The sequence below is a fragment of the Conger conger genome, chromosome 6 (assembly GCF_963514075.1).
Source record: "Conger conger chromosome 6, fConCon1.1, whole genome shotgun sequence".
Classification (NCBI taxonomy): Eukaryota; Metazoa; Chordata; class Actinopteri; order Anguilliformes; family Congridae; genus Conger; species Conger conger.
Genome location: NC_083765.1, coordinates 61,185,490 through 61,307,385, shown reverse-complemented (window position 1 = coordinate 61,307,385; position 121,896 = coordinate 61,185,490). Strand labels below are relative to the sequence as shown.

Here is a 121,896-nt window from a genome sequence, read left to right as displayed (position 1 = left end):
CTGTCATTTACAAAACATTAATGCAATGAAGTTGCCAGGAAAAGAGAAGTAGCAATAAATCATCATCCCTATCATCAGTTTTTTAATCTGTTAACAGCATGTTAGTTGTTGCCAGCCACTCAGGGAGAATTTTATTGATATTTTAGAATGCGAGATAGATGCAGAGGAGATGTAACTACACAAAGAAAGTGTTGTAAACAAAACGTTGTGTATATGTTCATATTAGATTACACTATGGCCTGCAAACAAAGCATTATTTCACAGCTATTGTTATAGTAGCCGACTAAACAGAAATGATGACGGGCAAACTTCCAAGGATCCATCTGACTCAGCTAAAATGGCAGCGTGTAATATTAAACAAACAATTCAACTTTCAAGTCAACAGTACAGAGTGAGTCAAAAAGAGAAGCACACCGACGCAGTAGCAGTCTTGATCGCATTGAATGGCCGGCGAGTTAACATGGGGGATAAAAACTGTCCTACAGCTAGTAATGGATTCCAAGGAATGTTTATGATAATACTAAAACGCTATTGAATGAACAGGTTTAAAGTTTCCTGAATTAGTCTTCCAATTAATTCAGCTTAAGGAAAAATTTACCAGCACATTATTCATCAATTGACAGCCCTACTATACATACAGTTTTACATATATATCAATTGTGAATAAAGTAAAAGGTTGTTTGCCCATTTTTCTCACGTACTAGCATTCTCTGTCTTCATGACATAATTTAAGTGATGAGTTCAATTAAGTGAGATCAGTGTAATTACAACAAAGAACACGTGCATTTTTAATTTAGAAAGGTAAATTGCTCCATTAAGTGCAAATCACACCAGCTTCGAGCACGATGCTCAATAAAGGCTAATGACCTAACTTCAGAAGTTTTGGGCTGAATATAGCAAAATGCTATTGCTTTCATCCCCTGGCTGCAAAAGGGATGTTTTTTTCACATTCTAAGTTCATGAAACAATAAGTCACTGTGTCTGAATTCAAAATTTTAAAGCAACTGGCAAATACAATCTGGCATTCCCATGCTAATGATTGCAGAATAATTAGTCACCTTCCTACTGCACCTCAGTTTATATTTCAGTGCTGGCTGCTATGATACACCCCCACTCCATTCACTTATTGTAAAGTGCTTTGAGATCCACAAAAGGCCCAATATGAAATAGAGTCTATTATGCCAGCCATCAATTTAGTCAGTGAATAAATGGGACCCAATAGTCTGTGAGAAGTGCTGATGTATGGACTGCACACAGACCTTAGCTACTTAGCCTCCATGTAGCTTATCAAATAGCTAATTAACTCATTTATTATCTTTATTTTGTGGAAGGCAAATTGTACACGCATTTTGTTAATCCACATACTCTTCTTTGGTCCTAATTCATTTACCGTTGGTGGCAAATCAGCCAACTATGTTTAAAGGTATAATAGGTAAGATTTTTGTTTTAAAACATTGTTACAAGACCATTCTAAATCCCGTCCTATCATTGAAAAGGCTCACTGACATGTTGACTCGCCCTCTACTTATGTTTATAGTCCTTAAATTCGGGTTTCAAAATATGCAGTTGATGGGCCGGCACTCTGTACCAAAACATCTATAGCTGTACAATAATTCAATAAAGTTCATTGGTTGAAAATTGGTTCTACTTGCCACAGCCAATGGTGTCTCAACAGTGCATTCACAGAGAGGGTGTGAGATAAACAGTGTTGTGGTTTGAGCGTATTTGTTGCTGCAATTCCTCTCTTGATCATTAGAAGTCCGAAATTACCTATTGTACCTTTAACTCAAAGCAGCAGATTAATTTAGTGGGCAACACACTGACTCTCTCTGAGAACAAGCAGTATTTCCGGCGAGCAGACTCTTCCCATATAATTTCCTCACCACCCATTCCACAGCAGCATTAGATCATTTGGATGACAGATATATAAAATTTTTAGGCACACTTATAGACACCTAATCGGCCAACAGGGGTTGCTAGTGAGCAAGAAGATGATGGCCATGAAATCTTTTCTTTCTTGGGCACACAGGCCACAGTGGGTACTGTCATGCTGGATCTGGACCGTGGAACCAATCCACTAGCGAGCTAAGAGCTGCTATATTCCCAATTGTTATTACTATTTGCATGGAGCACAGTATTTCGCTTTTTAAATTATGGCTTGGTATAATAAATCATTATGTTTATTCATAGCAGAGAAGCAAAAGTAGGTGTTCTGTTGCTCATTGTGCATTCCAGTGACCAATTCCTCAGTGTCAACCTTACACATTGTTCATCAGACACAAATCAAGGTTGCAGTGCAATCCAATGCACCATGTGGGTAAGTTTTATTAGCTGACCACATGAAACTTCCTAGCAGAAAATAATCAGTTGGAAGCTGAATTCACAACAGCCTCGTAAAATGCTGGTATATATGGGGAAAGCATTCATTCAATTAGAAATCTAATTTGCCTTGCTGCTTCCAATCTGGCTTATGGATTTTTATTTTAGCATAGTCGATTCCTCGGGTATTAATTCACACTTATCCATATGGTGGCATAAAAAAACAATTTTAAGATAACCACACCAAGTTGGTTTCAGAAGTAAACTTTTGATGGAATGCATTAAAGTCTTTGTCTTCTAATGGTGGCAAATAACAGTTTTTCTTCCACCTGCTTTTCTCTGCGATTAATTGCTTGTCAGTGCTTATTCAACCATTTTAGGGAAATGACCAGCCTTTCCATCAAATACCATATGCTGTGCTCTTCAATGTTAGTCACCACTCACATCTTAAATTAGCCTAAATTAGCCTACACCACTGCAATTAATACATGCCAGGCTAAAGACGCAAAGCTCCAGCCGGCTGAGCTGGTGAAGATGCAAATCCACCGACTATAACCAGGAGTCTACAAGGGCAGGGGCATGACTTACTTCCAATCAATCAAGAGGGACACTTGGTGGATGATTTTCCAGGGCACTAGTTGTGCTGGATGTTCTTTTAAATGAGTGAGCAGAATTTTAGTTTTTTACTATTAAGTCATTGTTAGTCAGAAAGAGTAATGTAATATTATGACTTTGTCTCCTATCTTTTAGTAACATTACTGCTATCTGTTAGGACTGGCTAGTGCTTATCCCTGTGCTTTGTCTACTGTCTGTGGTTCTGAATGGCTGGTGCATGCACACTGCAAGTGTGTGTGCAGGTAATGTTATTGAAGGGGGGGGGGGCCCAGAGTATCATTTGCACTGGGGCCTGATGGGTCTTTACACCAGTGAACAGAGGTCAATCTTCATGCAATTTGAAGGCAGTTAATTTAACCATCACATATTTATATGTTTGCACATTTAATTTGACAAATTTCAGATTTTAGCACATGCCTTTTTGCAAAAGATATTGTTGGCCTGTCCAGCATTTGGCCAATAGAGACCATTTATTTTGACTAGCAAAATGTTTTATCTGAGGTCTGAACTCCTTTCTTAACCAGAGCCTCACACTGCAGCTGCAAACATCACAAGGCAAGTCAGAAACATACGACAACATTGGGAAAATCTCACTGATTGAAATCCTTCCTGGCAGTGTTATAGCTAAGTATAACTGTCAGTCACAGTCTAAATTTTGGGTTACATCACCAATTACTGTCAATTCTGTGTAGTTCCTATCCTTATTTGCCAAATGTAAATGACTAAACTGTACATTTTTATAGAAAGATAATATAATTTCAGTAATTCTGCAATCACAGCATATAGTGTATGAATGAAAAGCATCAATTGTACAACGCTTCGGATAAAGGCACTATATATAAATGCAGACCATTTACCATTTCATGTCTAGACCTTTAGAAATCTGCCTTTTGATTTTGTTATGCTACTGTATATTTATTATTTTATTGTTATCTTTTTACACATATCCAAATAAAATAATCTGTACAGGGGTATCTGCAGACCAGACTTGTATAGTTTTCCAGATTAGTCTGCAGTTAACAGCTTGGCCAAGCCAAGTTATTTGATTTTAGTTGGAGCTAGAATGAGCATGAACACTAGGTCCTCAGGGACAAGAGTACGACCCACTGACCCAAATTCAACAGCATTGATCAGTGTCCCAAGTTTGGGCCTAAGTTCAGCGCAGAGGGGATTTACAACTATCTACAGAGGGAACTTAATCACGCTGATAGAAAGAATACTTGGCTAGGTTCCACAGTAAAAAAAATCTATGGTGCCATATTATTTCCTTAAAGGTACAATAGGTAATTTCAGACTTCTAACGGCAAGAGAGGAATTGCATCAACAAACATGCTCAAACCACAACACTGTTTATCCCACCCCTTCTCTTTAGCTGTGGCCATTAGCTGTGGCAATTAGAACCAATTTTCAACCAATGAGCTTGAATCATTGTACAGCTATACAATGTTTTGGTACAGAGTGCCGGCCTGTCAATGCATATTTTGAAACCATGAAATATAAACTATAAACACAGGCAGAGTCAACATGTTCGTGAGCCTTCTTTCAATGATAGGAAGGGATTTACAGTGGTCTTGTAACAATGTTTTAACACAAAAAGCTTACCTATTGTACCTTTAAGCATTTGTATTGAAGAGTGTATCATATGCCCTCACATTCTGGGTGCATTCCGGTAGGTTTAACACTATAATATGGATGTATTCCTCAACAGTGAGAAGATCTAAGAACTCATATCATCAAATCATAGTTTCTTTTTTTAATGTAATTTATTAATGTTTTGCAGCTGATACAGTTGAATACTTTATGCAATGCATAGCATGGGACTTCTACACAATATAAACCAACAAATTACCTTCAAATTATTTACCACCATAGTTTGAAAACTTCACAAAGGATAATCTTCCTCTGCTGAAATACAGCAATAAACATTACATTACATTACATTATTGGCATTTGGCAGACGCTCTTATCCAGAGCGACGTACAGTTGATTAGACTAAGCAGGAGACAATCCTCCCCTGGAGCAATGCAGGGTTAAGGGCCTTGCTCAAGGGCCCAACAGCTGTGCGGATCTTATTGTGGCTACGCCGGTATTAGAGCCACCGACCTTGCGTGTCCCAGTCATTTACCTTTACCTACCTTACCACCCTATAAACAGAATGCAGATTGTTTATTTCCAAGAAACTATGATTCAAACTGATCTAAACTATAATCAATTTCCCCAAAAGACCCAGGAAAAGAAAACACCAATTAAGATGAATATATCACAAAAATTAATCTATTCATGCAATACAATTCAGAAAACAGATTGCCAATTATTTTGGTAAATAAAATAAGAATTCCAATTAAATAAATGTTTTACACAACAAACAAAATGTTCCTGTCCTGTAGAGCATAACTGTTTGATATACAATTGTATTCCACGTGATTAATGAGAACCGCCAGTGTACTTCTTAGATTTATGTGTTGGTAAACATAATTAGTCAAATATTAGATTACTGGAAGCCATGCAGTGTTATGAAATGCCCAATATGCCTCAGCTGTATGTTGTATATCAAGTAAACAAAACATAAAATATGAGCTCCAATGTCAGCTTTTTATAAAACAATATTTGCATCTCTATCAGTAACATACTTTAAAATGCATGACATTATTATAATATTATCAAATATTATAAATAAAATACGAGTGACAGTACTCCTCTTTAAGACCACCATGTCAATCTGTACATATCTGCACACTGTTGCTGTGTTATCCATCTTCTCATTGAAATATTTACCCATATGCATTCCTGCCTACCACACACCCTAAGGTTTGCTGAAAAAGCATGAAAAATGTATCTGATTTAAAAAACTATATAGACTACTTCAATAAAGGACCGAGTGGTATCAAAACTGGTATTTTAATTTCTGTCTGTGAGACCTGCAAAAATTTTGAGTGGTATGGACCTCTAGTATAATATTTTTAATGGGAATTACACACATTCTGCTCACAAAGTTAGACATTAACATTATCACTAGCCTAATTCCTAGGTGCAAAATTTCACAATATGAGTTATTCATATTGACATAATGCGGCTTGAGAGCATAATTCTGTTAGCCGTGCATTTTAACAGCTTGTTAAAATAATGCGATTGCAATTATGGTTGGAACAAAACCCCAGAATACACTGGGCACAAGGGCCAACATTGGGAACCACTTAACCAGACCAAGTACCGAAATACTTGTTAAGTTTATGAGCAAAATAGCTCAGTAAAAGTAAACTTGCTGACACCGGTATTTGCTAACATTTCCATGTGCACAACGATCTTTGATAATATTCCTGCATTTAACTTCCGCGTATTTTCCTACCACGATTCACGACATCACTTCAGTTATTTCCATAGAGCGTATGAGTGTACTATTATAAACCCAGCAAGTTGAACATCGCCATCTGCTGAGAGCTATTGAAGTGACAATTGTAATTCTTGTGCTTCGCAAGAACCATCACAGTTCCATCCGTTCTCATCAAATCATGCATAATTACTCTACACAGCATATTTGTATTCTCCGGTGTTGGCAGCATTCCTAAGGCCTAAGTGTTAATTGTGGTTACAAGTCAAACGGTCATAAAAAGAAAAACATGGCATTTTTGATGACATTTTGACTGGCTTAGATCCTTACGGCCCAGTTTCACCGACAGATAGCTAGTCCTACTTAGACTAAATTCATTCTTAAATGGAAAGTCTCCATACAAAATACTATTTCATCCAGGACTAAGCCTTATCTGTGTCTGTGAAACTTGCAATTGAAGGGATAGTTAATTTTCTGTTGTTTTGATGTTTTTTCAATTTTAGTAGGCTATTGCGCAGATTGGCCAGACCAGAGCCAATGGCACAGGAGATGAAGGATTTATCATAGCCTCAGGCAAATGGTGCAAAACAATAAATAAAAAATCCATATGTTGTTGCATCAATGATGGGTTGTGTCTAAACAAGTACACCATGAAGCTTTTCATACTTCTTCAGACAGTCCACCCCTCTCACTCTATCATTGTCAGAGAAGCAGAAGATCCAGATAGGGGCTCGGTGATCATCTCAAACATCGTTCAAACTCATTAGTACACAGCAATTAAAGGCCAAGGGTTCTTTGAATAATTCATTTGGTATGTCAGCAAAGAATTCATGACCTCAAAAATAATGGGGAAAAACTAACATAAAAGGATGGAACTGAGGCAAGACTTTATCCTACTTGTGCCATTCATTAAAATCCACAAATTAGCATTCTACATATAACAACAAATCAGAACAGGAATCAAACGTCTCATCAATTAAATGATTCTTCGCAAACTCAAGGACATTGAAACTGATTTAGAAATGGTAACTCATTCAAATGTGGTTTCAGAGTACAACACTTTTTAAAAAATCTCTGAATTATATTGCAGGAAGTACATTATGTAGGTGCAATGGATGTGTCATCATATTTACAGGCAACTCTTCAAATGGCATGGATGCGATACAGAACTTTTAAAACACGGTTCATCCACGGTTGATACAACACATTCTGGAAGCTTATTTGAAAGAGCAGTTTATTGCAGCTTATTCACCATTTAAACAATTGTTGCCCAAGATAACCTTTCTTTGGAATTATCCAGGAAAATACAATCCAGTGGCCATATAGTAAAGGTTTTATTGTATTCAAAAATATCAAGAGAATGTGACACAGTCATTACAGTAAGTTTCAGGAAATAAGTGTTTAATGCAAAAATATATTTGTAGTACAAAATCCTGGGTATATCCCATGTATAGTAACCCATCTGTTGAGTGGTGGAGTGGCCCATGAAATATGCCTGTACAATAGGAAATTAAAATATATATAATATAATATCATTATGCAATATATTTCATTTGGCACAAACTGTCTTTATATTCTGAACATTGAATGCAAATTCTACATACATATGAAGAGGAAAAAAAGAACATTACAAATGTGATCAAAAAAAGTGTCAAATGTGCTGACGCAAAACAGTGAATTACCTCACCTAGTGTAAAACAGTGATATGACAAGGAGAGTTTTCTAAACTTGCTAAAGCATGCTAAACCTGATCTGCTTGATTCATGTATGGATACATTTCTAAAAACAAATAACACTTACAAAGAGTTATCAAGATGGCTTTTATGCTAGATGCGACTAAAGATTAACATGTGATTTACGAAGTTAATGTATAACAATGTGTCTTTTATGAAAAACCCTTTCTTAGTTCAATGCTTGATTTACTTGTTCTCTTTGCTTGGTCACTGGCAACAGTGATGATAATGTGACAAAAAAAAGAAGTACACAGCAAATATTTCTATAACACAATTCATGCATACATTAAAAATGCATAAATAGAGACAAAGAGATGCTTGTGTGGTTGTAATGTATTTAAGATTGTTATTATATTTCTGGCCTTCAAGTGCAAATATCGCTATAACTATCGCCTTGTGCCCAATTTAATAACAGATACTGGTGCATTCATCATGTGGATTTCATTTGCAGTCACACAAATTTAAAATTGATGTTGGGGTCAGGCCTTTAGCTGTAGCAGGGTTAAGTAAGAACTGGATGTGAAAACTAATTTTACAGTATTTATTCAAATAAATAATTAAATGTTTTTCAAGATAAAAATATTAGTTCAATGTTATATTTGGCATCGAGAATATTTTGCCTTGCATACAGTGTTAGAAACAATACAGTAGATTTTAGGCACATGGTAGAAAATTCTGGAACATTGTGCTGAAATTCAGTACAGAAACTAAGCAATTCAATCTTCATTAAATTGTAGATACTGATTTTCACAACTGATTGAGCGACTCCTTTATTTCAATGCATTCATGCAATAAAAATGTTCAGACTGCACTACCATTTTATATAAATGTGCATTTTTGCCAAGCCAACTGCACACAGCATGTAATAAAGGTTACTCTGGTTACCTGTTGACATAAGGACAGTGCACAAAATTGCCACACTATAACAGCACTGTCATGTGCACGACTTGCCTCCTTAACCACAGATGTGTTCCACATTGGGGTACTGCTTTCTAAACTGTGCATAAAATTTCAATAGAAAGTTTTTATAGGCATCCTGTCATTTACCATATGCTACAATTGTGTGTACAGAATTAATTGGCACGAACAAGTAAAACCTTAGTGGATAGCCACAGTAATATCAAGTAAGCAGAAGATTTCACAAAGTGACGATAAATACCCTGGGGCAATATATATTGTGTAGTAACAAGGAAAGTGAATACATTACTTGACGCAAATCGTAATTTTCTTGGCCTTTAAAAAAAAAAAAAAAAAACATGCAACTTTTGGCAAATGGGTCATCGGCCCCAAATCCCCTACTTCCGAAATCAAATAAGAACGCTCCTCATCCCCTTCCCCATTGAGAAACAGGGGAGAGCTACAGTCCTGGCTCTAACAGCCACACTTCCCCTGGTCCTGGTTCTGCTCCTCTGTGATTCGCTCCGTGCCACTGTGCCCATTGGACCGCACCGTGCCGTCCGGGATCCAGGACTTGTCCACGCATCGCTCCATCCGCTTCATGATGAGGTCCAGCAGAACCTCCACAACCTGGCTCACGTTGTGTCCGCTGGCAGCGCTCGTCTCAAAGTATGGAACTCTGTTGGGGTGGAACAGCATCGTAATGCGGCGTTATGACATTTTTAACAAACGATATTGAGGATTTTTGCCGTCTCTTAACATTCTAATCATCAAGGCTAATCATCTTTGCAAGCCCGTCATGTCTACAGAATGTCTTTAGAGAATTCAGGATAGTGCGGACAAATCTCTGTGACTAGAAACACACAAATAGACTGCAAGCAGCCACCTGACTGGAGCTGTTGCTCTGAAAACACGGCCATTAGCTGGACATAACACCCAGGCATTATTTAAATATATGTAGGTGTCTCTGTTTTTCTGCACTTCGACCAATGACTTTCCAAACTGCTTCCAAGCCTCTGGCCAATCCACCTCAATACAATCCAAAATCAGTTTGTATTCAAAACTAATGACGAAGGATGTTAACAAAATACAAGGCATAAACAGTCAGATACAAGGGGGCAATCTGTTGGGTAATGGTGTTACCGGGATAACAACCTAATTATTCAACATAAAACTATAATAACAAAAATACAGTAGATACTAACTATGCACACCCCCTTTTCATTAAAACATTTTGCACTAAAACTATAAAGCATTTCACTACACTATATCGTATTAATAAGATATTATTTTATAAATAATAAATTGCTGTCTCAGGATCCCTCACTGAACATCATCTCACTGAACAACACAGCTTTTTATGTCGTACACACAATATGTTCATTCGAACGTATAAATATTCTGTTAGCCGTGCTAGTCTGTGTTAGTCTGTCATATATTTATTTAGATATTTTGCCCAAACCACACTTGCACTCAAAACACGAAAATTGCCAGTCTCATCCTTTTGCCGTTCTGGAACCAAAAATCTTTTTGAAAATCTAATAAAAATCCGTTTGGTAGTTTTTATTTATTTTTAACTTTTTAAAGCATTGTACAGTTTCTCACCCAATTAGAACACGTCCTACTTTTAAACGGACTAATGCCAAAAACCGGGTTTTCACGTGCTACGGTTGTTATTGAAATTAATATTCTCGAGAACGAGGTTTCATTAAAAATGAACGGTGACAAGTTAGCTCGTTTGTTAGCCAGTGACTCTATGTAAGGCATGGTGCTACTGCAAGCCACGCGACTCACGGAACATACGATCATACATTGCCAGAGCTATATGGAGCCAAAATGGCAGACAGGCAGTGACGTCACTCCATCTAAGAACTTAACGGCTCTGATGCCTCCTGACGTCCAGGAATGTGAATAGCAGGCAGTGTTTTCCGTGTCATTTTAGCTTGTGTGTAACTCAAAGGCACACTTTGCTATCTCAATAGGCTACAACCAAACTAGACCTGTCCATATAATTGTTTTCTCGTCGCTTGTAACTTTCCATCCCTGACCATATTTGCAAGCGAATACCAACCCCTGCTGCAAAAAAAACACCTTGAGCTAGGTTTTGAAACAGCTAGACCAGCTCCATATGCTAATCCCAGAATATCAATGTGTCCGATCTCAGCACCGTGTACTGTAACAGTTTTATGTTCTTGGCTATTGTCAGTTGCATCTCACATACGCTAATTCAGAAACATATCTGTAGATTAGCGAAACGTAGCCCATCCTATACGGCGCTTCATATGTCAAGTTATCGCGAGTGTTCGCATTGAAAAACAATTATTTCCCACTTTAACACCAGCAACAAATGTATTGGTAATAAATATGCCGTTTGGAAACGGTTGGTTCATCCATGCATGGTTACGTAGGCTACTGGATACTGAAATAACTGTAGCTGCCCTGCTTTTTAACAGTCAAGTAGCGCAATTCTGCGGAGCCTCCCCGCAATGTTGAGACATGAGGCCCCATTCCATATTGACAATTAAACACTTAACCGGTAACATGCTGCAATAACGAGTGTAGCTTTAGATGGAATATTAGGGAAGTATAATAATGTATTTTACGAGCGAGCACCTGACCGTAACCAGTGATGGTGCGCTGGTTATCAGTAGCTATAGCCTACTGTTGACTGGGCCCGTCAAAAACCATCTCCAGAACTGACAAGGACGAAAGTTGATCCCGGCGCGTTCCAAAGTCTGTATTGTCGCACGTATACATTGTCTCCCATCATTTTCCAATTGGGTATTGTTAAAAGGCATACGCCAATATTCTGCTAAACTATGTACTGAACAAGCAATGCTAAAAACCATGTTAGTGCTGCAGCAACGTCGGGGGCACTTGGCAAGTTGGACTGGTGATTGACAAACATAGTTTGTGTTAGATTTGATTGAGCACCGTTCAATTAGTTGAATTCAATTAGTTTATGTGCGACATTAGGCCTATTTGGGCTGGGAACTCAGCTGATATATTGTCTTCATACTGAACTGGCAACGCATATATGCTACCGAGAGGTATTGATCCTCGTCGGAGGTGCGCAAAACCTCACGGGGAAGGAGGACGCTTTGCAACTTTAGTAGCATGAAACATCCTCGTCATTTTTGGCCGCCAAGAGGGTGGAGGCGGAACCGAGGAGCGGACGTGCATAGCTATTAGCATTTTTTTTTTAAATTCTTATAGGCCGACAAACCTACAGGGTGATATAAGTCATAGACAGGGATCATATAAAGTACATATTCTGTAACAGGTGAGGGAAGGCCCCCTAGTGTATCCGTGTAACAGTGTCAGATTTTGTGGGTTTGGTTTTCATAGTAGCCTATGTGGGGAGCATGATGAAGTCACCCAGAAATGTGGAAAGACTTCCGCTGAAACATATACATCGTTGGACGCTACGCTGGGGGAGTGGAGGAGGGCGGAGTTCTAACCGTTTTTTTCCTACACTTCGGGCACGGAGTGGAGAAGGGTGGTAGTGGAGTTCAGGAGTATACATTTTCCGGCTAATGCTAGTTACTCGAAGCTTGCGATACGGTTCAAAGCTATAATTACGCGAGTCAACTTAAATAGATATATATGTGTTACCCCAACTAATGTGTTACTTACCTAGCTATAGTCTATCTATCTATACTCCAGGCTTAAGTTGCCCTGCTGCACTAGGATCTGATTTCCCAAAATAACTAAGGAACATTATGTCTGACACTAGATCAATGGGTAACATACAGTACTGTGCAAAAGTTTTAGGCAGGTGTTGTAAAATAAGAATGCTTTCAAAAATATAAATGTTTTATCAATTAACAAAATGAACAGAAGAAGTGAATGAACAGAAGAAAAAATCTAAATCAAATCAATATTTGGTGTGACCACCCTTTGCCTTCAAAACAGCATAAATTCTTCTAGGTATACTTGCACACATTTTTTGAAGGAACTTGGCGGGTAGGTTGTTCCAAACATCTTGGAGAATTAGCCACATTTCTTCTGTGAATTTAGGCAGTCTCTTCGTGTAATCCCAGACAGACTCAATGATGTTGAGATCAGGGCTCTGTGGGGGCCATACCATCACTTCCAGGACTCCTTGTTCTTCTTTACGCTGAAGATAGTTCTTAATTGGCTGTATGTTTGGGGTCCTTGTCCCTCTTCCTGATGGTATTGCATGATGGATATTTGCCTGTACTTCTCGGCATTGAGGAGACCATTAGTTCTTTATATATATTTTTTATTTCAGATTTTTCATTTTTTCCTACCAATTTGGTAGCTAGTTGTACCCCATCTAATCCAATTAGAGTTAGTGTTAGATACACTGCCCTCACCCCGTCCCTCAGCGACCCGAAGGAGTGCAACATGCCTTCTTCAAGCCATCTCGTCTCATGCTCGTGACCGTGATTCCAAGGCGCCCAAGGTGCTTTTTGTGCTAACCCTGCCAAGTCCATCCCTCTGGAGCAGCGAGCCAATTATGCTGCTCCATGAGAGCCGGCCAAACTTGGCTTCTGGCAGGACCAGGAATCGAACCCCAGTCCCCCAACTGTGCAACTGCAACGAGAGACCATTAATTCTGACCAAATCCCCAATTCCATTTGCAGAAATGCAGTCCCAAACTTGCAAGGAACCTCCACCATGCTTCATTGTTGCCTGCAGACACTCATTTTTGTACTGCTCTCCAGCCCTTCGACAAACAAACTGCCTTCTGGTACAGCCAAATATTTCACATTTTGACTCATCAGTCCAGAGAACTTGCTGCCATTTTTTTGCATCCCAGTTTGTGTGTTTTCGAGCATAGTTGAGTCACTTGGCCTTGTTTCCACGTCGGAGGTATTCCTTTTTGGCCGCAATTCTTCCATGAATACCACTTCTGTCCGGACTTCAATGCACAGCAGATGGGTGTACCTGGGTCCCACTGGTTTCTGCCAATTCTGAGCTGATGGCACTGCTGGACATCTTCCGATTGCGAAGGGAAGTAAGCATGACGTGTCTTTTCATCTACTGCTTCCATGTTTCCATAGCCGACCACTGTGTCTACGGTCCTCAACGGTGCCCGTTTCTTTGTGCTTTTCACAGAGCTTGGACAGCACATCTGGAAACCCCTGTCTGACTTGAAATTTCTGCCTGGGAGAGACCTTGCTGATGCAGTATAGCTACCTTGTGTCTTGTTGCTGTGCTCAGTCTTGCCATGGTGTATGACTTCTGACATTAAACTGTCTTCAGCAACCTCACCTTGGAAGCAGAGTTTGGCTGTTCCCCACCCAGTTTTAACCCTTCTACACAGCTGTTTCTGTTTCAGTTAATGATTGTGTTTCAACCTACATATTTAATTGATGATCATTAGTTCCTGTTTGGTATAATTGGTTAATCACACACCTGACTATATGCCTACAAAATCCCTGACTTTGTGCAAGTGTACCTAGAAGAATTGATGCTGGTTTGAAGGCAAAGGGTGGTCACACCAAATATTGATTTCTATTTTTGAAAGCATTCTTACTTTACAGCATTTTTTCACACATGCCTAAAACTTTTGCACAGTACTGTACTTTACACCACAAAAAACAACATCTCTGGTACATCTCTGTAGCTATTCTAGCCATCGAATGTCTATAGATGTGTCTTGTTGTGAAAGCTAGCTAGCTCTATGCTTCTATGCTTAGCTAGCTAGTCTATATCGGCTTGGTGGTAAATTATCGTTAACATTACTAGCTAATTCCACTAGCTAGCTAGCTATGTGACATTAAATAGGAAAATTTGACTACAATGGCAACTTCTAGCTAGCTAGCTATGTTATGAAGTCCTCTAAAGCATATACATTAATGTAATGTTACCTACAGATTTGCAGCTATCTACAGCTAGCACATCCTGGCATGAGACATCTTGTCTGTTCATTCTCTTTCACTGCCCACCACTACATTAATTAGATGGAAAGCTATCATAGGCAGTTAGCAAGATAGGCAGAGCTAGCTAGTAACTGGCTCTGAAAATAATCTATTTGGTTGTTGATTTAAAGAGAATATTTGATTGAATACTCAGCAGCCTTACAAAGTACTAGCATGTAATTCTGATTTAAATGTATACAGTATCTCTCAGCATTACTTTCATGTCCATGAAACCTGTGTTTTGAATTTACTTCTATGTACACCTTTTTGTGACATTCCCCCTTTTCTCTCCACTCTAATCAACACCTCCCTCTCTTCCGGCAACATGCCCTCTTCCCTGAAGAGGGCCAGAGTCACTCCCCTGCTCAAAAAACCCCTCTACAACTACCAGCTTGTCTCTCTTCTTCCCTTTCTCGCTAAAACTCTGGAACGGGCGGTCTGCTCCCAACTGTCCACTTATCTTCTCCAGAACAATCTCCACGATCCCAACCAGTCAGGCTTCAGGAGTGGCCACTCCACTGAGACCGCCCTGCTCGCGGTCACTGAGGCACTCCACCCTGCTGAAGCCAGATCCCTCTCCTCTGTCCTCATCTTCCTTGACCTGTCGGCCGCCTTCGATACAGTCAACCATGAGATTCTGCTCTCATCGCTGTCTGGGATGGGTGTAACAGGATCTGCACTCGGATGGTTTTCCTCCTACCTATCTGGTCGTTCCTACCTGACCCTCACCCCCTACAAACTGGAGTCCCACAGGGCTCAGTTCTTCTCTCCTCTCATCTTCTCTCTATACACCATGTCTCTTGGTTCTGTTATCTCTTCCCATGGCTTTTCTTACCATTCTTACGCCGATGACACTCAACTCTTTCTTCCCTTCCCCCCCAATACCCAGGTCACCACACAGATCTCTGCCTGCTTGGCAGATATCTCTGCGTGGATGACTTCCCACCACCTGAAGCTTAACCTTACCAAGACTGAGCCTCTCTACATCCCTGCTAAGTCTCCGACAATCAACTTCTCACTGATTGTTGAGGACTCTGTAGTATCCTCCTCCCATACGCCCAATAATCTTGGGGTGACTCTTGATAACCACCTCACCCTCGCTCCACAAGTATCCTCCACTGCCAGAACCAGCAGGTTCTTTCTGTATAATATACACCGTATCTGTCATCTACTGACGGAGAAAGCCACCCAGCTCCTAGTCGAGGCGCTCGTAATTTCCCACCCGGATTACTGCAACTCCCTCCTAGCCGGTCTCCCAGCGTGTGCCATCAAGCCCCTCCAGCTGGTCCAGAATGCTGCAGCCTGCCTGATCAGCCCAGGTTGGCTCATGTCACCCCACTCCTCATTGGCCTCCACTGGCTTCCTATTGCCGCACGCATCCGCTTCAAGGCCCTAGTGTTGGCATTTCAGGCTGCTAAGGGGACTGCCCCACCTTACATACAATCCTTAATCACTCCCTACTCCCCAGCTAGACCACTACCAGCTCTGGTTGCCTTATGGTTCCCTCACCTAGCGGTCGAGCTGCATGTTCACGCCTGTTTTCTGTTCTGGTTCCTCAGTGGTGGAATGACTTGCCTACCACTGTCAGGACAGCAGGATCCCTCCCCCTATTTCGACGCAGACTAAAAACACACCTTTTCAATTAGTCCTCCCTCCTGACTATTTGCACTTACGACAACTGTATTTTTGTTTAGAACAGCGCTTCATGTGTATTTTACTAGTTATGGATGTGATGCTTTAACTTGTGGAAGAACCTATGCACTTGTAAGTCGCTTTGGATTAAAAGCGTCTGCCAAATTACTAAAATGTAAATGTAAAATGTGAGGATCTGTGACATATAGCCAATAGGGCAGGGCACTTTGCATTAGGTTGGCAAATGTTTGCTTTTAAAGAAGTTGGTGATTCAAGCTCTCTGCGTGCGACATGGGCTTTTTCCACATCAACCTGGGCAAACACTCCTCAGCTCCTGCCCTCTAAACAAATGTCTCCCAGAGGAACTACTGCATGGACACCTACCCAAATTTCTCTGCTAGTTCCAGCGCTTCCTCTTCCTTCACCTCCCTTTGGCCTTCCAGGTCAGACTTGTTACCACACAACACAATATCTGGGCTTTCACAGTAGGCATGCATCTGTAACTGACCTGTAAATAAGAACAAGATAAATGACTCTGCCTCTCCGTCAGATAAGCAGAAAACACCCTCCAGCTATGTGTTAAACAGATGGTAAATATAAAAAGCAGGACTTGCACAGAGTGAGTTCCTCTAAATGGTTATGAAATTGTAGTTCTGTGTGCGTTTCTTTTTCGGATGTTGACGTGTAAGGACTCACTCATCCAGTTTCTGACATTGAGGAAAGTCTGTTCATTCGTGAGGTCGAACAGGAGGAGGAAACCCATGGCGTCTCGAAAGAAGGCAGTCGTCAAACTCCGAAACCTGAAACCCAGAATGAAAAATTCCTGTTCATTCTTTACTCCGAAAGTAGTTGAGCCAAGAAATACTTCTGTATCAAGTATGGGGCACAATGATTTGTGCTCTTAATATCTAATTTCATTCATTTGTGTAGTGCCTGATTGCAATCAGCTTTGCACCAAATATCTTTAGCGTTATTGTCTACTCTGTTCTGTTGCCAGTATTAATGTCACATGGTGTTTTGTTTGTCATAAAACTTGGTTTGAAAATTGGATTTGGAGAAGAGCATCTGACAATGTGATAAATGCAGGTCCCACTGTTAAATGACCATACCGGGTCAGGGAATCGTAGCGTTTTCTTGTATTGTGTGGTTTTGCCCAAGATAGTTCATTTGATTGAGGTTGATTTTTCATTTTTATTGTTTAGTAACAATAAGCTAAAGGTCATCTAGGAGATCTCAGCAGGGTAAGTTCTCCTTCTCACCTCTCCTGCCCTGCTGTGTCCCACAGCTGGAGGTGAATCTTCCGTCCTTTTGCGGAATTCCCATCCGGACTGCTGGATTTGTACATCTTCAGCACAACACACAAACAAGCCAAACTTTATGAACACAAGATGATCAGCTTCCATAGGGATACTGCATAAAACCAGCCCAGTATTCTCCAGTAATGGACAACCCAATTTAACACAATGTGAAATAGGTTTCTACTGTTTGCCTTTTGGGCTCAAAATAATCATTTATCATGATATGATGCACCTAAGCAAACAGTTATAAAAGATGCTCATATTTGACGAAGTGCTGTATCAGTATTTGTTTTCCAGGCGTTTTGCTAAGCTCAATAGTGCATTAGTCACACTGGTCTGCACTGGGAGTTGCTGAGAGGCCATTCCATACCTAGAGCCTTTTCCAACACAGACAAGCCAATAAAACTTGTGAGCATTTCCCTCACCAAATAACTCCGAGCTTTAATTCTGCAGTAAAATGAACATTCAATCTACAATTTCAGCATGACAGACTGTCCTTAGGTCTTCAAAACTTACAGTTTTATACTTCCACTACCAATACAAACAATAACTAATGCGATTTAAGAGCATCATTAAAACATTATTTATAAATACAAAAGTACTAGACCCCAAGTTATATCTTCAATGTTGTGTTTCCCCCTATTTACATTTTTTTAATCCGTTTATTAAACTTTCATCACAGCATATTTATAAATATTTATATCACTGCTTGACTATGCATAGGTTTTGATGCAGTTATTCCACAGTCATTGCAATATATTTTTCACTGTGGAATGGAAGGAGTGATAATTTCACAGTCTAGTTACTTCATTCCTGGACAAGATGCATATTTAATAATGATTACAGGTGGCAGAAGGAATTGGGAGACAAATTGAATTCAAGGTCTGATGGCATGACTGATGACATTACAGGAAAGAGTAAAGCAATTGGGTAAATGGGTGGTTTTCAGGCCAATGAAACAAATTACGTTAAAAGGCTACTTTATTTAGGCATATCGTTAAATAAAGTAACATATAAACTAATATGTTACTTAAAAACTGACATTGGTTGGTCACAACAAATATTGATTTGATTTCATTTTTAATTGATCACTGCTCTTTATAATGAGAATTGCAATATTAAAAAAAAAATTTAAAAGCACTTACCACTCTTTTCTCTCTGAAGTCTATTCCAACTGTTGTGATGAATTTGGAGTTGAACTTGCCATCTGTATACTGATAAAGGAAGCTGGTCTTGCCCACTCCAGAGTCCCCAAGAGCCAGGAGCTTTATGAGGTAATCATATTCCCCATCAGACATTGTGAGAACGTATTTCTGACCTGAAAAGCATAACAAGGCAGCATTGCACTATTACTGCTCATATAAAAAGCATTCAGGTAATAAGAAAGGCTGAACAGGACAGACAATAAATTATATGCATATGCATATAACATAACTGTAATGGTGAGAACAGGCCATTCAGCCTAGCAACGCTTTCCTTTTCCTACCAATAAACTGTACCCAATGCTTATTGTAGTTTAGAGTGTACAGTACTGCGAAGAAGGCTTTGGGGGTTGTGCATTCTGCTGCAGGCAAGAAACAATCCCTACGAACTACTTCTCTTTTACAACAAGACTACACTCTGAAAGGATCCTTGTTTATGCAGATAGCACTCTGGCCAACAGTGAAATCAATCTTTAGCTCTCTTCTCAATAACTGCAACCATAATGGCAGCCATGCAGTATAAGGAACTGGTCTTGTCAAAGATCCCAGGCTAAATCCCAGGAGGGAAACGTCCATTGCGCCCTTGAGCAAGGTAGACAAATTAACCTAAATTGCTTCTGTAAATTGTCCAACTATGTAAATGGACAGTACTTGAAAACTTGAAGCTGTGTAAGTCATCATGATAAGGGATCCCAATAAGCATGTAAATAAATAATAGACACTGTGGTAATAGGTTGCCAGATCTCCCTACTGAAGCTTACAGGAAATGTATAAAGGCACTATTTATTTTACTACTGCCAGAAAATAAGATGCATTCAAGAGACACATTCAATACCCTAAACCGATTAACCTTCATTAAACAACTCATTGATCCCATAATTGCCAGATATTTCCTGATTTCAGAGGCACACATTCACTTTTTACAAAGCCTAAGCTGGTTCAAATGAAGTGCACATATACAGAAAGAAATGAACAGGTGTGTGACAAAAATCTAGTTGGAAGGGGACAATGAATCATGTGTACTGGGATCAGCCCAGATAATTATCTCAAATGCAAGCCAGCCGCCTTGCATGTATGCGCACACGTCTATCCATCCATCCACCTCTGATTGTGGGAGATGGAGTCCAGGCCATCCAAGTTGTTTATCCAAGTTAACAGTGATGCCTATCAAATTTTAATGCAGGAAATAAACAAAGTGATTCCCAGACAGACAGCATGAAATCCATCATATGACTGCCCTGTGCGGAAGCATTCAGACAAGTCCAACATTCTTTTACGGTCACCACAGCGCTAAAATCCCATTCTGTGCCCTACATAGCTGAGGGGGCAGCCTGTAGCCTACTGTCCAGAAGGTTGGTGGTTCAAGCCTCAGTGTAACCACACAGCTGTTTGTTCCTTTGCCCCTTGCTTAGTTTAATCAACTATAAGTTGCTTTGGATAAAAGTCAGATAAATAATACATTAAAAAAATTACATTTACATTACATTTTAGTCATGTGGCAGACGCTTTTAATCCAAAGCGATTTACAAGTGCATAGGTTCTTCCACAAATTAAAGCATCACATCCATAACTAGTAAAATACACATGAAGTGCTGTTCTAAACAAATCTGTAAATATAACTTTTGAGATACTCAGTGTGCAACTGTGACTGCACTGCGCTTCCACCACAGGCCCTCACTATCACCAGAGAAAAGAAATAAAAACAGTCTTCCACTGGAAAATGTGGAATTGTCTGCACTTGCATATCAAACATGTACCTGCCTGCCGACACAACTCAATTAATCTAGGGAAGCAGAGGCACGCTATGCACTCTTGGGGGACCACGAAAGCACAAGTGTATACGAATATGTGGAATTTTACCCAGGTTCATATCAGCACAGTGGTTTCACCACAAGAACATTACAGATAAAAAGACTTGTTAGACCGCAAATGTCTGAATGCTTGACTTTGACAGCAGCAATGTGAAGTTAACCCTCCTTCCTTACAGTGTGCCTCTCGGTTTTCTTTTTTTCTTAACAGGATAAGGAAGCTATGCAAGCCATCTTTCAATGAATCAGATTAACGTCAGCAAGTCAAGTAAAAGAGGATTGCATTCTGCAGATACTTATCACATTAACCCCTCGCTCATTACCCTGATAGGTTCTGAAACCCACAGAGAATTCACAAGGAAGAATGTTCAAATAGAAATCCAGGGGGAAATGGCCCACACATTTAAGAGCACAATCGTCTGTGTGCAACACTACATCTCGCTTAGCTGCCCGTCAACCCTTCTGGTGGGTTTTATCAGTTTTTTCCCTCCACAATTTCCAAATCCCTCACTCAAGACAATTTCCCTCCAAAGAAATGCAGTTTGTGCTTCAGCTTGGCCCCGTCTCAGTCTCAAAATCAGTGTTAGCTGAGCCTTAGGAAGGAAGCTCTAACAGTAATGATGACACTGAGGACACACTCGGTAAGTATTAAGCAACGGTGTGCAGTGCTCATTGCAGCAGGACTTCACAACCGAAACACACAGAAAGATTGAGGGGAAAAAAGCACACATTGCACGAAACCATTTGATTTGCTCAAGCACTTGGTCCTTTATTGTGTCAGAGCTAAAGCAAGCACCCATGGAACTCATTTATTCAACGGCACAACATGAGCATGATGTAAAGCAAGGAGGGAAGTACAGGAGTAGAATGCTACTTTCTCTCGTACTGGGAGGAGCAGGGCTGTCCAGGGCTTTCTTCAGCCTTCTTGTGGTCAAGCTCTTTCTCCAGCAGTGCTCCAAATTAATCACAACCCAACGGCATGAGTGAGACTTGCATAAAGAATGCACACTTACCAAATTTAAAGATTGCACAAATGTCACCCCAACCCCCCCACCCAACTGGAAAAAAACAAAGACTATCTTCTCACAGCAAGTGCTCTAGCATAGCGCAAGTCTAACGCCCTTTATTTAGCAACATTATTTTGAAAATTGCCTTCACCATATTTTTGCCTATGGTTCCATTTCATTATCGGAGAGCTGCATGCCCACCGCAAATTTTTGAAGTGCTCTGTTGCTGGCCCCCGTAAACTCAGGGACATCATTTCCAGTGCATAGAGCAAAAAAAATAAACGTATCTGCTGTATGCAGTCAAAACATTGTGAATGCAAACAAAACATTTTGATGGCTAATCCAATGTAGGAATCAAATTCTGTTCATCATCACGAATTCAAGAAACACTACTGAATCATCGCTGCTTTGGTCAGATAAAATAAATGATCAAAAAGTCAGAGGATTAATGGGCATAACATTTTATGAAATATAAACTCAAAAAAGATGTACATTTGGTTAATTAGCCCTACAGTAGTGTAGATTCTTACAAAATTACTACTGTAAGGCTAATTAACCAAATGTACATCTAGCCTCATCCTTTTTTTGTGAGAATATAAGATAAGGCTGTACATAACTGTACTGCACAATAAGCACATCAACCACAACCTCATGGCAATTTGCAAAGCTTGAAAACTGCTCTTGTCCAAATCATGTTCAAAACATTCCTAGCACAGATCCCCATCATATGACCCAAAATCCTGTGTGTTCATTCCCTAGGATTATCCCTGAAGCACACAACTTAATTCCTGTGTGAACGAGTAGTTTCACCCTCCAGAAAACCCCCATCCTCCTCCCTTTCTAAATATTTAACAAAAGTCCTCCACCCTTGTATCCTGAGATCCAGAACTATGCTAAATCTATACAAGTCTGCTTGAAAAGCATTAATTCCTTGTGTGAACGAGTAGTTTCACCCTCCAGAAAACCACCATCCTCCTCCCTTTCTAAATATTTAACAAAAGTCCTCCACCCTTGTATCCTGAGATCCAGAACTATGCTAAATCTATACAAGTCTGCTTGAAAAGCATTCTCCAGTATCTCACTGCTACATGGATCGAGAAGCACAGCAGCCTCATGAGACTTAATCACCACAGCATAATTGTAGCAAATCAATCATCTGTTCCTTCACATTAGATGAATTAGATTAATCCTGATGCATTTTGCCCCAAGTTACCTTTCCAGATTGAAATATTAAAAAAGGTTTTTGTTTTTTTTCATTAAAAAAAGAAAAGAAAGTTTTTACAGCAATCACTCATTTAATAAAATTCACTGGATTAACCTTATTTAATATAACTCACTGGAGTAACCAAGTCACATGTATGAAAACACAAGATTTATTGATCGGGTTCAAAACAGATTATTCCCAGTCACCCCAATCTGACACCTTTCTTTCCAAGCATAGCTTTCAGTGGTTTCCCACAGGTAACTTCATGTTACAGTACCCACAGCATAGTCTCAAGAGCTTACCCCTCCAGGCCAGCAGACTCCCCAAGATTGACACTGAAGGTCGATGAGGTAGCTGAAGGAATCTCAGCTCCTAAAGAACACATGTATAGTGGAATTTGTGTAGCTAATATAGCAGGTTAGATTTGGTGGGAGGGGGGGGGGACTGCAGTGAACCAAATCAAGGCCAAAGGACCTCATATTTGTACTTCCAAATAAAACATCTGAATCATGGATGTTCTAATGAACAGAATGTCCTACTTAACAGGTTTATGTTGTCAAATAAGTGTTTTGTTTTTATTTTATTTTTTCTTTTGCTAATATATGCAGTCCAGTAACACCAAAAATATCTCCAGTTGGAAAACAGGGTGTCATATTGATGTTTCTTTTGCTGAAATATTTTAGTTCCTCGAACCCAGGATGCTATGACTCTATTTTAGGCAACTCTTCACTTTATACAATTACAAGGAACTTATTTAGGCTTCTGCAATACAAAGTATACTGTAAAGATGTCCTACCATTATCCATATAATCCATTACACATAAAAATATTCGGAGTGTTTGTCTGTGTTTTTATTTTCATATGTCAAAAGTAAAAACTCTGAAACTGCTGTTAGTCAGATTTGAGGATAAACAGTGGAAACTGAGAATGCTCATAATCGTCACTTTAACAGCGTAAATCTATAACCAGTTCTATGTGTCTTGTTTAAACAGTTGCATTTATTTATCAACTCTTGTAACTGGGCACAGCCTGATGGAGTTTACAAAACAAGATTATGATGGAAGACTCACACTGCTGAAATGTAAGATGGATCTTAGGCTCACGTGAGAACAAAGGTGGAAAGTCCAGCGCCCATAAAGTAGGCTACCCTAAAAGTGCTGTCATGTGTGTTTTCCACCCATAAAGTGATCCAGCTTATTTCACTAATTAGTTTTACCTCCTGGCTTAAAAATTGTGCAAATTGGCAAATCCGAGCGATCGGAACGAAATGCTGTGGAAGACTTCATTTCTGAAACTGGATTTTCCACCTCTTGCGAGAGTACCGCTTGGATGCTAGCAGTAAAACGGTCCCACCTTCCAGCGTTCAAGATGTCCTTAAATTGAACGCTGCCGACAAATAAGGAGAATGAACTTAACGACAAATTTGTTGTTGTTTTTTTGTTCATTTCCGTCCAGAACATACTTGGTGATTGTATTCTTGATTTATAACCAATTAAACTAGTTACTGACAGTCCGCAACCAACTCGGTGCGACGCAGACGTAGTTGGTTAACATAATAGAAACTAATACAACTCACTTCCTATATTTGAAAAGCATGCAGGTTTCAGAGATGACTGGCGATCGCAGATTAGGAACTTGTTCGTTCACCAAGTGGCACAAGAAGTTCAGCGAACTTCAGTCTATGGCTACGTAAATTAGCACATCCAGGAAACACAAAGTGAAGACTTACCACCAACGGTTAAGTTTTGCCGATCCTTTGCTTTTAAAATATAGGTCGCTTTCGGCTACCAGTTGATTGGCTTCCTGATGGGTTGGCTTTGATGGCTACAATACAGTACTTTTTATGCCATGCAGCTACAGTTGCACTCGTTTCTATCGAACATCACTTCCCGTTTAGAGTCCTTCAACGGAGTCCCCTCCTTCTGCATAATAACCCAGGATGTGGACAGTGGGAGCCAAGACTGCCCGCATCGCCGTTTGTTGCATGGTTGCAACTTCACAACGCTGCTGTACTTGTGACTGTTTACCTTTTTGTGAATGTAGAAATAGCATTATTATTCTTTTTAGAACATACAGCGAATAAGTGAAAATCATCAATGCAGTGACAGTATTTAGGAAGTGCAAACTTTGCATTCAAACCACAATATTAATTATATTTAACAAATATGTAATACGTTCATTCAAATGACAATAGTCATAATGACAACTGCAAATCTTTAATACCAAAATACACCTAATTTACAGCAGGTAGGTTATGGTCACCAGAAACTGAGTGAACCATAGAAGTACGCATTGACGATAGTGCCATCCAGTGGAACTATACAATACATGACATGGTTTTGTAAAACACTTCGGCAAACCTCATTTCCATCATACATTGTTGATCTAGTGCAGCGGTTCGTCCTGCAGTACACGTGTATGCTGGTTTTCGTTCCAATCACAATTGCAACCCAAATATTTTAACAAGCTGTTCATTTTTCTTAATTAGGTGCTTTATTAGCCTATTAGTTAACCTAAGTCTTTTGTTACCTCTTCTGGTGTAATCGTTTGCAAGACGATGCAGTAAGCACATTATTAATCATTTTATTCTTCATGCCATTGTAAAGCTATTTATGGCATAATGTAGTTTAAGGTAAATAATCAATTTACAGAAAAGCACCTAATTAAAAAAATAGTCAGAGCTTGTTAAAATCAGTTACATCAGTGGTCTTGGAGAGCTACTGGGTGTGCTGGTTTTTGTTTTCACCTTAAAATCAGCACCCTGTTGACAGCCAGGTAACTAGGTGAGGCGAGTTAACTGTAATCAACTGCTCTAATTGATTAATTAAGTGCAGAGTAACAACAAAAACCAGCAGATACTGTAGCTCTCCAGGACCAGGGTTGGAGACCACGGAGTCACGCAATTTCAAGCGTAATTTTCAAATTGAGAGTGTCAAACTGAGTCGACTATATGGCTCTTCAATCAGGACTGCCATAGTTTGCCAACTCTCAGGCCAAGAAAGATATTATCAAGTGTTGTCCGTTGAGGAACAATTTGCAGTCCATTGAGATGTTGATTAATCCGACGTTACTTGTTTGGTTTTATTATCCCCGCTCTGGTCCACACTTTCTTCGTCTTGGTTCATAGCAGAGTGGGTCACATTCTTGTTGGGCGGTCTGAACATGGGTTTGTAAATATAAACCCCACCTACAACCCCAACAACCGTCGCCACAGCAATCCCAGGAAACGTGATCGTTCGACGATACATGATCTTCATTTGACCTTTTCAGTCACATTGAACCTCGGTCATTTTGGCTATAAAAATGGAAAACGCATAGTTAACGTTTGCTAGGTCATTTTAGTTAGCCACGAGACATATTCCCATCTTGGACTACCACCTGTAGCTAGGCAAGCTAGTTTACCAGCTAACGTTACTCACCAGTTCCCTCACAGCTATGGCTAGTTAGGCTACCAGCATGGCAACATTGTACACAGTAACCATCATGGTGCTAGCCAACAAACATTCATCAGTATAGCCAACCGTTATCAGACATTACTATTCCCACTCACCACAAAGCGCAACGTTGATCCTGATTAGCTACTGAAACACCTCAGTTCGAGAAGCCGACGAAAGGTCAGTCAGAGCACTACCGGCATGCAAATGAGTGAGCCAATAAAAAAATCTACGGCGAGTCAGAGTTGACAGACTTGTATTTCTTAAAACAACGCTTAAAAAGTCATAGTCGAATCAAAAATAATTGTATCATCGGGTATATACTACTATCGTAGATTATTTTGCTTTAAGTATATCTGACGTCACCATCAAAACACGGAAGTACACTATCTGAAATTGAAAGCCTTGTTGCACGTTAGCTCGGGTTGGCTAAAATGGAAGTAAAAATGTACAAACTTGTTTAAGGTATATAGCTGCCTAGAATAGTTAGTTTATACCGTACTGGCGTTACATTTGTAACTTTATTTTGTGTCGTCGTGATGGAAAGGATCAGAACACGACTACACCTGGGCGGAAAAAACAATTCTTCTGAGCCAGCTAAACTGAGGAAAAGAAAATCTAAATTATACAGTCCAGATGACACGACAAGCCGATTTGAAAATGGTGAGATATTAAAATGCATAATGTGTAAATGTGGTTCCTTAATAGTGATGGATCGTGTTAGCTACAGTATATAACCACCACAACAATTTCTCTTACAATTAACGTATCAGAATCAGAATCAGAATCGCTTTATTCGCCAAGTTGTTTTCACATACAAGGAATTTGCTGTGGTGTGTAGGTGCATACAGACAACATAAGGAATAATACTAAACTAGATATAAAATAAAGTATATGGGCATAGTTCATCCTAGAAAATGATAAACCACGTGGAGCCATGCATAGTCAACTGTAGACATCAATCTATGGGCTGATGAACACATTACACTGATCGTATTATGCGTGTCATCTAACTGCAGGCATTGAAATCCACCCAGCTGGTACACATTATTATTATTATTATTATTATTATTATTATTATTATTATTATTGGCAAAATAGGTTGCTATAATATTAATGTTAAGAGTTGTTTTCTTATTTCTAATTCCTTAGGTTTCCTTGGAGTCAATGTCACTTTGTTCACAGTGGCATTTCGTCTCATTAATTGTTTCCTGGTGCAGACCAACTTTGTCCCAGATGAATATTGGCAGTCCCTTGAAGTGTCCCACCTCATGGTTTTCAAATATCCTTTTAGATTCAAGATGATAATATCAGGGCTATAAAGGGCCACGTTTAACTATCACTGAGAGGATTATGCAGTAGTTTGACAAACAACTAGATCTGTTAGATGGTTTATGCAACATGAGATGTGTATTTATTTCAGCATTCTTTCTCTATTCATCTGTATCATATTTGTATGTTGATGTTTTTGAAACGGCTTATTTCTCCCCTTTTGTGCATAAACTAATCATTACTCTCAAGATATTGTACAGGGAACTTCCTAGTTTTCTGTTTAATCCTTTAACATGATTCCTACATATGGCTATCTTACCTGGGAATGGACAGAGGGCATTAGAGGCTATGCTTATCCACTCTTCTTCGCAACCATATATAAAATACTGCACTTTCTAAGTTGCGACACGGTTCAGCTTTTGGTAAGTGCATGGATGCCCACAGCCATATTTATCCCTTATTGAGCAAAATCATTCAAGAAGCAGCCATCCTGTTCTGCGCTCTCAGTGTGCTTTTAAAATTGCAGGTGTGGTTGCCACGTGTGATGCAAGCCCTTCTCGCTGCATTGGCTGATCTCAAACTTTATTCTCTTATCCAAAGATTAGAGCATCCCGACATCGCCAGATGGATGGTAACTTTTATTTAGAATGATGTAATTGCATGCCTCCATTTTGAGCTTCGAGATTTGCTCCTCCAGCTGAGATTTTTTAAACAAACAGCTTGTGTAATGCTCCTTCTGTTGTTCTGCCACCCAGTACTTCTGTCAGCTTTGCTCCTGGTTCACTTGGTATTGCTGCACAAGGACACTGACTAACACAATGGAGACTGTTCTCACCACGCTGGCTCTTCATTACTACCCCCTGCCAGGCTCCAAGATGTATAGCAGGTTGGATGCACTGCTGAATACAAGCCTTTAGGATGATGAGCTTAGTCAATGATCTTATATTAAACAAAAAAAATGTAAAAGAATGACTTTGGTTAAGATTTTTTAGCTCCTGAAAAGACCAGACTATAGTCATACTTGTTATCATTTTGGAATATGATTTTGTTCATTTTACAATTGAAATGGATTTTGAATTCTTATTCATATACACTTTGCCATTTTTCTTAGCTCAAAGTACTTGACTCTGGTTGCCTTGGCGATCCTTGTTCGACCAACAGCTCTTATTGTGTGGCTCCCTTTGTTGGCATGGCATTTCTGGCAGGAACGTGACAAGCTGAAGCTTCTGTTACACCATGTCCTTCCCATAGGGTAAGTGTGTCTTGGAAACAACATTAATTGGTTGTGCTGTCACTTAACTGTAAATGTATGAATGCCTGTGACTGTTCAATCATATTGTGCCTCATCTAATGGACTGCATTTTGTGTTTCATTTTGCAGGGCTCTAACTTTAGGGACCTCTACAGTAGTAGACTGCATACTGTATGGCAAGGTATGAAAAACCCAGAATCATTATAATGGTGTAAATGCATAAATAGTTGATTTAAAAATTGCCCTCATTTCATTTTCTGTACAACAGGATTGGCCCACTGAACTCACTTTAAATTCCATACACAGAACTAGAGGGAAAGCTAAAGCTGTTGAGTCAACACAGTTTTTACATTTCCACTAAGAATAAAATGTGTTTTTTGAGGAAAGTGGTGTCATATTTTTCAGCAAGTGTACACATGGCAGCCTGTTCTAGTGTTTTCAACAAATATTATACGATGCAGTAAGGCAATTGGGATTTGGAAAGTTATTCACCCATATTCTACCACAGTTGTCACTGTTCCTGGTGATCTACCATGTAGGTTTTCATTGCACACCTGACTCTACAAATTAGCAGCTGAACATGATCTCTAGCTATGGAATGAGGTGTGCTTTGTTAGGATTTGAGTGAAAAACTGTCTCCAGGAACAGGGTCGGTTACCCCCGTTCTAACATGAAATACAGCATCACAGCTCTTGAAGCTACTCACCAGCTTCTGTTTTCCCCCACAGTGGACCCTGGTGAAGTTAAATTTCCTCAAGTTTAATGTCCTATACAACGTGGCAGAGTTTTATGGGTCTCACCCCTGGCACTGGTACTTCACCCAGGGATTCCCAGTTGTTCTGGGCCCTCACCTCCCCCTCTTCCTTTATGGATGCACTCTTACTCCAAAAAGATACAGGATACTGTTGATAACGGTTATCTGGACAGTCATGGTTTACAGGTAAGACTGAATGCAGGTCAGGTAAATGCTAAAATGATCTTTGACTGATTGTGTTTGTTATATAAATGTTTCTTGTTTCTGTCCAGCTTGCTTGGACACAAGGAGTTCAGATTCATTTACCCGGTGGTGCCGCTGTGTATGGTGTTTTGTGGTGAGTGTTTTTATGTGCTTAACAACAGAGTTTCTTTGCATTTAACTAAGGGTTATTAAAAAACCTTAAGGGCATCAACAACAAAGAATTTCTAGTATTGTATAGCATAAACAAATGGAATGTAGGACATGGCTTAAAAGCAATTTAAATATTCAGCAATAGTAGCATGCCAAGCTAAAATACTAAAAAAATCTAAGTAGTTAAGCATTTGAATTTGGCATACTGCATAGTTTTGCACTTTAATAGCACTCCATTGCTCTTATCAAGGAATTGTGTGTAATATAATGGCTAAGGTACATGACTGGGACCCGGAAGGTTGGTGGTTCAAGCCCTGACGTAGCCAGGATAAGATCCATGCAGCTGTTGGGCCCTTGAGCTAGGCCCTTAACCCCACATTGCTCCACGGGGTTTGTCCCCTGCTTGGTCTAATCAACTGTAATTCACTTTGGATAAAAGCATCTGCTAAATAACAAATTATTAATATGATTTTAGGCTTTTCTCTGGCAAGCCTAAAAGCCTGGAAGAGGCCTGCCGCGTGTGCCTTGTTGGTGTTGAACCTGATCCCAGGCCTCTACACCGGACTTATCCACCAGCGTGGCACTCTGGATGTCATGAGCCATCTACAGCAGCTGTGTGACATCACTGATCCACAGCCAGAGATCCTCTTCCTCATGCCCTGTCACTCCACACCTTTCTACAGGTATCCCTCTTCCGGGGACAGCAAAGTCAATTTCACACGTAGTTGCGTTCTAAAATGTGTCGCCTGAAATTCTTCACACGCAATCGCAAGCTGCAGTGTCACACGTCGCAGTTAGGGGCACTAAAGCAGGCAACAATAGGGTGAAGCAGTCTTCTGCTCAGGTTCATCTGCTCAGACTTTCACAACTGAGGACTGGGGTTATTACCCCCACAGGGACATAAGTACACTGTGCGTTGAATATGAACAAATGAGCCATGCGGTTGCAATGCGTTGGCCTGGCGTTATCGGTTGCATTCATGTACATATGCAGGGTATGTTTTTCAGGCCCAGGAGTGACCACTGTTCACAAAGATGTACAGTTAGTACTCATTCATCAAAATGTCCTCTGCTCTAAATTTATGTTTGCAGCCACATGCACTGTCCCATCAGAATGCGGTTCCTAGAGTGTCCTCCAGATCTGACTGGAAGCAAAAGTTATGTGGACGAGGCTGACTTGTTCTTTGCTGATCCCAACGGTTGGTTGAGAAGTGCATATCCCAACCCAGAATCACTACCCTCCCATATGGTGTTTTTTGACACACTTGAACAGGTATGATTCCTTCAGTCTCTGAACTTCTATGAATCTCCATTGAAGCTTCTTTAAACCTTCACACTTACGGATGGGTATTTTTACATATAATCAATTTCCTGTGTTTCCAGGAGATATTTATGTTCTTGGAATCAAACCGATACACAAGAAACACGGAAGTGTTCCACACTCACATTCCTGAGGGGCGAGTTGGAAGAAGAATCTTTGTCTACGAAAGAACACTGTGAACAAAGCAACAGGTCATTACTGGTCAAATCTGAAGGCCTCTCCTGGCAAAAATAGGATGTGTACTGTATAATAATGTCTTTACATACATTTTTTTACCTTGTAGATGTCAAGTGTCATCAAAAATAGTAGGTTATGTAAATAAGTTTACCATATTTTGTATTTCATGGCTTACTGCCTGGGTGCAAAATATTCCAAAAGTCGTACCTTCCCAAGATGTTGGACCATTATCAAAGATGGAGAAAGGGGAAGGCATCATTGTCACACTGCAAAATTATTACACACCAGGGATATGCTGCACAGCACAACAGAGAAACTCGTCTTTTTATTAGAGAACTACTCTGAGTTGCACTCTTCCAGCAGCCTAACTGCAAAACAATATATCTCTGCTTCAGGAAGACAAACTACAATCGGAATGTTACAGGAAAAGTAACGATAGCATGACCAAACATTATCACTTGGGAAGTACACTATTACACCCTTAGCTCATTGCAATTCCATAAACAGAGCTGCTTAATGTTCAACTGTAGTAGCATCACACCATTAGAACACACAAAGCATCTGATAAAATTAACCTATGGAACAAGTACTATATATGAGTTATACATTTAATTATTCATCAGTTAAATGAAAATGAATGTCAACTCATTGCATCTCCCATACTGAACTGAAATAAACAAACCTTTTGGTCCTCTGTACATATTCTGTGGTACCAGGTTGTATATTCGAATTAATATTTGGGTACAGTGGCCTAATGACACCGAGTTTGCATATTACTGTAAATTGAAATGTTTGTTTCCTGGCAGAATGCATTTACACAGTAAAGAAAAAAAAAAAACTGCCCAGTTCAATGCATTGTAGTAGAACTACAATTTAACTGAGAGATTTTAGTAGATTGCACTGTCAGCAAAAGAACCCTTGGAAAAAACTAATTTGAACAACAAAATAAAACTTTTCTTTAACATAGATGTCACAACTATTTCCCACAAGGCAAATGAAAATACATTAATATTTTCTTCAATAATTTACAGAGAACAATATTGCATCATTTTTCACTGTTGTATGCATGACTGAATAAGAAAGTTGCATCAAAGACGCCAAGCTGACCTAATAATGATCTGTTGCAAAACATGGAACAAGAATCCATTCAGTCAGCTTTAAAAGCACTTTTTAAAAATGTACTTCAGAACAAAACATTGTGCAAATACGACGAAAGAGAAACAGAATTTGTCCAACCCATCTGTAATATGAACTGCAGCTAGGATAGCACTTGAATTAAAGCAATAAAAAAAAGACTATTGAGCCAAGATTTTGTTAATATTTTGGATCAAATGGCAATGGGCCCAGCTCTATTTTGACATTCGCAATGTGTCTCCGAGTTGCGTGTCCTGGCCTGCTCCATTTCTTCTCTCTGTTGGGGCGAGAATAAGCCTGCTGCTGCTTTCGCTGATGGCCCAGCTGGCTGTCCTCTTTACTTTTTGAAGTCGGCCCTTGAAAGGGTCTACTGTAAATTTGCAAACAGAAATAATATATGTACACACGTATAGCGAACATGACCCCATTGGCTTCGTTGGCTTTTTTTAATCTTCAAATTTTGTGCTGAGCATTCACTCAATGTGTAGAGCTTACTGACTTTGCAACCTATTGACAGAGGACAGAAAACCATAGCATGCAATTTGTTTCATGCAGTCAGTGAGACACCACCAGGTATTTTGCACACGTATACTGCATATACTGCAGCAAAACCACTGACAGAAGAAGTTCATTCATTTTTAAATGTCTCCAATTTCCAATGCAACTTATGATGTTATTGCATAATAATTTCCCCCATTTCTGGAATTTCTGCCTAGAAACTTTAATGGTGTTCATGCAATTTACTTGTGAATCATGGCATCCAGTTATAAGTAGGAGCAATGCCATCCAAATGCATTTTTATAACTGCGGTTATCCATTTTCAGAACTAAAATGGAATCCTACTCACCTTGGCCCATAGCGTTTTGCATAGGTATCCCCAAAGAAGTGTCTATATACAAATTCATCCAGATCCTCAAAGACATCGTCATCATCATGGCTCTGGTACTCATCCATGTCTTCCAGGTAGTCTTCCACACCACTAACAAAGTCCGTAAATAGCATCTGATCATGAATGAAGACACCATTGTGGAAGAAGTTGTTGATAAAGCTCTGCAGCTCCCTCCAGTGGTGGAAGTGGTTTACTTCTTGCTGCAGGTAGCTGTGGATAAGCTGGTTGAACTCATCCATCCGAATGGGGTCCAGGGCCTTGTTGAAGAGGCTCATGGACTCTTGGTAGGCGCAGTCGAAAACACTGGAACATCCCTTAGGCATCTCCCTGTGTTTTCCTTGCTCTGGCTCCTCCTGAACTTTGGCCCCTGGCTTCCGTGTGTTACGGTCAGTCTGAAAGCTCTCGGTGTTGGGCTTATGTGCACTTTGATGAAGGGGCTTGAGGGGCTTGTGCAGCCAGACTGGGCCATCAGAGTCCATGTCTCCAGCTTTATGTTCCTTCTGGTGCTTGTGATGTTGAGCTTCGGTCTTAACATCTTTCCTCTCTTGGAACTTTCCATCTTGAGGGTGATGAACCTTATCCAACGTGCGAGTGGCCGAGTCCTTGAAGTGGCGGAAGGTGGACTTGACAGAGTCCGAGAACTTCCTAAGGTTCTCCTTCACAGCCTCCTTGGCCTTCTTGATCTGCTCCTTGTGGTGGTGAACAAACTCCTTAGTGGAATTCTTCACAGCGTCGAAGGTCTCTGTGACCTTGCTGATCACGCTCTCCTTGGGCTTGCTGTCTCTGGCCTGCCGGTCTCCTTTCAGCCGCTCCTCCTTGGTCTCCACGTACAGCCTCTCCCAGAGGTCCGAGCGCTGCTGCTCGAAGTTCAGCTTCTTCTCCAGCTCCGTCAGGCGCACCTGGAGCTCCTGGGTCTCTGGGTCAGCCTCTCCCACCGCCCCGGTGCTCTGGATGCTGAGCTGCTCCAGCTCCTCCTTCAGCCTCTCGGTCACCTTACGCTCCTTGTCCAGCTCCCTCCGCAGCATCTGGGCCTCGGCCATCAGCGTCTCCTTCTGCCGGAGGAAGCTGCGGATCCGCTGCTTCTCTTCCTCCAGGTGGTCCTTTAGCCGCTGGTTCTCCCACAGGATGGAGTCGGAGCCGGCGCCCCGCTCCTCCAGGTTTCGGATCTGGCCCCGCAGGTTCCTCAGCTCCTCCTGCAGGGCGGAGAGGGAGGCCTCCTCCCGCTCCAGCGAGCTCTTCAGGTGACGGTTCTCCACGACCAGGCCCTCCTGATGAGACTCCACCCGGCTCTTCTGCTCCCTGCTCTCTTTCAGGCGTAGAGTCAGGTCATCTCTCTGTGCCTGGGCCACAAATACAACAGACACGCAAGCTGCAGCATACCTGTATGCATTTCTGGGGCTCTCCTTGATAGCAAATGTTTAGCCTTTACGAAACACTTACCATTCATTATTTCAGCATGTAACATTAATGACAGAGAAATGTCAAGCGCACGCTGTATGAAGACAAGGACAAACTGGTCAAGCAAAAATATTAATTTAATGAATAAACAAATTCATAGTACACAAAAGAAAAGGTACATGAGCTTTTTGGATTTTGGAGCTGAATTGCTGGTACCCCATGGCATGAATGAAGACTTTGCTTATCAGTCCTATAATTAAATATATCCATTTTGTGTGTCTTTTACATTCCATGTTACAGCTAATTTATTTTGATTATGTAGGTTTACCTGCAAACCCAAAATGGCTGGTTTCTAAATCTCAACACTGTGGTTCTCCAATTGCCTCACCTGTATACTATTATGTTATTAGGAGAACTTTTTTTTTTAACTTTGTAACTTAACTTTTGTAACTTAACTTTGTAAATCTTGTGCCACAAGTTTCTATAGAAGAAAGCATGAGCTGAAAGTCTGTCTGTCTTGTCTAGCATTTTTACACATGTGCACCTTTTATTTTTTGCACTATGAGTTTGTTTATGAGTTAAATGTATATTTCTGCTAGACCAGTTTGTCCGTGTCTTCATACAGTGTGGGCTTGGCATTTCTCTGTCATTATCGGTTTTGGCTTTGCGCACCTGTACTTTTGTACAACTGAGCACAACCATTTTTCCTACTTTGAGCATGTAACATTATACATGAATATTGTGCAAGCACAATCCGATGAAATAAAAACATAAAATGCTGAATGTTGTTAAAGCATTTGAATGCAGCTTTCTGTTTGCACAGGTACTTCAAAGCCTCAAATAATATATATAGTTAATTCTTTCATCAGAATCTGGAAGAATGTTACCTGAAGCTCAGCCTGTTTGAATTTGAGTTGCTCGTTCTCTTTAGTTATTTTATCCACAATCGCAGTGAAGGAGAGCACCGTATCACGCTTTTCCTCTAGGTCCTCTCCCAGATGCTGAACCAATTCCTAGATGTGTGGAAAGGGCGTCACTAATGAGCACAATCCCGGCTCTCCGGTATTTCAAAGCCCTCAACTTCAGCCCAAGTGGCAGCAGGAATGTCAAAGTCTTTCAAGATGGTGCCAAGTCCGAGATTACAGAGAAAGGCGCAAGAAGTGCTCAAGAAGTGCCCCTTGTGATGAGATCGACAAGGAACAGGAAAGCAATTTGCTCTAAGTCTCTAGCCAATGGCTGTACTTCTTATGAAATGTTGTTTGGATTTTTAACACAAACATTCATCCCATTTTAACAACTTATGAGCTGCGTGTGTCCACATTACGATACACAAATGCACTCCGGTGCTGGCCTACTATAATTATTATTGTTTTTTCCCCAGCTGAGAAAGAGAGGACGACAAACGGCTGGCAGAACGCTGTAGCTCACCAGATGGGGGAGGGGTGGTGGTGCTTTGCCTCCTGTGTCACTCAGCTTACTCACACGGATTTTCTCCACCATTTTCTGCCTCTCTTTAATCTGAACTGTACCTGCAAAACAAAGGAAATCGTCATAGCATGCAATTATTCATCTTAAAAGGTAAATGGAGGTAACATCTAGAAATGTTTGCAGGCCACGTAAGCAGTGTTCAGGCACACATACAACAAAAGGAGAAAGCTGTTCATGAGATATGTCCAGTCTGTCATGTTGCAGTGGTGCCCAGTCTCACCCTTGTTTCTCACCCTTGTTTCATTGACAAACAGAATGAATAAGCAGGAGATCACACACAACAACAAAACCCAAGAGCCTCACAGATGAACCGTCATGCAAATCCTCAGCGCCATAGAGGCTTTTTCAGAATTGAGATCTGATGCAAAATCTCAAGTCAGCATGCAAAGTTTGCTACAGCTTCGATGCTAAATTATGGTGATGATGGGAGATATTCACATAAGTTCCCAAATGAGAGTCTGTTTCTCTCTTGCAAACAGAGGAACTCTAGTGTATTTCTGGGCGTAGCATTTCATTCAAAATTAGGACTGTATCGCTCCCCCATCACCATCTTAGACTGGGTCAAATTAAGGGTGAAAAAATGATTTTCTATGGGTGCCAAGTGCTTGCCATGCCTTACATTCACTCTCACTGTTCACTTTTGACAAGAAGCACTCTGTGATAACACATTCATCTGACTTATCCATCCAGCAGTTTGTGTGGCACCTCAAATCACTACTTCATACCTTCAAATTTACCTGGAAAGCAAAATAAATACAACTTTCTAGGAAGCCACAGACTGAAATAGAACAATTAAACTCACCACCGCCCTCCTTCTACTTTCTCAGACAGATGAGCTTAATTGGCACTCTCGATTTTATACCTTTTGCACCAATCAAAATCACTGCTATACTATTGCTTGAGGCCATATTAAAACCATACAAAATGTTCTCAACATTCTCAAATTTCTCAACCAAAGCCAAAGCCCCTTCAGATTTTGGTGGAGCTACTTCTTATTGGGCTTGGGTCTGAAAGGGTTAAATCAATTTTACCTGAAATCCACAACACAACACAGCACAGCATCCCTCAAAAGATACTCACCGTAAAAGTGTCCAAAGCCCATGCTAAAGGCAACGACCAGGGCCAGCAGGATGCATTTGTTGAGGGTGCCGTTGACATGCCCCTGGGTAGGGCCTCCATGTTCCTCCTGCTCTTGCTTGTGCTCCTCCTGTTGCTCTTCATCCTCCTGTCCCGTGCCCTGCACCTCCTCGACCTCGGGAGCAGTGGCTGTGCTCCTCCTTACCCTGCGCCTCCTCACGGTCAGGCTGGGTTGTTCTCCTGTCTCTTCATCACTACTGCTGCTACTGCTCGAGCCTCCTGCGGGGGGCTCCACTGGGAATACTGTGGAGCGTCGCACAGCAAAAAATAACACCGACTCACGTTAGGCTCAGTTAACAGGATGTGGGCAGCAACATGACCTTGACAACACTGTTCAGTACACACAGTCTATGCTCACCATTACAGTCCTTCCAGTCCTTCAATGAGTCTCACACTAATGGTTAAATGAAGCTAAACAGTCCTATCAATCATACATATGCTAATGTTATCCACTGACACACACCTACAGAATTTCTGCCTAATGAGCTGGTAAATGTTTTTTCCTTTCATGTCAAGGTTTTCAACTAACTTTTACCTTAGATGGTGCTAACATGATTTGATGTACCCTTTTTCCTCTGTAGGGCTGGAACCAAACAAGCAGAAGGTGCAGCCAAAGAGAATGACTGTTTTTATATGGCATAATATACAACCAAATGTGCACCAGGACATCAAACCAAAAGAAACATTTGCTTCAGCATTATCTACAGTCCAAGGCTGAGGCTTTCCAAAAAATATCAGACTGCATATTACGTTTGTAATTATGGCTGTATGGTTTGATCCACAAATGCTCTCATCTCATTTTATTGCCTCAGCCAGTCATTTATAATAATCTCTCCAGAAGGCCTTGAGCCTGGTAGTCTGTGGTAAAGTGTCTAACTGCTACGTTTCCGCAGATACTATGGCAAAAAGACAAAAACTCCCAACAAATGTCAAGAACAAATGGAAGTAAACCCTTGCCAGACTCTGGAATGGTATTCATTTGCAAACTTACAATTAAAAATGACAGCATGAAATTACAGAATTACAAGTTACAAATAAGGAACTTGGTGCATGCAAAACACTGTGGTTTTAATAGGACTTTATGCAAGTATGATTCGGCATGTGAGAAAACCACCACATCTAACTACAGAATCAGAAAGTGTCTGCCCACTGTTCCTGTGGTCACTGACTTCAACAGGAAGTTGATGAGGAAGATCATGACACGAGAGTTAGATTACGCATTAGTGGAGTGAAACAGTAAATCAACGGATATGAGGTAAATACAAAGGTGATGATGATATACTGTGCTCTAACTACCATCCAGTGACTCAGTGATAATACTGTATGCATCAAAAATTGAACCCCTGAAATCTAAGTTTGTGTCTATCTTTTAGCCCACTGAATCTGGCACAGACAGCATGCCATGCGACTTAAATTGATTACAACACAAAACTTACCTTGGCCTATAATACATTTGACATGGTGGAATAATGCATGCCATTAAGGCACAAACTAAGCTTAGGACTGTTACTTTACATTATGTGCAACAGACACAATTAGGCCACAATTGACTTAGCGATGGGAAAAAAAATCCACAAATCGGGAACCGATCCCTCAAGGTCAATACAATTCCGTGCTCTGCCAAACAGCTCACACCAGAAACACACACAGAAAAACAAGCTTTATGGCCACATGCAAACTTTTACCTCCAGCTGCCTGCTGGACCTCCAGGCCTTTACAAAATGCCCACACTTGTTTACAACATTGCACAGGATTAGTCCAACTGCAACAGCGGGTTATCAGAGATTCTGCAAGTATTGGCCGTGTTGACCAAGACAGGCACACACTATCAGATTCATGCCGGTGTGGAACACCTGGGAATGAGCAGCTGGCAGACAGATGCCCTTTCAGACGATTGCCCAAGTCCCTGAAACTTTCCGGAAACTTCCAATTGCTCAGCGTCAAATCTGCTTGAAACAATGGAGTGGAAACCGTATTGATCCTGTATTTCATCCTTTTTTTCTCATTTCCTCTTCCCTGGCTTTCCTGTTTTCTTAGCTGTTATGCTAGTTAAACATCTGATATTTCACACCATATCCAGAGCTGTTTTTTCTTTTTACAATTCTATCAAAGTCCCAAAACAAAGCAATCAATTGCAGCATTATTTCTCCTTCTCAAATAATCGGAGAAGTTTGTAAATCTGAGTTTGCAATGGAGTGCAAACAGTAAGGTCGATGGAAGTTCAGGCCAATATTATTTTAACACGGGAGCAGACAGGAAGCAAACGCATAAACTTACAGGTCTTTTCAGGAGTGCTGAAGGTGTACTGGCTGCTGGATGAAGTTCCCAAGTAGAGTTCCTCGTTGCCCATGGACTCTTCCTCCGGGACCACCTGCTCCTCCCAGGGTCCCAGCTCTGCCACCTTTGAGGGGTCAAGGGTCACAATGTCGGAGTGATCGCTCACCGGAACGTTCTCCTCCGCCACGTCCTCCTCACCAGCCTGGGGAACAGCAATGCGCTTTGTGGGTATTGGGTAACAGTTGGAAATGGTGATGCGTTTCGTGGGTAACACTTTATTTGAAGACTCATACATAAGAGCTATATAACACTTTCGTAAGCACTACATAGCACATTCATAAGCACTACATAAGCACTGATAAGTCAATATCCACAAATAGGCATATTTTGTGTTATGTCAACATTGATGCAACATTGACATACCAAATGAACTGACACAAGATCCTTGTTGGTTATTGACACAAGAGCTTATGAATGCTTATGTAGTGCTTATGCAGGTGTTATATTGCTCTTATGTAGGAGCCTTCAAATAGTGTTACAATTTCATGCAACAGAATGCGGCCTCTGATGACATCAGGTCAGCTTCTCAGCACAGGATCACTGCACCCAGATAGAATTGACTGAATTAGCAAAGGATACATGTTCGTCTTTTCTTTTAAGCTATTCTTAATATTTTGGTTTGTTTTTTTACCTCAGAAACAGGCAGCGTCTCTTCAACCGTTTCCTCTTTTATGGTGGTATCGAGACATGACTCAGCCGTCTCTTCGTTGCCACCAGCTAGATAAATATTTTTCCAGAATATTCTCAGTGAGTAATTTTCATATTTCGTCAAGTAAGTGTATGGCAGTTAAATGAAATAAACTGAATGTATGAATCAACCCTTTTTTGTAAACTTTATTTGAATGCATTGACAGCACTTTCAATTAATGCAGTTTCTTAATATTACAAATTCTACAATGTCTTTATTGGCAATTCATGAACAACAAACCAACACAGACATATATGTCAAAACTATAAAGCAGGGTCTTTCCTACTCAGAAAATGAACAATGCTACACTGTGAGTACCTACCGCAGGGAGCCATTGGCTCGTTCTGCGTCACCTCCTCCTCCAGCCCAGGGGGGCTTTCGACTGGGTCAGGCCCACCGTCTGCTCCATGCTCCGACCCCAGGGTCTCAATGTCTGAACCCTTCAACACACAGACAGCACAGTGAGAACACTCTACATCTCACCCTACTACAACCACAATACAATTCCTGCCTACACAATATTCATGAACACACCACAAGCACAGTATCACTTTTTTTTCCCCTACATGACTGACTTTGGTGTGCTGAATTGTGTACAAAGTCATATTTATTTTCTGTTTGTCGAAGATCCTCTTTCTAAGGGGAATTGTCCCTGAAGCTCTGATATCACCAACCTATATGAAGCATAAAACAGATGGTTTTCATGCATTGACATATAATGCAAATACATTATATTTAGATGATACCATTGATATATCATCTAAATATAATGTATACACTTTACTCAAATGGAACCCAAAATATACAGTATGGATAAACTAGATAAAATATCGTATGGGCAGCTGGTTCCAACTCCATTCCATTCCATTCCATTGTGTAAGATTACACAATGCAGTACAAGATGTATTAAGAAGGAAACAGAGTGTGACAATATTGACTAAAGGTTCTTCTAGTTTACATTCATGTGCTGAATCAAATGGTCTTTATTGTGTTGTGCCGGTTATATAAAAAATAAAAAAGTGACTGGTTAGTTAGCCTAACATTTCCAAACGTAAAATGTCCAAGACATTTAACAGTTAATCATATATAATTTCCAGATGTATTGCTCAGAGAAATAATCCTAAAGCCATCACCATATTATCACTGTATAATTGACACTATATAATGCTCTGTGCCAGTTCAAGTCAACTCTAACAATGTCTTAACCAATGGGCTTCTAACCACCAAGTAAGCATGGTTGTAAGCAATCTTTATCTTTATACTGATAACAGCATATAGGCATTTGAATGATTCAACATCACCTATATCCTTAATTTAAATCCTGTATCAAGTTGCGGTTCACTTGTCACAATGAGAAATAGTGTGTACAAGAGACACACTATTGGCTTAATCTTGTACATCATACTTCCACACTTGGTTTTGATTGTGTGCAAGCTGCAGAGCATATACTGTGTAAAGTGGACATAATGGCTGGTGTATTCACATAGACTTTTCCTCTCTCTAGCCCGTGAAGCACACATTTCCCAGGTGATCCTGGATATTGTAGTGTCTCCCAGGACATGCATCACCCTCCATGCAGAAATAAGTGTGTAAGGTCAGCTGCACAGAGTGCTCTGCCATGGTTAAAAACATTACCTACACGAGAATGCAGACTTACTTCATTGCTTATGAGTGTCCATCCACAAGAAGATTCTGTGTCGCTTGAGCTCTCAGACATCTTTCCACCAGCTGTCTGTATAATGCATGGCATATTGTCAAGGTGCTTACTTAGCAAAACTGCTGAACTGGCCTGGGCTAGACCAATGTGTGCATAACAATGAAACGTGTTGTCATATACAGGTCAATAAGCTTCAACTTTGGACAGAATGCTGCCAGTTTCAGAGGGAAATGTCATGCTGACAAAACTTCATGGCTGCCATGCCGCTTACTTTTGGATGACCGTACTTATTAGTGCAAACTTGGCTTTACGCTTGTTGCTGTGTGTATACATATTGCCGCTGCAAAATAAAAATTATGAAATAAATAGAGAGGAATAGAGATGCAATAATCCTGCTATTTTAGACATGAATAGGCATAACCAAATGACCGTGGGTATTGGGATACTACCCCACTTCAAATACAGTTAAGATAAAATGCAGCTGCTTCTTGGTCAATACATGGTGTAGCTACATTCATAATACAACACAGACAACGCAAGCTGTGGGAGTAAAAAATTATCCTAAGAAATACGAGCGATAAGTCAGCTGACCATGCAAATGTAAAATATGCAATTTCTTACATCGTTATCAAATGCATAACGCTTTCGTCGCGAAAGCCTCGCCCAACTTGCAGATTAGCTAAATTTGTTGATACTGTCCATAGCTTATCCACAGATGCAACGGGTTTTTCCGTCAAGCAAATCCTGAATTCGTCTTACTCCCATTATACCATTCACAATATTGAAAGAATCCCGGTCTACAGTGCTATTGGCAGAAATAAATCCTTTATCAGAAATAGCGAAGCACACATAATGAGTTAGCCCTGACGGCGAGACAGGATTTATATACGGCAATATCTGGAAATTGCAACATATTCCACCAGTCCCACCCAATGTGTATGCACGGTTATTATAGCTGCGAAAACCTGCACTGCGTTGATTTGCCCTATGTGTCTCCGGCCTAAGCGATCATTTTGGCTCGGTTTAGATACTGTAGTAAATTATGTCGACAGCACAATTAACTCATTAATTATGTAGATAATTGTCTACGAATCATTCCACGTCAATCGACAGCAATAATAAGTTCAGTAGCGGAGCTGTCAGTTCTACGGGGAATATTACACTCCACCAAATAGCCTAAGGCACCAGCTTTTTCCGAGGTAGCTAGCTAGCTATAAAGCTATCTATCAGGCTACATCGCATACATACAATGCATATAAATATACCTATCAATATATAGACAGCGACCTAGCATGGTAGCTATTATATGTGACGTTTTGTGCAAACGTTTAAGATGTATTTCACCGTATGTAGTGCAAAATCAGACAATGAAATAACAAGTTTAAGCTTACCAGCAAAAGAGATTGGCTCAGCTGACCGTCCTTGTAATATCTGTCGCAACGGCGCCCTCACAACTTCTCCCTCAACAACAACACAAACCTCTCAGTATGCAAATAAACCAAACAGCGGCTGAAATGACGGATGGGAATAGTAGTTTTTTTCTTTGCAGTTTGTTATTCCGCCTATACAGAAAGCAATTGGCTCACGAACTACCTATCCCATTACCCGTTCGTTTTCGATTCTCTGTTGATAAACGTAACTTTTTCCGGACCATGTGATCGGACCATGTGTCCAACGGGGGCGTGTTCAGATACCAAAACAAAAATCTCCGGTTTAGTAGCCATAGAGAATGGTTGTTTCTTTCCTGAAATGTATGCATTGACTGGCTAATTCGCTGTCTGTACTAAATCCTAAGGCTCCTTAGGAGTAGTTAGTGACAGGAACTAAAAACAACAAGCGGTTTCTGGTGCCTGGCGTGAACGTTTCATGTTCGGCTCTTCAGAATAGTGCCGTGTTTTAACGAGGCCTAGAGTGGTCCTTTTTCAACTGCATTCTACATTCTGAAATCGTGATGAGAGATGTCATTAATAGTTCATCTTTATTGCAGTAACCGTAGTCGGTTATAAACAAATGTTTGCGTAACGAAATATTTATACGTGGATCTGTTAATTACCACCTTTCAAGTGTATTTCACGTGCCAAATAAATTAAGTATTATTCTCCAGATGAGCACCTAGAGGTTTACGGCTACTCAAAGCTAACTTGACTTGCAGCCAAGTTAAAGCCCATATTTAAACCGACCGTTACTACTAATCTGAGAGAAACTGAGCAGGGCTTCCAGTTTAATGCAGTTTTGTGGTGCTTTAGCCTGAGCTTTAAAGTCCTCTGCAACTGACCCTCGGAACTCTTTTTAGTTCCAAGACAATTTCTAGTGAATGCTTTACCTTAATACAGGGGTTCCCCAAACTGTGGGTCGGGACCCCTTGTTGCTTCGCACGAGATTAGATTGCTAACATTGCAACAACCAAATTATAATAAATTTCATTTTATTTGTCTGTAAACTTTCACATAAAACATGAAATATGTCTGATGAATAACAATAGCTTCTCAGCATTTTATGTACTGCTCAGTTAATGTGCCAAGACATCGTTATTATTCATAACTGATCATGTTGACAATAATAATTATACTGGGGCATGCAATAACTGCATTTTCAATCGGAACAGAAATAACATTGCCCAGCAGAGGTCAGTGTAATGCCGGATACAAATCATTCTATACGCATATAAAAAAATAATGTGTTCCTGAAATCTCAAATTAATTTTTTTCTGGAACTCATGAATACTATGAGTATGTGTGACCACTTATTACTTCTTTTTACACCCAAAATTTGAATGCTCAACTGCATTTTGTTGTCCAGTTCCACAGTTCCATTGCCGCAACATCCTTCTTGTCCGTAATTACATTATTGGCATTTGAATGAAGAGATACAGGCCAGCACATGTATAAGCAGACACTACATTTTTAATCTGCATTGTACCAGAGAACTACATTCCTTGTGCACCTGGAGAAAGCAGTGTGCAGGCATCCAGTCAACTGTCACAGCTACAGTCAGCATTAGAACAGTCTTGATTTTAGACTGTGGTCTGCATCACTGCACCAAGTAATAGTGCATAAGTTGGACTCACCACCATGGAAGCCAAACATCCCATGATTACAGCTTAGGATGGATGAAAGAGGGTGCCATCATTGAAAGTATTGACCAAGTGAGACGGGTGCGTGGGGGGGTTGGACCCAAAATGCACGACTCAGAAACAGGGGTGTGATAAAGTCCCGTCAGGGCTTTATTCAGGGAATGTCCAGTGAGCATAGTCAAAAAACGAGCAATGTTCATACACGTAAGATCCAGCCAAAACCAAAGTACAGTACCGAGGGAGAAGGCAGTCTCGTAATCGGTACACCATGCAAAAAGTCGAGTAGCCAGGAAAGCTGTCAGCGGGGCAGAAGTACAGGTGGACGGTAGGCAGGCTCAGGGTCGATGACGGCGCAAGAGTCAAGACCGAAGTCTGCTCCACAGGGCAAAAGCACAAAGACAGCAGGCAAAGTTGTGGTACAGGCAGGCAATGGTCAACAAAACAGAAGTCAATAATCTTTGGTCAATAAACAGGCTTGGCTCATAACATGTAGCCACTGGCTTGCCAAAACCACTAAAGTGGTGCCCTGACAAACAGGAGGCAACAATTTCACAAAGACATGACATGAAACTGAGCTTTAAATTCAGGTATAGACAGGTGTAGACAATTAGCTTGAGAATGGAAATCAGGTGTGGAGAATTGACAAGTTAACGAGGTAATTAGTAGTCGTTAGTAATAAACCTATCCTGCCTTAGCTTTAGTAAATTAGTAAATGACATGCACAAGAAACGTAAGGTAACATGAACACATGGTTAGAATGTTAGTATTATCCAATCCTGATCTAAAGTTAGTAGATTAGTAAGAAGACAAGGGAAATTGAAATAATTAGGGTGTGCGTGACAGAAAGGGAGAGAGAGAAAGCAGGAATGCAAGGTTTGCAGAAAGACACGAAAAAGTGTATGCTAAACAATGAACAGAACCACATAACATGAAACAAACATAAATCATGACATAACAAGTTCGCAACTGTGACATGAATAAACTACATAATGTGACATGACAAGACTAACAATAAAATCGTAACAACTAAACATGAAACATAACATGACATGAAAATTAAATGTAACAAGACATAAAGCATAACAACATGGCGAGACTAGACTAACATAATACGTGACATGACAATAACGTAACTAAGACAATGACTAAACATGAAACACGACGTGACAAACATGAAACCAAGAGCATCTTTAATGGCAAGCTAATGAAGTTAAATGAAGCTTGTAATTTCATTGACCACTTAGAAGTCATTCAGTTATGATGACTAAGCCTGTGAATGTTTGAAGATTTAAAAAGGAAATGCACAGTGCTCAAGCACTCACAGTACAGCTTGCACAATGTCCCAGTTTCTCGGGTTTCATTTGCCCTCACATAAATGTGCTTAAACAAAAATAAAAGCTGCCTAGGAGAGCCAAGTATGATTTAGGCCAGGATACAAACACCATATAACTCTAGTTTACAGAAGGTATTGCCTCATATTTGTGGGTTTACAGTCTGGTATTTGCATCATCAGCAAATGCTGGTGTGAACAAATCAACTCCAGACAGAAGGGGATGATATCTCTTTACTTCCAAAAGTATACTGATTTCTTTAGTTATATCTATCCTCATGTCTTATATATTCTTTTCTTCCATTTCTTGTTTTCCAAAAGATTTCTTTAGTTATATCTATCCTCATATCTTATATATTCTTTTCTTTCATTTCTTGTTTTCCAAAAGTTAGGGGGAAACATAACCCCATGTACTGTGCAAAAGTTTTAGGCAGGTGTGAAATTGCTGTAAAATAAGAATGCTTTCAAAAATAGAAATGTTAGTTTATTTGATCAATTTTATCAATTAACAAAATGCTTGAACAGAAGAAGTGAATGAACAGAAGAAAAAATCTAAATCAAATCAATATTTGGTGTGACCACCCTTTACCTTCAAAACAGCATCAATTCTTCTAGGTACACTTGCACAGTTTTGAAGGAACTTGGCGGGTAGGTTGTTCCAAACATCTTGGAGAACTAGCCACAGTTCTTCTGTGGATTTAGGCGGCCCCAAATGCTTCTGTCTCTTCATGTAATCCCAGGCAGACTCAATGATGTTGAGATCAGGATTCTGTGGGGGCCATACCATCACTTCCACGACTCCTTGGTCTTCTTTACACTGAAGATAGTTCTTAATGACATTGGCTGTATGTTTGGGGTCGTTGTCCTGCTGCAGAATAAATTTGGGGCCAATCAGATGCCTCCCTGATGGTATTGCATGATGGATAAGTATCTGCCTGTACTTCTCAGCATTGAGGAGACCATTAATTCTGAATTCAGACACTCATTCTTGTACCACTCTCCAGCCTTTCGGTGAACAAACTGCCTTCTGCTACAGCCAAATATTTCTCATTCTCATCAGTCCAGAGAACCTGCTGCCATTTTTCTGCACCCCAGTTCCTGTGTATTCTTGCATAGTTGAGTTGCTTGGCCTTGTTTCCACATCGGAGGTATGGAACCACTTCTGACCAGACTTCTCCGCACAGTAGATCTTCTGATTGCGAAGGGAAGTAAGCACGATGTGTCTTTCATCTACTGCACTAAATTTCCTTGGCTGACCACTGTCCCCAAACATACGGTCCCCAAACGTTGCCCGTTTCTTTGTGCTTCTTCAACAGAGCTTTGACAGCACATCTGGAAGCCCCTGTCCGCCTTGAAATTTCTGCCGGGGAGAGACCTTGCTGATGCAGTATAACTACCTTTGTCTTGTTGCTGTGCTCAGTCTTGCCATGGTGTATGCCTTCATGTTTTAACCCTCCTACACAGCTGTTTCTGTTTCAGTTAATGATTGTGTTTCAACCTACATGGTGACATGGCTTGGCAGTAAGAGCAGTCGTCTGGCAGTCGGAGGGTTGCCGGTTCGATCCCCCGCACAGGCTGTGTCGAAGTGTCCCTGAGCAAGACACCTAACCCCTAAATGCTCCTGATGAGCTGGTCGGCGCCTTGCATGGCAGCCAATCGCCGTCGGTGTGTGAGTGTGTGTATGAATGGGTGAATGAGAAGCATCAATTGTATAGCGCTTTGGATAAAGGCGCTATATAAATGCCAACCATTTACCATTTACATATTAAATTGATGATCATTAGCTCCTGTTTGTTATAATTGGTTAATCACACACCTGACTATATGCCTACAAAGTCCCTGACGTTGTGCAAGTGTACCTAGAAGAATTGATGCTGGTTTGAAGGCAAAGGGTGGTCACACCAATATTGATTTGGATTTTTCTTCTGTTCACTCACTTTGCATTTTGTTAATTGATAAAAAATAAACTATTAACATTTCTATTTTTGAAAGCATTCTTACTTTACATAATTTGTTCATACCTGACTGTAAGACTATAAGACTATAAGACTGCACAGTACTGTACATCAGTGCCTATTTCAATCATTAATTGCAGTTTTAACATAATGAAATACTTATATCACGAAGTTACTATTATTTAAATAATAGAGAAGTAATACATTTGTAAGTATAAATCATTTTCTTATACTATTCACAGATAGTAACTGTTTTTAAAAACTAAACGTACATTCCTGAATAAAAACATTGTCAACATTGATATGCCCTCACCAGCCACTTTATGAGGTACATTTGTCTATCTGACTTGGACCCCCTTATGCCTCAAGAACAGTCTGAATTTTTCATGGCATGGATTCATCAAGCTGCTAGAAACACTGATTTTGGTGCATGCTGATTAAGGACAATTCATGCAGTTCCTGAAGACTGTCCCTGTCATGCATTCATGCGGCAGGCAGGCCGTCCATTCCACCTCATTCCAAAAGTGCTCTGCTGGATTGCGATCTGGGGATTGCGCAGGCCATTGGAGTAAAGTGATGTCACAGTCATGTTCCCGGAACGTTTAAGATGATGTGCGCTCTGCGACATGACAGATTATCCCGTTGGAAGTATCCATTTGAAAAAGAGTAGACTGGCATGAAGGGATGTACATGGCCAGCAACAATGCATCAGGTATGGCGTGGCATTCAAATGATGCTCAGTTGGTATTAAAGGGCCCAGTGTCTGCCAAGAAAACATTCTCCGCACCATCACTGCACTACTGGCACAATGCAGGATGGATCCATGGGCTCATGGTCTTTAAACCAAATTCTGACCTATTATTTTTTTAATTGAAGTATTATTTATGTGTATATCTAATGCAGAACAATAAAAATTTAAACATACACTTACATTGAATTATATTAATTACAGTTCAGTACTGTTAATAATTGCATAACGTGAAGATAACTCCTTTGGTTTTTGCATGATTCTGAGTTTGGGGCAGTGTTACTGAGCACAAGGCAGAGATGTTTGTTGAGCTGTATTGAAAGCTTACGGCTTTGACCACACGCTGTGGCCTGCTGAAAATGTCATGATCGAGCATTATGGACAATGAAAATAAATGGTCATCAGATGTTTTATAAAGGGAATTAAGTCAGATTCCATCTTGTCTATGCGGCAGATCCAATGCAGGTTCATAGATTTTTATGGCGTCTGATTCAGCAAATAGTCGGCATCCTCAAGGACCTGTTAATTTGAACATACCTTTCAGTTCAGTACCAACCATGAACAGGGCTCTTAATCTCTTAAAATCTGTTTAAAACATGTTTTTAATTTGTCATGTCTCATCTATTCCAGACAATTATTGAACCATATCTAATCATTTTTGTTATATTCCAACCATCTATCGCTTCCTCTTCTCTGTTTGATGACATAAACTAAGAAGTTCAGCAGAGAGGACAAAGGAGTCTGTTTATTTACAGTAAATGGCAAATTCAGTTTCTGGAAGTGTACAAGCATTTTGTTTGGCAAAATGACAAGGATTGATTCGTCCATGTAATCTGATTGGTAAAAACCTGCTGAGCTTGCCATTTACTGAATTATTTATATTCAAATACACGAAGTTGCCTGCCTTTTGCTTTCTTAAATGTGTAATTACAGGTATCAGGAAACTTGATTTCATTGGTTACCTTCAGGTATATCATCAGGATCTTCCAATTTTCAAAGCTAGATCCCAGATTGAAAAAAAGAATATGCTGCAAAAAGCGTTTGTAAACTGATCACTGATCAGATTCTTCTTCCTACTTCTATGTTTACAGAGTAGGAGCATTGCAATACCATGGGCATTACTATTAAGATCCTGCACGGGGTAGTCAACACTGCTGGCTGGTAAGTATAGGGATATCTTTAATAACCGTTTTGTGTATACAATTGATATTTCAATGAAGACAATACACCATTTTTAAATAAGTTTTTATTTAACACAACACTTTATGCAGTACAGAGCAAAGTTCTGACAACTTTACATTTGAATTGTACACGTAAAAATGAAACAGACTTGACATTTCTGCACTAATTAATTTGTAACAGGTCTTGGCAAGGATCAAGCAACCCCCCAAAAATGTTTGATTCTGAATGTTGGTGCATGTGTGTGTGTGTGTGTGTGTGTGTACACACAATTTGTTGCCATAATATGGCCTACTCTTTAACAATGCTAGTGGCAATAAAACATACAAGCACAAGTATTAACCTTGGTCTTCACAGCCATGATTAACTGCCAATATTTACACTGCATCTCAGAACCCAGGCCTCCTTTGTTAAGCACGGTTTGTACCTTCGTGGTCATTAAAAACAATGCCTGCAAGCTAAATACCAAAGTGTATCACTTGGTGTAAGCTTATTTAAAATGCTTTACATATGAAATGTACATTCAATATCTGTAATGAAATTATTTTCACATCACGGTAAATATTTAACTTGAAACATATTTCTCAAGCAACACATTCATTCCACAGCATTGGGCAGCACAAATGACTTTATGTAGTGTAGAATGAGTATTTGGCCTCTTCTTACCTTTGACTCAAGAGCTACAAGTTACAGTTATACAGAACCATCAAGCACATTAAGGCATCTGGTGTCAACAGTCATCTAGTGTAAAAATTTACAGAAAAGTAGCAAAAATAAACACAAGATCTTGGAGAAATAATATGGAAACACAGGTCCATACTTATTGGCAATATTCATTTCAACACGTATTGAATGGGATAGTCACCACTTTTGTATTGCTTTGTGTCAAGCACAAATCGAAAAAAGTTTCAATAAAAAAAACAAAAAAACATTTAAGTACAGGAAATGTGGGGGAATATATTAAATCAAATATCATTTTCAACACAGCAGTTCACTACACAAAAAATGGAATCTAATAAATTAACAGTAATTATCATATTAAAACACTTATATAAATAAACAAAGGCCAGTTTCTCCCCTCTGTTGACTATAAATATGGCAGTGTTGTAAAAGATTCCTGCTTTGGAAGGCTTATTTCTGATGTGTTTTTACAGCTTAAAGCAGATACAAATTTCTCAAGTCAACACCATCTAGTCACCATCTGCCAGTTCAAAAGTTCAAAGGAACATGACTGATTATCAATTTATCTTAAGTTTGCATTTATCAAATTAAATTGCTATTTATTTTGTAAGGGCAAATAGTTGAGGGATATTTATATCTAAGCAGATTTACCATGTACATTTGCTTTTTGACATTGTTTGCAACTTTCACAAACATCCTGAACACAATTTTCCCATGCCTGTATAATATAAGTGCTAAGAATTACTTTAGCAGTGCATATATTTCACAGGAATGAAAGGCAAAACATAATTTTGAAATGCTACCTAGTGATACAATCTCTTGCTTCATCTCCATCCTTGAAGAGCAGACCCCATCAAAAGCTTAATTATAAATTAAAATAGCTCTTCAAACATCAATCACACATCTTGCCAGTTAGAACATGATTCAAAGGATTTTATTATACCACTGTGTACTCCTTTGAGTTAATTTCTAACTTGCTGCATGTCATCTGAACATGACACCACTTTGCATTACAGGTCATAACTATAATTATTACATATTTTAAATATACCGTATATTTTTCAGGTAACAAAAACATCATGAATGTACCTTTCTGCTGACTACCAAGGGGAAAGATGGGTAAACTGCCAACTGCCAATGGACACAAAACTGCTGTTGCTACTGCAGTACAGTCCACGGGGGACCGACTTCATATTTAATTTCATCATTTACTCACATTTTTCCCGCCGCATGCAATTTTCGATAAGTGAAGTTGAATTATGAGACCTCTCAGACAGATAGCTCTTTAACCTTGTAGAAAGGTCCCCACCACTTGATTCACTCATTTTCAATGGGTCGGACAGCCATTGGAGCAGCTGCTTACTGCTGATCTCATGAGGATTAATACAGGGGCCTGTTGTATAGTGCAGAACACTTTTACCATAAGTAGAGGAGACCCCCCTCTATTTGCAGACTTTTCAGTTCAGAATATTCAGAGACACTACTTTTACCAGGCAGCAGCTCTAAAAACTCATGATTTCAAATACACTATATTGATAAAGCTTGTTTTATTGCATAAATAAAGATATTAGTCACTTGTTTATTGCATTATTACACCATTTCTTTACTAAAAAAATATGTGATTTGCATCACAGGGGTATCTATAACGGATCCCCATGAATGCGGAGGGCCTCCAAAATGATGACTGAAACTCTGAAAAGGTGTCTGGTTTGACATACCAAGCACACACCACACATTTGTGCTTTGCGATACTCATTTAATAGTAGCAGTAATAAAAGCCTGGGATTTGTGAATAGGTCGATGAACAGTCCCTAACTGGGATACCATCGTTAAGAAAATACATGAATCTGTAACAACTGACAACATGTTTGGAAAATTAGCCTACATGACTATATGCAAAATACGGTATTCAAATTATGAATATACTGAAATGGTCAGTGAGACTGAAGTTAATGAAAACTTGGCATTTTTTAAAAACCTTAAAGAACAAGGCTAAGAAATAGCAAGATACAAACTACAAATAAACAACCTTCCACACAAGGAGCAACTGAAGCATTTCCTTCAATATTGTACCAGTAAATGGGTCTTCATGGGTATCGCAAGGTTCTGAAAGACAGGCCAGGTGAGTCTCCTCTCAAAATTATCAAAAGACATTCTAATTCTCCACAGACCATTGTGCTTTGTGCCTTCAACCTATAGCAATGGAAAATCATAATTTCATGTACAGGTAAATCACTAATAGAATGCATTCAAAAATGACAAGGCGTGCACGTGAGCAAAGCTACAAAGCATTGAGAGGACAGCTACGACAAATTAAGAAGTGCATGCATGTTACAACCAGGAATACAGTACTTACGTGAAAAACACTACAATATAGTATAATGCATCTGTACTGTATCGGTCACTGCCAAATGTCTTAACTTGAATGCTTCCCGCATTTAATACTAGGCCACATTCAGTATTGATTGGTACACAAGACAGATAACTCCACCTACTGTGCTGGAGAGGCCTTGACAGTATTGCTCATTTTTATCAAAGATTAAAATGTAACATTGTATTTATAGGTACTTTAACATCAAAACAAACATCAGAAAACCTTAATATTTGAGTTATTGTCATTATACACTCAGTGAGCACTTAATTAGGTATTTGCTAGACTTATTTTCTTTAGACTCAAGTCTTCTGCCGCTGTAGCCTATCCATTTAAGAGGTCTGACATTGTATGTTCTGAGATGCTCTTCTGCATACCACTGTTGTAATGCGTGGTTATTTGCATTACTGTCAGCTTCGACCTGTCTGGCCCTTCTCCTGTGACTTTGCTCATTTACAACACGTTTTTGCCCGCAGGACTGCCGCTCACTGGATGTTTTTTGTTTTGCGCACCATTCTCTACAGACTCTAGAGACTGTTGTGTGTGAAAATCCCAGGAGATCAGCAGCTGAGATATTCAAACCACCCTGTCTGGCACCAACAATCATTTCACAGCCAAAGTCACTTAATCATATTTTTACCCCTAAGTGTCCCTAATCAAGTGCTCAGTGAGTGTATATACTGTATATCTCACATGGTGTCTGAGGAAGGATCGTATAAAACTGAAAAGCAGCTTAAAATTCTAATTCAAACTGTAACGGAACAGGACAACTAGGATGTTTTTAGCACATCAGTGGTCGGGACAATCATTACGCTGCCAGGACTAAAACTACCATTCACCCCAGAGTGACTACTGAGAACATGGACAGAGGACACCTACACCTATTGCAACCATCATCAAATCTGGACCTCCATTCCAAATTCTGCCTGGGTTTTCTTTTCTCCCTGGTAATGAGCTGAACAATTAGTGTTTTCCCATCCGATTCCCAGGTAAAGGGAGGGTGGAAAACCAGCAGTTCTCGGACCTCGAGGACCGTGATTTGATGATCCCTGCTCTACTGCAAAGGGACAATCCCGCATTTCACAAACATCATCAGTAACCAAAATAATGAAGATGTTGTACAACAAGCCAAAACGAGAAGGTAATCTGAAATGCACTAAAATGGCGACAGATTCTTGTGACGGTCGCCAGGACTGCACCTATCCCTCGCTGTTTACCACGGGCTGGGCTGCCAGTTCCCTGGTTCTGGTGAGCTGAGCACCTTTCTCCTCCATGCAGGTGTCACAGCCCCAAACTGCCGACACCTCCGCCGTCAAGAGGTTATAGGCCGTCTCGGTCATTCCGGTGCAAATCCGGTGGAACCATTTCTGGCAAGAAGCCTCACACAAAATGGCCTCCTGGTCATCATTCACTTCGCTCAGACATATCCCACACGGGTAAACAGGCTCTGTAGAGGAGTGGCTCGGTCGATTTGGGTGTGCCACGCCCTTATTGCTGCCTGCACCTCCTCCTCCCCCACTGCTGCTACTCCTCCTGCGCCTCCTCCTAGCCTCGAGGGAAGGGAGCTCCATGGAAGCAAGGGGCTGTGGGGAGTTCTTTAATGAGTCCTCACCGGGGTGAATAATGCCGTTGAGCTTATCCAGAGCATTAGGCTGACCGCCATCTTGACCGATGGTGGCGCTCCGGTTCTTTAGCTTAGGGTCCAAGGCCCCGTCCTGACAGGCTACCTCCTCCAACCCCTGGCTCTGTTTCTGGGGGGAAGCGCTCTGGGGTGCACTTTTACTTGACGCTTCGTTGGCGCTTTGCTTGGGCAGGGTGGTGCCACTGGGCGGGCCAAGGCTGTTCTGTTGCTGCATAAACCCAGGGGTTGGAGGGTCCACGCAGGGCCGCGGTGGGGCGCTTCCCTCTGGCCCCAAACCCAGGCCCATGTCGGGGTTTGTGCTTTGGCTCATGTTGTGCGGCGGCAGTTGATTGAAGCCGTCTCCTGGCCCAGGTCTAAAAGGCTGATTAGGTGGGAAAGGCAGGTTGGTGTTGTTGAACACCGGCTGGTTCCCATAGCCGGGATTTTCGTGGGGGCTGTAGTTGAAGCCAGGGGGCCGGGGACTGAACCCCATGCCCATCTGGTTCTGGGAAAACGGGTGGAGGTGGGTTCGTGTCTGATAAGGCCCCCCGTACGGAGAGGGCATCCGAGGGGGACCATGCGGAGACATCCTTTGAGGGCCATAGCCGCTGAAACCGGGGTAGTGCGAGTGCCCGTAGTACGGGTTTCCGGAAGGAACGGGCTTGAACGACGGGACATTGTAGCTGTCGTCAAAAGGATTGGCCGCGACCAGGTGGTCTGCGCTTGGATTCGGCGGCGGAGCGTACTCCGAGAGAGGAGAGAATGAAGACGGCTGTAAAACAAGAAAGCACAGGTTCAAAGCCTTTACAAAACCGTAGAGATCTGAATCTGGATAATGACAAGAGCCAGATGGCTGTATTCCTTCTAAAACTAGTCTAATAAAAAAAAGAAAAAAAAGAGTCTACTGCCAACTAAGAAATTGGCATTGAAGTAAAATTATGAAAGCAGATTACCGGTTCTTCAGGTTTTTCAAGACGATCAATACAATACAAACATTATTTAACACGGAACACACAATATTGGAACTACAGGTAGCGAAGTGCTTCCCGTTTATTTTAATGAGCTATTATAATAGAGTGACCATTCAACAAGCGTCACATCAGGGTGAACACATGAAGCTACCTGAGTGTTTGACTTGCGCTTTTTCTTATCGGGGCTTGCCAGTAGCACACCCGGCCCTCCTAACCCATCAAGCCCCCCGTCTCCACCTGCAAAATCACATCCCAACTCATGTTAGAAAATCCACTTCTTAAACCTTTAAAAACCAGCATTGTCCACCTGTATCATAAAAGGTGCGTTATTAACGGGCTCACACAAACAATATTAAAATAACTTCGGCACCCTTAATAGCCTGGTCACAAGATTGACTTAAATCGTATACGAAACACGGACTAGGTAGCTTCAATGGGCTACATAACCTATAGCCTAAGACCATGTCCAGAAAACTGATTCAGGTAGCCTATGTGGTATGGCTACGCCTACGCCTACTTTTGACACCACACTTCAAATGTAGGCTAACTGCTAGTAACTTAGCCAACGATGTCTCCATATATTTGTATGATTTCAAAAGAGAACAACACTTTTCACGTTTTCTAATCGATGCATCGATTTCGTTGAAGGCTTGTTATGAGAAACATTAAAAGTTATATCCTACTTTTAAAATAATGCTCATACAAGTTCGCTTTCTATGTTGTTTAAAAAAACTGCTACTCGAAAACAAATGGTAGCCTACGTGTCCTAGTACTGACAACAGACTACCTAGAAAAGCGCAACTTGTGGTTTACCAACCTCAAATGCACTTTTGGAAAAATGTTTTCAACAGCGAGCAAAAAAAAAAAAAACGTCGGCCGGCTTTAAAAGTTCACCGTAGCTTCGTGATACGCTCAAACATTCCGATATATAAACCAAAACAGTTGTGTTTTTTAATGTAGTTAAATGCGCTCGGTTGCGTTCACTATTCTTCAAAACTATTCTTCTGTACAGCGCTGTCTATTCTGAGTTTCAATAAAATCTTCAAAGGCCTTGAGGTAGGCCGACAAGCTCCTTCACAGTCGTAATTATGGTTGAGACTTGTGTGCAACGTATCGTGCCCCCACAGACACTAGCTAGCTAACATACAACGTACAAGCGACCAAAAATAGCAAAAGAAAAATGCCGATTACCTCTGTTCCTTTTAAGAGAGATGGTGTCTTTCTCCTGTTCCGCTGACATTACAAAGTCCCTTACATGACTAAAATGATTTAAAAAAGGAACAGGGTTATTATTAGCCTATTCTAAATGCTAGCTAAAGGTGACCGCACTCGTCTTCTCCCTTCGCAGCAATCAGAGCTATCTCTGTGTGTGTGCAGGAAAGCTGCAAGGGTTTGCAAAGTTTGGGAGGAGCGGATGGAATGAACTTAGTTATATGTTGCCAAACACGACGAAAATTGTGGAAAATCCGAAATGCTTATGAATTATTTGTGTAATTGGTGTATGATAGATACACTGGAATGGTGCGTATTTTTCCGTTTAGCTAAACAGAATGTAAATGTCACAACAGAGAAACCCCTCCGTATTAGCATGTGAGTGTGTCTGCACTGTTCCGTTTGATGTGGTGCTGCTGTTAAAGACGGCGATAAACCACCGCTGATGCAACATTGTGACCGGGATACCTTTAATTATCGCAGTTTACCCTGGATATTGATTTTCTCAACACTGGTATTAGTTGATACGATTATAATATTGTTTTCACTATGTAGCCTATAGATTACTATAATATGTTGCACGTTTGGCTTACAGCGTTTATGTGGAATACCAGAAGGTAACCGAAAAGATCGCGTAGGGTATTTAAAATGAAAGGCATGCCTTGAATCTATTAAACAAGCTGTAACGTAACTAGGTTACTTTTTAAAACAGCCATACGTTGTAGATATATTTACTAACGAGCTAGTCTGGCTTATTCTAAAACATGCATAATTTGAAGTATGTGCCATTTAGGCAAAATCATGGGTTATCCGTAACAGGCTATTGTATAAATAACTGATTTTATTGCAGAATGAGATATGATGGATCATATGCAACTTTCCTTGAATATAGTGTAACCTACTATTGCGCTTACCCTCGGTACCTTGCAGTCATAAAGTATGGTGCTAAATTAGAAAATATCACAACTGAGCATTTTGGAGTGAAAAATGTATTTTTTTATTATTTTGTATGGGACGTCAGGTAGCATATTGTCTTAACGGCGGGATTCATTTAAATTAAATTAAACCATTTTTCGTGGGCTAATGTTACAGTATGCTTAGTTTACACCTGGATCACTACAGTATAGTGTAGGCTGTCTTTTTAAATGAGTAATGGGTATTCTTTTGACAAGCATTTTTAGAATAATTAGTTCTGGGTAATCACAAAGAATAACTTCATACACTCTGAATATAAGTCTGTTATTGCCGCCATTTATGAATTATATATATGCTGAAGTTGAGCCCTCACGCCTCAGGGGGAGGCCCTGTGTGGAATATTGAAGCGAGAGGAACAAGGGCCATATTGATTGAGATGAATCGACAGAGGAACCTCATTCTGCCGGTGAAGCGACATGAAAAATGAATGGGTGAACGGAAAGGAAGAGAGGAATATCTGCCTTGGAATTCATCAGGCTCTAAATGTCAAAAGTGGAACTGAGCAAATTTCACAGTATCACAAGCTCTTTTCTGTCAAATGCACTGAAGGGCCTCCGGTGGGACCTACACAGCAGAACACTGAAAGCAGCTCTGGGCTTTTGGTATTGGTTTTTCAATCAGTTGTGGTGTGTACCACAGACACAGCGAAAACAATAAAATAATTTACACTGGAATTACACTCTAATCCATAGCAATGAATGTCCAGGTTAGAAATACTGAAAGGGAGAGGAGAGGGGAAGAACTGTTTGAGATCATTTATTTGTTCAATATTTTTATAATGAGAATGGAAATTGAAGCTCTGTATTATTATGGTTCAAAAACTATTAACAGACTATCATCTTGTTAAATCATGTGGGTACATCGATTGAATGGTACCCACCATTTTAGACTTAGACTTCCAAAACCAAAATGGTGTTGATAACTGTGGCTGAATACGTTAGGACTGAGAAAGTGAATAACTACTAAAGAATATTAATGTCTCAAAATGTTGGTCATGGTAATAAATACTTATTGAGATCTTACCTGCTCAGTCCCCTTTAATGAGTGAGTGGCTGATCTTTTTATACTTACTTTACCTGGGGTGACCTTGTGCAATAATGTGTATCTATTCAATGCCCATTGTCACAAGCCCATTTTGAAGAAAAAATATCTAAAATATTGAGCAATTTTTAGAGAAGATGGGAAAGAGATGTGATGTGACTTTGACAGTGGAATGATTGTTGGTGCCAGGCAGGGTGGTTTGAGCATCTCAGAAACTGCTGATCGCCTGGGATTCTCACTCACAATAGTCTCGAGAGTTTACAGAGAATGGTGCAAAAAACTAAAAACATCCAGTGAGAAGCAGTTCTGCATGCAAAACACATTGTTAATGAGAGAGGTCAGAGGAGAAGGGGCAGACTGGTCGAAGGTAGCAGTAATGCAAATAACCACACATTACAACAGTGGTATGCAGAAGAGGATCTCTGAACACACAATGCATGAAACCTCTAAGTGGATAGCATGCAACAGCAGAATACTTAAGTCTAAAAAATAAGTCTAATAAATACCTAATAAAGTGCTCACTGTGTATGTGCAAGACTTAAGATAAACTGAAATTACTTTGAACCTTGAGGTACCTTTCCAAATATGTTGCTACAATTGTATTTTTTATTGGATTTTAGTATTTTATTTACTGGCACATCAAATACTGAGACAAATTATTTGAGTTTAAAATAATTTTTGGTTTTATTTAATCTAGCATAGCATTTTTGGCATCAACATTGTTGTAGCAAAGACAAAAACTTGCCTAAGCGAACCTGGCAGAAAAAAAAGCTGAAGGTAAATGTCTTTTCTTACAAAAAAAGAAAAACAACCAGCAGAAAGAAATTGATAACAAAAAACATTGACAAGCAAAATAATTACACAGGAAGTACATTCAACATTGAAAGCAGGTACTAGCCTCGACACCAGTAACGGATACGGAGAAGTGGACCCCCCTGAGTAACACTGTATATGAATCCACAGCCCCTCACTACTGCTGTGAAAGCCAGCCCACCCTTTAACCAAAAGTGTGGCTGTGGGATTCTGAGCACCTGAGTATCACATTCAACAAGGAACCCTCAACATTCCCTTTAGTTTCATCACACGTTCATAAAAGAACTAAATTAAAATCTTACGAAAAAGAGAAACACAGATTCAGAAACACCATCACTCTTTTGATAACACTCTTGTAACACTGGCAACATGGCATCAGTATTTTAAAGTCTGGGTCCAACATTTTCCTATTAGATACCTGCTTATTTCAACAAGTATCACTGCTTATCAGAATAAGATAGTGTCTATTTTGGACACCATGCACCTTATGGTCTACCCTGGGAGGAGAAGGCTAATTATGTGTCATAATTAAACTGATTATTTGGAAAGTAATGGAAACTGATTTTTAATGGAGAAGAACTTTCTTCACTGTATTATATTTACGCCAATATGTTATTTAGAACATAGTAATTAAAAGAGGTCTGTTAAACCATAGAGTAGAATTTATAGTGGTATTATAGTAATGCAGACCTGTACATTAAAAGCAAAAAAAAAAAAAAAAAAGTTAAAATCCATGTACAATATGAACTGGACATTTTAATACAGCTTTCCAGATTGCTCATCTACAACATCTTAAAGGATATATTCACATTTGTATCAAACATTAACACAATTTAGGCATCTCTATGCAAAACCAGAAGTCAGTCAGTCATTTTCCCAACACTGGGGTCATATATTTTACCCCTTGAAATGAATAAAACTAAGTAAAATGCATTTCTCCACCAGTGAGAAAAGTAGTTTTGCTTAAACATTTTTGAAGCACTAACAGTGTACCACATTCATCTTGGCTTGTGGTCCTCAGAGACAACCATATTTTAATAAAGCTTTATACAAATGGGGGAAATGCCTTGAAACATTGTAAAAAAATTAAGAGACATCACACAAAGATCTCCAGCTAATATGCAACGGTGATGTAGAAATCTTTGGTTTACATTGTTTGCTTTTCAAAAGAAAGTAAAAGTGATTGTTGACGGTCTTCCGGGTCATTATTAAGGCAATTAGAGTCCTTTGAAGAAAATGATAACACACAAGATGAGAGATAATATAAATATATAGAAATCTGCATATAATTCTCTCCAACAATTGTAAACTCATCCGGTTGTGTAAAATAGTTCTTAAAAGGAAACTAATTACTGGACTTTTTGGTTAATGAGCATGAACTGTATTAATTCTCTATTCATGTCATTTGCATATCACTCAAATATGCAAGGAGCACTGCATAAGAGATCATACACATTTTGACTTATTTGGTCACAAGGGCAAGGGCACAGATGTGCAAGGCATCTTTTTGTCATTAAAGCAACATCTTTGCTGATTCATAAAAACCTGCATTTGATCTTTGGTCTGGCATGAGGAACCCTCATCATATTATTTTCCCAGGACCACCAAAAATAGAATACCAAAACCAAACCAGGAAGCAAACAATTCTTTGGATAGTAGCATCTGTCACCGTTACATGTTAGCTGGGATCTATAAACCAAAGGCTGACACTAAACTGAAGGACAAGTGCTACATTTTTTCTACTCTAGAATAAAAGCATCAACTATTCTGAGAAACAAATATGACAAGCATGTGTACTCAGTAGCATAAGTACGTATCAGTTGACAAAAATATATATCTTTGGAGGTAAAAGGTTTTTTTGGTGTATATTCCATTCTCCACTTCCATTTCATTGGTTGTACTTTTTTGGTTTTCGACAGTCATTCCTCACTCTACGCACATCCCCATGTGTAAAAAGGGTCAACCACAGAACAATTAAACTTTGGTATGGGGCATTTACATTCTACCCCATGATATCTGAGGGACCCTCTACACAATAAGGCCATTTTTTAAAGCTATAAAGGTTTGCTGTACGGAACATGTCGGTACAAACATTTTTTGGTTAGTTCTCACTGTATCAAACAAAAATGGAAGAAAATAACACGCAAATTAAAACCTGCTATTAAACAGACAAAATTACAACTGAGGAGGAATTCCTACATGAAAAGGGCTTGAACTCTCTTAAGTCAAGTCACATTGGCAATACAGGACTGTCTTGCCTTCACAGGCAAGAAATTATAGCAAAAAACATGAATAAACATCTACAACTACCTCCTGCAAAAAACTGTTCTGCTCTAAGAGGATACCCTGTCAGTTGACCATGTAACAATACGAAATACATGGCTTTTAAAAATGTACTAAACCTTGTTCCCTGAGTTTAGGAAAATAATAACACTACATCATGACAATTAAGAGGAGGTAGTATAAAACAGACTGTAAGGGCAATGGCACATAAATATTATGAAGACTGATGAACAAAATCTCCTTGCTTGGGCAGTTCAAAATTTACAGTCAGAGCACTCAAAATGGTTTACTCGCCCCTTAAAATGACATGGGGCGTGAATTAACGTGATATAAACAGACAGTCGGTGCATTTTGTGTAGTTGTACTAGGTAAAATCACTCACTTTCCAGGAACATTAATAACCAAATTACTGCACACTGTTCTACACCTTGATTGTGACAGCTGGTCATGAAACAGATCTTCCGATATTTATTTTTCCTCAACTATACTGGAGTGCACGAGGTGAATATCATTTTTCAGGTTTTTGGTGGAGAGCACCAAGATCTGCATCAATCATCATATCTTTGTATGTCCGAGCTCACAAGTGGATGGAATAACCTTCTTTTGAAAAATATCTATGTGATCTATCAAAACCAATATAATGGGAAATGTGGGTGCCTGCATCTGTAATCATTTGTTGAGGTAGTTCCAAATATTCACATTTTGGGACTCTGGTCCCATCCCCAAGTAACAGTATTAAAATAGTCAGTCTGAAAATGAACCCCTTCATGGGTCTCAACAAAAACACCATCACCTTAATGTCCTTGAAACAACCTGAAGAACATCAAGGAACAATGCCCCACTGAAAAGTTAATAAAAAGTCCAATGCCCTTACAGTCACTTTCTTCAACAAAAAAAAGACTAAGACAGACGCAAAACAAATCTTATTTAGCAAACACAAGTTATTGCTATCAGGAAGTATCAACTGTTATATCAATTGAAAAGTCCCATCACATCCCTCAGGTAATTAAATATATAGCTGGAGTTTCCTGTGAGGTAATACCGAGGTAGATAATCAGCAAAGAGGGGTTTGCTCCTTGCTCCAGTGATATACTTCTTTAAATAATGTCAGAAATTGAAATGTTTAAAGGTCACATTTCCAACAGTCTTTTTTGAAACATTCATGGTGGGTGAGATTTTTTTTTGAACAAAGAGACAGACAAACGCAATGAAAGAAAGAAATAAAACCGAACACAGTCACGATGAAGAGATCCCAAAGGCACTGCCCCGTTCTTCCAGAAACCCCTTTTTTTGGCTTCCTGGTCATTGTCCATTAGAACAGGTGAAGTTGAGGCCTGGAGGAGGGACATCCCTGGGCTTTCACACCGCTAGAGAGGAAGCTCTGCCTGAGAAGGGTCGGAAGCCAGTTGCCGGTGACAACAGGCCGTCTCCGCAATGTCTCCGATCTCGACGGCGAGGTACGGTTTGTCGGCTTCAGGGACGGGCCATTCTTCCGAGCCCCCGCAGTCCTCCTCCGCCCGGAGGGACGGGGGGCGCGAGTTTCGACCAGAGGACAGGTTGGTCATCTCGGTCTCGTCATGCGAATACCGCCCGGAGTCGGCCGTCTCGTGGCTGCCCTCGCTCGAGCCCTCGCCGTTCCCTCCGCTCCCGAACAGGACCTGCGAAGATGGCGACTCGTCCTCGTACCTCAGCACCGTCTGCCCCGGCTCGTAGGAACAGGGGCTGGGGCTCCTCGCCTGAGCCTGGCCAACAGGAGACAAAACGGATTTAAAGACAAGCTGAAATCAATTCTTTATAACCATACTTTTTAAAGTATACATTCCAAAAAAATTATAAAATTGTAACACGCAAGTGTTTTTCCATCCACTTCCTGGGAAATTAGGTTTTACTAGATTTGACATCATCGTGTACCACCGGGCGTGTATTTAGATCAAACGTCAATTTTCTCTTCTCCAATCAATATCCTTTCATGTAGCAGCGCATATTCTTACCCCCAGAGCCATATAGTAGGTTTCATAATACTTACCACTGAAATCAAAGTAGTTACCTAATAATTGCACAAGTAGCTACATAATAATAATAATTGCACAAGTAATACAAGGTAATTATTGAGCTGTGAAATAAGCAGTACTGGCGATTTGCAGCATTTGCACACCTGTGGAGTACCATGTATGGCTCACACACTGGGATAAGATGGACGTGGGTGAAGAACAAGCTATTTTCCCAGACTGGGTCTTATTAAAATGACTCATGTAAAAGTAATGGCCATGAACAGTGTGGGAGGTGCATATTATTCAGTTAAAAGAGCACAGGTGCTCCTACAGAACTGTTCCAACCTCCTCTTCCTCACCTGGCCTTTCCCAAGGTTCGATGTCTCTTTGTTACTGAAGAACAGCCATTTCTTCTTCCTCTGGCTGGTGGAGCTGACTGGGCCATTGCTATTTATTATCAGGTCTGTTCCTCCCTGAAAGTAAAGATGTCTTGCTGTGACCCCGTGCATATCATTTCCTTATAAACATCTGAAAACTCTTCAAACAAACTCTCCTTGTCGCTTACTGATCCCCATAATTTCAATCATGGCACGAGCAAATTAAGTTTTGGGAATAGTCACAGTTCAGTGGAGCTACATGCTGATTTGCTAACTGATTTATACCCTGATTAACAATGATAAAAATAATTAATTTGATTAAGCAAGCAATACACAGAACTGCTGTTGCACAGCAAAAGCCAACAGCTCCTATTGGATCAGGCGGATCAGAGTTACCCATCCACGACTTACTACACACTGTCTAGAATAATTCAGAATTAGAGCACTGCACCCGAAAATCACTTTGCATACCCTGGTGATACAGGCGGGCTTCATGCGCCTCCAACAGCCCGAATGGTTCCTGCCGAGCCACTTACCTTGGTATCGACGAAGTGGCCTTCTGCCATCATCGGCATCACAGCTTCAACATCCTCTGCCTGGCTCCCATTGGCCAGAGGCGGGACGTCCCCACTCCCATCTCTCATCTTAGGGGCTGTGGATTTCCTGTTAATGGGCAAAAGGGCGCAAAAAAAACTATTGATAACATAATACCAGGGGCTCAAGCGACTCAGTAGATAAAAGGCCCTCCCCACAAATACTAGCCGGGGCACAACAGTGACAGTCACTCCTATCTTTAGTTGACTAGTGTTTATGAAATTAGATATAAAAACAGGTATATTCAATTTCCTTGTTTGTTGTCCCTGGGAGTCCTATGCAGTATTCTGCACTGTGAACCAACAAATTATTTAGTTTAGAATAACACAAAATAATCACAGGCCATTCAGCCCAGCAATGCTCGCCTTTTCCTACCACTAAAGTGTACCTACTGCTTAGTTTGCCTAACAGCTAAATAGTATCTAGCACGCAGCAGACTGTGTTAATGCTCTGGCAGGGACACCGTACCTGGCTTTGCTCCTGTAGACGAGGATCAGGACACAGATGACAATGCAGACCAAAGCGATGCTCACTCCCACGATGACGCCCGCCATCGACGTCTCGTCCAGGTGGTAGAAGCCATCGGAAAACGCTGTGAGACAAGCGGCAGATGTTCGGAGACAAATCGCATACCCGTCACTCGCTGTGCTCCGCAGGGCACTTCCTGTTCTGCTCCACAAGCTGCGGCTACTAAAAACAGCAGCCTTTGAAAATCGCAGCATCCTGCCACTGCGTAAATTATTTAGTGGGAGACCAGGGCCAGAGGCTCAGCTATTTAAATTTCAAGCAAGTACAGAGTCAAGTCGAGGTGTCCGCATTCAGAAAAGGGCAGGTTAAGATAATGTGGAAGGGGAGAGAACTTGAGTGGCCATTAATTCACAAGACCAATGTTCTGCCGTTCTCTGTTAAGACTCTGAAAAGGAGACATGCAACAAGGCCATAGCTTCCCCCACACACAGACCAGCGCTGTTTATTCAATTGGCATAGCACCGCTAAACAGATTTGCAGAGGCTGATGGGAGTCAAAAGTTTGCTGAACACGTTTCAAAATCTCTAGTTCTGGACAGGACTTCCCAGCATGCTCTCTGTGAAAGGACACTGTCTTTCTGACTGCAGCTCAGATATTGGTTGCTCACCTTTGGCTTCTGTGGAGCCCCTGGATCGGCGCGGGTTCTGTCCGGCCGCGGAACCTTCCGGCAGCACCGCCAGCTCCACGGCGTTCGAGAAGGGCCCGTCCCCGGCCTCGTTGGATGCCGAGATCTTCACCAGGTAGACGCTCCCAGGCTGTAGCTTCTCCAGGAGGGCAATAGTGATGCTCCCTGATGACAAGAGAGGAGCTCAGCAATTGAAGGCCCATACGCCAGCTCCCAACTGATGCCAAAATGCTCAGGTGGAACTTCTGTCATCAGCCCTGCTGTTACTCTACATTAGCGTTTCATCCCATACGCCTTTCAGATGCACAAATTCTGGTCCCCCAGCTGCCGGGAATCTCATTAGCCTTGTTGCTGAAAAGTCACTCACATTTTTTCATTCTTTTTCATCTTTATGTTCTACTCTGCCTGGGTTCTACTGACCCATGACGATCGGGGGGTTTATGATTCTCTGGGAAAAGAAAGGCCTTGAGGGTGTGAGGCCTACTTTTTGCCGGTATGGCCAGGGAAATGCAAGGGAGTCAGGGGTCAGGGGCAGCAGGCTTTCCCTCACCCGGTGCCACACAGCTGTGGTAGTAACTGTCAGGGTGGCCCTCCTGATTTACAGTGGACAGGGGAGAGCAAGGGAGGGGAAAGGGGATCGCTTGTGAACGTCCTCAGTTTTGACCTCCTCGTTGGTGGCTCAACAGTAAATGCCTGGCATTTTCCAGAACTCATCTGTAATCAATTACACCCAAAGTGCTCCACCTCCCCAGTTCCGGCAGCTGGAGAGGTGGCAGGTCTTCCACCAACGGGCTCGGTGTGGGCCCAGCCCATGTCTCAAGCTGCACATATATTGCTGCCTGTGACTTTGGCCATTTATGTCGGCCATGTTTACTTCTCGAGTGGAATACTGGTGAGAACACAAGATGGGGCTGCCAGGTGCTTGACTAAGACCTGGAAGGTTTGTGGTTCAAGCCCCAGTGTAGCCACGGTAAGATTCATGCTGTTGGGCCCTTGAATAAGGCCCTTATGCCAACATTGCTCCAGGGGATATTGTCCCCTAGTCTAATCAACATCGTTTTGGATAAAAGCATCAGCTAAATAACTGTAAAAGATAAAAGTCCCTTTGAGAAAGCATACAGGTAAGAGTATCTATTTAACCCAATCAGTGCCAGTGAGGGAGTTTGCCAGTTTTTTATAGTGAAGCTGTGTGAAAGATCCAGAAAAATAATTACATAATTTATATAATTAAAAAGACAATTGGAGGCACTTATATGCTGCCAAGCAGGAATCAGTGCAGATGAGAAGAAATAAAGAAAAAAAGATCCATTCCCCTCATGGTGAGAAATGAGGTATCGATCTCCAATAGGTTTTTGTTGGGATTGTGTCTGGGGCAGAGCTGGGACAGCGTCTCACCTTCCCTCTGCAGCACCTGCCACTCGCCGGCCATCCAGGCCTTGCGCGAGGCGTACAGGATGGTGTAGCGCGTCACCGCCATGTTGGGCTGCTCCGGCTGCTTCCAGGACACCAGCGCCGTGTCGTTCTCGATCATGGAGACCTTCACCCCTGCCGGCGGCCGGGTGGGCGCTGGAACAGACGCATGACGGTCACGATCCAGAGGGGCAGTGGAGCAGCAGCGTTACACAGCCAGGTCCAATTCTATCCTATTCTATTTGTTTGGCACTTTTCAGAGAGGACTGTCATAAAAACTATTTATTGAGTAACAGAGAAGAAGTAAAATAGGAGAAATACCAGCTTAACTAAGCCCCCAGATAGGCAAGAACTCCCTAGTGGAGAGAAAAACCCTCAAACCCTACTTACTGGCACCCTTGATAAATATGCACAAGGGGAAATGTGTTTACCAAATAAAAGAAAATTGAAACACATAAATTATTATCTGTTTTCTTTATTACTGTATATGCAGCCTTTTTCTTAATTTTTCATCAAGGGTGCCAATAATTCCGGAGCCCCCTGTATAACATGGATATAAACTACTCCAGGCAGGGGCAGCCATACTGATATTATGTGGACTCTCAAATCGAAGCTGCAGATGGAATAGCAAAATCCTGTCACTGAAAGACATGCGACATCTGCTCGACTGCAATAAATCACTCTGGTGAAGCAATCTTGGCTGGACAATCAACCTGAGAGAAAACCCTTAGATCTCAAACCCTCAGATATCAGGTGCTGAATATGATTATCAAAGACAAAGGCACTGTCTCACCCACGGATATTCTTTCAACTATGAAATGTGAAATTTGATGAAAATGAGGCGAGATGGCATTAACGGGACCTGACAGCCTGTGGCAGGCTCCTGCTATCTTTAGGACATAAAGTAGGGATCAAAGGCACAGTTTACCAGGCAGCTGAGCGACTTTGTGGCTTTTTTTCTCCCATTTAATCTATGCAGGAGCAGAGCCCCATTTCAGTGGCAAAGTGGAGCTCTTTGTCATGTTACTGTCAAGAGGCTCGACTTGAAGTGCCATTCATCTGCTGCCTGCACCCTGTGGGTGTGTGACCGAGAGCGTGCGAGCGAGATTACCCGCCGTCAGACAGCAGGCTCGGTCGTTTACCGAAAATGCCATCTGCACCCACAGCCAGGCACCGCTGATATACTGAGCCCTTTTCCCGGAACACACCCCGTCCAAAGCACCCTGCCATCAACCTGCTCGCCACTCACGTCAACGAGCTCACTTTCAGACACGGCAGAGAGATCCAGGAAAATAAAACGGCAGAACTGTGTTCTATATTGAGCCTTATTTTAAATGGTAACACTTTATTGTAACATTTCATAACTAATGCATAGTCCATTCATAAGCACGACATAAGCATTCTTAAGCAGTTATGTCAATAAGTATTTTGTGTCAGTTAACCAGTTCACCAGTATCAGGTACGTCATGATAATGTCACTTACAGCATCAATTTTGTTGTAACACACCATGTGCCTATTTGCGGTTATTGACATAGCTCTTATGTAGGACCCTTCAAATGAAGTGTTAAGTGTTAAGTGTTCAGCTACTCTGAGGCAGGGTGAGAAATGAAAGTGCTCAGGGCTCGGTGTTGCTGGTCCTTACCTTCAGGCAGAGTGCTCTGGTACACCACGGGGCTCCAGGGGCTGGCCAGCTGGTCCACACGGAGACGCACCGCAAACTCGTACCTGGTGTTGGGCTCCAGACCCTGGACAAGCATGCTCTGCTGGGCTCTGTAGGGGGGTGGAGGGTTGTGATCAGCAGCGTATATACATCAACTATATAGATAATATACAGCTACAGAAAATGCTGGGCTGCTGTTGTGAAGTTAAGGTAAGATATACCTTTGAATGCTTAGTCTAATCAACTGTAAGTCGCTTTGGATAAAAGCGTCAGCGAAATAGCATGTAATGTAATGAATATGCTATTGAACCCAGGAGGTAATGCGTCCTCTGCATTTGACCCATCGGAGTTACATAGGAGCCGTGTGCAGCGCCCGGGAACCAACTCCAGTTCTGAGGCTGAGGGTGGAGGGCAATGGCAGGGGTACACCTGATCTTTTTTACAAAAGCTGAGTGTGGGAGGAAACTGGAGTACCTGGAGTAAACCCACAAACCTTTACCTACAGACCTACAAACTCCACGCAGAGAGGGAGGGTCACTCACGTCTGCATGTAGAGCACCAGGGAGGCGTTCTGCAGGCCCACTGGGTTGCAGCGGACGGTGTAGTTGACGGTCTGCCCGGAGGTGAAGGCCGGGCGGCCCCACTGGAGGTACACCATAGAAGAGCTGTTGGCCTTCACGTAAAGGTGGTGGGGCGGTGGAGGAGGGGGCACCATCCGATCACGGACCGCTAAGAGGCAAAGAGAAACACCGTTCGACGTCTACACAAAAACTACACAATTCTAAATCGTACTATCTACTATCTACTGTTAAGCATTTCAGTCATGGTAGCAGCTCATTTTAAAAGTATCCCAAGATATAGGGTGTCTGTCATTTTGATCTATGAAGAACTGCCTTGCATTTCAGTTTTTCTGTGTTAGAAAGTGAAAGCTTTGAAGCTCAATATCTCTAAACTACTCAGAATTTAGAACAAGCTAGAACCTTAATAATTCCAAGTTCACTATTACAATACATTACATTTTATTTAGCAGATGCTTTTATCCAAAGCAACTTACAATAAGTGCTTACCGAAGGTCATTAGAACAACTACACTACAGAAAAGGATGGATAATGTACAATTCACAAAGAATCAGTTGCCTACATCCATGAACATCAAGTCTAGTACACATGCATGGTACAATATTTGCGTCATATAATTGTAAAAAATCCAAGCACACTTACAGACGCATCCTGGGGTACTGACAGTCTGGTCGGCCTGGTAGCCTTCTCCCATGAAACTGAATGCCAATAGCTTCACATGATACTTCTTTCTTGGGTCTACAAAACAAAATAAACAAATTCATATTCATCACCGGTCAATTTCTAAAGGCTTATAATTAAGCAATCGCTTAATTATATAAAGGATTGCAGAACGCAGTGTTCCCTTTTGTCAGATTGATCAAGGTGCGGTCAGATGGCTTTGATATCCGGTGAGGAAGGGGGAGAGGGGGGTCTGACTCGGACTCCCGACGACAGATGTTGAGTGCCAGCCCCCGCTTGACTGGTCAATTCCGACCTCGCAAAAGGGTCCACAGGACAGAGGAGCTGCCTATCCATCACACTGTCAAACTGCCTTTCAGCGTGACCCTTCCCCTGTCCCCCGCAAGGCTGCTGGCTCCTAGCTATTGGACAACCCTCTTTCAGGGTCAGGCCAAGGGGCAAACACAGAGGACAAAAGCCTCCTGAGAAAAAAAAAAAACTATGAGTCAAAAGCACGGGCAAAGTCACTGGCCTGAGAGACTCCACCAGAACAATAGGGCATATGTGTGACGGAGGCCATTTTGTACACTCATATAGCAAAAACCTGAAATCTGACTGACTGACTGACTGACTGACTGACAATCTTGCAACACTTGAGTTTGCAGTCAGTGTCATAAGAACCCAGAACTGGAGAGCATCAATCATAGATAGATAGGTAGAAAAATCATTGCATCTATATAATGCTTTTCTGCACACTCAAGGGTTTCATAGTGATTAGGGGGAACCTCAACCTCAACCACTGCCAATATGTAGCACCCACCTGGGTGATGCAGGGCAGCCATTTTGTGCCAGAATGCTCACCACACACCAGCTGAGGTGGAGAGGGAGAGAACAACGCTTTTGCCAATTGAGTCAGGCGGTGATTAGGTGGCAGGTTGAAAGAGCTAGGTTGGGAATTTAGCCAGGATACTGGGGAACCCTCTATATCATGTGCTCGCCTCACACAGAACAGTCTCCTTGTAGGTAGGAAAAAGGACAGCTACAGGGTACAATCACACTTATTGCTCTGCTCCTAATAACGTCCTATAAACTGTTAGTGGTAGCTTTCATCTTGAATTAATTTGTAATACATAGTTCAATTTGATAGCCGGCAGAGCAGTTGATGGAATGAGCTAAAAAACAAAAACTTACAGCGTATTTCAGTCTTGGGGATAAAAAAATAAATGATCCACTGATGTGACAGCGTGCGTTTTAACACAATTAGAATAGAAATGAGAAGGAGCTCTTTCTGCTTCCTTCGAGACATTCCCAGAATAGTGCGGGATCTATCAGACTAATGAGATCCTGCCGCCCAGGAATTCCAGGGCTCTTTAATATTTTAAACTATGTCGCACTTCATTACGCGCTATCCACAACACCATCTAAATAACTTACCAGCAATCACTGACTGAGACTGAACACTCAAAATACTTAACGCTCAATGAAATACTGAATCCAACACAAGATGAAATTGATCCCATGCTAATTGCTTAATTAGTAAAGACTATTTTAAATTATGAATGCATATGTAAGGAACCTCACCTAATTTGCTTGTACAAGATTTCAGGACATACATTTAATGACCATGGTACAGCAATCACAGCATAACATTGTAGTTAATGTAGATTATCCTCAAAGTGTGGATCTCATGGACAATATATTTGGATAATATGAGTCTGTGGACAATATATTTTTTTCTCTAATAAAACTTTAGTGTCTCTAATTGCAGATTCAAGTGACTGCAGCTAACTTGCCTGTTCTATGCAAAACTATAAGAGCACTACTGGACTGCTGTTGTGTGTGAGGTGGAAATCTGCAAGTGGAATTATCCTGCAGTATTTAACATGGCCACTAGGTTGTGCTGCAAGACACAAATCCTGCCAGGGCAAGTGGCTAATATGAGCAGTAAATGCCCTGCTGAGTAAGGGACTGGAGGCCTGAGGAGCTTCAATGGAGCCAGGCAGAGGCCAGGAGGTCAGAAGCAGATAAAACCCTGAAAGAGTCCGAGGTCATGGGTGAAGAATAAGAGTTTCGGGGCTCTTTTCTCCTTTCACAGTCTTCTCAACTGCCCGACCACCTCTCTGTCTGCCCCACCCACAAGAAATTGAACTTGAGTAAAAGAAGAAAATTCTTGAGAAGCTTTTAAGCAAGTAGTAAGATAAGGCCTCAAATGTTACATAGAACCTGTAGATTTAAGGCTACATGAAAACTAGAAAATACAGCACACCACATGTCCTGAATGAAATCAGGTCACTCATGATGTGCAAGGGTGCCACCCTTAAACCAAAAAAAAAACCTTTTTGGAAGCCAGGGAATTTAGTCTCTTGTAAAAAAGGAAACATGTCAGGACATGTCTACATAAGCTGCACCTAATCTTCCCTGTTCCCCTGTCTTTTTTCCCATTGCAAAGGGAACTACCGGACGAGGAAATTAAACCCAAATTTTCCCTTCTCCCGGCCATGTCTTCCGTCTGTCCGACTCCGGCCACTCCCCAGGGCTTGGGCTGGGTCAGCGGTGTCCAGCTGAATGGTAGGGTGCTGGAGGTCCCACAGCCTCCTGCCCCGGCCCAACCCCACGGCACAATGGCCCGGGGTAATTATGCAGGGAGAGTGGGGAGGGGGTGACATCTGGGCTATGGCCTCTGACCTGGAATATGGGTAAGCTGAACCTTGCTGCAGGAGGGGTTGCGGCTGCTTTTTCAAAGGGGGGGAGGGTGGGGGAATTGAAGGAGAAAGGAAAACCCCAACAAAAAAATGGCCAAAAAAGAAAAAAGGGCTTGCCAGCTATCGAGAAGTATCAAAAGGACGGGGCTCTCGCAATGTGAACGTTTCATATCTCATATGAGGTAATAAATGAAAAAACAATTCAATAATCGATTCATGTTTCCACTGTAATGGTAAACTTTGCTTTCCCAACCCAAGTGTGCTTCAAGCTTTAAAGCTTTCATATTTTTAAATTACAGAGGAGTGAATAAATTAATATTTCAGGTGCCGAGTACTTTGTGTGTGGAAGATGGCTATTTTTTGTGCAGGCACACAGACCTAATCACTTCTGTACACTTCTGAAAGATAGGAATGGCAAACACACACAAAGCCACTCAGGCCTTAGCTCATTTCCATTCACAATACACACAGCTTAAAGGAAGATGTGTGCAATCCTTTGTCTATTGAATTAAGTACAAAATTCTGGAATTCAAAAAATCAAAGGCAACAGTTGACTTTGTAACTTAAACACTTTAAGCAGTAATAACCATAATTGGTATGAGGTGCAATTTCAAAGGTTAACGATAAATCTTCAGGATGCATATTTGTTATTGTCGGTCATTTTTACTGCACTATTTAAAATATTTGAAATACACTAGCCTATTATATATCAGACAAAACAAATAGGGCTTTGTCCCACCTATAAATTAAGCTGCCAGTTTGTATTTGAAGAGAAATTCTTGAGTGGTTTGTGGTCACCTGATTTTTATGGCCTGTGTGTGGATCCTGCTGGACCCTACAGCTGTGTTCGGCCCTGTGACCGGCCCCCAGGACTGCCCTCCCCCTACTCACCCAAACAGCAGAATATATTACAGGGGAGGAGAGGGGGCTCCCTCTCTCTCGCTCTCTCATACACACACACAAATACCCTTACAGACATTTAAATATCCAGGCAAATTACACACATGCACATGGACACACATACAGTACAAGCAGCACATACACATGCACACATGGGCACGCACACACAGATTTATGAATGCTCACACACAGGCACCCACACTCACATGTACAAAGAGACAGGCACAGGCACAGACACTCGGGCTGAGACAATATGTCCCTCTGTTCCACCAGCGGCCCAACATTTGTTTAAATTCAGACAGGCAGTTTATTAATGTAGCCGCAGTACCAATACACATCTATCTTTTATCCAGTGCCAAGCATGCCATAATGACCGTTTTGACATACAGCACACAAGAGACATTATTCTACGCGGCGCGAGTTGGCTCTGTGCAGCCAAATAAATTCTCAAGGAGCACTGGAGCCCAAAGGGCCGGGCAGCGCTTTGACCCTGGCCGAGCCACAGAACGGAGAAACAAAACAGAAAAATCAATTACGCCGAGTCAACACTGTCATTCCTTCCCTCAAACGGCTTGTTTTCCAACCGTCTCATTTTTCTTTTCTCACTGGGAGCTTTCAATTTCACCACACTCTTTGCAGTCGGTTATGGATTTGCAGAAGACTCTCCCATACGTCAATCCCGCTTCAACAGTGCAGTACACATTACTATAAATGGGTCTTTGGTAAATCCACACCACAGATGATCAAAAGGTTTTTTTGTTTGGACTCTCAATTGCTCCCACCCCTAACTTAATCTAAAGAAATGACGCAAGTGACACTAGAAAGTCTTTAAAAGCCTCAATTTACACTTTCAATAGCAACAGCTGTCATAATCCCTCGCCACAGCTGAAGATCTACTCGTGAGATCAGAGAAAATCATCTTGAGAAAGACGTCTTGTGTGTCCCTTGATCACACTCAAGGAAAAAAAAAAAAAAGTTAAAAAAGAAAAGCTTTTTGCCCAGTGAACACGGCCAAGCCTTTGCTGCCAGCCAAACAAGAGTGGCAGGAACAGATTAGCACTGCAAACATCAAAGGTTAAAGCCTCTGTTAATCATGTCATTATCATGGGCACTGCCATGTTGTCTCTCATTCAGGATCAACCCTCATTTACATTTTAATTAAATCCACTTTTACCTTTGTGCTTTAGACTTTATAAGACATGTTAAGAGGAATGAAACAGAGAAATGGCCCTTTACATTGACTACCTAATGCCATTAATTAGTAAAACTTCAAGTTGTTTAACATTTGTTAAATGACTGCATGCATCTTGAGAGCCATAAGTGCCGGTTTGAAACAGCAATGTACAAGATAAAAACTTGAATTTCATGCCCCAACGAGATTTTCCTATTTGTGCAGAGCAACATTAAAGTAACATTAATCAAAACGAATGTGTTTCCTCTGGGTACCATGGTTTCCACCCACAGTCCAAAGACATGCAGGTTAGGCTAATTGGAGAGTCTAAATTGCCCCTTGGTGTACTCCTGCCGTTGCCCTTGACCAAGGCACCGTACTATGGCTGCCAACTGTTTCTAAGTAACTAGGATGAGTCAAATGCAGAGGATGCGTTTCATTGCCTTAGAAGGCAAGACAATAAAGGTGAATCTAATCTTATATGCTAGACCATTAATACTGGGCACACAACAGGACTTCAAGACAACACACAAAGCTTATTATGGTTCCCCTACCCATTCCCCATGTTCACTGGTCATGTGATTACAGATGTTTAGTCTGGATGCTCGGCAATATAAAGCGCAAGTCAGTGTAACCTTTCAACCTCTATGTGACCCATTAAGACCCCTGCTCATCAGAATGGTTTATTATAGGACATAACTTACGTCTTGCCACTCAAACTACAGTGAAAAATCAATAGGGTAATACCATTTCTGCCATTTTAATTTCTGCAAGGTCACAGGGATACTGGAATTCTAGGAAAACATGAATATTAAACCAGGCCTAAGCTAATGAGAAGACCAAGAAATAATTAAAAGACCTCAGTTTTATGAGTTATTCTCACAAAGATATAATGGCAAAGCTACACTTGGTCTTATGAAGCCATACATATTCAAAATTAGAATTTCACAGATAGGATAAGTTACTGTAAAACAGTTGTGATGGGACTGTATACACTCAGTGAGCACTTTATTAGGTCTTTATTAGACTTATTTTTTTAACCTTCTACTGCTGTAGCCTATCCACTTAAAGGTATGATACATTGTGTGTTCAGAGATGCTCTTTCGCATACCATAGTTGTAATGTGTGGTTAATTGCATTACTGTCACCTTCCTGTCAGATTTGACCAGTCCGGCCATTCTCCTCTGACTTCTCTCATTAACAAGGTGATTCTGTCTGCAGAACTGCTGCTCACTGGATTTCTTTCTTTGTTTTTTGAACCATTCTTTGCTAACTCTAGGGACTAGTGTACATGAAAATCCCAGGAGATCTGCCACCCTGTCTGCCCCAACAATCATTCCACAGTGAAAGTCACTTCGATCACATTTTTTCCCCATTCTGATGGTTGATGTGAACATTAACTGAAGCTCCTGACCCGTATCTACATGATTGCATGCATTGCACTGCTGGCACACAATTGGCTGATTAGATAATCACATGGATAAGTAGGTGGAATGAAGTGTTCCTAATAAAGTGCCCGTTCCTAATGAAAGAGCTGTTAATTTGTACACATATCTTTTGAGTAATAAATCTATCAAGACAGCCTTATGAGAGCACCAAAAAAAATCAACAAAGACAGGTACCTTTATCCATGATCTATGAATGCGAATTCATGTTTTCAGGGCCAACATTACATGAATCCAGCTTTATTCAAATGGGCCAATAATATAATAATGTTTGTGCACTACATCTCTTTGCTTTCCTCTACAGGTTTAATTAATGCAGATTTAATTATCAAATACCTTCAGCTGTGCTGTGTGCAACTTCATTTCATAAGACTTCAGATCATATTATTATATACAGGCCAACACTGTGAATTCAAGTGATCAAGCTGAATACTATATACATCATCAAATTAGTTAACACTGAGCTTTAGTTAACTGGTTAAAATGAGCTTGTTTCTAACTAAACTAATACTGAAACCACCTAACCTCAAGTAATGTAACTACAGCAATTCCCATCATTGCCAATGATTTGATACAGACTATGTACATGTAAAATAAGGTGTGTAAAACAAGTTGATAAATTCCTTTTTAAAGAAAGAGTTGATGGAATTGAAACTCCTCAGTGGAGCCTGGTCATCCTTGCCTAACATGCATGAGTAAAGAGATCATGCCCCTCAGCTCCAGGCAAAGGCCATAATTAGGTGGCCATAAATCTGTGGAACGGCCATTAAGCGCATATCTCGAAAGGATATATGGCCTGAGATCAGGAAAAAAACGAACAAGGGAAACATTTCTCCCTGCGACACTGTCAGCATGAATTACCAGCCAGGCAGCTTGTCTCATGACGGAAATCCCCTCTCGGCCTGAAAGGAGCGGGCGTCAGCCATTTTCCCTCGACTTCACAAATCTCTTCAATGATGTATGAGATGAGGCTCCTGACTGCTCTATGTTTTCAAACACTGCGACAGCAGCTCACAGGGGGCACGGGGGGGAAACCTGCCGCAATAATGAATTTTCCGAAGGCTCCTGGAAATTTCCCACACTCAGTCCAGCCGGACATTGGGAAAGAAAAACTGGGTGAAAGGCCCATCTAAGAATGCTCAAGAAGTTGTAAATGTTTGGTCAGGAGCCACTGTAATTTGAAGACGTGTTATATAAGGGGCAGAACATTGTCAATTTTCACACCCGCGGCGAGTGGTGTACGAGTAAAAAATGAAATATCCCGTGGAACACCGCAGAACGGCCGGTCCGTTATTGTCCCAAGCGCTGAATTTTGTTGACTCTTGACCGATAGTGTGTCTGTAGCCCACGGAGCCCAGCACAATGAGGCCCTTTGATGTAGGGCCTTCTCCAACCACTCCGCTCACTGCAGTCATGAAACACGCCGTAAATCTCCTCCCCAACAACAGCCTTCTCCTCTCGCCAGCCACAGCCGTATAATTCATTTCCACCACCAGCCATTGAAACGTGTGCAACTGCAGATGTGAAGAATGAGGACAGCACGGGTAAGCGTGTTTTAATAAAAAACTGAGGCCCTGCACACGTGTGACCAAGCCACCTGATCAGAAAAGTTAAGGAAACAGGAGAACATTTCATTAATGTATCTTCCTGTTTTGTCACTATGAATGTGCCAGCACTGGAAATCTATACAGACAGGGCTTAACAGGGGATAGACACTCAGACAAAAAACCCGAATACCTATCTTAACATCTCCTTAGAAACCTCTAAATATGTATCTTAATAACTTAACAAAAAAGTTCCACTTCCCCCCCTACAACTGAGCCATATATCTATTCCTATTTCATTTAGAGGGCATTGTGTGTCTGTTATCTACACTGGATATTATAAGCCATATTTCAAGTGGCTGTTAAAAATGTTAAATGGCAGGCCTAGCACCATTTCAAAGGGTCGCCCTTTGTGTTTTGTAGCGATCCATTTTCTCGCCCGTCGTGAGGGGAGCTCATGCTGTTTCTTCAATGGGCCCCGTTGCATTTACTGCTGCTTCACAGCGTGACCGTTTCACAGAAAAACACATCAGCAGCGGGAAGAGGAGAAAGGAATAAAGCGCCCACTCCGCGAGACTGTCGTGACACTGTATTTACACCGCCTGCCCGGCCTGATCTGCGCTAGACTTTTGGCCGACGGTGTCTGTGTGAGCGCTCCGGACTCAAAATGTCAGCTGCCGACCAGCTGGCTGACCTCTGGCCACAGATGGTCAGTTGTCCACCCCGAAGGTGAGGGAAGGTCACATGACCCCCCCCTCAATACTGCAAATGAATCACATCTGATCAATGCAGGCTCCCTTTCCCAACCCATCAATTCATTTCAATTCAGTTCGGTTCTAATCTAGTCTCATTTTCTAATTCTAATTCTCTAAAGATTACTTTTCATTGTTATGATTGATTATTGCTGATCATTGCTTTGAAAATGTTTGATTCATGATATTTATCTGTGTGGTTTGCAAATGAGAATTATTGAAAGTGTATGGATTGGTAAGTGTTTGTTTGATGTGATGTAAAAGAAAAATGTTTTTTTAAATTGTCGAAATTTGATACCAATAAAAACACTATCCTACACTAAGTTAAGTGTAACTGGGACACACACACTGAGGCAGCGGCGAGGGGGGCTGTGTCAGTCTGGTGGGGGTGGTGGTGACTGCTGTTAGGCACGGGCCAAGCCTCCAGAGATGGTCATCCCACACAAAACGGCCTGCGTAATAAATCATTACCCAGGCTCGCTGTCAATCGCTGTTGCCCGTAGCAACTTTCTAACTGTCCAGCCCAGACCCTGTGGCACCCGCAAAACTGAGCAGACAAAGCACTGGTCAAACTGGGAGGACCCTTTTACTCTGAAAGCCTGTTCTGGACTTTACTCATCCCTTTGCAGATGCAGTTCAATTAAGAGATTGTGTTAGTTTGTCAGCTGGTTCTCAGATTTGTTTTCCATTTTGCTGAGACTTCAGGAGATTATAAACCATATATCTATATATATATATATATATATAAGAGGTGACATGTAAAATGGTAAATGGTTGGCATTCATATAGCGCCTTTATCCAAAGCGCTGTACAATTGATGCTTCTCATTCACCCATTCATACACACACTCACACACCGACGGCGATTGGCTGCCATGCAAGGCGCCAACCAGCTCGTCAGGAGCATTTGGGGGTTAGGTGTCTTGCTCAGGGACACTTCGACACCACCTGGGCGGGGGGTCGAACCGGCAACCTTCCGACTGCCAGACGACTGCTCTTACTGCCTGAGCCATGTCGCCCCTGTTTATCCCTATTACCAGAAAATAAGAAAATGGCAGGGTACATTAAGAGATTCTGAGAGAAAAAGAAGACCCAACAGCACCGTTTGTTTTAGCATGCCTCGCGAGTGTGCACAGCAAAATCATTAAAGGCATTGATTCAGTGGGGGCTGTCAGCCCAACAAAACATTCTCAAAATGAACACCAGGAACAAACCGGAATACTTATGATTAATTATGAGTAATTATGATTTATTACAAGCCCCAGCAACTTGAGTGTGTGTGTGTGCGTGTGTGTGTGTATACGTGTTAAATCATATAGACTATTATTCAGCATAGCCTATTATTATAGCCTCATATAGACAGTATTCCGCAACCAGGCACTGGTACGGTTTGTAAATTTGTAACTTGTCCAAACAAAATGTCGGTTTAACATCCTTTAAAAGAAGCTCCCTAAAATCCCTAAAAGCATGTGACTAATGGCAGTAATCCTAATCAAGATGCTAAACGGAATCTAAGATTGAAAACACCCCCCGGCCCCCAGGGACCCAGTGGAGCTGCCCAGGCCGCTGACTCACCCAGGCCCCCGATGGTGTGCTGGTGATCCTGGGCACGCAGCTGGATGGGCGCCCCCTCCGGCCGGCTCTCCTCGTGGTAGAAGAGACGGTAGCCCTGGACGCTGGAGGCGCCGCCCGGCGGCGGTTGCCACCGCACCACGATGGTGGTGCAGTTCAGGGGCTCCAGCCGCAGCTCAGGAGCCAAGGGCACTGCAAGGAGAGGGCGGCCATTTTAGGTGGGGTGAGGAGGCGGGTTGTGAAATGTCAGCACAGTGGGCATACCGAGTTCGGGGACTTTGGAATACTTATGATGTCTAGGGACTGAAAGGTTAAAAGCTGGGTCTCTTCTAATGGTTTATATGTGTGGTGTTTATTTGCTTTGCTCACTCGCACTGTGGGAGAGGAGGTGGGGGGTAATTCTATTAGTATCACTTTTTTATTTTGGCTTCAGAAGTCTGTGAGTGGAGTGCCAATAAAAGGCCAGAGCAGGATGGTGAAAATTACACACGGTAGGCGAATCGCTGTAGTTAACATCCCTGTAAGTGCCGCAGGCCTTTCTGACATAAGATGATGGACTGGGGACAGCAAAAGCGTTACTAGTCTTAAAGGGAGAGTTTCATACCGCGCAGAAGATGAGAGGTGGAGCACTCTTAAAGCTGAACCCACGACCAAAGTGATTCAGTATTGTGTGTGCTTGTGACCTGTATCTCATGTGTCAGAAACAAGTCTTTTGTTGGTATCAGTCTGTATCTGAGCGCCTATTTTACTGTAAACCTCCACTCCTGCCTTCACTCATCTGCTTCCTCATTCTTCCTGAAAAGATGTAAGGATTCTTTATTTGATGGAAATAACAAACCCACCAATGTGGCCCAAAAGGCCATCTATTCCCTCTACCCGCCATCTCACTTCACAGCCATGTTCCTGACTGCCACACCCCAAGCTGTACACAAGGGAAGAGAAGGAGGAGGTCCTGGCTGCCATGCAAGGCCCCGACCAGCTCGTCAGGAGCATTTGGGGGTTAGGTGTCTTGCTCAGGGACACTTCAACACAGCCCGGGCAGGGGATCGAGACGACTGCTCTTACTGCCTAAGCCAATGAGACGACTTCTCTTACTGCCTGAGCCAATGAGACGACTGCTCTTACCGCCTGAGCCAATGAGACGACTGCTCTTACCGCCTGAGCCAATGAGACGACTGCTCTTACCGCCTGAGCCAATGAGACGACTGCTCTTACCGCCTGAGCCAATGAGACGACTGCTCTTACCGCCTGAGCCAATGAGACGACTGCTCTCACCGCCTGAGCCAATGAGACGACTGCTCTTACCGCCTGAGCCAATGAGTCGACTGCTCTTACCGCCTGAGCCAATGAGACGACTGCTCTTACCGCCTGAGCCAATGAGACGACTGCTCTTACCGCCTGAGCCAATGAGACGACTGCTCTTACCGCCTGAGCCAATGAGACGACTGCTCTTACCGCCTGAGCCAATGAGACGACTGCTCTTACCGCCTGAGCCAATGAGACGACTGCTCTTACCGCCTGAGCCAATGAGACGACTGCTCTCACCGCCTGAGCCAATGAGACGACTGCTCTTACTGCCTGAGCCAATGAGACGACTGCTCTTACCGCCTGAGCCATGAGACGACTGCTCTTACTGCCTGAGCCAATGAGACGACTGCTCTTACTGCCTGAGCCAATGAGACGACTGCTCTTACCGCCTAAGCCATGAGACGACTGCTCTTACTGCCTGAGCCAATGAGACGACTGCTCTTACCGCCTGAGCCAATGAGACGACTGCTCTTACCGCCTGAGCCAATGAGACGACTGCTCTTACCGCCTGAGCCAATGAGACGACTGCTCTTACTGCCTGAGCCAATGAGACGACTGCTCTTACCGCCTGAGCCAATGAGACGACTGCTCTTACCGCCTGAGCCAATGAGACGACTGCTCTTACCGCCTGAGCCAATGAGACGACTGCTCTTACCGCCTGAGCCAATGAGACGACTGCTCTTACCGCCTGAGCCATGTCGCCCCTGGACATCTATCTCGGAAGCCCCTGAGTCAGTGTCTCTTTATGGCTCATCACTGCCGCCAATCCGACAGCGCAGGGCAAAGGCCTCAGACATTAACAGGATTATTAGAGCAAGCTCTCCTCATAAAGGAGGTGGATTTTACACATAAACCAGAGCTTGGCAAATATTATGTTATGATTCAATCATTCTGATCTGGTTTGCATGCTTTTTTCTGACTTAATAAATGATGGTCTGTTCATTTAAAATAGCTGGTAAAGTGTATGAATTCAAGGACAATTGGGACAATTTTTGAGGAAATATCAGACAATAAGCGTGACCTCAAATTTAAGAGCTCTGACATTATCATTTGAATTTAAGGAAATGAAATTGAAAGCAATGGGTGTGAAAATTGGAATTGATCATTTAGATTGATCGCAGTTTTTCCAATCAATTCCAAATGGATCAGTTGGATTTCTGTAGCATGAATGGACATATACAGCAGTTTTACTTTCACTAAAACTGAACCCTCACTGAACCCCACACTTACTGAAGCACATTCCTATATCAAGCTCTTAGTTCTCATTCAACTGTGCATAATAATCGTAATCATAATAATCATAATAACTATAATCACACAGACATCGTCAAATGGGCAGAATAAATGATAAGTGAACTGCATTTATACAGCCCCTTTTCGAGCAACTTTGGCTATACAAAGCACTTTACAATTAATGCTTCTCATTCACCCATTCACACATAGACATAGAGACACCAACGGCAATCGTCTGCCACGGAAGGTGCCAACCAGCTCATTAGGAGCAATTTGGGGTTAGGTGGCTTGCTCAGCTAGACCGTCAACTTTCCGACTACCAGGCAACCGCTCTGATGTCCTCTCTCCTGGCCTTCACTGCTGCTCCAGAGTGGGGCGGGGAGGCTGCAGACGCGCGTACCTTTGGTGCTGGAGGTTTTGGGCGTGCGGTGCGAGGACCAGGCCGACTGCTCGCCCCAGCCCACGCTGGTGGCCGCGGCGATGCGCAGGAGGTAGATGGTGTCGGGCCACAGGCCCTCCAGGAGGTGTTGGGCCTGGTCCCCGGGCAGCTCCAGGGACCCCACGTCGCTGTCGGCCGCCGTGCGGTGGGACAGGCGGTACGCCGAGACCCGGCCGCGGCTCAGCTTGGCCGCCAGGGGCTGCCACGACACCAGGATGTCGGTCGGGCTGCGACTGGTCAGGCTGAGCTCCGGGGCGCGCACAGGCACTGGGGTTCAGACACACACACACGGGTGGTTTCAGACAGACACACTCACTCACCACACACATCAAGCACCCGGCCATCGCCTGAACCTGTACCTGGGGCGTGTGTACTACATTACATTGCGGTTATTTAGCTGTCACCAAAGCAACTTATAGGTGATGAGACTAAGCAGGAGGCAATCCCCCTTGGAGCAATGCGGGGTTAAGGGCCTTGCTCACCGTAGCAACTAGGCTATAGCCAGCCTATATTCATCAAATTATCTTGCACGTCAATACAGTTTCTGAAATTGTGGATGGAACTGTAAGTAAAGTACTTTTTTTTTTAAAACAAGCAGAGATTTTACACAAGTGAAGAAGGTCAAAAAAATTGTCAAAATCTCAAATGGCAGAACACAGAAAAAGCAAACAGAGTAATGCCTAAGCATAGAAATAAAAACCCTGGACATGAGACAAAATCAATTTGAGCATGAACCAGAACCAGAAAATTTGAGCATGAACCAGAAAATGAATTGCAAAAAAGGATGGAATATGGATGTTTGTTGGTGCAGAATATTGGGGCATTCCCCATATAGGGGAGTAAGAGGCGTTCAAGAAAAAATGTCTATTCTGTATTCTGTATGACTGAGCAACAAGACATTTCACAAGAATAACCTGATCAGTGTTACATTACTATGCTAATTAGCATCCAAGTCCTGGTTAGCAATGTGTCAGCCAAAGCGATGAAAGGTATGCAAAGTATGCGCAGCTTAAGTACTCCTGAGCTGACTATACGTACAAAGAATGTCAGAAGTCCACATACTGTGTGAGAGGGTTGCAAATGCTGTTGAACACATGATTTGTATAACACCAGCCAGAAAGTACATTTTCCCCCATTTGCCAACCGTAATGTTAACATTTTAAGTAGATAGTGATGGCTTCCAGGATAAAGAAATGAAACAGAAATTGGGTGCTATTTTTTTAAATGCCCTAAATAGGAGACATCCGATTCCCATGATGCTCCACTCTCCCAGCTGACCCCTGGGTTTGTCCTTCATTGCAAATAGGGCACACATTATTTAAGAACTTCAACCATATTAAATCAGCTGCATGACCTTTCACCTAGCACCATAGGCTGGGGAACTTGACTGTATTCTACAGGCAGTGAGGCCATCAGCTGTCCCTCCGAGGCACTGGCCCTCTATACACAAGGACAGCACACATAAATACCTCACTTAAAATAATTTCCTCAACAAACGCCACCCATAGACAATCATTAGTGGCTGTGAAGGCTTTCCCATACGATGTTCACGGGGTCAGCAACCTGGTACACAAAGAAAATCCCATTTATTGCAATCCAGATGAACACAAATGAATCCTTTTTTGGCTGTGTCTAAGCAGCGCTAGAAATGACAGAGCCTCTCACTTAATCACTGACTGACCTACTGGCTCCCCCAGGGCCATGGTAGTACCAGTCTTTCACCACTAGATGGCAACGAGGTAATATTACAGCAGGAATGATTGCAGGTTCTTAGTAGTGCCTGTTCTGTTGAGTATTTTACCAAGATGTTTCAATCTAATAACATCTTTGGCTTTTGCTGCAGAATCATATTTGGGTTCATGTTCTCAGGACTTGCATGTTGTTACTGTGTTATTAGGGTCTTCCCCCAGTGAAAAAAGTACACAGTCATACAGGAGACAGCCCTTACCATCCTCTAAGGTGTTCTGAATCACGTGGTCTGACATGCGGCTGGCACCCATGGGCATGTAGGCGACGATGTAAAACGTGTAATTATGCGCTGGCTCCAGGTCATCGATGATGTAGCGCATAGTGTCGTTACCAATAACAACTTGATATTCTTCATTGTTCAAACCTGGTTTGAGGAAAGGGGGTGAAGGGTCAAGAGGTAAAAGGAAGCCATTATTAACATTTTTCAACCATTCATTCAGGGAGAGATAAGTATGCTAGGTTATACGGTAAACCCTCTCTAGCAGGCACTCAAATGTGCAGTTTTACAAAATGCATAGAATTCACTCAACTATACATGTGAATGAAACAAATGTCAGAGAATGTACTGAACATCAGGAATAATGATACTAAATTCCACACTATGAAAGGGAAATTTGCATTGAACAATAACAAATTTTCTATCTGAAGAAAGTATATTGCAAAAGATTAAATGTGTCCTATTGCACTATTTGCCAAGTGTTTGGGTTGGAAGAACTTTGCAAAACATGCCAAGCTTAGGGGCAATCTTACTGTTAAATACCAGCATGTTATTGGTTAGTTCACTGACTATAAACACCACAGTTAACAATGTGAACTATAATAAGAAGCAGCTACAGTAAAAATAAAATGCAGACTGTAGTAATGCGACAGGAGTTTTATGATTACAGACTAAATAATATGCCTCTGGACAGTTTTACATGCAGGTGTACCTTAAATGACCAAAGGGTTTACCACAAAAAAAATCTGAGGGCCACTACACTACAGGAACAGATCAATTATCATAGGAAGTGACTAACTGACAGCAATTACCAAAGGCTGTGCAAATAACTCCTGAGAATGGCTGCATTCACTGCATTTTGTGCATCGACCTTGCCCTGTCAGCAGGAAGGCAAAGAAAGGAAATTGTTTTTTTCCCTCACACAGGGCCCTTTTCAACAGTAAAAACCAAATAAAAACACTCCAGGGAGTCCTATTCTCTCCCGCTCCCCGTGGGCATGCTGAGCGACTTCCTACAGTACTCTACAGTCCCTGTGGAGACTTTCCTACTGTATTGACCCCTTGGGCACCAGCGTGAGTACAGCTTTGACCCTTTGGGCTGCTATGGAAAGCTCTACAGTACTGACCATTTGGACCTCTGTGAAAGTTTCCTACAGTACTGACCGCTTATAGCTTACTGCCCAACACAATTTTTTTAAATTACTTGACCCCGATGATCCCCATTGCTGGAGATTTCTACAATACTGGCCCCTTGCGCCAAAGGTTTTTCTTACACAAGAGCCATGCTTCACTGCTCCTTCAGGGCCTATTGATTTTACTATTTCAAATGTAGAATCTTTTGGATTTCAATCTATTAATTCTGCCCTTTCAATCAGCACTGTGAACAATAAACGCTTTCAAAGAGGAACAAAAACTCTGACAATACCAACCATTTTAAATGAAGGTAGAGCACAGAGGAAGATATGTCCTTTTCTTAAAAAAAACCCCAATGGCTTTTCAATCTCTGATGCTCACAGGCATTCCATTAACAGTCAAAAGGAGCCTTCACTGAAAGTGTTAAGATTTGCATACATTTAGAGCAGACAAAAAAGTTTTGGTCCTTCCGTGTTCCTTTTCTGTGACATTTTCTTCCCCCTCAGTAAACTCCAATTAAAACATAATCACTATGGCTTTAAGGAGGGCCTTGTCTGAGAGCCTAGCAGCCGCAAGAGCTGCGGTTTTGAGTATCTCCTTGTAACTATGTGCGCTTGGCACAATTCACAGCACCAAGGAGAAAAAAAAAATGTCAACTTAATCAAACTTGTTCCTCCCCACCTCTTAGCAGGCGATTTCATCAACACTGCTAAATACAAGTCCCTACAATGACATGTTCCCACATTTGTGAATGTTCCTGATTGCACTTTAATTAGCGCAGATTAGCCAGGTCACACAGAAGGCTTGCTTAACGCTCTGGGCACATTGAATCGCAAGGCCCCCGATTTCTGACCTAGTAAACAAGATCATTGAGGGTAAACAGAGAGGGCCTTGTTCTGGCTCTGAAAGCCCCAGCAGACTCCGTGCTGGGCGAGAGAGGTGGAGACAAAGCCTACCTTTCTCTCTCTCTGCACCTTCACAAACTCTCCAGTGTTGGATTAGCACTCCAACACACACTCTAATTAGTCCCCCCTTTCATTAGGACCCCATTCATTTCCGTATCCTTTTCTGCCCGCGACCTTCGGGACACAGAATTCAATGTTGCGATGATTCCTGTCAATCCAAAACAGCCTCCCATTCGAATAACACTGGGCACAATGCGTCACTAAATCTCAATCAAGTGTACCAAGTCCCAGACGGATGCCACTTTTCTTAAAGAAAACTTTGGCTAAACCTCTCCCTCTCCTTATCCTGCTTCACCGAAGCGCTCAAACACTCATAGTAGCAGGTGTTTCTTTGGCTTTTTTTTCCTATCCCAGATTTGTCTTCTTATGCATTTTCCCTCTGTAGAAGATTTCAGACAAATGGGCAGACAAATGCATTTGTAGAACCATTGCACTGTTCAAATGTGACTCTTACTACCTCTCAATCAACAATGGGCCAAGACTTAACATTGAATAAAACCTGTCCTGACAGCATTACGGAAGCCATGCCTGGGAAATGTAATTTCAAGAGAATTGAGCTGAAACCCTTATCTATTCTCGTCTTTTTTTTGGGGGGGGGGGAGCGCTGTGCCTTTAAGGCCTGAGTTAAGGGTGGAGGTGAACTCTGGCAGGCTCAGTCTGTTTGCACAGAGAGAGCTGCTCCTCTTGTGTCAGTGGGGCAGCCATTCTTTTCCCTTGACCTCTGCCCACCAACCAACTATTAACAACAGATGGTCAATTTCTCACATTCCGTTCAGGGGTGTTGGGGGGAGAGCACACAGAAACCCAAACACAATGTTTATTGAACTTCTAGGGGGTTTGAATTATGTTAGCGTGGGCAATTCCAAAATATATTCAACATTCATTTCCCCCCTCTCTATCAAAAAACAACTAACAGGACTGTTTGAGACAAGTGTAACAGTGGGCTGTATATGGGGTCTACTAGAGGCCACAGCAATCATTGGCAAAAGAGTGTATCATGTGTATCATGGGGAAATGCAGTAGTATTCTCCCTGGCCTACCTTCAGCCTTCATGTAGTGGACAGAGTAGGCGATGACTTTGTCGGAGTTGTAGAGCGGTCGTTCCCAGGCCAGCAGGATGGCGCAGCTGGACACAGTCTCCGCGCGAATGTTCCTGGGAGCGCTGGGCCGGTCCTCGGACATCACCACGATCAGCCGAGCCGTCGACAGCACCGAGCCCTGCTCGTTCTCCGCCAGGCACTGGTAGATGGCGTCGTCTTCCGGGATGATCTGGTTGATCACCAGTTTGCTGAGGGACAGAAACAACACAAGGCTTCAGCTTAAAGGCCCATCCACACCAAGAACTATAACTATAACCATAACTGTAAGAATAACGATGTGAGCATCCACACCAAGAACTATAACTATAACCATAACTGTAACAAAAACGATGTGAGCATCCATACCAAGAACTATAACTATAACCATAACTGTAACAATAACGATGTGAGCATCCACACCAAGAACTATAACTATAACCATAACTATAACTTTAACAATGTGAGCATCCACACTGCTGAATGATTACATTCTGTAAATAGTCATCTGCCATTTTGCATGAGACGTTAATTTGGATTGAATTTGATTTGCTGTCAGTTTTTAACCTTTCATGAACCTGGAAAAAATCACTCTGAAAATGATCCCAACAATATTGTTTGTCACTGCTGTTGGCTGTTGTCGTTAGAGTTGTGGTGTGGACTATCCACTTGAGAAGAATTTTTACTCCAGTGCTAAACCCCCTAATCCCCATAACTGTCCTCAGGCATCTTCTGCATCCACAGGTGCCATCACTAAACGCCATTAGCTGTGCAGTGATTTAGTCAGCTCCTTACACTTTCAAAGCAGGAGAAACATACGGGAATGTCATTAGGGACACGGAGATACTTCTTTTGAAGAGGTACATGCACAACACTTGCATGCAGTACACTTATGAGGAGGGAAAGAGTTTTTAACATCATTTGTTAAACAAGTAGAATGAGTGGAGTAACAAACTACTAGATTAAGATGAACAGAAAGTAGTGATAGACCCAGATGCACTGTACCTGCTGTACATCTTGATCCGGCCGTTGGAGTGCACCTCCTCCCCGTTCTTCAGCCAGGTGATGTGGGGCAGGGGCACGCCCTCGGCCTGGCAGACGAATCGGGCCGTGCCCGCCCGGGGACGGGTCAGGCTCTCAGGCCACTCCACCAGGGAGGGGGGCGCTGGGGAGGGGGGGGGCAAACCGGTTACACAACCGCCACAGCTGTTTGGCAGTTACTGCTAGTCTCGTGTGAGCATTTCTGGCCAAACTTATGCCCAAAGTCTGAAATATTAGTCATTTAGAAACATTGTTTTAGCCTTTATTTAACCAGGGGAGATCCAACGAGAACATATTCTCTTTTGCAAGGATACCCTGGGAGAAATGCCATAGAGAGCAGTTGCAAGTGGGCGAGAGAGAGAGAGAGAGAGAGAGACCCAACTCCACAGTTGCCAGTCGATCACCCTACCACTTGCTGCTGCCATTTTTAATTTAAGTGCCGTGTGAGGGGGCAGTGGTTTACCGAGGACGGTGAGGTTTGCGGTGGCGATGGTGAAGTTTCGCGTGCCCGGCGTGGTGGCCCTGCACACGTACACCCCCGCGTGCTGCAGCTTCACGTCCGAGATGACCAGGTTCCCGTTCCCCAGGACGCGCGTGTTGAACACGTCGATGGACCTGTGGTCCGCCCGGCTCCAGGAGATCAGCGGCCTGGGGTTACCCGTGGCCACGCACTCCAGGATGGCGCTCTGATGCAGGGACACGCTGATGTTCTGAGGTCCCGCGATGATGACCGGCCTCTGAAGCGGGCGGGGCCCCGGAGCTGCAGAGGAAACCCCAATATTAACATGGACGTCCACCTCCTGGTACCCACAATCCTGCCTGTTCCTTCAGAGTGCCATTTCCTCAAACTTCTCAGCTTTGACTTCCTGAGACCCGGCGTTCTCAAACGAGGACTTAAATTTTGCCTTCTCTGAGCTCTATACAGTATTTCTCTTTCAATTAAAATTAAGTCAAATATATTTTTGAAAATATGTTCACTGCAACATGTTTTTGTCATCCAAGATGCTTCAAGCTGACAATCACCAGGAGTCTGTTGATACAATTGGAATCATTCCATATGGTGGGCTTAAGTCAGCCGGTGGTCCTTATGTTCCAGCCACAGCAGCGCCACCCAGCTACTAACAAGTGCCACCAGCTGCCATCAGACAGCGATACACAATGTCCTGCAACTGGGGCAATCTCTCCCTATGGGACACTGTGTGGTCTGCAGTGTGGAATCTAGTCACTTATGGGCTTATGGGAGGGGGGATCTATGTGGAGGTAGCACAGCGATGACATGAAAGCAAAGCACAAATAGGGAACCTTGTGTACCTGGTTTGACGGTAAGTATTGCCTCTGTGCTCCGCCGGCGGTTGGCGATGTTGGTGGCCACGCAGCGGTAGCTTCCGGCATCTTCTCTCTCCACCCCGTGGATCTGCAGCACTCCGTTCGGCAGCACTGCGATTCTGTAAGGAACATTACGGTAAGGACTCGTCTCGTCTCGTCTAATTTCTATGTATCGTAAGAGACTGCTTACTGTGATAACTTCACAGGGACCACCCCTGTTTTTATTATTATATTTTAGAAGGCAACACAAGGTGTATTTTCTTTATTCTGTGAATGAGGCTTGAGTTGAACGGTCAGTGAGGAGCTGATTGGTTAAACTAACCAAGCAAAGGTTGTGACAGGGAGTGGCGTACAGACAGCTAGTAATCTGTTTTTATCTTGATACTGTACTTGCTTATGACATACTGACTTTGCCTATTTACCATATGTACTAGACTTGATATTCATGGCTGTAGTAGACAACTGATTCTACCCTGTACTGTACCCTATCCAGCCTGTTCTAATGTGTCCTAATGACCTTTGGTATGTACGTATTGTATGTCACTTTAGATAAAAGCATCTGGGAAATAAAACGTAATGTAACAAGCTGACATGTAGAAAACCAGGAGGCCCAGTCCACAGACAGATGGCAAGGTTTACGCACAACACCAAAGGATTAGCATGTGCAGTTATGAGAATAATATCATACCTTTCAGTGAACAGAGGTAACGTGACTCTGTTGAACTCCCAGGTGATTATGGGAGGAGGGCTAGCAGTGATCCTACAGGCAAATCTGGCGACGTATCCCTCAGTTACCACTGCAGACGTAGGCTGGATCACAAAGGGAGAAATACCTGGAGCAAGAGAGGAGAGACAGTCAGATAACTGTTTTACAATAACCCCAAAACTTCACATCATCTGCTAATTTAAACATGTAAAACTAAAAACAACTGGCAAGACTTAAATAAATACACTTATTAAAGATTAAAATAAATCAAGTGAAATATTTTTTATCACAACTCTAATAGGAATGAGACCCACGGTACCACTGTGTTCAAACATGTAGCTCTCCAAAAGACCATTTAGCTGTTGAAAGACTAAAACAGAATCAAAGCTTGCCCTTAACTTTGACAATTAAATGTGTTTCTTTCTTTACAAAGTTTGGCGAGTTCAACAATCACCAAATTACTAAAAAAGTTGCTATGTGAACGAGAATGTTTCATCAAGCTCACAAACAGATTTCTGAGGTGTCACTTTTAGGAAAGGGTTTAATTAGCTTGTCATCAGGCAGCATATATCCTATTTAAAGTTGCGGGAGAACAGGGAGACAACATTTGCCAAGAGATCCGAGGGCATTCCATTAACCACAAGACTGACGAAAATAAAGAGCAACTGCAAAACATCCCTGCTTTCAAATATGGCTTCCGTCATTATTGACTTCTATTAGTTGGTGGCTTAAAGACAAAGAATTGTCTTTAGAGCTTATGGTATGTTGTCTCTGAGTTGTTCTCAGAGGAAAATAAACTGCCCTTTGCCTTATACACACAGGCTGAAGCCCGAGAAGACAGGTGTAATAGATTGTTCTAGCTTCTTAGAGGTAGCAAACAATGCAGCTCTGACCAGCTCTGACCAGCTCTGACCAGCTCTGACCAGCTCTGACCAGCTCTGACCAGCTCTGACCAGCTCTGACAGGGCAAAGGGAAGATGCCCTAATTCTATTAGTGAGCAGCTCTGCTCAGCTCATCACAGAGAGCAGGGACATGGATCCTAAGCAGCCACAAGGATAGGAGAATGATAAATAAAGAATCAATAGTCTCTCTCTCTCCATTGACATGCCCACTAGTCAAGACTGTCCTCTTTGTGTGGGGGGTAGGTGTTCCCCAATAAACAAAGAAAGCAATTATGGACTCTAATGGAAGAGTAAGATTACAACTGCAAGTTACTGAGCGTCCTTGTTCCACTAAAATCACCAAAAATTCCAATGAGTACCTTAAATCATCAAGTTTTAAAATTGATTCAACAAATTTAAATTTGCAACACAGTTGCGGGCATTTTCTGAAAGGACACAGTGAACATGCTGATTGCATGTTGCATAACTGCAAAAAGACTGGGAGGAAACATGGCAACTATTACAAAGACAGACTGATGTACAAACCGATCCTTCTACCCCACTGGCCTTTTAACCTCACTTAAGTGATAACATCTCTGACCCTTTGCCTTCAGCCCCCTTCCTATTGGCTTAGAGACCTACCGATAATCTGATTAGTGGAATATGGCATCCTGCACTCATACACCCTGACTCCTTTCCCTTTAATAATATTGATTATTTTGGTTATTTTGCCTGTGAATTGAATAAATGCAGAAAACAGTCACTGCTTGGAATTATTTTGACCTAAATGTCTCAGACAGGCTTTATTGATTTGTAGCAGACTATTAATTGCTTCAAAATGTTTTGTATTGGAAACTAGACTACATAAGGACCCACGAGAAACCCAAAGTAATTGTGTCCAGATTTCTGCTAGTATTTGAGATACAGCACCTCATCAATCCTGTTTAAAATCACAAAGGATTCTTCCTGCTTTAAGTAGTGACTCAGAATGGCTAAGTGAAAGCCAATACTGTAAGGGAATGCCCAGACTGGAAAGATTTACAACAAGAGGGACCCAAAAGGGGGTTTGGAGATATATCACTGCATGAAAGTGCATGTGTCCAATAATGGAGGGAAAAGATTCTCTTGGCCATAATTTGGAGCAGCCAGAAAATACGAGTCTCTTATAAATGTATGCATACGCACACACACATATACCAAAACCCAGGCCGACACATACCAATATACACAAGTTACTATGTACACAGCCACTCTCATCCACCGCCCGCAGAACCGCTCGCAGGTAACATAAACATAATTTCCAGGAATCAGTGGCATAATCCCCCATGCACTTCCTGAATGACAAGGCCAGAGCCGGGGCCTGGGCATTTCCTGGCAGAGCAGCAGGCATACGCTACCCTGCAGCAGGCTGCTCGGCGGAGGAATGGGGGCTGGTTGGCCGTCCGAGTGGCACAGCGTGTTTTTGAGGGATTCGCCACAGTGAAACAGAACCCCGCAAGAATCGGATGCGGCACAGTTCTCACGTCAGAACCCCGCTGACATCCCGCTGTTCGCCCGTGAAATATACCTTCCCCTCTCTCCTCTGACCTGCCGTCTGTACACCACCTCCCTGTCACAGCCTTCCCTCCGTTAGTTTAAGCAGAATTAAGTGCTCCCCACTGACCGTTCCACTCAAGCCTCATTCACGGAATAAAGAGAAAATGCATCTCGTGTTGCCTTCTAAAATGTAATAATAAAAACACTCCTGTAAAACAGCTTTAGTTTTGTTAAAAGGCTAGCGGAAGCACTTTCATTCACACAGTGTCACTGACAGACACAGAAGAGCGAAGCTAAAAAAGCCATTAAGGTCAGCTGCCCTGCTGCTCTGGACCATGTCTGCCCTAAAAGGCCTCAGGTCAATAATTTGTTAAGGGAAATCAATTGAAATCTGCTTTTGGCTGCAGACCCCCAACGTAGATTACATTTTCAGGAGGTCCAGGATAAAAAATAAAACAATCCCTAAAACAGGCCAGAGGCACGATAATGTCCACTTGAGCATTAAATGCAAATCACAATCGGCACCACTGGGGCATAATGCATGCTGGGAAGTTCATTCAGCCAGGCTAGGAGGATTCTAACTCAACCTGTGCATTCTAACTCAACTACACACAAAAATAACGCATATAGCACAAAGTAAGGAAATGATGCTCGCCAGTAAATAAAGTATCACATACATTAGTTACACTTTTTGCTTTACTGACTGAAAGCTTCACCGTCCTCCTAAAAACTCCAGTCATGAACATTATTCATTGAAAAGAAGCATATGCCCTTAGAAAGGCTTTCCTTTTGTGCCTTCCTTCCCAAGCTCAACTATGACACCGTTTCAGTACGAGAATGCAACTCTTCTCCTAAATATTTGCTTTCTGAAGTTGTCCTGGAAGCGTTATCAGGGAAACGGCTACTTCCATTGGCCAAGAAAGATAGCAAGGCAAACACAAGCTGACAGAGCTACATAGTTAGAAGAGGGGGGGACTTGAACTGAGAAAACACACAGCAGAGCTCTGAGAAGATTACAACGCACTCGGTTCTTTTTGGTCCTTTTTGGTCGCAAGGTTATCTTGACTGATTGTACAGCTTGACTGCTTTGGACATCTGAGCACAAAAAAGGTTCTCAAACGGGAGGTGGGATATGTGAAAATGCCTTTGGGCACCGTTGAGGAAATAGTTCAGAATTAAATGAAAATCCATAGGCAGTATACAACATAGCAGCATGTTCTAGCTGCTGCTAGTTTTTCCCCAGTTTAAATATTTATTTCCGATGGCATATTTTCTATGGCCACATAAGCCATTAGGAGTTACAGTTCAAGGGTTGAATATTGTGTTACAGCTTGGATTATCTTTAACTCATACCACATTTGACCAATGAACACGGGGACTACAAATAAGAAGAGAATTATTACACAAGGCCTCTATACACGTAGATAATATTTCTCCCGTGAATTGCAGTCATTTTTCAACAGAGCTAAAGCACTGAAGTTAAACTATAGCATAAAAGGCACCAGAGGTGGCACTAGGGGGAAGGAAATCCCCTGTGGAAGTATTTGGTTAGATGTAAAAGGCATTTATTAATGGTTCTTCTTAAGGCCACTGACTCAGTTGTGCTTAGTATGTCCAGAAGTGTATTTTCTATTTCTTCACTTCTCCCAGAAATATCCTTTTCTGGCTTAATTTGAACTCATACACAGAGCTATAGGCTAGCAGCTGAGGTTCAGGAGCAGGACCACACCTCAAAACATCTGCTTTCTCCCTGGAAGAAACCTTCCTGCCCACTGTACCTGCTCATTGTCTTTAGTTCCCATTTTACATGCCCTCCTGTCCCCACCCCTATTTCTCTCTCTCCCTCTTGCTCTCTCTTTACTATAGGGACCAGTGGCTCGGTTTCATCAAGTCTTCCCCACACCGCAGACTCATCTGCCACACCTTTCCAGCGTCTGTGTACAATTTCTTGCATTGAATTGGGAACACCTGCTCAATAAACATCCTTGTTTGCGTTCAGTTGATGGTATGGTCCTTCACTAGTGAAACAATGCTTTATAATAACTGTAAGGTGAACTGTGGACTGGCACTAGGAGGTATTTCTCAGCAGATGAACCTTTGCTGAACTTAACAGCTCACGGAATTGCTCTGCATACTGTAGCTCCTTCCCACCAACAGCGGAGAGATTTCTGCACTCACCCACCGAGCGCTGATATAACTGGGCATGACGCGCCCATGTTGCCAGGCGACAAGAGAAATACCTGACAGGACCTGGGATCATTACGGTGAATCATTAGCAGGTGATGGAGGCTAAGACAACCATAGGTCTTTTTTCGGCAGCCGGCACAGACCCCCCATGGTCTGAGTACAGCTGACACTTACTGACATTACAGTGACATTTCAGGCAGTGGGTTTGTTCCAACCCGGTGTTAAAACTTATGCTGCTGACAGACGACGTGCCTGCAAGTGTCACCAAAAAATGGACCGACCCCACAAGACATTCCCTCTTCTCAGTTTCCTTCCTTTTCCCTCCAAAGAGGACACCTTGAAAAAAACTACCAACGGTCTGAAGGCCATACCCTCCAGCTATTCGGTTTTTTAGAGCACATTTCTCTGTCCCTTCCCTCTGTAACCTTGCCTCTGTCATTTTCCGCATTCACCCAACCTGCAGTAAATGGAGTTATTATCTGGGTAATAGTAGTAAAGGGTTACTGTTATGCACACTATCTTGTATTTAGTGTAATAGCCTTAAGTAACAGAGGTCATTTTCAGGTTGTTTTTGAAGATAATAGTGGAATCTGGGACATTTGCTGCGTAAACACCTACTTTCCTTCAGTCATTTTTAATTGAATTAGCTCAGGGCTGCTAGGAGCAGCACTGTCCCCCTCCCTCCTGCAGTGGGACTTTGATGTGGGGAAACTGGGGGAGGGGGGGGTGAACAAAATACAATTACAGAAATCAGGGCAGATCTACCTGTATGTGTTTGAGCCTTATTGTGTTTTTGGCGGTTATTTCATTAAGCCAATTGAAAGGCAGATCCGCCCACATTTCCACAGCCATTGCTGTCCAGCACAAAAGTAAAAAATGTGGAACCTCTAATGGACATCAAAGTGCATTCCTAACCGTTACACAGCCTCACCTCCCAGGGCCGAGGAGGACTCAAAGTGGCCTGCGGGGCCAAAGGTTGCAGGGGTTGTTTTTTGAAATGCTTTTTTAGAAATGCTTTACAAAAAAAAACAAAACAAAAAAAACACTCAACCAGCAGCTGGTGTTAAGCAACAGCATTGCCCCCATTGAATACTGATAAACAACAAAGACAAATCTTTGGTGAAAGGAGGGATGGGGGGGGCAAAATCAACAGCCATTGCGCTCTGGTCAAGAGCTGTTCTACACATAATTGATCTCCCCCCCTCCCTGCAGTCAGGCATGGCTGGACCCCATAATGCTCTTACTGAGACGTTAGAGCAGGTGAAGGACAAGGGGAAGTCAACTGCGTATGCGTCTAATTGCCTCTGAGATTACTTTAAGCGCAGAATCAAGAATAACATCCATGCACTGCACTGCATGTGAATGCATGTGCCCAGCAAAGCAAAAAAAGGTTAATTGTGTCTGCTTGGGTATTTTTTATTTCAGGCAAACATGAGATTCTTCAGCAATTCATCTTTTTAAAACACACTTTTAAGCCGTTTTGAAGTAAAATTGGTCCAAATCCAAATTGATGCCACATCTGATAAAAAGCAATACGAGATCCATTGTTTTTACCAGGCTCATGTTATTTACAATGAGGACAGAACGAGATTTCCAGCGTGTATATATAGAAGATCTGGCCATCTGCGCCCACTGCTGCCCTCACCTCTGACCTCTGACCTCCACAAATCCTGCCTGGTCCATAGCTTATCCAGACGTGGAGGCAGTGGAGGCAGTGCTGCTCGCCTGCTGTCTCTGTGGTAACTGCCAATCAACTGCACTGGGGGGGCGAGGGGGGCTCGCTTTTCAGAAAGCTAGGCTTTCTCTCACAAGCTCTCTCTCTCCCTCCTTCCCACAGTCACTGCCTCACTCTCACTCTATCTCTTCCTTGCTGCCCCCCTCTCACTGGACTTAAACCACCATCCCAGTATCTGTCCATTATCTAATTGAACCATCCAATGAAGTGAAATGGATTATTTTTGCGTTGCTGCCAAGTTTCATTGTTATGGCTAGGAAATGTTATCTTAAATCAATAATCAAATATATGAAAAGCTTAACTTTGTTGTGAATTTATCATTTATCCTTATCAAAAGCCTGATCATTTCAGTGAAAGGGTTGCGGGTGCACAGTTGTTAACTCTGGATCAATAATTAAATGATCGTACACAAGCATAGCGCTTTTGAGTGTCATCTAACATCAAAGTGATGGAAATAATTAAAATGAAAATGAAAATGATTAATTTTTTTATATGAGAACTCTTGGATTTCTTATAGCCTGTACATTCCCATCCAGCACAGAAGACCATAAAGGTGCTATTAAATCCCACTCACAAAATGAAGAAAGTCACTCCCTGTATAAAACAACAGCACAGGTTTCTTACTGCAGCATAACCATAACAGACGGGTTCGCTGAGACCAGAGGTTTGGTCAATGGATCAGCAGGTCAAAACCAGTCAAAGGTCCTCTTTTGAGAAGTCTGGAGCCATCGGAGAGCCCACCCCTTTCCCACCCTCATCGCACCCCCCACCCCCTCTAACTCTGGCCTGCTGTCTTTCCTGGGTTTTGGGAGAAGTTCCATGCTTGACCAACCCCCAGAGGACAAGCTTTAAATAAAGCAATTCTCAGGACCCCTGCATCAGCAGCCAGCCAGTCAGCCTGACATGGCAAAGTGGCTTCTAAAGACTGCTGTGAGATAGCGCTCGTGAAATCTCACCTCCCAAACCTCAACAACTCACATAGCACCTTATGGTGCAAAGCTACACTGAGCTGGAAGGTAAAACTGAGATCACGGTCACGCAGCATATTATGCTGAGGCTTTGTTATGCAATAATCACAATCTATTTGTCCTTATTGATCTTTTTGTACCGCACAATGCTACTTTGGGGGTTCAGATCTGGTGTTTGCTCTTCTGCCACTCTCCTTTTGCTACTCTGTACAGCGTCTTTGTGACAGTCATAAAAATAAAACGGAATTGAATTGAATTAAACGATCATTTCAAATCAAACACACATTCCACCATCGTCTTTATGCCTCTAATTAGTGTTGGGCACATTTGAGGTGAGGGAATTAAAAAAATTTTTTAACAGTGCAGTACAACTGTTGTTGCCATGGTTTTGTTAGCTAAATATACTGTGTAGAGACAGCTCAATGACATTATGAGCTGGAGCGTCTGTCGCCCTGGCAGAGCTCCCCGGCCCCGGGTCCCCAGGTCCCCGTGGTGTTAAAGAGGAGAGGAAGACAGTACCGTGGCCTTTGGGCCCACCTTGCGGCCCCACGTCCTGTGTGGTTTCCACCCGGCCCTGATCAAAACAAGGTGGACAAGCCGCTGGGGCAATTTGCCCAACGATTGACTGGAAACACCGATGCACTAATCCTGCAAATCGCCCCGCTCCCGGCCTGCTGGTTCTCCACACAGGACACACACACACACACACACACACACACACACACACACACACACAAAAACACACACACACACACACACACACACACACACACACACACACACACACACACACACAGCTCGTAATGCTCCCTCCTCTATCCACTGAAAACAGGCCTATATGTGCCTATAGGGTACCGCCCTAGTCACAAACATTTGTAAGCTTGTTAAGACAGTAACTTTTTGCAGTGTACCACAGTGGCAGCAGCCTAACCCTGACCACCTACCATACACAGAGTTTATCTGTATCGTTCGCAGCCAGAGGCATGCCAGAACTGAGCCCAGTCACGCACTCCCAACTCAGCCATTCAGGACGTCAGGGCTTACAGATTACAGGGCTGCAAGTGGCCCCTCGCACTCAGGCCCTAAATAAAGGGAGCCGTGCCTTTCACAAGCTTTCCCCAACTCGCCTTAATTCAGCCAGACACACCAGAAAGAGATGTAGGCAGCTAAATCATTCTGTGTGTGTGTGTGGGGGCCTGTGTGTATGTAGCACATCAGCTGCCTTATTCATACATTTTTACATTTAGACATTTTTAAATCTAACTGACAGTACAAAATGGCCTATAGAGAATGTAAATGCATTGTACACAGCTGAGATATGAGAGAGGGATGGGAGAGTACAGATGAATGTAAAACTGTGGGAAGTTTACATTGTAAAGGACTGCCTTTATTATTCCAAAAAGGATGTTTAAAGGAATGCTAATAAACAAAGGCAGCACACGTAGTACAATAACTGCGTTCTGAGAAGGAGAAAAGGGATCTCCTCTTTATGGAGAGCGAGCAAATAACTGAAGACGATTCCAACACTGCTGGCTTTTTGCTACGGACTGAAAGCCTCAAAACGGTGGGGGTTGGGGGGTGGAGGGAGGGGGGGGGTCAATTTGCTGCTTCATATGCAAATGCACATAATTCGCCTCGTGCTGAGATCAAGAGGAAATGGGTTGAGGAAACAAGCAATAAATGCAAAACAGCCAGGCTTCATCACAGTGGCAGTTGTGAGGCCTCTAGTTAGGGAACTGGATTCATGGTCAGTGGGTTGCAGGTTCAAATTCCAGGTGGCATAGTTGCTGTTGTATCCCTGACAAAAGGTATTTAACTTGAATTGCTTTAGGAAGTCCAGCTTAAAAAACAAGATAATGCATACTGTAGGCTGCGTAGGTCTCAGACAAGTGTGGAATTAGAAACAACAATAATGTGCTTAAAAGAAAAGGTGTTGGCACCTCATCCAATAGAGATGTGAAAAGTTTAGGGAACAAACAATGTCCACAACAGTCAATATGCAGAGTGGCTAAGCTAATTGGCCACATTTATCAGTGCATCAGTTTACAGACCATGCACACACACAGCCTGGTATGTCTCACTGTGAAACAGGAATAGCCCTCGTCTCTCTCTCTCTGTCTTGGAGCACTCTCTCATTCCATAACAAAGAAGCATTAAAAAAGCAGTTTCATAAACTAAACATAAAGGTAAACATGGTGTTTCTTTACATTTAAATGACCTCCAGGGAATTTTACTAGATGTGCCACTGCATTTATGAGTCTGTTATTTACTTTGCTATGAAGGAAATACATCAATTGGGGCTCATATACATTATTTTCCCTTACAGAAACAGTCATGTTAGTTTGTTGGGCTGTTTATGCGTAAAATGCACACACAGAATCTTTGGCAGAAAAGTACCAGATATCTTAAAAATATACAGCTCAATAATAGACAACAGCTGTGTAGTCCCAAAATGAAACTCAAACTTTTGTTTGTGACATTTATAGTGCTGTCTAAATTGACAATTGACAGAAAAATGAAAAAACAAACCCGGAAAAAGGGCCTCCCCCAGTGTGCGCTGAACTCCCACACACAGGGAGCGCCTCCCCTTAATTAATGACGTGTCCCAAAAAATAATGCCTCTCCTGACAAACAACAGGAGGAAAGAATGCTGCGGTGAAAAGCCACAACAAATCAATCACTGCACAGCCGGTCAGCCGGCCTGACCATCGGCCTGGCCACACAAAGCCCCATCTCCCATGATCCCCCTGGCCTTCAACTCTGTGGGGCAGTGGGGGGGGGGGGGGGAGTGCAGAGCCCTAACCCTCACCCCTCCCCCCCTCCTCCTTATTACTTATTTAAAGTTCCAGACCTTAGAATTATAAGGTTAGTGTCATAAATATGTTGTTTATAGGGCACTAAATATACACTTAAAAAAATTCAAGTGCTGCAAGCTGCTACAACTTTTAAATTTAGCATTTCATACTTTTATCTTCGCAGCTCAATATCTCAAAACCACAATAGATACAATAGAACCTAAGTCACGAGTTCCTCTGTCACAAGACTTTGTGCCTCTGCTTCTAACGGAGCAGGTGCTTCACAGTTCACTTCAGTGGTTCTTATTTGTGCCAGTATTACCAGTGTAATCTTTGAAACCAAGCCAGTCGGAAAAACAATGACACCCACAACATCATTTCACCCCAAAAAGTACCTCTCAGAATTTCATTGTGTTGGGCAACCCTTTTTGTTCCATTTGATTTCAGTTTTATAAACACATTAATGTAGACAAATGTAAAAACAGGCCACAAGATGAACAACAGAATGGAAGATGGCATCAAAGACTGATTATCAAGTGGCAACTTCACAGGAAGCTGCTGTGGAAGCAGCAGAGAGATGAAGAGGAATTTGCAACAATAGCACAAGGCAAATTTAAGTTTCCCAGCTCTGTCTCATGATCCACACTCCTCAAAGCAATCTAAAGCAACCTTTGACCTCAGCCTGTGGAAACCATGGAAACCTTTCATGTCCAAAAGAAAAGGAAACAAAATATTCAGGATCTGGGTGTATTTTAAGTTTTATTCTTTAAACATCCACTTCCAAATATATTGTGCAAAATTGCAGCTTCCTTTATTTGAGTTATGCTTTAAGGCACATTTCCCTTCTTACAAAGTAAACAAACCAGTGGTCACTCTAAATAAAGCTCTTAGCCAAATTAATTATTTTGTTGGTCTCAAAATAAATAGCAAAGTTTAAGCCTTTGGTTGCAAACCAGCTTGTCACAGAACAGCTCTAATGACCAAGCGAATATATAAATTGTCTCCATTGGTTTTGTAAACTCCTGCTGATGTCTTTTAAAGGTCAGTCAAGGCAGGGATTTCCCCTAAGGCAACGGTTCCGCCCATTATAACCATTATAGCGTTCCCAGCTCTTTCTCACAGCCCCTCAGATAGCATTGAGGAACTGGACTATAACCACACCCCTTACACTGAGGGGTTGTTTTTATCTGAACCAGTCAGGCTCTCCATGAGAGAGTGATAAACTGAAGATGTTTATGACCCCTGTTAAACCCCCCCCCCCAACTGGACAGGTGGACTGGGGACTGTTTAGAAGCAGAAGTCCCTTATGAAAATACAATGGAAAATTACTGTTGAAACGATGGTTGAAGACTTACTAATGTTGTGTATGACAACTAGGAAATTAAAATAAGCTCAACCGAATTATTAAAAAATGTTTGTGGGTTTGTGCTTGTCTGTGCGTGTGTGTGTATATGTGTGTCTGCACTTGTGTGCTTGCCTGTGTGTGCATGCATGCATTTGTGTGTGTGTGTTTGTCTATCTTTGAGTGTGTGTCTTTGCCTTGTCTTCTAGAAGCCTGACTTTAGGTTTGCAGAAGTCCACTTCCTGTAGCCAATCTCCCTCAGCAGAGCACATTAATCCAACCCCACTCGAGACCCTCCTGTACTCCCATTCAACCGGATATTCTCAGGTCATCGTTCATCCAGGCCCTGCCTACCCTACTGGACCACCCCCAGGCCAACCTACAGTATATTACAAGTTACTGAATGCCTCGTTTCCTGCTTGTAATAACTGTTTTCATCTATGCCCCCCTGGCCAATTGCATATAATGTATTTCACCTAATAATACACAGGCATATGAATCACACTAACTGCACAGTACACTTGGTGCAAAGAGTGGCCCCTTGCTCACCAAGTGGTCATAACCGTATATAGGTATATAAGGATGGTCACTCATTTTTTTTATTACCTGAAATGAAGGAACTTCTCCAAAGAACACCATCGATCAAAACTATTGTCAGAACACGTTTTTTTTCTTACCTTTCAGACATTACCCAACCTTTCTCAAAGCTAAATAAGCTGAATAAATAGCAACAGATAGATGATACTGAGTGATATCTCTCACAGCCAGAGGTGAGGAAGACTCAGAGCAGAGTGCACAAAAGGTCTCCACATGCTGGACCATCAATCTTCCCGGTGAAAGATCCAGGACATGAAAAGGAACGTGAGACAAAGTCACACTCCCTCTAAAATCTTTTCACACAATTCACAAGATGGTGTTTTTTCAATAAATAAATAAAAAAATGCCAGTAAATGACAACTAATGGACATGGATTTCATCTGAAATCATAAAACACCACAACTAAAGTGTTTTTCACTCACTAGGAAATCCACTTTGTAATCAAAACAAAAGTCACTTCTTGCATATAAAAAAGTGGATCACAAGAAAATGCACATAGCTACTCCCTTCAGGCATTCAGGAGAAGTTTGTGAAATAAATACCATTTGATATTTTGAACAAATTTTGAATTTGGGGCTCGACTTGCCGTTTAAATTAAAATAAAATAAAGCTAAAGTGGGAAAACTCGGAGGGGACTTTTGTCATGACCATAACTGCCCTTCCAGGCCATGAATAGGCCCAGCTGTCCTGTCCGCTGATCCCTGGGCAAACAAGTGCCCCCGAAAGAAATCCTTTTCTCTGCGAGGACAGTTAGGGCCAAGGGGGACAAAAGGGGCCAGAGTGAAAAGCTTTTAATTAATTCCTCAGAGTAGCAGACCAGAAAACAACTGGCTTCTGCTCCACTGGCCAGCCAATGCAATAAAGTCCAGCAATTCACAAATACGCAGGACTGACACCAAGAGGAAACTGCTGTCCACATCTGAGTCCCCGTTCTGGAAAAATGAAAAGCGCGTGAGTGTGGGCAGGTGGGGGGGGGGGCTCTCTTGACAACCCCCCACAGTCACCTTTGTTTTCTACCATTTCTCAGGTACCTGCCAACTTTATGAGCTTCCAGATAGACCGTCCATCAGGGCTAAGTGTCCCTTCAAAACAAGCCTGTAAACTCCACTAGCCACTTTTATCACCTCTTTAAGTTCATAACATAAAACAGCACACCCCTTCAATTAATTAAAGCGCACACACACACACATACCATCCTTTAAAAATAATGTAAGGTACACGCCGTGCTAAAACTCAGGAGCTAAGCCGCGCTGCGTGTTTTTCTGCCCCCTGTCACTTAGAGACATTTGCTGCCTTCCTCCCATTCCACACTTCCTGCAATGCAGCCCAGGGCTCATTAACTCTGGCTTTTACGACCAGCACATTTACACGGTTATGTGGCATCCACTACAGAAAGCATTGTTGTCATATTAGACTCAATTGCTCATAAAGCAATTTCAGACTGCGAGCAAAGCAGAATTTTTAAGCAAAGAAAGGCTACGCCTTCGGTACCTCTTCAGAAAGAAATGAAGAATGAACGAAAGCTGGCTTATTTATTTAAGACCCCCTTTTTAAGACAAGCTCAGCTTTGAGAACTCAGAGAAGGGCACACAAATTCTTGTCACTCAACATCTCCGTGCTGGGGCACAGTCCAGATCAGATCAGATAAGATCTGCTTCAGGAGCTGCAAAGCTGCCCACAAACAATACTTAAAACCAGCGCAGGGTTGGCAACAATTACCTCACAAAGGCCTGTCTCTCACAAAGATGTTTTAATGGGCATAGTTAATTTTACTAGAGGGATCGTGTGTGAATGATCAATTCACACACTGCAAGCTTTTTTTTTCTTTCTTTCTTTTTACTTTTTTTTTTTTTCTTTCTCACTGGGCCAGTAACCTAAAAATGCAGGGCCGCTCTTCAATCTCCATGGAGAAGAGATAACCCCTGTCCCTGCAGAGAATTTGTGAAAAGACGGGATGCTGGAGGTCAGGCACTTGTGTTGGCCTGGATTTTTTGTTGTTGTTGCTCTTCAGAAACCAGACCTGCCCCGGGATCTATGAAATGTAACTCAGTGGTGTGCGGGAGCAGGGGTTCCCTCACCCCTAGAACCAAATTTCCATCTTTCAAGGAAAGGACATTAAGGACTGGCTTTCAATACTACAAAGATTAGTAATTAACCATCCTTGGCTTTTCCCTTTAAGTAGATTTTTTTTTTTTTTTCACACAAAGTAAGCAGATAATCATATAACTGCTTTAGAAAATGTGAGTAAGTGTGCATGTCATAAGGCAACAAGTGCACTGATGCTCACTGATTAATTCAGAACACTGCCTGGAGCTGCAGTAATGTAAATATTTATATATGCTTTAATGCATTAGAAAAAACACTCTTCAAAAGTATGTTTCTGTAATTTCATTTCATAGATCAAAATGACAGACACCAATAAGAGTACTCTGAATGTACAATATCAAAATCCTATCAAATTACTCTAAATCTAAGGTCTGGAATTGTGGGCAAACTGTTGTGAAAAGCAGCACAACAGAGAGTGTTACTCTGGGGGGGGGGGGGGGGGAAGAAGGTCCCTACAGTCCAGCCCTGGAAAAAAAACTGTGCTGGTCCTTTAAGAGAGAAGCCCTGCTCATATATACAGCACCAAAAAAATGCATTCCAAAAGAACAATTCCAGGCGATCGTGTACTTTGTGAAGCAGTGACATGAAAGCCTTGGTCGGTGAATGGGAGAGGGGTCATCTACTCTTTAGCACTGGGGTAAACCGCATCCTGGACAGCTCCTGACCTTCAAGACCTGCAGCTCCCTCATTTACACATGAATGGACACATTTTCCACCACGGGTAACTTCAGCGTTTCGGACTGCTAACTCTGGGGGCTTTCTCCCCCCCCCCGGCCTCCCCTGCCTGCCACCTCCACTGCTGTCGGCTCTTCAGCTATTAGATGGATTAGAGAATTAGGGATTCCCAAAATGCAACATTGGGCATTACAATTCTGAAGAAAGAGGATAATCCATTTCGGCCTGAGATTAGACGCTGCAAACTAAAAAGAGGATGATAGCACCCTGCTGGCTCCTGTTCCCTTCTCTAAGAGCACAGAATACCAGTTTTATGCCTGCCAGACTGCCAAGTCTTCATCCGTCTCTTTCCCTTCCAAACCGGGGACCACTCTGTTAGTTGTGAATTGTGACAGTTCTCAACTGTTTGTCGAAAATTAATAGAATTTCAATCCGCTCAGCTCCACTAAGAAAATTGGCAGAGGACCAATTGACCACTGAAGACCAACATTATAACATAGCATTTGCTGTGTTTGATGCACCATTAAAAATTAACTTAAATGCTATAGTCCTTCAGAGGAAGTAGTCTAGGACTGTGGAGCATAGGGTATCCCTACTCACAGCAACATTCATGTGGTGGTAATATTGGTTGGCAGCATCCTCAGTAGTGCCCACATTTCAGCTGGCACTGAAATCCCCCCCCCCCCGTTAGGTAATACTTACTTGCAACAGTTAGACAAGCTTTCTGACTCAAGATGGCTCCATATTTGTTCTGAGCAAGACACTGGTAACAGCCTTCATCCGATTTGTCTCCTTTCCTGTTCTCCACTTCCGAAAAGTACAGGGAGCCATTGGAGAGGAGGTAGACGCGTTCGTTCTCAAAGATTTTTACTCCGTTTTTTAGCCACCTGACGGCGATGGGTGCTTCCCCATGCGCTTGACAGTCCAGAATAACAGGGTCCTTCCGCATTACGGTCACATCACGGGGCTCCTTGATGAAGAACAACTCGCTAAAACAAAATACGCCTGCAAAGAGAAGAACACAGCAGTTATACACCAGGTAGGGACTTCAGCCACTAATAATAATAATAATTAGCTATTTAGCTGACACTTGCATGCAAAGCGACTGACACTTGATTAGACTAAGCAGGGAACGATTCTCCCTGGAGCAATGTGGGTTTAAGGGCCTTGCACAAGAGCCCAACAGCAGTGTGGATATTATTGTGGCTACGCCGGGGTTTGAAGCACCAACCTCTTGGGTCCCAGACATGTACTTTAGCCACTCGGCTGCAGGCTGCCCCCAAGACAATAGCGGGTCTTGTATTGTGATACTGTAATGATGTTTGAATCTCCAGATTCCACTCTGCACCAGTTTAATCCAATTACTCATGGCTCATAAAGTCACTGCCTGTGAAGTATCTGATGCCATGGCCCCTATTCATTCATGGCATTCATTCACTACAGTGTACAGTGGCCAGTAACTAGAAAACACAAAATCTTGGAAGTATGAGCATGCATAGTTACAAAAGTGTCACAACATTAAGAAATTACTGCTGACAGACCTTTACCACTGCAGCCATTCTTTAAAAGCAGAATTGCACCATTTATGAAATATATAGGCTATTGCTAATAAAGTTCTGTTTGGGACGGTGTAATGTATTCAAGGTGCATGATCATAATTGCGTTTTGAGTAGCCTATGAAAGATGGCTATGTTATGTGACTGGGTATGTTTACACAAAGTTTAAATGTGTAGGCCAGGCCAGTAAGGTAAATTTATAGATCCACAATTACATGTCTGTTTCAGTACAAATAGGCTATTTATTCAAACTTTTTCAGACCCTCAGAAAGATACTTTTTGAGACAGCTCAGTCTTTGGCTCGGTAAAACTGAATAACATCAAGCGGTTTCGATTACACGATTAGATGACACACGTTCATTACTTGAGCTAACGTTTTCTCTTTTTATGTAAATCAGTTACACATCCTCGGAGTCATTTGCATGCGTCGTTGAGACTACTGTGTGTCCGTGACTTAATCCCGTGTTTGTGGGCCGATGTGTAGGATACAGCTGAAATAAATTCCATGTCCAGTAGACGATAGAATAGAAATAGAAATACCCACAACAAATACAGTAATGGGTTCATTTAATTCGATATTGCCAAACCATAAAATCTGTAAGAGTAGCCTACGATTATGAAAAAAATCCTTCGGAGTTTATAAGTGAGTAGACTAGTTGCACACAACATGATCCTCGGAGGATAACATACAGAACATGAGCCCAAATAAAAATTAATAAATGTGTTTTTAAAATAAGCATATAGCTACCATTGCATTCACAACTGCATGCGCACTCTACACTAACATTAAACTTGTTTTTAAGTGGACGTGGAAATTTCACTTCTAGGCTACAATAGTATATAAATATATGTTTTTGTTGGTGTTTGACTCATTGAAAATGAACAGCTTTTTAGTGATGTATGTGTTTGGTATGACCCCAGCCTCTGTGCTCACATGCTGGAGAAAATCAATTTCATTATTGATACAGATCTACGTAGGCTATTGCTTTACACCTCAACCGCTAAGCCAGATATCTCCTTTTAACAAATAAAAGTAAAACAATGCGGCAAAAAGGAAAATTTCGTTTCACTGTGATTCAATTCGCTGATGAATCCTAAGAGAATTCGTGTGAACATACGTTTCCGCTGTTATCTGTAGGATCGACACTGCGGGTCACTTGTGGAAATGCAACATTTACCAATCCACGTGTGATGTTGCCAGTCGTGCAATGTTTACAAAAAATGTAGTAGCACATAATCGGAGCAGGTCTGTCGGACCCACAAAATGTAATACAGACTCTCAGTTAAATTGTTCAAAATAGCACTAGGTTAACCGAGCAGTATGCCCTGAGCAGCTTAATGGTCAACGCAGCCATTATAGTTACTGCCCCGTAGGACACTGGCCAGCAAAACGTGTCCACTCGTACGTTTCAACGTATACATGCTTATTGACTTTGAAAAGTTGTTTCTTTAGCTTAGCTGCATTCCCTGTTATATTTACAAACAACACCTTAACTGTCTGAGAGCAATTTCCATGCTTATTAAGAAGGAAAGCATATCGGGCTCGGGGGGTTGGACATACAGAGTGGTCAATTCTGAACATTTTAACATTTCAAAACACCATAACCGAAACAAAGTAACTTAAAAAGCAATGCACTTACCCGAAATGGGAAGAAATACTGTGAAAAACAGCAAACGCTGATATATTTTCCAATTGAAAGACGCCATTTACTTCATTTGTTCTTGCATGCTCACCCCTATGGTCAGTGCCCCGCGCTGTACAATTTGCTAATCCAGGTTTCAACGGCGAGCGCCTCAGATCGCATCAGGGACTACTTTTCACTTAGCGTGTAGGGACATCCCCTCCCCCTCCATCGGTGTGTTCTCCGGCAGAGTAATTTCGAGGAAGAAAACGCAAGAAGGAGTTCCTCCGCCGGTTTGTTTGAATTAACCTCAATATTATGAACACAGAAGGTAAAACGTATTTTGCTGTAGGCCTAATACTGGTAAAACCAAATTACATTACAGCAATTTTTATGATCCAGAGTTCTGGGAAGACTTTAAACAATATATGTACATTAACTATTGTCTCTGAAAACTGCAGCAACGTTTCTGTTTCCAACCCAATGAAATAGGAAACTTTATTTAAAGCAACTCCATGAAAAATAACAGTTTCATGCAAAAACATTTTCAACACTCTTAACAGACCTTTAAACGTGTCACGTTTTGGTAGGTTTGTGCAATAGCAGTGTATAATGGCAATGTAATCCAAATGAATTATACAAGCCTGCCGGCAATCTGCCATAGCCTGATATTAATCCATTGCCTATAAAATCTATCTTAAGATGGCTTGCGAAGCAATACAATTATTGTAACATCCAATGTAATGTCCACCCATGTACATGGAAAGAATGGACTGCATTTATATAGCACTTTTATCAAAAGCACTTTACAATTAATGCCTGTCATTCTCACACACACACACACACACACACACACACACACACACACACACACGCACACACACACACACGCACGCACACACATACTCACAAACCAACAGCGATAGGCTGCCATGCAAGGCACCAGTCAGCTCCAAGAAGATACAATACATCCACCATGATTCCTGTATGAGAAATCCAACCTTCCTCAGCTGATTCAAAGCCACAGCTATCATGGAAACTTAGGTACAGTACTGTGCAAAAGTTTTAGGCAGGTGTGAAAAAAATGCTGTAAAGTAAGAATGCTTTCAAAAATAGAAATGTTAATAGTTTATTTTTTATCAATTCACAAAATGTAAAGTGAGTGAACAGAAGAAAAATCTAAATCAAATCAATATTTGGTGTGACCACCCTTTGCCTTCAAACCAGCATCAATTCTTCTAGGTACACTTGCACAAAGTCAGGGATTTTGTAGGCATATAGTCAGGTGTGTGATTACCCAATTATACCAAACAGGAGCTAATGATCATCAGTTTAATTTGTAGGTTGAAACACAATCATTAACTGAAACAGGAGGGTAGGAGGGTTAAAACTGGGTGAGGAACAGCCAAACTTTGCTTCCAAGGTGAGGTTGCTTAAGACAGTTTAATGTCAGAAGTCATACACCATGGCAAGACTGAGCACAGCAAGACACAAGGTAGTTATACTGCATCAGGTCTCTCCCAGGAAGAAGTCCAGTGGTCGGCCATGGAAACTTAGTGCAGTAGATGAAAAGACACATCATGCTTACTTCCCTTCACAATCGGAATATGTCCAGCAGTGCCATCAGCTCAGAATTGGCAGAAACCAGTGGGACCCAGGCACACCAAGTCTGGTCAGAAGTGGTCTTCATGGACGAATTGCAGCCAAAAAGCCATACCTTCGATGTGGAAACAAGGCCAAGCAACTGAACTATGCACGAAAAAACAGGAACTGGGGTGCAGAAAAATGGCAGCAGGTTCTCTGGACTGATGAGTCAAATATTTGGCTGTAGCAGGAGGCAGTTTGTTCACCGAAGGGCTGGAGAGCGGTACAAGAATGAGTGTCTGCAGGCAACAATGAAGGATGGTGGAGGTTCCTTGCAAGTTTGGGGCGGTATTTCTGCAAATGAAGTTGGGGATTTGGTCAGAATTAATGGTCTCCTCAATGCTCAGAAGTACAGGCAGTATATGCATCATGCAATACCATCAGGGAGGCATCTGCAGCAGGACAACGACCCCAAACATACAGCCAATGTCATTAAGAACTATCTTCAGCGTAAAGAAGAACAAGGAGTCCTGGAAGTGATGGTATGCCCCCCCCAGATCCCTGATCTCAACATCATCGAGTCTGTCTGGGATTACATGAAGAGACAGAAGCATTTGAGGCTGCCTAAATCCACAGAAGAACTGTGGCTAGTTCTCCAAGATGTTTGGAACAACCTACCTGCCGAGTTACTTCAAAAATTGTGTGCAAGAATTGATGCTGTTTTGAAGGCAAAGGGTGATTTAATTTTTCTTCTGTTCATTCACTTCTTCTGTTCATGCATTTTGTTAATTGATAAAACATAAACTATTAACAGTTATATTTCTGAAAGCATTCTTATTTTATGGCAATTTTTTACACCTGCCTAAAACTTACAGTAATGTATGTTCAAAATCACTTGAGCTTTAGTGATCCACCAGCTTTTGAAAGATGCATTTGCACTGTTAGGTGAACACTGTTATGTTCAACTGGTGTATCTCCTTATGTCGTTTCCAATGTTGTGTCTAGGAAAACGACACTTACCATAGCATATTCATCATATTCCACAATTGGCCACACCTTCCCAGCCACCTCTTCACTGGCAGACAAGAGGAGTCTGCCTTACATGGTGAGGTGAGGCGAGTCCTCCTAAGTGGAGCTCTCCCTGCCTGGGCATCACTCTACAGGAGTCATGGGGCCTGTTCCACAAAGCAGGATTACTGAGTGAGCCAGATAACTGCACAGAGTAAAACCCGGATCAGCTATTTTTTTACTCCACCCCATCTTCCAGATTTGGGCAGTGTGATTCAGTGCAGTTATCTGGCTCAATAATCCTCCTCTGTGGAACAGGCCCCAGGTTATAGACAGCACTAGGATCACTATATCAAGGACTTACAATCTGCTTTAGTTGGACATGCTAGCAGTGAGATCCCGTGTTATGGTTTTCATGTAAAGATTACATGAAGTCTGTGTATGTCCACATAAATATTATAAGTGTTTAATATTCCTGTTATGCACATCTTTTCCAAAGTGTGCCACAGTTTGATTCAACACACATAGAATTATGGGTAACTGGGCCAATTATATTGACTCTTTGATTTTTAAACAAACTCCATGCTGCATTTGGATCAATAGCAATGTTGTTATCAGCCTCAGGTTTTGAGGAAGAGAATAATCTCTCTTTAGTTTGTATTTGTGGTGCTCTGGTTGGCACGGTGTGCTGTGTGCAGGTACTCTGTGAGAAAAGCAGGGCCAGGAAGCATTGAGTGGAGTCTCACTGACCATTTTCACTGGATTACACACAGAAATGGAGACACAAGCTGGCCGTGTAGGGATAGCACCTACACCTTAGCTCTCTGATCAAGGGGATGGAGGTTATTATCACTTCCATGTGAAAAACAAACACAGCAGAAAAGAAATTGACGGTGCGTGATAGGAAGAACATTCCATTTGATCCCAGAATGCAGCTATTGCCTCGACATTTTACATTTGAAGTAACATGGTGTGGTATCTCTGCAATGAGCTGTTATTCGTACCAAGCAACATGTTTATTGCTATAGGCTGATGTGATTGGGTTAGTATTCCAGTTGTTCTCCACCAAATACCAAACACCTAATTTTCAGCTTTCAACAGTTCTATTACGGTATTGTGACAAGCAAAATATTTTTTTAAAGAATAAGTGTATGACATTCTTTCAGCAACAAAGTTATAGTAAGTGTAGTGGACCTTTGTGGAGGTGGTAGTGGCTTATATCACCCAGGGGTTAATGAGCAAACAGCAGTGGCAGCTGAGTTGAGTTAAGCAGTGACGAGCCCATGCTAATGTGGGACCAATGGACCATCCTCATCTTAAAAATGGCCTTGGTAATTATGAGGAAATATTGATGGAAGCCGGACAGCTGCCCAGTAAATGCCGATATTGATCCGCTGTTCATTTCGTTTTAGGAAGCAACTCCCCACCTCCACCCCTCCCTCGTTCCAAACCCCCATTCATCAGCAGGACAATGGTCCCAGCTGGAAGATCTGCTATGCAAAACGGCAAGGGAACACTGGGCTTCGTACAAAGCCACACATAGATATGTTCTGCAACAGAAATAACGGGGTGACTTTTGAACCGTCAATTGATACATGTGTGATAATGTGATCAAATTGAGTCAGATTTCATGTTTGACATAAAATGCACACATTCCCTATTTGTTTATATATTTATTGATGGCACGTCTATTTTAAGCCTCAGGCCTATGAACTGTATATCATATTTCCTACAAAATACAAACGTAAATGTAGTTCTGCTATGTGAATAAAGGCTGTTTATTTGAGTGGGGCCATTCTTTCAACTCAATGGATTTCAACTGACGTGGACACTCATCATGTTATAGAATTCTGACTAATTATTTCTTGTTGGTGAAGGCTTAAAACGTGAGAAAGAATATATAATCCAAAAATAAATTAATTGGCTTATGGATTAAAGGGTTTCATGTAAGATTTTTGGCAAAGTAGTTTCATCCGTTTCATCATCCATTTTAAATGGGTGAGCTCAAGATATATGGAAAGAGAATGGTATGAATTGGGAGGTTCAGTCAACCTCATAGTTGTAAATGTCACAACTACTGTGACCTTTTTAGGGACACAGACTGTGTTTTTGTTGTTACATAATATCTCTGTGTAAACAACCAGACCCTATTTGTGCTAACAGAGGGCCCCCCTATATCTTCAGTTTTAGGTTTGGTTTTTGCACACTGCCAATATGGCACGGTTTGGAGGGCGGGGGTGAGGGTGGCCGCCACATGGACAGAGGTCAGACCCAGTGGCTGGATCAATAGAGTAAAAGTCATTATCATGTATGAATGTTTGGAGGGTCCAGCGGAAGGAGATCCGGCAACTCCCAGGCCCTCCTACCATTGGACAAGGATGGTCTCGGCCTGCTCTGGGAGAAGCCCATCCCCACTGACCTGCTCAGCGTCCAAAGGCCAGAATGGAATTGTGCATGACCTGTCACCTGATCCCATGAAAGGGTGGTCCCCTCCCCTCCCCTCCCCTCCCCTCCCCTCCCCTGCACAGCTCACATTTGGTGGGGGGTTGGGGGATGGACGGTGGGGAGAAAGAGAGAAAGAGAAAGCCATTGCCTGGCTGGCGTTATCAATAGCTTTAAATGCAAAACAGCTTTGAGCAAGCACTTTCTCATTTTTTATTTCCCCAATAGTGAGGTTTGAAATGTAGTGTTAAGTGGATTTGCCTCTATACCTAGCAAGTACATACTCATTACAGGTGAAACAAAAAAGGTCGTTTTTTTAGCCAAACGTTTCAAATGATCAATAAGGGTAAATTATGTAAAAAAAAATTATTTTCGATTCAAAGTGGTATCCTTTTTAGAAACATTTCTGTTGATCAGATTGTTATTTCAAGATGCTAAACGCCGGGAATTTGAAACTTGCCAACTGATTGTGTTAAATATTCGTTCCAGACAGAGTTGTATTGCATATGGTGCAATATATACTTTTATTAGGCTACCCACTGTACAACTCCCGAGTTACACTGCAAACGTACACACATGTACATAAAACGTTGCTCATTCGTTAACTTCAGAATGACGAACCAGACAATTTTTCCAAGCCCACGTCCATTTCTGGTTCAATGTAAAACATTCTTAATCGTAAATACAAGAGACGATATTCACTGCTTAGTATCCAACTTGCCGCAACGTAAACCATGTAGGCCTATAAATCGTTTCCCATAATACATAGATCATTATAAAATAGATTTCATAGAGGTCGTGTCGTAAGTGGTCACCATGAGCCGTCAATGTATCTGACATCTTTCATTCACAACAACAGACAATATTTCAGAACAGACCGTTCGTAGTCTATCTAGTTCAGCAAACATTCTTTGAGCGCAATTTCCCTTGCGTTTCACATAGAAACGAACTGTTAGCACAATGCCACCGTCTGGATTACACTGGTATTGCAGTTAGTTCCGGCGAAACAAAATTGACCATTTTCATATACCATCAATGGAGTTGAAAATAGGTTGAAAATACCTGTGGAAGAAGGATGGTGATTAAATATTACATCCAATGATAATGTGGTAAAATTGATCATGTTCCAAAGTAATTGGTGTCAATAGATTTTTTTTCAGCAAAGAAGTGGTAGGGAGAAGGAAGACAAACAACAAACCCTGGCTGTCCACGGATACGTTAAAAAAAAAGAGAGAGAAGGGGAAAAAAAGAGGCACTAAACAGGAGTAAAGCCAGAAGGAATATGAAGCAGCAAACAAAGAAGTGAAGAAAAGTGTCAGAAGATACAAGAAGAAGTACAGTGGGCTCAAAAATGATTGGCACCCCTGACAGAAAATGAACAAACAATACTCCAAAAAATTCTAAACAATATATTTATAGACAAACTCGAAATACCAACATGTGATAAATACTGTGCTATATTAATGTTTCAATGGAACCAACAAAAATCATTTACTGATTTAATAAAAAATCAATTTCCTCCAAATCAATTTTTCACAATTATTGGCACCCTTAAAGATTATTGTAAATAACACCTACCAAAATTAAACCAGGTATTAAATTCCACTTATTTAAATTTATCTATGTGTTAAGGAATTGTATTGAGTGATTACATCACTTCCTGTTTCACTAGGCTATAGAAATGAGGTAACACACATGCAATATCCCTTTGTCATCCAACACCATGAAGAAAACAAAAGAATTGGCAGTTCAAAAGAGGCAGATGGTTGTAGACCTTCATAAACGTGGTAATGGCTACAAGAAAATTCACAAACGATTGAATATATCACTGAGCACTGTCAGAGCAATTATAAAAAAAGTTCAAAAGATATGGAACTGTTGAAAATCTCATGGGTAGAGGACGCAACTGCATCTTGCCCCCCAGGATACTGAGGAGAATGGTGAGAGAAGCAACAAAATCCCCAAGGATCACAGTGAAAGAATTGCAGGCCTTGGTGGCATCTTGGGGTCACCAGGTTTCAAAAAGCACCATCAGACGCCACCTCCATAACCACAGCCTCATTGGAAGGGTTGCCAGAAGAAAGCCTTTTCTGACCACAAGACACAGAAGAAAGCACTTGGAGTTTGCCAAATGCCATTTACATTATGACTGGAACAAGGTTTTGGTCAGATACAGCATCAGTATGTTCAGCGTAGGAACAGAGATGCATACAAGGAGAAGCACCTCATACCCACAGTGAAATATGGTTGTGGGTCAGTCATGCTTTGGGGCTGTTTTAATGCCAGAGGTCCACGGGCACTGGTTAGGATTGATGGCATAATGAATTCCAGCAAGTATCAGGCAATTTTGGCTGAAAATCTGGTTCCCTCTGCCAGAAGTCTGTGAGGTAGGTGGACTTTCCAACAAGACAATGACCCAAAACACACCTCAAGATCCACACAGAAATGGTTCTGTGACAACAAAATCAACGTTCTGCAATGGCCATCTCAGTCACCAGACCTCAATCCAATCGAAAACCAGTGGGCTGAGTTGAAGAGGTCAGTTGATAAGCACAAACCCAAGAACGTGAAGGATCTTGAAAGGATATGCAAAGAGGAATGGTCCAAAATCCCTCCAAATATGTTCCTTAATCTTGTAAAAAATTACAGAAAGAGACTCCATGCTGTTATCCTTGCCAGAGGTGGTTGCACTAAGTACTAGGTGAAGGGTGGCAACAATTCTGAAACCTTGATTTTGTTGAAATTTATTTTTCATTAAATGATTGTTATGATTTTGGTTGTTTCCATTGAAACATTAATAAAGTACAGTATTTGGCACATGTTGGTGTATTACCTTTCTCTGTAATTATATTATTATTATTTTTTTAAGCCTTGTTTGTGCATTGCTGGTGAGGGGTGCCAATAATTCTTGAGCCCACTGTACATTGAGGATCTAGCACAACAAGCAGAGGAAGCAGCAGGAAAAAACAATCTGAAGAAACTCAACTACAAAAAAGCTCACAGGCACGTTCAAACAAACACAAGTGCACATTAAAAACTCACAGGATACACAACCACCTCACAACCAAGGAAGACCAACTTAAGAGGTGGACAGAACACTTTAGTGCACTGCTCAACAGGCAGCCTCCTCAACTGACAGCAGAAATCCCACCAGCCGCAAATCTGTTGCAGATAAACTGCAACCCCCCCACCAAGACAGAAATAAAGAAGGCCATTAAGGCCTTGAGAAGAGGCAAGGCAGAGGGACCGGACGAGATACCAGCCGAAGCCCTCAAGGCAGACATTGAAACCTCCACCAACATGCTTCACCATCTCATGCGAATCATCTTGGAGGAAGAAAATGTCCCATCCAACTGGAAAGATGGCTACATTGTGAAGATTCCTAAGAAAGGGGACCTTAGGGAGTGCAAAAACTACCGAGGAATAATGCTGCTTTCAATACCAGGGAAGGTGCTCAACCGCATTCTACTGGAGAGGCTCCAGAAGGGGGATGGTGAGGGAAAACCAGGCTGACTTCAGGATTATCATCGAACAATCCATCGAATGGAACTCTCTATGTCAATTTAATAGATTTTGAAAAGGCCTTTGACAGTGTGGATCAGGAGATGCTGTGGAAATTGATGGCGCACTATGGTATCCCACCAAAGTTCATCAGCATCATAAAGAGCACCTACCAAGGAATGCAATGTCAAGTCCTCAATGAAGGATGCATATCAGAGGTCTTTGAGGTCCTGGCTGGGGTACTGCAGGGATGCTTGTTCTCTCCCTTTCTCTTCCTCCTCTGCATAGACTGGACTATGAAACACATGACCAGCAATAGCCGAACCAGCATACAGTGGAGCCTGACAGAGCAGTTAGAAGATCTGGATTTTGCTGATGATTTGGCACTACTAGCAAACACCCATCAACAGATGCAGGAAAAATCACAACAATTAGAGATAACTGCTGCTGTGCTTGGGCTCAATATCAACTCATCAAAAACCAAAGTCATGTGAATCAACAGCAAGAACAACACACCAATAACTATGGACCAATATCAGCTAGAGGATGTAGTCAGTTCCACATACCTTGGGAGTATAATTACTGTGGAGGGAGGAACGGAAGATGACATCAAAGCTAGAATCGGAAAAGCAAGGACAACATTTAAATCTGGAAAACAAAAAACTTATCACTCAAGACCAAACTACAAATCTAAAACTCAAATGTCCACTCTACTCTATGGAGCTGAAACCTGGAAGATAACTACTAACATACTCAACAAACTACAGACATTCATTAACCCTGCCTACGACGTCTCCTGGGAATATACTGGCCCAACACCATCTCAAACGCCAACCTATGGGAACTCACCAAACAAGAAACAATAGAAATTCAAATCAGGAGGAGGAAATGGAATTGGATAGGTCATACACTCAGAAGACCCACACGGCAGGAGGAAGAGAGGAAGACCTAGAACCACCTGAAGAAGAACCACAGAACAGGAGCTGAAGGAGGAAGGGCTGGCATGGCAACAACCTGCAGATACTGCAGCCCACAAGACGTGGAGTTGAGTAGCACTGGCTTAGAGTGCATTACCAGTGGTTCTAGTTCTTTATGAGAAGATTATTGTACTATGATTCTCACAAGCAGAGGACAATATGCAGCACTGACATACCTAGGCAGCTGTTATTAATCCATTCTTTAGCCAGTGAAATTCAAGGATGGTTTATAAAGCAGCTCTCAGAAATTCAGGCAGGGGGAAGTCAAGTTTCTTTATTCATTTCGCAAAATATGCCACCATTTACTTCGGCATGCAATTCATTTTAAAAGGTCAAAAACTTTTGTTTTTATCAAGGTAAGGAAATATAATTCCATAATTTAGTCCATTAATATAAAAAGCACTTCGTACATCCGTTTGTCAGAATGATGTGAACTGTGTTTGTGATATATACATTTTTAATCAATCTTCTTTAAATGACCTCTGATTTAAAGTTTTTTGGGGTTTTTTTTACATTATTTATCCATTTCCCTTTGGATACATTTTTTTTTCCAACACATGATAAATCTGTTAATGATATTTTTGTATATTATAGCAATATATATATAATACAAATAAAGGCATAATTTAACAGTCTGGCAAATTACTGATTAAAAAGGGAGTATTCATATTTAGCAATGTTTAAATGTAAACATTTACTTAAGTCAAATATACACTTTAAAAGCAGATGATTCTTTTAAATAAAACAATACTTAACCAAAGCAATCTTAGAGCTAAAAGGATGACAAAAAAATGTCATAAGACTTTCCAATTTCATGAAACAAAAGTGCTTATTTTTTAAAGGCAAAAAAAAGATTGTATAAAAAGAAAAGATTCTTAAGAATGAAAGAAAAAGTTGAGACTTTCTGTTGTCATCTGTAAACATCTGTGACAGTGGTAGTCATGCATTAAAAACCTGAACTTCAATCAGACACATTTCATAGTCAGGTTAAAAAAAAAAAAAATACGAGGGATAATTGTATTCGCCAAAGTGAACATTGACAGCGAATGTATGAGGCGAACGTAGAAGCAGCTTTGATTAGTTCTCTTTTGGAGCATCAGCAGTCATTTTTTTGGTTATTCAAAATAAACCCGCTATGCTATTTACAAAGCATAGCGCATAAGAAAATGGATTCGAGCTCGATGTTTGTGAAAACAAAGGGATTCAAAGAATCATAAAAAGCAAGAAACATTGATTTTTGATCAATGCAACAACGACAATGACGACAACAAAAAGAGCAGCTAAGCCTGGAAAGAAGTGCATTTTCAAAAGTTTTTGATTGGGTAGTCCTTCAAGTAGCCCAACTGCATCATCAGAAGAGCTGAATACAATTTCGACGACTCACTCCGATTCACTCCAATTCAGGGATGGATCTCCTCGTGGCATAGACCTTCTCCAGCTGAGTCCGTTTTAAATACTCATACTGTACAACTGATACACCCATATCACAGCAGAGGATGCATTCTAAGATCTGCAGGTATATAATAAACTACGCTTTATCTGTGTTTATAAACAGATATATAAATATATAAACATATATGTATACATACAGGCATAAGCATACACATGCATGTACGTGTACACACAGGGTGATGTACGCGTGTGCAGTGTTTCTGTAAACGTCAGAGATGGTCGGTGAAATCGATGCTAGTGATGATAGTGGCGTCTTGTTGCTTCACTACAATCCACAGGAGAAAAAAGCAAGAGCACAGAGACACCCAGACGTACTGCCAACCTTCCTCCTCGTCGAGGAAGGTTCTGGAAAAATGACCGCTTTCTCCAGTCCACGAAAGCCCCGTTGTTACACGGTCCTGGCGCAACAACTCGACAGTTATGGTCGCCCTTGCTCGTATTTCCGCGGTTTCCGCGGTCACTGTGCTTGCTTATGGACGCCTTCGGCCCTAATCCACGCCGTCAAAGCCCTGCGCGTTCTCGATGGCGATGTGAAGCTTCTCCCTCAGCTCCTCGAACGACTCGTATGGCGGCAGGTCCAGGCGGTTGAAGCTTCGGGAGAAGAAGAGTGAGAAGCAAAGCAGAAACAAAGTGAGAATACACTGTACTGTTATCCTAATCCAGTGATCCTGACTCCAGGTCCTGGAGTTTCATTGTTACACAGCACTTAATTGATCTTAACAGTTAACTTACCTCATCTGGTTTCTTGGGCC

At 41.9% G+C, this 121,896-nt stretch overlaps 7 protein-coding genes across 17 annotated transcripts in view; 1 reads left to right on the top strand and 6 right to left on the bottom strand.

Annotated features, from left to right (window-relative positions):
- Nucleotides 1–7,479: 7,479 nt before the first annotated feature.
- On the bottom strand, nt 7,480–24,797 carry rab27a (RAB27A, member RAS oncogene family). 2 transcript variants are annotated; one of them, XM_061246294.1, is made up of 7 exons: nt 24,511–24,545; nt 24,151–24,320; nt 18,859–19,031; nt 17,675–17,760; nt 17,112–17,215; nt 16,800–16,923; nt 7,480–9,571 (listed from the first exon to the last, which is right to left on the bottom strand). In XM_061246294.1, the coding sequence occupies exons 1-7, from the start codon at nt 24,528–24,530 to the stop codon at nt 9,367–9,369; spliced, it is 882 nt and encodes a 293-aa protein (XP_061102278.1). In that variant the 5' UTR covers nt 24,531–24,545; the 3' UTR covers nt 7,480–9,366. The 2 variants fall into 2 exon arrangements, with proteins under 2 accessions (XP_061102278.1, XP_061102279.1); XM_061246295.1 differs by lacking the exons at nt 24,151–24,320; nt 24,511–24,545 and adding an exon at nt 24,664–24,797.
- A 337-nt stretch (nt 24,798–25,134) lies between these two features.
- On the bottom strand, nt 25,135–26,609 carry LOC133131131 (uncharacterized). Its single transcript, XM_061246297.1, has 2 exons — nt 26,485–26,609; nt 25,135–26,229 (listed from the first exon to the last, which is right to left on the bottom strand). The coding sequence occupies exon 2, from the start codon at nt 26,189–26,191 to the stop codon at nt 25,991–25,993; it is 201 nt and encodes a 66-aa protein (XP_061102281.1). The 5' UTR covers nt 26,192–26,229; nt 26,485–26,609; the 3' UTR covers nt 25,135–25,990.
- Nucleotides 26,610–26,755: 146 nt separating this feature from the next.
- Nucleotides 26,756–32,198, top strand: pigb (phosphatidylinositol glycan anchor biosynthesis, class B). Its single transcript, XM_061245292.1, has 12 exons — nt 26,756–27,031; nt 27,521–27,654; nt 27,949–28,062; nt 28,167–28,271; nt 28,396–28,526; nt 28,752–28,892; nt 29,021–29,072; nt 29,620–29,831; nt 29,918–29,982; nt 30,475–30,682; nt 31,091–31,271; nt 31,382–32,198. The coding sequence occupies exons 1-12, from the start codon at nt 26,908–26,910 to the stop codon at nt 31,496–31,498; spliced, it is 1,584 nt and encodes a 527-aa protein (XP_061101276.1). The 5' UTR covers nt 26,756–26,907; the 3' UTR covers nt 31,499–32,198.
- Nucleotides 31,793–43,804, bottom strand: ccpg1 (cell cycle progression 1). 7 transcript variants are annotated; one of them, XM_061245284.1, is made up of 12 exons: nt 43,616–43,801; nt 42,225–42,299; nt 40,890–41,007; nt 40,511–40,596; nt 39,820–40,021; nt 39,396–39,488; nt 37,486–37,785; nt 37,131–37,142; nt 36,346–36,446; nt 35,805–35,930; nt 33,478–34,859; nt 31,793–33,000 (listed from the first exon to the last, which is right to left on the bottom strand). In XM_061245284.1, exons 2-12 carry the CDS (start codon nt 42,282–42,284, stop codon nt 32,811–32,813), a joined length of 2,670 nt encoding a protein of 889 aa, XP_061101268.1. In that variant the 5' UTR covers nt 42,285–42,299; nt 43,616–43,801; the 3' UTR covers nt 31,793–32,810. The 7 variants fall into 7 exon arrangements, with proteins under 7 accessions (XP_061101268.1, XP_061101272.1, XP_061101269.1 ...); XM_061245291.1 differs by having other exon boundaries at nt 32,858–33,137; nt 43,616–43,804; XM_061245288.1 differs by lacking the exon at nt 35,805–35,930 and having other exon boundaries at nt 43,616–43,800.
- Nucleotides 43,805–50,592: 6,788 nt separating this feature from the next.
- Nucleotides 50,593–57,734, bottom strand: pygo1 (pygopus family PHD finger 1). The gene is made up of 3 exons (XM_061244311.1): nt 57,345–57,734; nt 56,305–56,390; nt 50,593–55,954 (listed from the first exon to the last, which is right to left on the bottom strand). The coding sequence occupies exons 1-3, from the start codon at nt 57,391–57,393 to the stop codon at nt 54,761–54,763; spliced, it is 1,329 nt and encodes a 442-aa protein (XP_061100295.1). The 5' UTR covers nt 57,394–57,734; the 3' UTR covers nt 50,593–54,760.
- Nucleotides 57,735–63,844: 6,110 nt separating this feature from the next.
- On the bottom strand, nt 63,845–110,265 carry LOC133131622 (protogenin A-like). The gene is made up of 19 exons (XM_061246993.1): nt 110,199–110,265; nt 107,705–108,007; nt 92,162–92,306; nt 91,459–91,592; nt 90,611–90,907; nt 90,112–90,271; nt 89,071–89,318; nt 85,915–86,079; nt 83,928–84,233; nt 80,990–81,178; nt 70,884–70,979; nt 70,206–70,392; nt 69,646–69,773; nt 67,988–68,158; nt 66,575–66,757; nt 65,908–66,031; nt 65,382–65,508; nt 64,814–64,941; nt 63,845–64,205 (listed from the first exon to the last, which is right to left on the bottom strand). The coding sequence occupies exons 1-19, from the start codon at nt 110,263–110,265 to the stop codon at nt 63,845–63,847; spliced, it is 3,519 nt and encodes a 1,172-aa protein (XP_061102977.1).
- A 9,681-nt stretch (nt 110,266–119,946) lies between these two features.
- Nucleotides 119,947–121,896, bottom strand: part of LOC133130209 (E3 ubiquitin-protein ligase NEDD4-like) — a 57,030-nt gene continuing 55,080 nt past the window's right edge. For all 4 annotated transcript variants that reach the window (XM_061244602.1, XM_061244599.1, XM_061244601.1 and 1 more), the window contains one exon: nt 119,947–121,735. In XM_061244602.1, the coding sequence (XP_061100586.1) occupies nt 121,633–121,735 (103 nt within the window). In that variant the 3' untranslated portion in view covers nt 119,947–121,632. The remainder of the gene's footprint in view (nt 121,736–121,896) is intronic.

Coding starts and splice junctions, on each gene's coding strand:
- rab27a (XM_061246294.1), bottom strand. CDS start 24,530: ATGCTTTTCAAATATAGGAA. Junction 17,216..17,674: donor GACACAGCAGGGCAGGAGAG/GTGAGAAGGAGA, acceptor TCTGGGTTTCAG/GTTTCGGAGTTTGACGACTG. Junction 16,924..17,111: donor CAATGTCAGAAACTGGATGA/GTGAGTCCTTAC, acceptor TCTTATTTACAG/GTCAGTTACAGATGCATGCC.
- LOC133131131 (XM_061246297.1), bottom strand. CDS start 26,191: ATGAAGATCATGTATCGTCGAACGATCACGTTTCCTGGGATTGCTGTG.
- pigb (XM_061245292.1), top strand. CDS start 26,908: ATGGAAAGGATCAGAACACGACTACACCTGGGCGGAAAAAACAATTCT. Junction 27,655..27,948: donor ACCTCATGGTTTTCAAATAT/CCTTTTAGATTC, acceptor ATTCCTACATAT/GGCTATCTTACCTGGGAATG. Junction 29,983..30,474: donor GCTGTGTATGGTGTTTTGTG/GTGAGTGTTTTT, acceptor ATATGATTTTAG/GCTTTTCTCTGGCAAGCCTA.
- ccpg1 (XM_061245284.1), bottom strand. CDS start 42,284: ATGTCTGAGAGCTCAAGCGACACAGAATCTTCTTGTGGATGGACACTC. Junction 41,008..42,224: donor GGACACTCATAAGCAATGAA/GTAAGTCTGCAT, acceptor TGTGTGTTGAAG/GGTTCAGACATTGAGACCCT. Junction 40,022..40,510: donor AGACGCTGCCTGTTTCTGAG/GTAAAAAAACAA, acceptor GCTGTTCCCCAG/GCTGGTGAGGAGGACGTGGC.
- pygo1 (XM_061244311.1), bottom strand. CDS start 57,393: ATGTCAGCGGAACAGGAGAAAGACACCATCTCTCTTAAAAGGAACAGA. Junction 56,391..57,344: donor CTCTCTTAAAAGGAACAGAG/GTAATCGGCATT, acceptor GTGATTTTGCAG/GTGGAGACGGGGGGCTTGAT. Junction 55,955..56,304: donor AGCGCAAGTCAAACACTCAG/GTAGCTTCATGT, acceptor CTTGTTTTACAG/CCGTCTTCATTCTCTCCTCT.
- LOC133131622 (XM_061246993.1), bottom strand. CDS start 110,265: ATGGCGTCTTTCAATTGGAAAATATATCAGCGTTTGCTGTTTTTCACA. Junction 86,080..89,070: donor CCACTACATGAAGGCTGAAG/GTAGGCCAGGGA, acceptor TCCTCAAACCAG/GTTTGAACAATGAAGAATAT. Junction 66,032..66,574: donor GGGCTCCACAGAAGCCAAAG/GTGAGCAACCAA, acceptor CTTGTCTCACAG/CGTTTTCCGATGGCTTCTAC.